This window comes from Acipenser ruthenus, chromosome 28 (assembly GCF_902713425.1).
Source record: "Acipenser ruthenus chromosome 28, fAciRut3.2 maternal haplotype, whole genome shotgun sequence".
Lineage (NCBI taxonomy): Eukaryota > Metazoa > Chordata > Actinopteri > Acipenseriformes > Acipenseridae > Acipenser > Acipenser ruthenus.
Genome location: NC_081216.1, coordinates 6597136 through 6741314, shown reverse-complemented (window position 1 = coordinate 6741314; position 144179 = coordinate 6597136). Strand labels below are relative to the sequence as shown.

Sequence of the window (144179 nt, the reverse complement as noted above, 5' to 3'; positions counted from 1 at the left end):
CAGGAGCAGTCCTTCCCATGACGGTGGATGTGGAACCAGCAGGTATTCACCCTCTGCTGGTGGAGGTGGGAGGGGAAAGCAGTCCTCCCACAGCGGCTGAGACGGAACCAGCAGGTATTCACCCTCTGCTGGTGGAGCTGGGAGTGGCAAGCAGTCCTCCCACGGCGGCTGAGGCGGAACCAGCAGGTATTCATCCTCTGCTGGTGGAGGTGGGAGGGGCAAGCAGTCCTCCCACGACGGTTGAGGCAGAACCAGCAGGCATTCATCCTCTGCTGGTGGAGGTGGGAGGGGCAAGCAGTCCTCCCACGACGGTGGAGGCGGAACCAGCAGGCATTCACCCTCTGCTGGTGGAGGTGGGAGGGGCAAGCAGTCCTCCCACGACGGTGGATGTGGAACCAGCAGGCATTCACCCTCTGCTGGTGGAGGTGGCGGAGGCAGAGGCAGCTCTTGCTGCTCTGCTCCTGGTGATGGTGGAGACAGAAGCAGCTCCTGCTGCCCTGCTCCTGGTGGTGGTGGAGACAGAGGCAGCTCCTGCTGCTCTGCTCCTGGTGGTGGTGGAGGCAGAGGCGATGGGGCGGATGCTGGCCACTCAGAGGGAGGCTGTGGCGGTTCTGGCTCCCTCTGCTGTGGCGGCTGGGCTGGTGTGTGCCGTGCTCCCTTCAGCAGCATAAATAGAGGCTGCTGGGGAACATCAGCATCCTGCCCTTCTCCCCCCCAGAAAAATTCAGGGGGTTGAGCCTGTAACTCCTCCCCTTCTGGCTCTTGGGACTGCAGCTTGGGTCCTAAGGCTGTGGAAGCGCAGACTTCCACCTCTTGGGCTATGGACGCACCGACTCCCCCCTCTTTGGGCTGTGGACGCACCGACTCCTCCCTCTTGGGCTGTGGACGCACCGACTCCTCCCTCTTGGGCTGTGGACGCACCGACTCCCCCCTCTTGGGCGTAGGACGTTCGGGCTCCTCCCACTCGGCCGTAGGACGTTCGGGCTCCTCCCACTCGGGCGTAGGACGTTCGGGCTCCTCCCACTCGGGCGTAGGACGTTCGGGCTCCTCCCACTCGGGCGTAGGACGTTCGGACTCCTCCCACTCGGGCGTAGGACGTTCGGGCTCCTCCCACTCGGGCGTAGGACGTTCGGGCTCCTCCCCAGGCTGTGGAGGCGAAACCAGCAGGCATTCTCCCTCTGCTGGTGGAGACGGTAGCGATGGCTCCTCTCCCTCTGATGCTGGAGACGGTAGCGATGGCTCCTCTCCCTCTGATGCTGGAGATGGCAGCGATGGCTCCTCTCTCTCTGATGCTGGAGACGGTAGCGATGGCTCCTCTCCCTCTGGCGCTGGAGACGGCAGCGATGGCTCCTCTCCCTCTGGCGCTGGAGACGGCAGCGATGGCTCCTCTCCCTCTGGAGACGGCAGCGATGGCTCCTCTCCCTCTGGCGCTGGAGACGGCAGCGATGGCTCCTCTCCCTCTGGCGCTGGAGACGGCAGCGATGGCTCCTCTCCCTCTGGCGCTGGAGACGGCAGCGATGGCTCCTCTCCCTCTGCTGGTGGAGACGGTAGCGATGGCTCCTCTCCCTTTTGTGCTGGAGATGGCAGCAGCAGGGTCTCTCCCATATCCGCAGCCAGGTAGTTGAATACCATGGCTGCGATGTCTGGGAGGGAAGCTGGGTGGTGTTGCTGTTCCCAGGCCTCCCAGCGCTCCCCATCTCTTGCCCACAGGAGGTTGATCACTGCAGGGAGGGCTTCCTCATAATCCCTCCCCGGCTCCACCAGCCAGTCCCAGACTCCCTCAGAGGAGAGTGCATTCGTCCTCTTTGGAGGATGCAGGTCCTCCCTCACTGGATGCTCTGGCTCCTCTTTCTCCTGCCATGGAGGGGGTTGGTCTGGTGCCACGTGCCCAACCTCACCAACCGCGAAGCACCACTCCTCACCCTTCAGGCAGGTGAGGCAGATATCCAGTGTGGCAAGGTAAGGCTGATGTTGCTGCGCCTCCTGCTGCTGTTGTTGCTGCTGCTGCTGCTTTCTCCTCCGGCTACTTTTCCCCATTTTTAATTTGAAAAAAAAAACGAACAAACAAAAAAAAACGCACTTTTCAATCCTGGTCCGGCTGTTGGAGGCGTTGTTTGTCCCACGCAGGACACCATATGTGACAGTCTGGCTCGCAGTGGTGTGGTGGATGACGTCACGGACCAGGAAGTAACTGACTCCAAAACAGTGGATGGGCGGGTGAAACTGAGTGCAAAAGCACTCAGCGTATTTAATAATAAACAAACAAAATATTTAAACAAAATACAAACAAAAGGGCACGAGGGCCAAACGAATAAATAAACAAACAAGTAAGTGCCGTGCTGGATTATCCAGCACGTATTAGCAATTGTTTTTTAAATATTATTCCTTCTCTCCGCTCCCCGTACTCTCTACTCCAACACCCCAACATCAAGTGCAGAGAGCTGCAGGTTTATATACTCTGGCCGAGGGATTTAACTAGTTGGTAATTATCTTATTATCCCCCGGCCAGAGTCTGCACGCGTTTGGTAAGGATGCATGACTGTCAGCTATTTAAATAATCAGTAGCTGATCAGCCATGCATCCTCACGGGCTTTTTAAATAATAATAAAAGACGCGGCGCTTTTACCCGCGCCGCAAACAAAAAATACAAATAATAATAAATAGGGGCGGGACACTCCGCCACACAAGTGCATGGATATTATGATAGTCGCTAAAAATGTAGACATTATTGGCTTAACGTGGTAACTGAAATGTAATTGTGCAAGCTAAATAATTGTACTTATTTTAGAATTAAATTTGTCATTAATATAAGTTAATTTCACTAAACTATTAGTTCTAAATTAACACAATTCTACCTGAATAAATTGATTCTATAAACAGTTGAACCATCTTATCTAAAAAAGACCACATTGTTCCACAGAGAAGGACTTGTGCTTTACATGTGGAGAAAAGAACACAACACATGATCAGTCATCTGTATATACAGGATGTTACAGGAATATAAACAATGTCAAGCTTGCTGTCTCATCATGTTACCAGATTGGCTTTCTGAGATACAGGCAGCATCCTGATCATGTCTTATTTTTGGAAATAAATGTATCACCATTCAAAGCATGTTTATGTGTTTCTGGAGTTAAAACAAAGATACTATGTGAATTGCATTGTTCAGAGAGCGTCACTGCCTTAATATATGGGGGATACCAAATAATACATCCATAGACTATGCTAATGTCAGCTGTCTAATTTGGTATCCCCTGTGTTTCTCACTATAAATGCACCCAATATCACTCAAACTCTTCATGTGTCCTGTCGACAAAGTTAGTAAGTTATTGCAAAATGCAGCCGACATCACTCGTATTTGACCTCAGCCATGAGCCAAAAAAATCAGATGTGCCTGTGGGACGATCTTAATTTATGCATGCGCAAAGTGCCAGGGATACAGATTTCTCAGGGGGTACTGAATTGGTTACAACACCGGCTACCAAAAAAAGTGTAGGAATTCTTGTCCCGCCAGGACTCAAGCACTGTACAATATACTAAATGATTTTCATTAGAAACTTATTATGATAGTTTGCAAAATCAGATGAAAGCTTTCAATACAATCAGGATAATACATAATCATTATTTACAAAATCTTGTTTGTCTCGTTACTTGTTAAAAACTGTAACTTTACTGCTTTACTACTTGCAAATGTTGTAAAATGGAAGGACAAACTTTGTGGTGTGAAAGCTAGGGCATCTGCATTGCAAGCTGCATTGGAAGCATGTCTTGGGTTTGATTCCCACACAGGGTTTATATTGCATACTTAAAAAAAAAAAAAAGTTAAATATATTTTTATTTGAAAAAAATGTAGTTGATATGAACGACACTTTTATTGAACATACACACTTTTGCACACATAACTTCAACGTGCATATATATGTGTGTATATATGTCTATATATATATATATATATATATATATATATATATATATATATATATATATATATGTTATTGTGGCAATGTGCCCCGCCCCTGTGTGCATTTGTGTGTTATATGTTGTATGTTGCGTGCGTGTGTTAATGTTGGTGTATAGAGATTGGTACACGGGATATAAACGGGTCTGTGTTTCACGTGTATTTAAAAATGTAGATTTATATTTAGGCACGAGGAGGGCACAAATCACTTCACGTGCTGGTAAAATGTAATGTGTGGTCACGGAAGTACACTTAACTAATTCACGTGCTGGGATTCAAGTGAGTAATTAATTAGTAATTGAATCCCAGCACAACAGTATATATAGATGCACATTTCTGTCACTCGGGGTTGGGTGTTCGGTGAGTGGAGAACGGGAGAGAGAGAAGGAGAAAGTAAAACCAAGTAAAGCGTAAATATAAGTGTTTTTCACTCACCGTGTTTGTTCGTCTGTCTGTTTAAGTGTTTTAGTACGTTTTGTTTGTCTATTTATTTTGGCGTATAGTGCCGTGTCCTGTTTTGTGTTCCAACCTTTTATTTTCTGTTCTGTCTGTTAATTATTAAATGCTGAGCGCGATCACGCACTCAGCCTCACCAAAACCCCAAGTCTCTGTTGTTTATTTCCTGGCTCTGGTCTGACGCCACCCACTCCGGCCGTCTTTGTGACAGTTATATATATGTGTGTGTGTGTGTGTATATATATATATATATATATATATATATATATATATATATATATACACTACCGGTCAAAAGTTTTCAAAAACACCTCAATTTTTCCAGTTTTTATTGAAATTTATGCAGTTTAATGTCTCAATGTACTCTGAAATTAAAGCATAGAACAAATAAACAATTGGAGAAAAATAAATAAATCATGGAATCGTTTTGTTTAACAAAATTTAATCTAAATTTTTGACTCAAAGTAGCCACCTTTTGCAGATATAACAGCCGAACACACTCGTGGCATTCTTTCTACAATGGAAATCAAATATTGTTCGGAAAGTTCTTCCCAACACTGTTGCAGAAGTTCCCACAAATGTGTTGCACTTGTAGGTTGCTTTGCTTTCACCCTTCTGTCCAGTTCATCCCAAACCAGCTCGATGGGGTTTAAGTCTGGAGACTGTGCTGGCCATTCCATGATTTGAAGCCTACCGTCTTGTTCTTTTCTTCTAAGGTAGTTCTGACATAGCCTGGAGGTATGTTTTGGGTCATTATCTTGCTGTAGGATGAACCCCTGACCAACTAGGCGTATACCAGAGGGTATTGCATGGCGCTGCAAAATGCTGTGGTAGCAGTTTTGGTTCAGGGTGCCACTCACTCTGTGCAAGTCGCCGACTCTGGATCCAGCAAAAGAGCCCCAGACCATCACGCTTCCTCCTCCATGTTTGACAGTTGGTGTCACACACCGAGGAACCATCCTTTCGCCTACTCGACGGCGTACAAAAACCCTGCGTGATGAACCGAAGATTTCAAATTTTGATTCATCGGTCCATAAGACCTTCTTCCAGTCTTCAGTAGTCCACTGGCGGTGCTTCATGGCCCAGGCAAGCCTCTTTTTCTTATTTTGCCATCTAAGCAATGGCTTTCTTACTGCCACTCGACCTGTCAAACCTGCAGCTCGAAGTCTTCTCTTCACAGTTGAAACTGAGACTTGCTTACTTCGACCAGTGTTAAGCAGTGCTTGAAGCTGTTGTCTTGTGAGCCGCCTATCACGCAAGCTGTTGACTCTCAGAAACTTGTCTTCTGATTCTGTTGTGGCTTTGGGTCTGCCAGGCCTCTTCCTGTCAGAGTTTCCTCCAGTTTCCAAGTGCCTTTTGATGGTGTAGGAAACTGTACTCACTGACACCTTGGCTTTCTTTGCAATTTCTCTAAAGGAAAGACCTACACTTTTAAGGGTTATAATGGTCTGTCTGTCTTCCTTTGTTAATTTGCCTTTTTCTCGCCATTATGAGAGCAATATACTACTTCCTGCAGTACAATACTGTCCAAATAATGCTTAAGACGGTGTAGTAACACAGTCTGTTCTAACACTGCTTTTATACAGACAGAGGGTTTGTAAGTAATCAACAAAAGTTGGGACACCTGTAGGAATTGTTAGCATCAACTTTCAAGGCTTAATTTACTTCCATTGCTGCAGAACAGCTGTAAGTTGTTAACCCATTACTTGTTCCCTGAAAAAGGCCTTTTTGTATAACTCTGAAATGTACATTATTTTTCAGTTTTTGGTAATCCTAAACTTTTTTTTTTAACCTCTGGCAGTTTACCGCTTACCTTTGTACCACTTCAGGTTATTCACTGGACTTGAACTGCTTAAATTTCAATAAAAACTGGAAAAATGGGGGTGTTCTAAAACTTTTGACCGGTAGTGTATATATATATATATATATATATATATATATATATATATATATATATATATATATATATATGGCAGGATATGAACCTTAACTAGTCATACTTTCACTCCAACTACATAATCGCTACGCTACACAGATTCACATCTTAACCCTTTCAACAGACTAGGCTACTATTTACTATCCAAATGGCAATGCATTGCCTCAATATAGGTTGAACAATTTTGCTTTTCCCATAATGTGTGTGTGTGTGTGTTATCCATCAAGTGAAAAACAGTGATATCTGAAACAAAAACACTTTGGCAATGTGAAAAAATGCCAAGTTATCAGCCATTTAAAGTAAACAACTGGGGCAACCTTGACCCCCATTGCTTTGACAGTTGTGCCTATTTGCTTAGTGCTGGCCAAGGTTGCCCCAATTGTTTCTTCTAACTTATCTTGTGTTTTTGATACAAGTTTGAACAAACAATTAGGCTTGTGTTTTTGATAGCTCCACTTTAAATGTCTGGGCACTTTTGATAACTTGGCGTTTTTCACATTTCCAATGTGTTTTTGTTTCAGATTTTATACAGGGTGTTGTATAATCATGTGTTGCTTCTGTGAAAGCAATTATCAGTAAGCCTTGTCAGTTCTTGTTCCTTCTAAACTACCAGCATCAAAGAGTGAGAGGTGGATATTGTATCTGGTAGTTTAGCTTTCCAATCATTGAAGATATGGAGAGCAGGCTTTCTAAATCTGGCATCACACACATTTTTAATTAGATGTATGTATCTATTATAATGAGCCACAGTTGTTTTTGTAGATATGCTTGTGAACTATGTTAATATGAAAAAAATGTGTTTTAAGAGAATTGGCCAGCTTTCCTTTGTAATTAGTTTGTAGTGCATATTTTGCATGTTCATTATGCATTACTGACAATGAGTAATATGAATAATGTAAGTTGGATATGTAAAGAATAGTTTACTTCACATGATTTGTATATACAATAGATTTTCAAGGAAATATGTAATAGACTAGTTGAGAATCCTGAAAAAAGCCTTGTATTGGGAAGCTGTGGCAGTGTGGCAGGGCCAGTGCATGTGTGTATGTGTCGGTGTGGGGAATAATGGGTTGGCAGAGAGGGGTTACATTTTTCCCTGTCAAAACATGTGGGAATGTGGCTGGAGCTATGAATTGAATACATGATTAGATAAGGCTCCAGCCACAGGTGTATAAATAGAGTGATCACAGGTGTTAGTTAGTAATGAGAAGAGTAAATGTTGGTGAAGGTATGTGTTCCATGTGCTGTACTGTGCTGTATTTACATCTGTGTCCGTGTCTGTGACTGTGTTTGTTTACATTCGTGTGTTTTGTTAAACCTGTTTATTTTGTTTATTATTTTGTATCCTTTCATTATTCTTATTAAATGTGTGTACTAGCACTTAACCTGCAGCTCCTGTGTCTGAGTCTCCCTTCCTGGTTGAAACAGCTTGCCAGTGACGCTGTCCTGTCACAGAAGCATGTGTCATTTTAGGGTAGAAAGTGCTACCATGGTTTATTTTCATTATTTGAAAATGCTGATTACTAAAACTCTATCAAGATTAGTTTTTATATATTCATTTTTCTAAATTATTTTACACACTTTTTTTACCCTTTTTCAGTATAATGTCCAATTACCGCAGCAATTCCCCACAACAACTCAGGAGAATGAAAGGTCAGTGGATCTAATCCCACGACCAGGAGCTCAAGATCAGATGTTGACAAGCTCCCGGCCCCTGGAGGACAAAGGCCTGTCTGCTTGACCTTACCAGGTGCCTGGCCAGTAGGGCCCGCTGTAGCGAGGAAAAACAGTCCCTGGTGATTTTTCTCTCTAACCCGCAGGAGGAATGCTCCCTGCAGATTTCCCAGCGAAGACCAGCAACTTTACACAGCCAGGATATGAACCTGCGCTCCCCTGACTGTGTGTCTCACCCTGCACACAACACGGACATGCCTTTACCAGGTGAGACATCATGGACCCCCTAGATATTGCATTTTGCCGTTCAAAAAGTGTAATGATGATAGCATTGCAGACAGTCAATGTACTAGAAACTACTGCATCTCCTAGATTGAAACAGACAAAGCAGGGTAAGTCAATGCCAGAAACCCTTGGCTGATGTTATCCGTCCTGTATTAATTGATTTATAACACTAACAGGTAGTGTTTAAGACTTAAGTATGTATGTGTGGGACATAACAGATGACTTAACAGCAGGGAAAGTGACTACTACAGGCAATGGTCTTAAATCAGACTTACAAGCAATGACTTCTATGAAAGTAAAGAACAACTCATATCCATCAGAGTATGCAGATAATTAAACAGGATTATATTAAGTATAAGTAAAGCAACATGTCAGTTTGCATTTGGATATGACATGGTACACTGATAATACTGCTTATGATGGGGCAGCAGTGTGGAGTAGTGGTTAGGGCTCTGGGGGGTCGTGGGTTCAATCCCAGGTGGGGGACATTGCTGCTGTACCCTTGAGCAAGGTACTTTACCTAGATTGCTCCAGTAAAAGCCCAACTGTATAAATGGATAATTGTATGTAAAAATAATGTGATATCTTGTAACAAAAGATATCACAAAGTCACCCTGGATAAGGGCGTTGGCTAAGAAATAAATAATAATAATAATGGTGTCCGAAATTGGACATGCTTTTTTCAGCATGGTCTGAGAAGTGTTACGTATGCATGTCTTAAAGTACTTGCAGCTCATAAAATAATTCCATAACTTATACCCATTTTGCTTTTCCATTAGCTACATAGATCTAAAATGTGCAGTTTTTAAAGAAACACATGTAATGTTAGCCTTAGGGTGAAATTCAGGGGCTGATTAATTAATTAATGTCTATATCATTAACCTCCTATTTAAACTCCAATCTCACACTCCTTCTCTGTGTAGCGTTTCGCTTTCTTGCATACGCTGTGATCCATTCTCTGCGCAAAATTTAAAACTCTTAATTTTCAGCATGAACCAACTCCAATTCAGATCAGGAAACCTCCCTGCCGAATTTTCCTCAACAATATCTCATTCATTCTCCTTTGGAAACTCAGTACTGTCTACTTCTAATGCAGCTTGTCCTAGCAACCAGACCTGCTGCCCCAGCATTACGGAGATCAAAACGCACCTACCAGCAGGCTCAGCCTCCGGAGCAGCTATTTTACAAGGATTGGCCTCTCTTGCCTTTTAAAAAACCCTGCACGACAACAATATCAACATTCCGGAAAGCCTGGGAAGTGATAGTATGTGGTTCAATATTTATTGTACCTTTTATATCCACTGCACCATGCTGCCTTCTTCTCAAGCGCACCTCTGCAAACTCGCTCCCAGAGCTTCAGGACAGGCAGCAGCACCACCCTCCTCTCTAGTCATGGTCACTTGTCTCCTCCCAGCACAGCAACCAGGAGCACAGCCGAAACAGATCCCACCCTTCAGCTGCAGGTTGCTTCAAACGCTGCAGTGCATAGCCCAGTATTCGCCACTCCAATCATGGCGGCCGTCTCGGTTCAACATTTTGGTCCCCACGTCTGACGTTCCTGCTTACAACCTGGTATCAGCTACCTCAGTGGTCCATAGCACACGACCTGTAGTGAGAAATTATGTCCAGCAACCATATATGGCTTATGCTTTCAATACTTTTGCAACATTAAGGGCTAGATTCTCAAAGCTATTTTCCAGGTGATTCATTTATTTTCTGAAAGAACATTTTCAAGTACAGTTCTAATTTAAGGCAAGTACTAAAAGATATGGCTAAGTTGTTGTTTTGTCAAGTTTATTTTGGAAACAGGCTTCACACTGCTATTCGTACTGGATTTTCCTATACTGTACACTTCCACTTTCACTGCTTCTGACTAAAGATATTTTCACAATGTATCATCGCACGTTCGCAATAATTTACATTCAGCAACCTCGGATCCTTAATTTCTAAAAAAAAAAAAAAAAAAAACGGACCGGCTATCCTTACGGGCCATTTCAGTTACGCAATTTGCATCATCCCACGGGTTTGAGCCTTCATTTCACGTCTCCTCGCTCCTTTCTACAGCATCAAGCCAGGAAACTCAGAAAAGCATATCCGCGCAATCCAGGAAGGACATCAAAATGTGTGCATTATTCATTCTAAACTGGAACGGGCTTTTACTATTCTACGAAGACTACATCTCAGCCCCCCATGACTCGTCCCTTTTCACAGATGCCTCATTTCTAGGATTCAAGGGTTTTATGAATCACCAGATACTGCACGCTCATCGCCGTAGCAGCTCCAAATTGCAGGCGTTTCATCCACAAGGTTGTCTTGCACCACAGGCTGTATCTGCTTTCAGTCTTCTGTGCTCAAAACTGGATTCTTCCTATCTGTTCAGTCAAGACTGGATACTTGCTTTCATCGCACACGCAAGAGTCTTTCTCCATCTGGTTCTAGGCACAATTAAATCATACATTAGTAGGATCCAGTATCACTATCGTTTTATTGGCAGTTTTTTTCCACTATCTTGCTGCCTATTCCAACAGTCCGTCTCACACTGCAAGGAATCATCAAGCATAACCGAGTACAATTTAGCATCAGTAATTACATCTGGTTCTCATTCAGCCTCTACCATTAAGCACCACACTCTCTCTAAACATTTGAAAGCAAATAGGAGATATCCGTTTCCTCCAACTGGAAACATAGTTTAAACAATAGCTTTCAGGTCTTAGCAAATAAATAATCGATGGTAAAGATAAGTTACACCCAAGTCACGCAACATTAAGTTCCACACCGTTGTCAAGAGCTGGATCAATATTCATTCTTCATTATCAAACTCTGTTAGATACGGGGGTACTATGTTTTATGAATACTTTAAAACCAATACAATTGGGGAGGCCCAAGGGCTCTGACTCTCTCGTACAACTCCAGAATAGATCTATACCTTTCTCAGCCGAGAGGTTAACTAGCTGTTAATTATCTTATTACCCCTCTGCCATAGTCTGCATGAGTTTAGTAAGGATGCGTGACTGTCAGCTAGTTAAATAAATCACTAAGAAATACGCAGCGCTTCACCGTAATATAAACATATAAATCATAATATAAAATAAATAATAAACAAAGGGGCGGGACACGCCACAGGGACGGAGAATCTCAATCTGTTCTTTCGCTTTGGTTTGTGTTTTGAACCGAGAAGGACCGTGAGAGACCCTGTGTATTAAGAATAGTATTGTGAATGTTGTGTTTTGTTTGTTTGTAATTTTCTTGTCTTGTCTTGTAAATTACTAGACGGCCAACACGATTCCAGAACTGTCGCAAAATAAACTGTATCACCCACCACAAGCACTACTGCACCCACCAAGGACTGGTGACCATGTTGGTATTATTGTGGGGCGGATGCTTATTGTTTATTCTTTGGGTCTGCAAGCCCGTTATGGTCTACCCCATGCAGTACACATTGTTGTGTATTGCCGGGGGATTATTGTTTCTGGTCACTAGACCTGGATAAAAATAAAAGCCTTTCCAAACAGGATTACAGATCTCTCTGTCTGTTTCATTACCGCACTGCATCACCCCAGCACCTGTTTCCACTCAGCCACTTTGCCACAGTGGTGTATTATTATTATTATTATTATTATTATTATTATTATTATTATTATTATTATTATTATTATTATTATTAATAATAATAATAATAATAATAATAATAATAATAATAATAATAATATATATCTGTGTGTGTGTATATATATATTTTCAGGATTAGGCCCGCAGAGCACATTTATCAATCAGTAAGTATGTGTATTCAGCACTATACTGAGTGTTTAAGTCCTTAACTTAAACCAACAGCAAGCTGAAGAAAATAAGTTGAACCCCAAGTAAATCCTTTCCAGGTCATTTAATTAATTTATTTATTTATTTCCAAAACCAACTGTCTGGACAACAATATTTTATGCTAAGCCAGTTAAACAGTTATCATGTTTAGACAGCAGTTCATTGGCCGATGCAGTTCTGGGACCTTAAACACAGATGAATGTTGCTGATTTTTGTCTCCTGGGTGAGTTGTATTGGTGGCTCGTCTCCAGAAATAGATACTCATTTCTGACAAGGATTTAGCACCTGGAAGTGTTAATTGAGAAAACAGGTTTCACTTATGCAATGTTTCCAGACCACTGCACCCATTTCCAATTGACTAGACCACATTGCCCTGCAGTCCTGGTTATGAATAAATCACAAGTCCTTAACCCTTTAATTACTGGTCTACAGTGCCTCTGTTACTTGTCTTTGTTGGTGGTTTTCAGGATTCCTCCTTTTTAACAGTGACATTCTCATAAAAGCCTTGCCTTGTGTTACTAAACTGGGATGTAACTGGCATGTATGAATTCAACAGTACAACCATTACATTTGACCATGCTAGCTCCCAATCAAATCAGACATGCTTTTCAGTTTTATGTACGTGCTCTGTATGTGTTTTTCATTTTTTTATTTTTAGAAGACCTGATATCTGAAAATCAAGCCTGGTGGTTATAGTGTCAGAAAGTCAAAACAAATCTTAACATATCTGTGGGGAAACTGTCACCATGGCAACACAATGCCACCTTTGAATGAGTCAGTGTAGGGCTACTTTAAATACGCACCTAATCTCCTGCAGGAAAATACTCAGAGGGTTACAGATTTGGCTCTTATTCTGTTTCGCTTTAAAAACTCAATATTGCAGATCATAAATCCAGATCATAGCCACTCCCAGCCATTTAAAACAAGCTGATCTCAGAACATTCCAGTACATCTATTTTTATATTGTCTCATGCACAGTAGTCTACCAACTGACAACAATTCTTTAAGACATGGATAACACCATTAACTATGTACTGTATTTTTTTTATTTTAGTATTTAAAACATGAGTTAAATTAATATGCACAGTTGGCCCTGTTTGGGGATCCCTTTTTAAAAATAGTTCTGAATAGGGACACCCAACTGCAACTGAAGAAAAGGCAAGAAACTGTAGTGCAGAGAAAGTCAATGTTTAAAGGGTACATAAGGACCTTTTTATTTTATTGTGTTACATGTTCCCATGTGTTGCTACTCTTTACGGAAGGTGTATATGGTTTTATTTTATTTTATTTTTTTTTTTTTACATTTTGACCACTTTTTTAAACTTTTAAATTGCATTCCCTGCCTCAAGATGGCTTCACATGTACCCGCATGGGAAATGTAGTTCTGAGAGGTCCTTGCTGGTACATGTGAAGCCAAGTATTTATAAAATAAAGCCTCGATATCCAAGTCCTTACGGCTTTGAAATAAATTCCAGTTGTCCCGTATCCAGTATCGCAATCCCGTTGGTTCAGTTAGCCTTGGGGGTAATCCCAGTTGCAGCTCACTCCGGTCTCCTTGGTAACGCATCCTCTCCCTCACTCTCCCAATCCTCTGGGCGGACCTCCAGGGGTACTGAGCTGTTCAAAAGAGAGCAACAATATTTCATCCAAACAATCTCCAACTGTCTAACGGTTATTTACTAACTTCCTGGTAGTTCTTTGCTCATCAGCGTATACTACCGAAGCTACTTTGTTTTAGTTAGTGTCTGCTAATATATATTCACCAGAGTTATAGTGCCAGTGTTCTTCATCTCCTGTTCTGGATACTGGCGCTTCACCTGGCTTTATCTGTATCTTTGTGTTGCATTCTGTGTGCAGTGGACTCTCCTGCTTGGTTTACTGCTCACAATGCCCCCGTGCACCGTGCTCCATGCGCTGTGCTCCTTGGAAGTCAATCTGTGTTCCAATTGTCAAATTACAAAAGCAAGAATTACTAATACAAGTGAAATAATCAAAAGAAAATAAATTAGTGGTGCACAGCAAATCATAATACACAAACAAATCAAACAATACACATACAAAAAATCAAAAACAATTATTGTGTCAATCTACAAATCAGTGAATTCAATTAAATAAACCCCCGAGCCTTTGAAAACAGTTGTTGATATTTGCTCACAAGGCCCTACATTAAATCTCTTAGTTGTTTTTTTCTGTTTTTGTGTCTTTATTGGGGTCATTGTCTGGAGAAAGCATGCTAATGACGAAGTAGAGTTAATAGCTGAGAATCTGTCCCATTTTCATCTACTTGTTTATAGTTCCATTTTCAGGTCAGATGTCAGCTGTGCACCTGAATCAACCCTCACCTCCCAGCACTATCTCCTGCAGAGCTTATTTCCAAATGCTATTTCAGTACTTTACCCATCTTTTTTAAAAATTATTATTATTATGTAGTCACTTAGCAGACACTTTTATCCAAAGCGACTTAGAGACTAGGGGGTGAACAATGCATCACAACTGCTGCTGCAGAGTCACTTACAATTAAACCTCGGTCTCATCCTAGACTTTGTAATTGACCTTCCCTAAGACTGCCAAAATAGCAGACTGCGGTCTTCTCAAATACACTACTCATATCACTATAATTTTCACATAAAGGAATATGTTTTTCTAGGGAACAGAATAGAATGCTGCTGTTTCTTCAGAACCAACTCCTGATACGTCTTTGTACTCTCCTTTTTGAGAGCTCAGTTGGAGCCTGGCAATATTGGATCTAAGCTTTCCAGCCTATTGTTATTGTTATGTTTATTATTATTATTATTATTATTATTATTATTATTATTATTATTATTATTATTATTTTTATTTTTCTTCCCAAACATCATCGCAGATTATGAAAACGCATACGTAAGTAGATGCCTATGGCTGGACAACCAGACTGGCGTCCCTAAATGAAAAAGTCACATGGTTCGACCGCCATATTGGATCTCGTGGAAATTTTGGGAATTTTTCAAAACTCTTGCCTTTACAAACAACTTAAGGTGGAACTGTGACAATGGCAGCAGTGCAGCAATGGCCTATAAAAAACATATGTTCAATCAAGGTCGATTGAACAATTACTTTGCCCGCTACACTGGATTGGCGCCAAATATTCAAGAATCTTCTTGTCTTAAACCGCAACGTCAATCGACACCTAAATTGGCACGCATGTTCATGACCAGGTCCTTTCTACCGTTTTGCTAAAAAAACATGGCCTATTTTCTTTTTTCATACATTCGTGCATAAATCCAAGGTGCAATACACTACAGTCATGAAACTTTACATGACCATAGAGACTCACGTGAAGTACTGGTGATATGAAAATGACACATTTTGGTCACATGGTTTGGCGACCATATTGATAATTGTAAAAAAAACTTTTGCAACCCATAACAAGAACACTGTTGCACTTATGCTCTTCAGTGTCGACACAATTGTACAGACCGTTGGAAAGTAATAACTGCTGAAGATTGAAACCGATTGCTCACACGGCGCGGCGGCCATATTGGAATTTACGTTGAAATTTTAACTCCTAGGGCGTGCCGACAGGGTTAAAGTTATAATGGAACACGTATAGTAAGTCATATGTGCTCTATGAAAAAATGTCATTGCCCTTGACCTCTGACCTCTCCTTAAGGTCAAACGGTGATGTATGACATCATCAACATACGCATCTGGCTATAAAACTGCCTATAACTTCTGATCGGCTGCACCAAAATGTACGAAATTTGATATGGGTATAGTGGACTATGAGATGTTGCGGCCTTTGGTCACATGGTGTGGCAGCCATCTTAGATTTAATGACAATTTCGGGGAATTTTCAAAAGTATTCCCATATTTGTGCCAAAATTTACACAGTTAGCACAGTTTTGATGATAACGTTTCATCTATAATAACCAATGCGCTTAAATTTCACGATAACTGCTTGGAAGCCTTTATAGTTGCTAGCAACTCTAGTTGTGTTTTATTTTCAGTCACAAGACAGTGGATCACCCCTACAACCAGCTCTTAGCAGGACAGAATGGATTGAGTTGCAGATTTTTAAAAAAACAGTTTGGTTTGTGGCAGTGTGAAAGCCCAGCTGGTGCATGTGTGTGGGGGGGGTATTAGGTAGCACGGAGGTTAAATTCCTCCTTGCAAAATCACGTGGGAATGTGGCTGGAGCCGACAATTAATCAATAAATGATTAATTAGGCCACAGGTGTAATAAAATAGGTATTCACGGGTGTTAGTTAGAATTAGTAGGATTACTGTTGGTGATAGAGGTGGAAGTCTATGGTCTGTGGTTGGTGTTCTGTGTTCTGTGTTCCGTGCTGTGCTGTCTGTTTTACTTACATTTCGTGAGTTTTTGTAAAAACCTTTTGTTTTGGCCCTTGTAGCATTTACTTTGTCAAGAGTGTTTTGTTAAGTGTTTGTACTGTGTTATTTTTTGTTTATTTGTTTAATTAAAGAGCGGATTGGCACATTTAACGTGTCTGAGTCTCTGTCCTTGCCAATACCCATATCTTAAAGTTACAATATTTAAAACAACTACACACTTATGTGAGAAGCATTGCTTTTACACTGAACTGTCCTATGAGTTCTTAAAACCCCCACTGTTTTAAGACACCCATCAGCCTTAAAAGCAACATTTCTCACTGTGGCAGAGTGGTTGCAGTGCTGATGTCACGGACCAGGAAGAAGCAACACAAAACAAAGGCAGCAAAGGTAGGTAGGGGAAACGAGACGCGTTTGCGCTCGGGTGTTAATAATAAATCAAATAATAAACAAAACACTTTACATCAAACAAAAGGGCACTTTGGCCAAACAAAACAAACCCACAAACAGTTGTACTCACAAATATTGTGCTGGCTGATCCAGCACAATAGCAGTTGTTTCTTTTTAACCTCTTTCTCTCCTTAACTCTCTCGTTCCTTACACCCTGAACTCTCTCTCCCATTCTCCACTCTCGAACACCCAACCCCGAGTGAATCAAACGTGCATCTATATATACTGTTGTGCTGGGATTCAATTACTAATTAATTATTCACTTGAATCCCAGCACGTGAATTAATTACGTGCAACCTCGTGCTCACATATTAAATACTTTAAATGCACGTGAAGTGATGTGCAATCCCGTGCCTAAATACAATTATACATTTTAAATAACTCGTGCTGCACACACCCATTTATATCCCGTGCAGCCATCTCTATACACCAACATTAACACACCACACGCAACATACAATACAGAAATGCACACAGGGGCGGAGCACATTGCCACACTCACACACAATGCGAATATAAGGCAGAAAAAGTATCTGAACTAGGCTCTCCTGCTTCAGGTCAGTCCTGAAAGGAAAAATGGTACAGAGATCTGTGCTCGCAGTCCTTTTATGCACTCGGGTGTAGGCCATGACTGTATCACAGGCTCGATCAAGCAGCTTTGATACTGTATATCTTATTCAGGTTTCCGGGTCTTTAGGAGGTAAAAACCCATGCAGTAATGGTTACATTTCATACTTGAAAGGGAACCACGAATGCAGACAAGCCTGGCTCTTCTGTATTGTGGTTAATACACCTGCTAATAAAAACTTGAATTAATTTGCTAAACCTATAAACCGATTTCAAATATATGATCGACTGGGAATTGATAATCCATAGGGCTCTGATGTTTGCAGTTTTAGCTGGCCTATTGTATATTTACTAACAATGAACGGAAAAGGAAATAATATATATTAACACCTTTATTAGCTGGCTGTTAATAGTTAATAGGCGGCCCTTAAAATAAAGCGTGACAGTCAAAAGTATTAATCAAAGGAGGTTATGATGAGGTTGCATCAGGGGAAAGTTACTGTAACCATATCGTGGGGTTTACTGGAAGCCTCTGCTCGAATGGCCTTGCCTCATTGTTTAATTATTCCACTGCACATGCCCAGATATTGCATGAATTGTTATCACCTCATGTTCATTTACTGGATTGTATGACTGGTGAGTCGGATTGCACTTCTTAGTTTGATTCTCATGATGGGTTTAATTTAAAGGTTTGCAGACCAGTGAATATCCCCAGGAGCCTAGAGACATGCTTCCCAATTACTGTATTCCTTCGAATTTCAAATTATTATTTATTTCTTAGCAGACGCCCTTATCCAGGGCGACTTACAGGGCGACGTAAGCAAATACATTTCAAGTGTTACAAAGATAGCTTGCGTACGAGTACAGTATAGTGACGCGTCTATTAAAGTCGCCAACAAAAGAATTGGCTATCCAAGTACACAAACAGCAACGTGAGAAGACGAACAAAGATGTTATTGCCCGATCTCAAATCATCCATGACATACAAGCAGCCATTTTCAAAGAAGCATCATTAGTTTCATGAGAAATTTAAAGAAAAGCTTTTACAATATTTTACGACATGCCAAGCAATACCACAGTTCACAAATTGAGAGAAAAACAAGTAGGAGTAATCACGACTGGAAATGAGAAGCAGCACATAACTGTAATGCTCTGTGTGATAGCAGACAGCTGCAAACTGCCTCAATATGCGTAATTGAGGTTGTATCTTTGTAAATGCATATCTATTTGACGTTTTATTTTTTTCTCAAATTGAGAGTGTGACATTTGGGCTGCATCTTAAATTGGCATGTAGATAGTCAGCGTGAATCAGTGTTTGAACTCAATAGGAACTCCCAATTATCCTACAATAACAGTCAGTGAGTGTGGTGATCTAATCTGTCCCTTTTCACAATGAAATATTAAATGGTTTAACCCTTTGATGTTCTATTTAAACCTCAGCTCCACTTCTATTTGCCTTTAGCTTTTAAAGAGTTATGTGTTCTTAGGCTCGGGCCACCTCCCTCTCCTGTGCCATCCTTTCACCTTGCTGATTAAAATGTCATGGTGGTACCGTGCTACTTCAAACTGTTTGCCTGAATTATGAATCATATTCCCTGCCTCTCTAAAATGCTGCAACAGGGCTGAAGTATAGGAGGCTGTGTGGTCCAGTGGTTAAAGAAAAGGGCTTGTAACCAGGAGATCCCCGGTTCAAATCCCACCTTAGCCACTGACTCATTGCCACTGACTCATTGCCACTGACTCATTGTGTGTGACCTTGAGCAAGACAGGGTTGACTGAACTGCTTTGTTTAAAAGGCAGTGTGGCAGGGCAGGGCCCTGCCTATAAATAGTGTTTGTGGTGTTTTGGTGGTGGTTGGCAGGGATGGGGTTAATTTCCCACCTCAGCCACTGACTCATTGTGTGACCCTGACTAAGTCACTTAACCTCCTTGTGCTCCGTCTTTCGGGTGAGACATAGTTGTAAGTGACTCTGCAGCTGATGCATAGTTCACACACCCTAGTCCCTGTAAGTCTGCTAAATAAACAAATAATAATAATAATAATTAATAGGCTAAGCGCTTCTTTTGGTTGCCTCGCAGCGCTGTCTCCGCCGTCTAATCAGCATACAATGCCATGCATAATATGAGTGTCGCTAATTAATTACATTTCCATACATAGTAATCACCAGTTGTGGTCAGTAATTCAGTCTTAGCAGTGTGCGACACCCAGTCGGGAAAAACTCAATTGTGACATCAAACCAAAACTGAGCACAACTTATCGCAGAATCTGTGCAAACTCAGATGAGATGAGTTGGGACTGCTGAGTCGGACTGTGTGCGGCGGGCTTAAAGCAGTTGTATTGTCAAAGCAGTGTTTGCAGTCATTTTTATTGTTAGTTTTCCTGTGTAAGTTATTTTGCAGCCTGTCAGATGACAGTAAAACCCATAGTTAGTTTGTGCTACATCATGTTTTTTGCAAATTAGCTACCGATATTTTTTTTTTTTCTGAATACCCTGTACTTCAGCACTGTAAAAATAAAAAATAAATATCACAAAATAAGGGCAGTGACACAATGACGTATATTGGGACTTCCAGGATAGCATAGGTAGCACTGCTAGTGCATGGCACAAGGAAGGTGTGCGTCGCAGAGCAAGGTGGGGGCAGAGAAATAATTTAAAGTTATGGTTGTGTTTGGTTGTTTTCTAGAGTTTAAGTTTGTAAATTAAATGAGTTAATACAACTCGACATACTGCTGTGGTGGAAAAGGTTGCCGTGCCGTGGATGTCGTTGCAGTTTGGATTAAGTTGGGATTTCGAGATGATCGGGTTTGAACAATGAATGCCTAGGAGTTTTTTTTATTCTTTCTTTCTGATAGTATGATAGTATGGTAGTATGATTATGTAACCCTTATTAAAACAACAGTGCATGCAGGACCACACGGTTACGTAATGGGCAGCTAGGCTGCATCTCCTCCTAAATATCAGTTTTGGTTTGTATGAATTACTGTGAATAAAACAACCTGTTGTTTTAGCGTACTCTGCGTTTTGTTGTGTATTATTATTTGTTTGACCCAGACCACAATCACTCTGACTCAGACTCAGGTACAACAGAGTTTATTTTTGTCTCATCTCCTGCAAACGAAACCAAGTATAGCAGACAGACATCAGCACACTGTTGCACAGCCGGAGCTATTTTACAGACTAACTCCAGTATGCTGATGTAAATTACCCACATGGAGAAGAAGAGGTATCCTTCCTGCTGAGGAAACAGGAAGTGTCCCAGAATTCCCTACCAGTTTGTAGTTTATTTGCTAACTTCTTAAACTAGCTGGCTACACTCTCCCCTGTTACAGAAAAGGACGCCCTCGTCTTACATGTTTATGCAAACGTATGTCACAACTGTTGCAAACCCTAAAGTCTCTGGGAATCCGCAGGGCCTGTTTCTTCTTTTGGGTTTCCCAGATTTGCCTGCCCCTAGCAATCTTCTGGCAATATCGGCACTGTTCAGAACCTAGAGTCTCTGCGTGGTGCTCTAAAGATAACCTATTAGGTGGCCTCCTCTGCCGAATGGAGCGGCGGAGTTCGATGTTTCCTGGGGCTTGGCCCATGGCAGGCGGACCTGCTCTGGCCTGGCTACGGATGAGTAAAATCTCCGGGGTCTGGTTCGGGGCGGATGGACCCTCCTGGGTCTGGCTCGGGGCGGATGCACCCTCCGGGGTCTGGCTCGGGGCGGATGGTCCCTCCGGGGTCTGGCTCGGGCAGATGGACCCTCCAGGGTCTGGCTCGGGGCGGATGGACCCACCGGGGTCTGGCTCGGGGTGGATGGACCCTCCGGGGTCTGGCTCGGGGCGGATGGACCTTCTGGGGTCTGTCTCGGGGCGGATGCACCCTCCGGGGTCTGGCTCGGGGCGGATGGACCCTCCGGGGTCTGGCTCAGGGCAGATGGACCCTTCAGGGTCTGGCTCGGGGCGGATGGACCCACCGGGGTCTGGCTCGGGGTGGATGGACCCTCCGGGGTCTGGCTCGGGGCGGATGGACCTTCCGGGTCTGACAACTCACTACCTAAACAGATGTGGTGTGGGTTGTGCGTTTCTGAATAGTCAGCCCCTATTTCTGTATCGTGATAACCCCTTTCCCAGCTAAGCTGACTGTCATTATCGCTATCGTCTCTATCGCTGAGAAATGGATGGGTGCCCAAGCCCATGTGTCTGCTAGGTGCGAGTGCAATTGATTTAGGGAGCTTCTCTATTCCTATGCTATCAATCTGATTCCCCCGGTTTCTTGCTTGTGACCCTACCTCTACATATAAGTTTTCCTCATCCTCAGAGGTGTCTATTTCAAAATTTGACCTTACGTGGCTAGTGTTCGAACCCTGATCATCCATACAGGTAAGCTGCTTGGTATTGTTTAATGGGAGAAACATACAGGGCGTCAGTAAGTTTTGGTGAATAACTCTTTCCCCCCCTCCCGTTTCAGGACGCACAACGTATACTGGCAGATCAGATTGTTTACGAACTACAATGTGCGGTATTTTCTCCCACTTGTCTCCCAATTTTTGTTTTCCTCTAACACTTTTATTTGCCACTAGGACACGGTCTCCTGGTCTCAAAGTAATTTCTTTAGCTTTCTGATCATAATACCGTTTCTGACGGCGCTTGGATCTTTCAGATTCCAACATTGCTTGCTTGTAAGCCAACTCCAGTCTACTACAGAGACTTGACACGTATTCCTCTGGCTCTGATTCCTCCTCCTCCTGGCATGGGAGCCCCAAAGCCAAATCCACTTTAAGATGAGGATGTCTGCCATACATGAGGAAGTAGGGTGAGAAGCCTGTGGACTCATGACGGGTGCAGTTATATGCGTGGACCATGGGTTCAACGTACTCCTTCCAGTTTGACTTCTGGTGAGGTTCCAGGATGCCCAGCATGTTCATCAAGGTTCTGTTAAACCTTTCAGTGGTATCATTACCTTGTGGGTGGTAGGGAGTGGTTCTGCTTTTGGCTACCCCCATTGCTTTCCAGAGTTGGCGCAGGAGACCACTCTCAAAGTTCCTCCCTTGGTCAGTGTGTATCTTTTCGGGAATCCCGTAATGGCAAATGAAATGTTTCCACATAACCTTGGCTATGGTAGCTGCTCTCTGGTCAGGAGTAGGATAAGCCTGAGCATAGCGTGTAAAGTGATCGGTAACTACCAGGATATGTTCTATACCCCCTTTGCAGCGCTCCAAGGAGAGAAAATCCAGGCATACAAGCTCTAAAGGCTTAGTCGTGTGAATAGAGATCAGGGGTGCACGGGCGCCCTGTGAACTTTTCCTTAGGCAGCATCTTTCACATGATTCACACCAGTGTTGGATAGTGGAAAACATAGCTGGCCAATAGCATCGTGCACGCATAAGATCTACGGTTCATTCTGTCCCCAAGTGGCCCATGTCGGTGTGTAGCATGTCGAATACTTCCCGCCTTAGCCTTTCAGGCAGCACCACCTGTCTAACTTCATTCCCTTCTGGCGACTTGAATGTTCTATAGAGGATGTCCTCTTCAAACGTCAGCTTGTTCCACTGTCTCAGCATCGCTCTGACAAGGGGCTCCTCCTGCTTCCTCTTCCTTACACTTGGTGCCCGTCCAGCCTTGAAGTAACGCAGCACAATGGAGATTACTGGGTCCTTTTCTTGATGTCTCCTAAGCTCCTCCCTAGGCAGTCTGGGGATGACCTCAGCCCACTGACTGGGTGGTGCAGTGCTGGATAGAGTATTTCTGGTGGAGTTAAATTCCCCTTGGTCCGAAGTGCTAGCGGTATTGACATTACAACCGACCTTCAGTATGCTTGCAATTTCAGCTCTCGGCATGCGTGAGAGGCCATCTGCATTCACGTTGCTCTTATCTCGAAGTCAAACTCCGCTAGCTTTGCAACCCACCGTTGTCCTGTTGCATCAAGGTGGGCAGTACTGGTTACATATACCAACGTGTTGTTGTCAGTCAACACGGTGAAACGGTGCTCTAACAGGTAGTCCCTCAGCTTCTCAGCTACTGCCCACTTCAAAGCCAGGAACTCAAGTTTGTGAGCCGGGTACCTTTTCTCGGAGGGGGTGAGACTGTGGCTGGCGTACGCAATTACCCTCTCTTTGCCGGACTGCACCTGGGCCAGCCCTGCACCTAACCCCTCTGTTGAAGCATCCGTCTGGAGGACAAATGGAAGGCTGTAGTCGGCGTACCCTAAGACGGGTGCTGTTGTCAATCTCTCCTTCAGCTCAGTGAATGCTTGATCACATTGCCCTGTCCAACTGAATGGTGGTGACCTCCCGGCCGGTTTGTGGGGCCGTTTTCCCTTCTTAGGGTACCCTGCGGTCAGGTGAAAGAGGGGTGCTGCTAAACTGGAGTAATTTTTTATAAATCTCCGGTAATAACCGGAGAACCCCAAAAATTGCGCTACCTCCTTCCTGTCTGTTGGGGTCTTCCAGTTCCGCACCTGCTGTATTTTCTCTGGGTCGGTGGCTATACCACCGGCTGACACCACATGTCCCAAATATTTAACCTTTTTCCGGAGCAAAAACTTAAGCCGGAACTGGCGCAGCCGGTCAAAAACTAACTGCAGGCGCTCTAGGTGCTCGTCAAATGTTCGGGAGAATACAATGACATCATCTAAGTATATCAGCACGGCTGAAAGATTTAGGTCTCCCAGGCAGTGAGTCATCAGTCTTTGGAAGGTGGCTGGTGCATTCTGCAGGCCAAAAGGCATTCAGTTGCACTCAAACAGGCCCATGGGTGTAATGAATGCAGTTTTGGGCTTGTCGTGTTCAGCCATCTCTACCTGCCAGTAGCCGGAAGTGAGATCCAGTGTGGAGTAGAATTCAGCATCACCAAGAGCATCCAAGGCCTCCTCAATACGGGGCATAGGGAATGCATCTCTCACCGTCTTTGCATTTAGTTGTCTGTAGTCAATGCAGACTCGGATTGAGCCGTCTTTCTTCCTGGCCACTACAATAGGAGAGGCATAAAGGCTCTGACTTGATCTAATGGCTCCCGCTTCAACCATATCCTGTAGATGTCATCTAACCTCCTGAAACTGGGCTAGTGGGACCTACGGTAAGGCTGGCGCGTGGGCTTGTTATCAATCAATGGTATTTCATGCTTGACAGCGGATGTACATCCAAGGTCGAACTGATTAACTGAAAACACATCAGAGTTCCTCCGGAGCAGTTCTTCCAGCTTTTCCTGCTGTTCCTGGTTCAGCACTGCTGCCTCCTTCAAATCCATCTCCGGAATGTCCGATTGAACTGGTGCTTTATCTGGCGGGGAAGAACTTTGTTGATCATGCGACGAACCGGCTGTGCTACCTAGATCTGGGGTAGGGTCAGTGGGAACCACTGTTTCTACGCTGCTCAGTGCAGAGATGCTAGCTACTGTCTGGCCCCTTTTTATAACAATATTGAATGGGCTTTGGTTGTAGAGGTGGACTAGAGTCCGCCCATGGACCACATCTGCCACTGCTTCTTCCACCACCACGTTTTTAATAAACTGTTTGCATGTGGAGGGCCGATAAGTACAGTGTATGGACTCCTATCACGAGACCATGGAGCCTTGACTGTTATGCATCTGTGTTCCCCAGGCTTAATTTTCACTGGCTGTTTTCCTGCATAACGAACTTGTGGCAACGTCTGGGGCTCCCTTCCGGGTGACTTCACCCTCACCTGTTGGTAGGCGGCATGCCAGGCTGGATGTTCATCTTTCAGGCAGCTAGGGAACTCTCTGCCCAGTCGTTTTTCTAAGTCCTGCTTGCTAGCCCTAATAACATTTGTTCCTAACAGAAGTGGTACAGACTTTCGGTACTGTGTCGCTGGCACAATGAAAACTGGAACGGCCGCATAGGTCTGGTCTAGAAAAGACAAGTTCAAACGCAACACCCCTTTATGTGGGACCTCGTGACCTCCAGCCCCTTCTATGCGGATATCAACCTCATCTGGTCTCAGGTTTCCGAGGGTGGGGTGTTGGCGCCAAAACTCCTCAGTAATTGATGTAATCTGTGTTGGAAAACATGGATCGAGAATTGATTAGCAGTTTGCTACGCATGTGAACTGGCAGAGCTATACTGGTGTTCTTTTCTTGCGTCTACAAGCTTCTTGCCCAACATTGACTGCAAGCTAACAAGATAACAATGCTGTGGACCAGAAGGGGGGCCAGGCTCTAAGACTTCAGAGAGATCCAAAGAGATAATGCCACTGGAATCAAAGGGTCTCAAGAGGATACCTCGCACCTGATGCATCGCTGGCACATAGGTAGGAGTTGGGCCCACTGGGAACGTTTTGCATTTTGTCATCTGGGGCATGGCTCTGGTCTCCTCCTCCTCATCAGAACACCATCCAGATGGTTCTGTCTTCACAGGCCTTTCTGACCAGCCCTTTCTACTCCCAGACATCTTCTGTGTCCAGTCCTCCCTCAATCCAGCAGTAAAAACAAAAGAATATTCTTCTGTCTTTCCCTTTCCAGAACTAAACTGCTTAGCCATAGGTCTGCCTTGTTAGTAACAGCTTCCCTTAGAAGCTGCCCATCCGAGTCACGGCACCAGATATAATAAAAAAATGTAACCCTTATTAAAACAACAGTGCATGCAGGACCACACGGTTACGTAATGGGCAGCTAGGCTGCATCTCCTCCTAAATATCAGTTTTGGTTTGTATGAATTACTGTGAATAAAACAACCTGTTGTTTTAGCGTACTCTGCGTTGTGTTGTGTATTATTATTTGTTTGACCCAGACCACAATCACTCTGACTCAGACTCAGGTACAACAGAGTTTATTTTTGTCTCATCTCCTGCAAACGAAACCAAGTATAGCAGACAGACATCAGCACACTGTTGCACAGCCGAAGCTATTTTACAGACTAACTCCAGTATGCTGATGTAAATTACCCACATGGAGAAGAAGAGGTATCCTTCCTGCCGAGGAAACAGGAAGTGTCCCAGAATTCCCTACCAGTTTGTAGTTTATTTGCTAACTTCTTAAACTAGCTGGCTACAATTACATTGACTTTGAACTATATTAACTAACTTTGAGTGAGATTGGGATATAGAACTGAATTCTACTTATTTATTTTCTTCTCCTTAAAGTATAACAAGCTACCGTGTTTTGTTACTTGCCACGGCTAAAACAAGAGAGGATTGGATTGTTTGTTGTATGGAATGAAGAGACTTTTAACAGTGGAGATAATACGTTTCTCTTTCCTTCCCTGGTTTCTTTTCTCAAAGACTCGCAAACCCCTGTGCGCAACAATTAATATGTTGGGTGATTGTTTCTTCCATATTGTTTGTATTGAATGCTTGGTAAATGTATGAAATATATTACATTGGGTCTGATTAGGCTTTATTGTTCGTTTTGTAATAGGTGAGCTTTTGATATTAACCTTTAATGCATATTCTAAGATAATTATAGTGGCATTTTAATGAATATAATCTAGTTTAATTGATGGTCTTTCTGAGATGAATCATATTATATAGATTTTATTGGGTGCAATATATAACTAATTGTGCAATATTACTATTCTATAGGTTTAAATGCTGCTTTTTCTATTTCCTATGTGTTAAAGCTCATTCACATGTGCTAAGGCTGCTATTAACGTCTGTTAGGTGTTAATTATTTGCTCTAAAGGCCTTAACCCACATTATCATTCGTGACTAACAATAATGTCTTTGTTGTGTTAACCAAACCTTCTTACTCCTGATTGGTAAACTGTTTGTAACTTTTATCAACCATTGTTGGGTACTGAGCATTTAATGTTTGTTCTCTGCTAACCAGTCTTGATTGGTAAATATCAATTGTCTTTAAATGTTAGCTTGCGCAGTTCGGGGGGCATGGAGCTGGGGGCCTCTAATTTCCTGTCAATTAGTACCTATTTTCTATTTAAGCCCTGATCACTTGCACCTTCTCTGTCTAGTGTCTAGTGTTTCGTTTTGTAGCAAACGCTCAGTCGCTGTTATTTCATGCTTCACCACTAATATCTAAACTTCGTTGCCTTGCTCCTTTCACTGCAGGTCACTTCTCTGCACTGCGCTGCCAAGATCAATCTTTTTCCTACCTGCTCAGCTGACACTTCTCATCGTTCGGCTTCTCTTTTCAGCTCCAGGAGCTCCAACGTTAGTCTTTCCTGCTCCATCCAGTCTCCAGCACAGCAACAGTGTCGTTCAAAGCGCAGCTTCATTACTCACTTGTCCGAGTCTTTATCAGAAAGACTGGCCCTCCGCTAAACTTTCGAATCTCCACCGACAAGACATTCCCGTCGTCAGTGATTGCCTTGCCTTAGCTCTATTTAAATCCACCACGAAGCTTTGTCTGCAGAATCTCTCTTTACTCCTCGCCTGCAATCAGGCACCCCTCCCCCACTCCCCACTCCCCACTCAGCACCCGCTCCCACAAAGCCAGCACAATTTACCTTTCCATCAGAAAATCCTGCCCTGAATCTCTATCAGCTACGTTCAACGTTTTAAAGACCTGTCCAGCCCATTACAAACTCTATTCAATCAGTGGTGGCTTGTGATTTTGACTGGTCACAACATGCTCCAACAACACTGCTGTACTGCAGCTTTTCCACCGGCGCCCTCACAGACCATGGTTACCATGGCAATGCCCTCATTGAGTGACTGCGGGGATTGGTAAGTTGCCATGGTGACCAGGCAGCTTCATCAGGCACTGTGTGCTCTGTGCCTCAGTACTGCAATATTCTGGCTTCCTGTTGCTGCGCTTTCACAACTGGTGGGGGCGAGTTCAACTCGCTGAATTGTGACATCTAAATACTGCATTAACGTATTCATATACATGTCTAACTGTCCTAAAACATGTATTGAATATTTATTATTAAAATCTAAAGGAATATGCAAATGTTGTTCTACATAGACAAGGATTTTAATCACAATAACCAAATATATTCTACCCTGCTCACTCAAGCCAATGGTTTAATTCCAATCATAACCTCTAGATGGCAGTATAACACCACAAGTTGTATATATTTTAAGCCGGTTTGCTATTGCTTCGAAGCTCGCACACTCCAACTTTTCTATCCATTCCTGCAGTTCGTTGTCACTCTGAGGAGTTCTCCGGAGTTCCCCTCCTGCCTCAACCTTTTGCCTACCTATATCAACTGACATTCTTCAATTTCACCCCCCCCCCCCCCCCCCCCCCCCCCTTCGAGGACCTGGTCATGAAGCCACAAGCTTATCGGCTTTCTGAGATGCTCAGAATCTACCATCACATTAATTTCCAGCTTCCATTCCTGCGACTTCTTCCTGTTCCCGGATTCGTGTTTCCTCATCTGGCTCCGCTCCTCCAAACCGACAAACTTCCATCAAGGCACTTTATTAAACTTTCATTTCATCGTGAGCCGCCAGTCAGATACGGAAACCATGTGTCCTTTCGTGTCTTGGTGTACCGGGACTGACTTCCTCTCCTGAGGGGCGGCTCCTCGAGTCATAACCCTCGTATGTGTTTTCGGTTGCTGGGTCCTTTGCCCACTCCTCTATCCTAAGTCCGGTCCTTTCTAGCTGGCACCCTGTCCTTCTAACCGCTCCATTCTCCTGCTTCTGCTCTATCCTTACACCTGTTCCCACTCAGCCACTTTGCGACACGTGGTGTCCGAACATGGGATCATGGACCGCAACGCACTGGCAGAGCTGCTGGACAGCAGACGGGACACAGAGGAGGAGGGAGGAGCGCTACATCCTCATTGAACAGGTAAGGCTGGCACTTTACACAGCACCAGCCCCTACAGGAACACCAGAGATGTCGGCACCGAAGACTCGGGCGATGAAGATGTCAGTGGAGGATGTCCCAGAGGCGTACCTGGTTGTGTTTGAGCGGCTGGCCACCACCGCGTCATGGCCGCGGGAGTTCTGGGCGAGCCAGCTTGGACCCTGCCTGATTGGGGAGGCTCAGGCAGCCTAGCAGGCTATGAGCGACCTCAACCGGGCCAGTTACGACCTGGTCAAGCTGGCTATCCTCCATTGCCTCAACATTATGGCAGAGACTCACTGGGTACGGTTCAGGGAGTACCGAAGATCCCTGGAGACACGCCCCAGGGTGGTTGCGGAGCGGTTGCGTGACAACATGGTACACTGGCTGACCCCCGAGAAGAAAACCAACCTGAAAATGGGGGAGGCCGTGGTTGTGGAGCAATTCTGCCATGTGGTCGGCGGTGATACCCAAGCCTGGATACGGCGCCACATCCCTGACACCCTGGAAGATGCTGTGAAACTGGCCGAGGATTACCTAGTCTCCGACCAGACAGGGAAACGCCCTTCACAGCAGCCGAGCCCCTCCTCTCTCTCTCCTCCACCACCATCAGCCACGGGACCCAGACCTCCGAGACCGCCGACCCCAATGGGCCCCCTTGCCTCCCCTTCATGCAGACCAAGGTTGGCCCCCAGCTGGGGTAGAGATGCTGCCCCTGCCCCGTTGCCATACTAGCAATGGGACAGATATCTAACCAGTGTGCCCTCCGTCCCCCCCAACTTGTTTTAGGTGCAACCAACCGGGACACCTGGCCAAGTCATGCCCCTCTGCCATGGAGTGTGACAAGGCCGCGTATAATTGGGCACCTGAGATAGGTAAGAGCGGGGAAAATGGTCGGGAGGGGCCTTGTATGATTGATGTGGTTTTAGGAAATGTGAAAAACCACGCATTAGTGGACACAGGGTGTGAGCAAACCTTCATTAGAACAGCTCTCTTGGGTGGTGTGTCGTAGCGGCCACAAGGTCAGGTGGCCATCTGTATCCATGGAGATGTGGCGGCATACCCCACACTAAAAGTATATTTATTGGTAGGACCGATAAAACATCACCTGGTAGTAGGGGTGGCAGAAAGGTTGCCACACCCAGTTATTCTGGGCCGAGGCTGGCCAAAATTCCAAGAATGAATGCAAATAATGGCAGTCTCAGCCACACACGTAAACGTGGCAGAAAAAAAGAAAAGGGAATGAATTGGTGATGTGTTTCCTTTTCAAGCTGAAATGTTTTTTCCATCCTAGAAAAACAAATAGAGAAAAGGACTGCAAAATGAGAGGGAGCATCATTGAGACAAGGCTGGGGTCTGGTGGGAAAGCGCTCAGATGGTAACAAATGCCAGTCAATGGGAGTTGGAACGCAGTGTGACTAAGAGGGCGAGGTTACTGGGCCATCCAGGGCAGATGCTACTCCAGCCCCTCTCAATATACCGGACACGTGGTACTCAAGCGCGGACATAGTGTGGGGCCAACATAATGACCAGTCACTAGTGCACGCTTGGGGGCAGGTCCGGTCTATTGAAGGTAAGGATGTTGATGGCGCTGGGGCACTAGTATTGTGTATAGGCTAAATCTAGTCGCGGGCACAGGACAGCGAGTAGCACCGGGTAGAGTGCGCCCTGCCCCTTTGGTTCCACTGCCGATTATTTCTACTCCCTTGGAACGCATTGCAGTGGACATAGTGGGCCCTTTGATACCTTCTAACTCCGGGTAAACGTATATATTAGTAGTGGTATATTATGCAATCCGGAGGTAGTTCCATTGAGGTCCACTAGTGCCACTGCAATAGCCACAGAGTTAGTGCAGATTATGGCTAGAGTAGGGATCCCCAAGGAGATTTTGACTGATCGCGGAACCAGCTTTTTGTCTAACATGTTACAGCAGGTATATAAAATATAAAAAATATATGTCCCATCAGGATGTCTGCTTATCATCCACAGACGGACGGTTTGGTGGAACGATTTAATCAGACCTTGGAGCAGATACTGAGACGTTTTGTAACACAAGAGCAATCTTCTTCCCTACCTCCTTTTTGCAGTGAGAGAGGTGCCGCAGAGCTCGACAGGGTTCTCCACCTTTGAGCTCTTGTACAGCCGACAGCCTCACGGCATCCTCGATCTGTTGAGAGAGGGGTGGGAGAAGCACAAAGGCTCGTCCAAAAACATAGTGAAGCATGTGCTCCTACTAAGAGATCACCTGGATTTGGTCGGTCGTTTGGCCCAGGACAACCAAAAATTGGCTCAGCACCGACAACAGCAGCATTACAATAAAAATACACTAATTCAAACCTTTTGACCAGGAGACAAGGTAATGCTGCTGCTTCCCTCCTCAGAATTGAAATTATGTGCTAAATGGCAGGGGCCATATGAATTGATTCGGGCTATAGGAAAGGTGAATTATGAAATTAGACAGCCCGATCATCATAATGAACGTGAAATTTATCATGTAAATTTATGAAAGCCCTGACAGGCAAGGGAGGTCTTATTTATAGCCCCAGGCAATATAGAAGATGATTTAGGCCCCTGTCCAGAGACTCCCAGCACTAAAATCATTTTGATGGGGGAACAATTGGCTCCAGATCAGCAACAGGAACTGCGTAAGCTTATTGAGGAGTTTAGCATTGTTTTTTCTGACATACCCGGCAGGACTACCTTCGTTGAATATGACAATGTCTCTCCCTCAGGCGTCGCAGTACGAGAGAGACCTTACCTGATCCCGGAAAGTCAACGAAGTGGCGTTCGCAAAGAGGTATGGGACATGCTCGAACTTGGGGTGATTAAGCCTCCAGGAGCGAGTGGTACAGTTCAGTTGTCATAGTGGCCAAGAAAGACGGCACCAAACGCTTCTGTATGGACTTCCGGAAGATAAATTCTATTGCCAGGTTTGATGCGTACCCTATGCCTCGGGTCGACGAACTTCTAGATAGACATAAATTAATTACTGCACTGCATCACTCCTGCACCTGTTCCCACTCAGCCACTTTGTCACACTTAGGTATCTGATTATTTTTTCAATATTACTTGACGCATGTATTATGTAGTGAATGCAATTTATTTTCTATGTACATTGTTTTTTAACATTGCAAACTTAGTGGACTGTAGTGAGCAAGTGATGAGTTATGCATAATCTCTTACTGCTTCGGGTAGCTCAGGGATCGATGTTGTGGCATGAAGCTTTCAAGAGGGACAGAAATGCATCCTATAAGAACAATTACAAATGAGAGGATGCCATTCAATCCGTCAGTGCTCAACCAGTTCCTAGTATCTGATTGATCTTAAAATGTTGTCAAGTTGGGTCTTAAAGGATCCAAGTGATTCAATAATATAGATAATGTGGCCAGTCAAACAGTCTGCTTTCTGTCTCCAACGGAATGCACAGAAAGCTAAACTGTAAGAAAGTAGTACTGAGACATGAAGGTATCATAAAGAATTTAATTCTAAAACTAAACATGATTGCTAGTAGGACATTACAGCTGGCTGTGATTCAATCAAAACGGACAGTGCCGCTTTATGACCCAAGGTATGTTGCTGCACTGTGGCATCATTTTAATAAAACTCCAGACCCCTGAAACAAAACTCTATGTAATTAAATACAGCATATCATACACCCGCCATCCCCAAGTATAATACAAGTTTTCATGTTTCTAAACACAGAGTGGGGAGGGTATGGAATGGGTTACCTCACCACATTGTTGATGCTGGATCATTGGGATCCTTAAAGACTCAGTTTGAGTGTGAGATCAGTCAGCTACTAGGAACTGGACAAGCATTGATGGCCTCCTTGTTCATAAATATTATTTTCTTTGTTTCTAAACTTTTTAAATCAACAGAAAGAATGTTTATGTATATAAACATTAACATATAAACATATTTATATATAAGTGCACAACTAGAAATATATTTCATAATATAATTATTCTGTGCTGTGGATTAAATCTCCCTACGAAGAGGATATAGTGGAGGCGTATGTACATGTGTCACGCTTCACACATTGTTACATATATCTGGAGAAGCGCTTATCCAATTCTCATCAAACTTGGTAATAACATTATTTAGTTTAGGTTAGTGAGAATTGTTATATTCTGGGAATATATGGAACTCTGTGTCCATTCATTCATCTGTCTGAATGGCATACTTATATTTTTGCATATATTTAAAGAATTGCTTATAAAATTGTGATTAAACATGTATTCCTAATCTGTATTCTATACTGTGCTTTACACTTGAGATATGGGCATCAACTTTGTCATCATCCTGACAGCTCTATTTTTGAATTTACAGCTGATCTATGTAACTGACATACTTTTTATTTTTCACATACACATGATGGCAAAAGCTTTTAGCACAAGCCTCATGCAAAATGTAAACAACATCAAAACACATTTCAAGATGAGAAATATACATTTACACCACTGACAGCCATCAGTCACTTATGCACTTATGCATTTTGTGTTTTTTGTGTATGTCAGACACTAAAATGAAGGAAAAATCCAATACCATTACTTCATAAACACTTTCACTGGCAGGGAGTCTACACGAGTCAATTCATTAAATGAGTCCAGTATCTTGCACTCGGTGCCAGAGGGAGGTGACGCGAAGGCAGCGTGGTTAAAACCCAGTGCCTTCAGCCCCATAGCCTTTTAGTGTCAGTTTTCTTTTGACATTTTTCTATTGGTATGTCAGTAATGGCTTAGCTTAAGGTTCCCTGGGTAAATTAGTGTACTTCTGATAACTGGCATGGTCAGTTTCATTTTGAGATAGAAAGTGCATGTCAATATATTCCCACCTAGACCAACATTATGTGTTCTGAAGGGAGTGAACTATTCAGACTGTGCTGTGCGTTAAGTTTTTTAAGGATAACATTATAAGCTCTCCTTTCATCCTTCTACGTTATTTTTCTTTAAGTTGGTTACCTTTAAACGAGGAAACTCCTCCCTTCAATTTACTGCTTATAAACATTTCGAAAATCCATAAACTAAAAACAAACCTCTGGTTTAGTTGTGTACTGTATTGCAATCACATGCTCACTCAATGGCATTCTGCTTCATTATTAAGTTTTCTAGCCTTGTTTCTAGCAGTAGATGTACTTTTCTTTTGCATTTTGTGTTTCAGCACTGGCATACAAGTGCCTCTTAAGAAACTACAGATTCCACAATGCACCTAACTGGAGTCAACTTCCTGCAGAATGAATACTCTCACCTGTGAAATGACCTTCCTTGTATATATTTACACAAGCATATCAAGACCTAATAGCAAGTGTACAATTTTCATAAATATACTGTCGCAGGTGCCACACGGGGAAGGCTGCGTGTTTTCAACGAAGGGTACGTCTAGGACCACCATGCAAGAGCGCCATTTAGGGCGCCCCACTGTGTTTCATACCACTTGTTGTAGACCTGTCAACTCTTCCTTATTTGCCAGGAACCCGTTTTTGGACACTTCTCCCAGACAACTCCTGAGACAGATTTTCTCCCATATTTTTCTTAGAAATCTACTGTTAAACCCCTTTATGTCAGCAAACCTTTAAATGTATGGTTACCGCAGTCCTTCCCTGTACTTAGCGGGGTTTAGGACCCAGGGGAGCCCTGTGGCAGGCATGCATTCAGTGCGTGAGGCAAGTTCACATAGTTGACTATCTACGATGACTGTGTATGTGAAATTATATATATATATATATATATATATATATATATATATATATATATATATATATAAAATATAATTTTGATGCAAATTTCAACATAACAACAATATATTCTCACATAATCCTAAGCAATGTTGGAAAAAGACATCCTCTCTGTAAACCAGGACTGATTTTAACGGTGGGACATTGGAGCAAGAAGGATGATGTTTGTGGTAAGCACGAGAGATCACAAAAACACCAAAAAGCCAGTGACGCTCAGAAAACCAGTGCTTTAATAATATCTTTCGTTGCCAAAGAAAAAATGGAGCTCAAGAAAGTTACATATGCAGAGAACTTTACATGTTGTGACCAGTTCAGAAAATCTGTAGTAGACATGTTCCCTCAGACTCATAAAATGCAAAGTGTTCTGCAGGAAAATAGTGAAAGAGCATTTCTATTACAATTTCAGCATCAACATTGCTTTAGAAATTCAGATTGATTGATAATATGTATTCATATACAGCAATAGTGTGTTCATTTAAAACAAAAGACTATTGACAATGAATTGCTACAGACACTGTTTTCCCCACAGTGTGTTAACTCTACTTGTAGACAGTCCATTAAGTATTAACTAAAGTGTAAAGCTTCCCCATGTTTTGTTTGTATTTGAAAAAACAAAGTAGGTCTTAAACAGTCTGATTATTTACATTTTTGCAACCTTAATTCTTTTTCCAAAACTTCCATTTGAGAGAATTATTTGTAAATATAATATAAACTGTATTTGTAGCCTAATGAACTTGTCTCATCTGAAAACAACATGTCTTGTCATGGGATAACTTTTTAAAGTAGGTACAAACACTCTCTATAGCAGCAGTTCACAAAACTGCGCAGTACTGTAACTTCTACCAATAAAGATTACATTGCGACCCCACTGCCCTGTGTTACTGTAGAATAGTTAGTATCGATAAGTAAAACCTGCATTTCAAGGCAATATCAACAAAACCAATATAGTAATTGCTTATTTTTACAGCCAACAGTATTAAAAAAAAATACATCACTTACCTAATGGGAGGGGAGAGCTTGCATGGATGAACATAAATGCTTCAATTTGGGACATGATAAGAAGTTTACAAAAACAATCATTGCAGGGGTAAGTACAATAGATTTTATTTTACAAAACAAAATTATTTGTCTCTGCTAAGAATAGTACTCAATGTGTCAAACTGTGTGACTGATCTCTGTGTTAAGACTCCAAGATTGATACATCAAGGCTGTGGGATCAATAATATCTTACTATATTACCTCCTGTGTGTTCTGAACTTATATATAAGCTTAAAAATAAGGCTTTATTTGGTACTCAGTCTGCACGGCACAGGTGCAGATTGCTTAGCTTTAAAAGTTGCCTGTTTGTCCTGTGTTGGTAATTATCGTATGATTTATAAAAAAATATAGGAAATAATTACAGAAAAATTGATCCCTTAATAAACTGATTTTTAAGTTTTTATCTGCAAAAAAAACAAAAGCTTACAGGGGCATAAGCAGCCCCTGGACTCCCACTTAATCTTGCCACCCCCCCCCCCCCCCATCTGAACTGGCGCCCCTGCCACCATGATGGACTGTTGGGAAATCACAAGGATCAGTGTTTTCAATAAGTAGTATTGAGATCCCCAGCTGTGGGGTCCCAGAGTGGCCCATCTGGTAAAAGCGTGGCTGTGTGGTTTGCAAAGGCAGTCATACAGTTAGTGAGCAGATTCGCTTCTTGGCTCTACAAAGTCGGCCATCTTCGCTGGAGATTCCAGAAGGACTGTCACATTCCAGGTTCTCAGTGCGCTGCAACAAACATCACTGGCCAGGCGTCTGGTGAGCTCCAGCAGACACCTTCATTGCTGGCCTTTGTCCTCCTCAGGCCGGTGCTCGCTGACATCCGCTCTTGAGTTCCTGGGTGTAAAGCTTGGCTTGGTTGTGGGATCACAGGACGCCCACTGACCTTCAGTTCTCCTGAGGTGTTGTGGGGAATTGCTGAGGTGAGGGGACGTAATTGGACATTCTAAACGGGAGAAAATTGGGGTTAAAACCCCCTACTTGGATGGCGGTGTAATAATAGGGTATAATAATAATATGAATAATATGCTTTTTTAAAATGACGTTAAGAAGTTTTGTTCCCCACCCCAGCGACCCTGCTGTGACGCACATCTCCAAGGCTGAGTGGGTGTTCAAGATAGCTTACAGGGTCTCCTAATGAGGGACAATATGCTGTAATACAGATTTAATAAAACAGCTCTGTCACCTGCAGACTGCCAGGCTCCACAAAACCCATCTGCAGACCAGTGTGATCTACTATTCCAACGCAGATATGAAAAATTCACCTGCTACAAATGTAGAATTACATTTCTCTGATTTATGTTTAATAATGTAACATTGAATCTGCTGGATCCTGTGCATGAACTGGTTTTATTTTTTATTTACTGCCATTTAGTTTCAGCGCTTAGAACAACAGGTTCCCTATTAAAACAGTTTCTAAAGATATTAGATTAACCGGATTTAATGTGTGTTACATTGCTGTTTGTTTTTTTTTGTTTTTTTTACCATTTTAAATACCTGGACAAAAAATGTTATGGATTAAAAAAAATCATTATGGGCTGGTTGTCTGTCACACTATAGTGAACAAGACAACTGCCTTGATTTAGCACCAATCTTCACCAAACTGTTACCATATACTCCTCCTACATAATTTTATAGATTGCATTTGGCTGTAATCTGCAAAACACTTTATTTGATAGTTTTTTTCTCTGTGGTTTCTGTACATATATATATATATTTGTAGGAGGAGTGTTGATAAAGGCCTGTGCCAAATAATAACATTATTATTATTATTTATTTCTTAGCAGACGCCCTTATCCAGGGCGATTTACAGTCATAAACAAATACATTTCAAGAATCACAGTACAAGTAATAATACAATTAAGAGCAAGATAAATACAATGACTTTGGTTCTAGCAAGTACAAGTATGACAAAATACAATTCAATAATGGAGCAGATAACGGTGTCAGTGATAGTTGCATCAGGATATAATTAAATACAAAATACTACAGATTAAATAACATTTGACAGATTACAGTAATCTAAAGTACAGGATTAAATGCAGTAAAATAGGGGGCAGATAAAAGCAAGTAATAATAATAATAATAATACTGTATATTCAATAAATACTTTTTGCTTTATTTGTGTATGTGCTTTCCTGCTCCATTTAATTCAATTACAAAATACCAACATATTTTCTATAACCGTCTCTAAGTGTCTGCACATAATTTTCAACTTTTTAAGATTATTTTTATTTTGTTAATTTTTCTAGTAAATGATATTCTTCCAGAGACAGCTCCAAAAACATTATTCAAATTAGCCCGTGGCCAGGATTACTAAATTAGTACAGAAAATGCGGGTAGATTTTAGCTGCATATACAATTACCATGTATTCCTTATTAAAGATAAGTTGGCACCTTTGGTAGATTGTAACGTTAGTGGAAGCGGCTTCGGAGCTATATTGCATACGTATCCCCGTGTTAATTGTCCTGATTAAATCAATATGACATGTTTATAAATAATTATTTGTTTTCTGTGGTGCGTTCAGACAAAAAAAAATGTTATCATTATGTCTATGAGTGTGCATTATTCTTGAAATAAATGTGAAAAGTAAACCAGGAATGTGTCAAAATAAATAAACGAACAAATACCAATTACAATATAAATAGGTAGACTATCATGTTAACACGGTTGTGATGTTTTAATATCTTAAAAAATATGGTTATATTTACTGTTGAAAGAACGTGCTGTTTTGTGTTTCTAAGTATACTATACAATTTATTACAGTTATAAAACAGTATGTGTACAAGTAATTAAAATATATATTTTTAATTCTGTAATAAGCCTAGTAACACAGTGGGTGCTGATAGGTTCAATTATATTTCCTTTCTTGAATAAATAATAACAAAGCAATGAAAACGTTGAAATCTTTATTTTAAAAATCGCAACATTTGTTTTTACAAGTCATTCAAGTTTTGTACAAAAAATCATGCAGCATTTTCATTTTCATAAAAGTGCAAAATATAGTTTTTCAAATTCATTAGTAACAATATAACAGGCACTGAGCATGCTTTTTAAATTTAAATTCTCATTTAGTACAAAGTGTACACCTTAGGTAAGAAATTCAATGCACAACATCCATTTTAGTGGAATGACTAAACATGCTTCACAATTTAGATGTCTCATTCACTGAACATCTTTACAAAAGTGCAAGAGTGGTTAAACTTGCATTTGGACCATTACATTCTCTTCAAAATGCTTTATACTTGACATACTATACTCAAGTTTTTGGTAGCAATTTCCATGCACAAAAACGGAATTCTGCATGCATAACCTTCAAAATAATATTAATAATAAAAACTGTAAACATTTCAGCAAACCCATGACGGGTTAATAATCACCACGAGGGAAGAGTTTAGAAACAAAAACAAAAACAACAACAAAAAAAAACATATTGTAAACATTAAAAGTAAAACAGAAGGCATTCATTTTAATAGTTATTTCTTATAAGTAAAACATACATGGATTGCCAGACCACATAATTATGAGTTCATCGAGCAACACAGTTCTTTATTCTTACTTCTCTTCAGGAAAAAGCGCCCCAGACGTTGCATATATTTATTCCGGTACAGTATGGACTTGGTCCGTATACCAAGTCTGGACAGGCTCCACACACTGCTAGTAGAGGCCAATGATGACAGCCTCCGCATCTTTTGAAGGTCTCCTGTCCTTAACTAGAAAGTTGATCATGCTTTCCGACTTGATCATCAGATTGCACCCCAGGAAGAAAATGCCGAAAATGACAGTTAATGACAGCACACACAGCACCGCTATCTGCACCACTCTCGTGATGAAGAGATTCCGTTCGTCCGGGACAAGGACCAGGGAACCTCCGTCGCTTGTGGTGACCGGGGTACTGCCATTGCAGCACCCCACTATGGAATCTGCTAGGTCCTGGCTTTTGTTGGTAAAGATTCCTTGTGCCCAGATAGACTGGTTAAAAAATGTCCCGTTCATCTTTGAAATGGTAAAGTGTCAATAGTTTACAGCACAAAATCAATAAAAAAAGAGCACAGTTACACTAAAACTTTGTACTAAAAAATACGTTGCACAATTTTACATCAATAATTAAATTGCATCATATTGTTTTGGCAGTTATTGATGTAAGTGTTGCATGCGATCAACACCCAGATGTATGATATACTCAGATCAAACAAATCCATGAGACGCGCAACTGCTGGTTGATTTAACTTTCTCTAGATGATACTGTATCGCACAGTGCCGAATTCCATTTCTCACATCAAGAATAAACAAGGCAGCGTATCTGGGCTAGAAAGCGGTCTTCTCATGCATTCCCCTTCAGTGTTACTTGTTTTCCCCTGACGGTTCACACAGACTTGTGTCTAGCCACAAACAAACACTTCATCCTCCTGATACCCGTAACTTTATTTAGGAGATGCATGCTAAATGGTTATACATTCCTCGGGAATATACCATCTACGACAGGTGTAGGGGATACTGTATCTGGCATCAAAATTAAACCATATTTCTATCAAACACCAGGGCATTACTGACTTTCAGGTGAAAGGTATTTGGTAGTACATTTCAACACAAACACCCATGTACAATAGATAACGCTGAATGGTTTTAAAATACACGGATGTCAGATACAGCATCCCTCTCTGTCCTCAGTCAAAAACACGCCTGTTGCCAGCAAGTGATTGCAGTGCATTTCGGTGGACGCGTTTACCATTAGAATCGGAAAAACCAGGTGCTAAAGTTTTTGTTTTTGTTTTTGGTAAACAATACAATTCCTGTTTATTAAATTCAAAATAATGTCTGACAGTAAAGTTAACCTTTAAAAACCCTGTCAATGACATTCACGCTTGCCGTGGCTGTACATTGGAGCCACCAGCCACATGAAAAAAGCAGATCGCATGTAAAAGTGCCACTATGACAGACAGATTGACTGACGGCTTTATATACCCTCGGATTCTGATACTGTCAATAGCTTGTGTTAAAGCTGTCCAGAAGTTTCATCACAATTGAGTAAGGGCTTCCCTCCGTATATGTAAAAATACTCTAATACATTCTGATACTCTAATTTTGTTTGTAAAAATAATGTGATATCTTGTAACAATTGTAAGTCGCCTGGATAAGGGCGTCTGCTAATAAATAAATAAATAAATAAATTGGTTAAGCGGTTCTTCACATATATCTTAATACATCTTCCATATACAGCACTATACAGTCAACACATTGTGCTAAGAATGTCCTTAGCACATTTTATAAGAATTTTACAAGCGGTTCTCTAGATAAAAAAAAAAAAAAAAAAACGTTTAGATTCTCCAGAGATTATGATAAATACCATTGGGATGTACAGTCACCTCAGGTGGGGATAATAATTGAAGGGCTACCCATTTTATTTATGACATATGTGACACAAGTCCCTCTGGTTTTAAAATCAATTTCTGTCCCCTATTAGCTTCAGTACCATTTGCATTTCCATCACTGTGGAAATCCCTGAAGGTGCAGCTCTCTCCTCCATATTTGTCGCATTTATAGTGCCCAATGCTTTTTTTTTTGCAAGCAAAGAGAGCCCCACTTTAGTTATCATTCAAAATATAAAATCAATGCGCTTCTCAAAAATGGCTCAAATGTAATTTTGAAAGAAACACGTTTTAAACATGTTTGCTTCCTACTCCTTCAATTTTTAAAAAAATTAATACTTAAATTTATTCCATCTGTTTTATACAGTACGTCATTAACACACCACATTTCTTCACATTTTTCTTTATCATTAATTTATAGTACCCATACTCAATTTTTAGTCTATATTTCACTAACATTTTAAAAACAATTATCACATCCTCACTCCCCTCCCCCTTCACTCTATTTTTCTACTCTTGTAAATTGCCATTTTAGCCTGGCCTACCAGGAAGTTTGCAAGCTGGTCTGTCTTTTTGTTTCAGATTAATACCAGTAAAAAGACTAGACAAAAGACTAAACATGGGTGCTAAACGGGAGCATGTACTGAAACAAGGAAACACGGTCTCTTTCTGAGCACAGAACGGACAAGAATCAGGCACACTAGGTTAAATAATACTAATAACATAATTAACAGCCACAGTAGTATGCAACACCTCCATTGCAGATCTCCAGCTCTTTTATTGAGGGGGGGTTTATATGAGCTGTTCCAGGCAGGCACTATTTTCTCTCTGTGCTCAGCCAGCAGCCCTGCCGCAGGTCCAGCAGGTGGCGCAGCTTTGTGAGACGAACTCTGATCAGCCGGTGACTGAAGGCAGGGGCATCGCCACTTGGAGTGACTAGGAGAGGGTTGTATACGATTGGCTCCTCCAGGAGCCAGTGCAGGGTGAGAGGCTCCTCCCCTCTCTCGACCCTCAGCATGCTGCTGTAAAAAGGGGGTAGCGATGACAGGTCCACCCTGCTGGTATCCATTAAGAACAGATTAACGTCCAGCTTAATCTGTGTAGTTGCGCTCCCGATGTAGCATCTTTTTGCTAAGATACAGTATCGAGTGTTCTACTCCGTATACCTTTTGGGACAAGACCGCATCCAAACCCATGTCCGACGCATCGGTGTGGAGGATGAATCTCTTGGTGAAATCTGTTGTGATAAGAGTGGGGGCTTGGCAAAGTATATGCTTAATAGTATCAAACGACTCCTGACACTCAGCTGACCATTTAATAGAATTTGGAGCACTATTTTTGGTGAGGTCGACTAAAGCGTTAACCACTGTGGCATATTCAGGGATAAAGCGGCGGTAATAACCGGCTAATCCCAGTAGTGACCTCACCTGAGTCTTGGTTTTGGGGATCGCCGCGTCAACCAAAGCCTGGATTTTGGTGACCACGGATCTCACCTTTCCATTCCCCATTAAAAACTCAGATATTGAGTCTCTGTCTTGGCAAACACACATTTTCTCAAGTTAGCTGTCAGCCGGGCAGCCCTTAGAGAATGAAGGACGGCTGTAATCCTAGCCAAATGCTCTCGCCAGGTGGAGCTGTAAATCACCACATCATCAATATACGCTGCTGCATATTCATGATGTGGGCGTAAAACCTGGTCCATCAGTCTCTGAAAGGCAGCGGGTGCACCATGTATCCCAAACGGCATGGTTTTAAAATGAAACAGCCCTTCTGGTGTTGAAATTGCGGTTTTCTCTCTAGAACTGTGGGTTAAGGGGATCTGCCAGTATCCCTTTGTTAGATCCAGAGTTGAGATAAACTTCCCCTTTCCCAGTCTATCTAGAAGTTTGTTGACCCGAGGCATAGGGTATGCATCAAACTTGGCAATAGCGTTTACCTTCCGGAAGTCCATACAGAAGCGATTGGTGCCGTCTTTCTTGGCCACTATGACAACTGGACTGCACCACTCGCTCCTGGAAGGCTCAATCACCCCAAGTTCGAGCATGTCCCATACCTCTTTGCGAATGCCACTTCGTCGACTTTTACAGGATCCGGTAAGGTCTCTCTCGTACTGTGATGCCTGAGGGAGAGATAATTTCATATTTAACTAAGTTAGTCCTGCCGGGCAATGGAGGAGGGGTATCTTCCCAACCACCAACAAGAAAAGCTTCACTTTTTGCCCAGTTTACTCGTGCTGAAGTAGCCTTCTCATACATTGTAATGCAAGACTCCAGCACTGCGACATCTCGGTCAGTAGTGACAAATACACTGAGATTGTCTGCACATGCAGAGAGCTTGATCGGAACTGCATTGTGCAGAACTGGCACTGCCAATCCAGGCAGATTCTCCCTTAGCTGGTGCAAAAGGGGTTCTATGGAGAGAGCATAGAGCATCCCTGAGAGAGCACAGCCCTGCCGTATCCCCCTCTGCACAGGGAAGGGAACAGTCAGGCTATTATTGATCTTCACAACACTAAAAACATTGTTATAAAGGAGTCTTATAAAATAAATAAAAACAGGGCCGAAACCAAAAGCTTTTAAAACACGAAACAGATACTCATGGTCAACTCTATCAAAAGCTTTTTCCTGGTCAAGCGAAACCAAATCAAAATCAACCTTGAAAACTCTGGACACATTAAAAAGGTCTCTTAATAAAAACATATGATCAAAAATGGATCTCTCGGGCACACAGTACGACTAGTCCATGTGCACCACTGATCCAAGCTGGTCTTTAAACGATTAGTGAGAGCCTTGGAAAACAGTTTGTAATTGGAGTACAGCAAGGAGACAGGGCACCAGTTCTTGATGTTACAGAGGTCTCCTTTCTTAGGTAGCAGTGTTATCACTGCCCTGCAGCAGCTCAGCGGCAGCTCTCCATCCCAGACACATTCCTGCAGGACCTGGTACAGGTCCTCACCAACACAGCTCCAGAGTACTTTATAGAATTCTGTAGGCAGTCCATCCTGTCTGGGAGCCTTCCCTTTGGAGAGCTATGCCATGGCCACAGTGAGCTCTTGGAAGACCAGCGGAATGTCCAGTCCGCTGCTCTCCTCCTTGTCCAGGCTGGGGAGACCCTGGAGAAGCCGCTCCGTCTCCCCCCCCCCCCCCCGGGCAGCCTCAGACAGCACATTGCTTTGCGCTCTGCTGTCTTCCTCTCCAGGCCGAAGAAGGCGGCTCTGGGGGCATCCATATCTTTAAGTTCAGTGAAGCGGGCTCTGAGCAGAGAGCCCTTCACCTTCCTCTCCAGCAAGCTGCCCAGGACATTACGTATGGGATATGCCTGCCCATTGGGTAGGTATTGCTGAGCTGTATACCAGAGCTGCCGACAGGCCCCTTCCTGGGATAACGCACTCGGTCCCGCCCACCGAGGGATTATAACCGTCATCCTGAGGAAGCCATTTCTCTTTTTCCATCGAACCCATGAGGGCGACCGATGGAACCTCGTGGTTGGTGGTCATCTTCTCCTTCAGGGAACCAGGGTTACGGTAACCCAACGTTCCCTTTCAATTCGAAGATGACTACGAACGACATTATGTATGGTATGACCACAGCCATCACGAGGGAGAAGGAATGGCAGCATATGAGGGACGCATCAGAACCGCATAACCCAAGGTTTAGCAGTGTGAGCTTACACCCTCAAGGACCCTTGTGCCTAATGAAGGCAGGGCAGGATCTACCACTTTAAGGCGATAGAACCTGGAGAAAGTATGCGGCGTAGCCCAGCTAACTGCAGTACAAATATCAGACAGCGAGGCCCCTCTGAAGAGGGCCCAAGATGTAGCCGACCCTCTAGTGAAGTGTGTGGCTACCCTCCCAGGTGGGGGCAAGCCAGCACCATCATATGCAGTTGAGACTGTGTCCACATCCAATGTGACAGACGCTGCTTTGAGAGGGGCTGTCCTTGGGTCCGTGTCCCATGACAGACAAAGAGCTGGTCAGACTGATGCAGAGCTCTTGTCCTATACATGTAGCATCTCAATGCCTGCACTGGGCAGAGGAAATTCAATTTCTCATCCTCCGTTAAAGCAAACGGCGGTGGAAGGAAGGACTCCAGTTCCACACACTGATTAATGTGGAAGGCTGTGACCACCTTGGGGAGGAAAGCAGGGTTGGTGCACAGAGACACCGTGCTGCTGTCCTTCCAAATACGCATGCAGGAGCTGTGCACAGACAGCGCCTGCAGCTCACGAGGAAGGCTGTCTTCATAGTCAGGTACTTCAACTCTATAGACTACATGGCAATGGCATTGAGTTTATTTGGGGGCATTTTGCGTGTGTGATATGAAGTGGACCATGAGGCCAGGTCCAAATAGGCAGAACGAAATTTCTGATTCATAGTCAATAAAATTTTCAACTTTGATTCATTTATAACACAGGTTTTCCCATTATTTAACCAAAATATAATGTTCAGCTATAAACACATAAACAGCACTGTTTCATCATACTGTGAAGTTCATTCTGTTCCATGTGCCAGATTTCTCTATGTCACACAGTCAATTCCTCAAGATCAAGAACAATTCAATACAGTTATTTGCTCGGGACATTCAATTTTGTCATTTGCATTACTTCTCTAACCACAGGCTAGATTAATTTACCAAAAGGGAATTACAAAAGAAAAAAAAGCTATTATTGTGGCCAAGTGGGCTGCAGTGCGTAGGTGTAGAGGTGAAGCAGTGCTCAAGTAATGACAAACACATAGGTTCACGGTCCAAACAGTGTTTAATTTAATACCGTTTATAATCCAGGTCGTTATGACCGCAAATGATAAGCCCAAGCAATACACGGCAACAGTGTATTACACTGTTACAGTCCCGAAATAATAAACACAGTATTAAACACACACAAGACACACACATGATCACAAATCTACAGTGAGTGCTAATGTGGAAGTGGTGAAATAGTGTTCTCCAGGTTTGGTGCTGGCCTTAAACGACAGCTCCAAATCGTGTTAGCCGTCTAACAAGAACAAACAAGTATAATTAGACATGACAAACCAACAAAACACTCATGGTACATTTATAGTTCTCCTTTAGCAGTTCGCTCTTAACCAGAACAAAGGAACCGATTGCCTAGCCATGTCCCCTTTTGTACCGTCAGTCACGCCCCTTTGGTTAGCAAGTGCAACCGTATCTTCTCCAATCGCCAGTTGCCACATCCCTTCCCTTCTGGGGCAATGACTTGGTGTACCGTAGCTCCACCCCCTTTCTAGATGGCTGACTTCCATCTTTCCCTGGAATGAACTGTCAACCATCCAGTCTGGTGCACTCTGTTCCCTTTACACAACACCCTCACAGGTCGGGAGGGAGATTTATAACCAAGATTCATTCTTCCGCTGTCACAATTATATATTTAAATTACAACGAGACTGGGTTCAAAATGTTCAGAACAGGGTCTTCTACCCTGTGTTACTTCAGTTAAGTTACAAAGAGACATTTCTACACATTTTTACAAAAGCTGTTTGTCACCTTAGAATCTAATATACTTGCTTCTCTAATGTATTGTTTCTAAGCCTTGATAAACTGGCTGTTCTATTACTCACACACCAATCCTCCAGATCAACAAACCATCTCAACGGATCCAATAGAAAATCTACTCTAATTTGGAAATGTCGCTGTGGGACTTCAAGGATCTCTTGCAACATTCAGGATACAAATGTCACTGCAGGACATCTAAAGATCTGCTCTAACCTTCAACTTCCAAATCACCCATCACAAAGGAGTCCTGGAGTCTCAACATTCTGCGCTCCCGATACTTCTCCCCATTCAAGGATGTCCTTTTAGAAACAACTTCATCTCTGCTATTGTGGGTTGCTCCGGCAAGCAAAATCACCACTGAAACCAGTTCCTTGATCCATTATCGGGCCCCTGCATCGGAGACCTTAAACTTCAATGTCAGGTCATGTATTCTGTACATTTTAAAGCGTGCAAAAATATCGTACCAATTGTATTAATTGCTCTTTCTGCTTCTAGCTGCCAGTCGAGGCATTTTGCTGCAATTCATGTTGACCTGTAGAGTGTTGTATGGTTTGCATTTGCCCTTTTCTGCCAGTCTGGATGTTTTCCATCTTTTGTAAACAAAGTAAACATGATCAATTAAGGGAAGGAGAAACCGTTCACATTGCTTTCACTAATTCTGTTTTTTTTTCTCCCCACATTGAGATAGCTGGCCTCCAGACCCCAATCCACACCTCGGGACCTGCTGTTTAACTGCACAGAACCCGGCAGCAAGACTCCAAGATCTCCAAAAAGGCAACCTTTCTTCCTCAAACTATTCGTGCAATTCCTTCAGGATTGGAGCTGCAACCACAGCTGCTCAGCGAAACATTCCTGTCATAAAAAAGTTTGGTCGGTGGACTTCAGATGCTGATGAGATGAGGAACAATATAAGGAACAATACATAAGGAACAATATTAAAGGCATTCTCGTTGCCCAACAACATCTGGAACGAGCATCCTAAAGAAGGACTTTATTGCAGGATCCAACCCTACCATATCCTTTGTTATATTGAAAGAAAAACAAAACAAACTGCATTGATGATGCCACCTATTATGTATAGGCCTGGGAGGAAGGTCTCGGGCCCCCAGAGATTTTTTCCTTTCTATGTTTTTTTTTCTTCCTAATACATTTTTTTGAGGTAGTTAACTATTTCTATTTTTTGATATTTTTCACTTTCAGCAAAATGTGTGATGTGGTGTAGCTGGCCATAATTATATATGTATTTAAATATATTTTTGGTTTTTAGATCTGGTTTTGGTTTATTTGTTCACTGGGATGAACACAGTGCACCAATTTTGAGCAAATAGGGATTCTCTGTGAATCTTTTAGCCTCTCTGTTCCTTTGGGGGGAGTATAGGATGCTCCTCTGCCTAATATTTTTGTTCACTGGGATGAACACGTCACATAGATTTATTATTGTTTGTTTTTTAGCAGGCGGCACTGGGATGCTCCAAGGGATGAGGCTGTGCTCCAACTATTTTACTCTACTTATTTTTCTTCACCCATTGTTGGGTTCAGAGTTTTTGGAAATCTATGAGACTTTGTATTTTAATAAAGGTGGTTATTTAACGCAAGATTGTCCTGACTGAATTGAACCTAAAGTAGCACGAGATATGTTTTAAACATAAAATACCTGCTTGCTATAACATGCATTTCTTTAAAAACTGCACACTCGGGGGTTCCCAAGTGGCGCATCCAGTACAGGCGCTCCACGTGGAGTGCAGGATGCGCTCTATAGTCTGGACGTCGCGAGTTCGAGTCCAGGCTATTCCTTTGCCGACCGAGGACCGGCGCTTCCAAGGGGCGGCGCTCAATTGGCCGAGCGCCGCCCAGGAGGAGGGAGGGCTAAGTCGGCCAGGGTGTCCTCGGCTCACCGCGCACCAGCGACCCCTGTAGTCTGGCCGGGCGCCTGCAGGCTTGCCTGTAAGCTGCCCGAGAGCTGCGTTGTCCTTCGACGCTGTAGCTCTTGGGTGGCTGCATGGTGAATCCGCAGTGTGAAAAAAGCGGTCGGCTGACGGCACATGCTTCGGAGGACAGCGTGTGTTTGTCTTCGCCCTCCCGAGTCAGCGCAGGGGTGGTAGCGGTGAGCTGAGCCTCAAAATAATTTGCCATTTCCAAATTGGGGTGAAAATAATACAAATAATTGGCAACGACTACATTTATAAAAAAAATATATATATATAAAAAAAACTGCACACTTGAGACAAATGAATCAACTGAAGTGCAAAACAAGTACGATTAATGGAATTTTTTTTTTTAATCTGGTGGATTAAATGCAGTTTGATATTCAAGAAACTGCTCTAGACTTTTGTTGGATTCTCTAAAACATGTTTTAAAACTTTCATGTACAGTATACACAACTTAATTTATTCCAATCGAAGTGGCATTCTTTAAAATGACATCAAGTTTAAGCTTGTGAATAGGGCAAAGAAGAAACAAGGAGACAGGTAATCCATTTTACCTGAGGGAAACTCCATTACTTACCAGGGGTGGTGTATGCTGGTCAGTACTGGTTATTTGCTGGTTTTTAGCTGGTTGTGCTGATTTGGGAGACTTGGTGCTGGTTGAAGAGCTGGTAAAGTTGTCAAACTCCTAAAATAATCTATTTGTTGTTGTGGCCAAGTGGTTTGCATTGCAAAGATGGGGGGGGGGGGGGGGGGGGGGGTGATGCAGTGATCAGTAATAACAATCTAACAGCGCTCAATGGTGAAAAACCAAGCTTTATTATTTGCTTAAATAATAATAATGGCTATACACAGTGATGTGTAAAGCCAGTCAAAACCACAGGGTTCAGTCCCGAAATAATAATAATAATAACACACACTTTAAAACACCTGCACGATCACCAGTCCTACAGTGAGTGCTCTGGGTGCAAGCGGTGTTGTGAATACACAAAACAGTGCTAACGGTGGTGCAGTTTAGTCTGGGTTTGATGCTGGCTTAACAGCGACAGCTCCTGGATATTTAGCCATCTACAATAACAAATAACAACAGTTAAATAGACAGACAACACTAAACACTAACGGTTTATTTTTATTCCTCCGGTCGTTTCATAACCATAACAGAGGAACAGATTGCTTGGCCACAACCCTTAATATACCTTCAGTCACACCCCCTTTGGTAGTGAGAGCAATCACGTATCCTCCAATCCATGACTGACACATTGCATACCGCATTAAGGCGATGACTTCTGATACTGTGACTCCGACCACTTTCTGGATGGCCGACTTCCAACTGACCCTGGAATGAACTGCGAAACCATCCAGTCCAGGGCACACTGTTCCTGTTATACAGCACCCTCACAGGTCAGGTCAGGTCAGGAGGGAGATTGTTGACTAAGATTCACTCGCTCTCTGTCACAGTTGTAAACTTGTGATTTTATCTATTGGTTAGGTGCCCAGTAAGAGGCCAATACATATTGGTTTCAATTATTAACTCTAAGCAGCAGCAGCAAATGGGGTTTTCAGCAGGATTCAGTCTAGCAACACTGAGGAAAGCTCTTCAAGTACCAATACTGGTTGCCAGAAAGTCAGCTCTGTAATGCTGTTATGGAAACACATTCAGAGAAAGTCAGCTCTGTAATGCTGTTGTGGAAACACATTCACAGAAAGTCATCTCTGTAATGTTGCTGTGGAAACACATTCACAGCAGACCACAGAACACTAACCCATAGCAGGTGGAAACTACATTCTAGGATGGCTACACTAAATGCATTAACTATTTAAAACAGGCACAGTTTATCTCAAAGAAGATAACATCACACACAGCATAGTCCTTCATATTGGTGAGGATTTCCTGCAGCAGTTTGGTTAACCGTTTTCATAAACACCTTGTATTTTCAATCTTGGGGCAGTAATGTTAATGTATGTGGCACCGTGTACTGGAACAATACTCACCAGACACAACATTTAGTTACTGTTGCTTATGACAGCCACAGAGCAGTTAATGGCAGCCTTTTTTTTAGATCTCTTTTCCATGGAATCCATCCACATCCTACTTTAGGAAGAATGATCCTCTGCCAGTCATACCTTCTCTAACTGGGGGATTTTCCCTTCTATTCCTTCATCACTATACTCTAATTTACTATGTATTAAGGTGGCTGTGGTACTTCTGGATCAAACAAACCTATTGCTGTTGTTATTACTTCCCATGTTGTGATTTAAATAAGTGATTGGAGCTCAATAAATGTACCCTGCCCCGTGCATCCATTCAAATGTCTACTGGAGGCTAGAAGATAAACATGTGATGAAGATTAGTGCAAAATCAAGGCAGTTATTTTGTTCACCGTGTAGTGTGACAGACAGACAGTCAGACAGACAGACAGACAGACAGACAGGCAGGCATGATCAGAGGCTTTATCTGGACGTACACCACTAAAAAAAGTTTTATTTACTGATGTATTTATTACCTTAAAATGTCGACTTGGGTTATTTCTGGTCAACTAATGAGTACAGGGCCTGTAGAATTAAAGCTCAGCCCTGAGATAATATTCTCATTTGATTCTGTATTCAAGTCAATTAGATTTCGAGAAATTGTACATTGTGGTGCTTCCACTGTAGCAAGTACCAGCACCAATTTGCATGTATGAACCATAATTAAAATCCCAATATCCATTTTAAACAGCTACATAGACTCATGGGAATATATAGATTCCATAGATTTCCCTGACCCCTTGCATCAGCAACCACCCCCTCCCGTGATGAGATCCATACCCCTCAGGGGGATTACTCCAGTAATGTGCTGTTGCTTAGGTAATGAGCACTGCTGGCAGAACACTAGTGAACCCAGGGCAGCATTGGGGAGCAATCTGTTTACTCTAAATAAGCTCTGTAATAGGCAGCACCTGTGTTCAGTTTCCTTTAAAAGGACCCCAACACAGTCATCTTTTGTGTTTGAATGTAAATTCACTGGAAGTGTCTTTTACGTTTGAGTTTTTTTTCTTTAATAATGTAAATAACGGTACTTCTAAATACCGCTGAGCTTGACTCCTGTTATTAACTTGCTGTGATTTTTTGCTAAAGACAATATATAGTAGTTCAAGTGGTAAGTATTGCAAAACTGAATCTTGTTTACAAAAATATAAAATATGGAATTAGCAACTACCAACTAAACAACTCAAGTTTTTAGTATGTTATTTAGCATTATTATTATTATTTATTTCTTAGCAGACGCCCTTATCCAGGGCGACTTACAATTGTTACAAGATATCACGTTATTTTACATACAATTACCCATTTATACAGTTGGGTTTTTACTGGAGCAATCTAGGTAAAGTACCTTGCTCAAGGGTACAACAGCAGTGTCCCCGACCGGGGATTGAACCCATGACCCTCTGGTCAAGAGTCCAGAGCCCTAACCACTACTCCACACTGCTGCCGTGTGGAGCATGATGAGATCTAATAAATATTACAAGATTATATTGTTTTAAGATGGTGCTTACATTATAAATAGATGCAAAGTAGTAACATTACCTTAAAATGAGCACAATTGGACAAGTGGGCCAATTTAAGATATGACCAACAAGGAAATCATAAGCCAATAGACAATATTTATGCAAATCTACCCTATGGATGTTTCATTAAAGGTTGTATTACCCTACCTATTGTAAACTACTCTATGCTCAGGTTCATTAAATTGGGATTAAAAAAACAGTTCTCACTAAATACAGATATTATGGCACCTTCACTGTATTGCTAATGCTGGGCATATTCATCCCATTTGGGGAATAAATACTGTACTTTGGCCTTGCACTCCTGCTTAATAACTAATAGTACTGTGGGAGGTTTCATTTGTGAATAAAGGAATAATCTATGCTAAAAGTACAGCGAGGTATTTGCATACATGCCTACAGTAACAGCTTTTCTGCCTCATCAATAATTATGACAGTGATTTTACATACTAAAAAAACAAGCATTCTTTACAGGGTGTGTGTATTTATTTAAAACAGATTGTAATGTGCCTGGAGGTCAGTGTTTCTAATTATATAATTCAGATTCCTTTCACGTAATTGTATTTATTAAATTATTTTGTGAGATGCACAGAAAAGATAAAACACGTACAATTGTGCAAATAATACAATAGAATAACTCATTAGTGTCCACGGGGCATTTTTTCTTCATAGGTCCATTGGATATTTGGTCCAATTTAAGTCAGTGCCCTGGATTATTATTGATTTACACTACAGGAAGACCTTTAAGATGTCTAGAGATTTCCTGTGACTGTGTACAGGGACTGGGCAATTAAAATATATCCAGTTTGTAATGGCTTGGCATTTCAGCCCATTCAATTGAATAGAGAGGGCTGGACACAAGCCACTAACCTCACTGTTCAAAGATGAGCATCTTACCATTCAGCTGCAAGCTCTGTAGTCGAGGTAAGTGTCTTATTAACTCATCAGCTGTAAGAAGAAGATCTATTTCAGATTTTTTTTAAAAAGCCACCGGACGCTGCTCTCCCATTGTTTTCTATGGAGGTCAGTCATTCTTTTATTACTCAATAACAGAAAAGATTACACTAATTAACGACACCTGTTTTAAACCACTGATTACCGATGAAACACTTCACAGGGATGCTCAAGTCTGCTCTCTTGAGTGGATGGTAATTATCATTTCAGACAAACAAAGGTAAATCAATATAATTACTATTATATTGCAGTATGACAGTAATAATGACTGTGGCATGTTCCTTGGTAATAATGAAACTCCATTGTTGAAATAATGTCCTGAAGCTACCTCTCCAGGATCAGTTCCCTCAATCGCCTCCCAAGGATCAACTCCTGCCAGAGAATGCAAAGCCTGCACCGCCTAGGGCTGCCGAGCCTGCAACGCCCAGGGCGGCTAGTTCATCGTAGCCTGGGGAGGATTGTTCACCATCGCTGACAACTGCCAATGTTGCCAATGGCAGCATGGCCACTGCCAGGATTGCCCTGGCTGGAGGAGCCAGCCTTGGCGCTGTCAGCACGTCTCTGACAGCACGTCCGCTTACAGCCTTGCCTCTGCCAACGTTGCCACGGGTAGCATTTCCGCTGCTGGAGTGGGTCACCCCGCTGTCAGCCTTTCCGCTGCCAGCAGGGCCATGGGAGGAGCCAGCCTTGATGCTGTCAGCACATCTGCTGATCGTATTGCTGCTGTCAGCCTTGCAGCTGCTAGCATTGCCAATAGCAGTCAAAACCAAAGCGTTGAAGACACTATCTGGCATGCTATAGTTTTCAGATTCAATTTGCCCTTTAGACAATTGAATGGTCTTTTTGATGGGTTTTCTTCTTGCAAGCACATCATCAATTTATGGAAAATAAATCGGTGTACAAAACCAAAGAGTTGATGGCTGCCAGGTCCAAATCATTGAAGAAGCAAGTGCTTATAACGTATTCATTTTTACGATTCTGCAGCTGAAACACTGTATGGGTATTTAATTCAAATATTTAGTAACATTTAAGAACGAACATGCACGAGATATTCACATATGCAGAGATATTTAAATTTGAATTGCAAAAGCTGTTCTAAAAGCGGCTATGGCGGTGCTAGTGTTAAGCCCACTTGTGTGTTTTAGTGTTTGCCGTGTTTGTCTATTTGTTTGGCCAACATGCCGTTTTGTTTGTTTTGTGTTTTGTTTTTATTTGTTTAACTATTAAAGTGGCGCATCAGCGCATTTGTTCATATCCCAGACTAACTTGGGCCCCACACTGTATTTATTTGGTTATAGTATAAGATTTTGTTAAAGCATAAAACCAAAGCACAGAACAACAGCAAATGGTAAGGAAATAATTATTTTGGAAAGCAGAAACTAAGCAACAGAATGGGCATAACCATTACCAAGTAATACAAAGGGATTCAAAAACCTAGCAACAGGACCATGAGGGAATAGTCCCTTAACAACCGAATTACATAAACATAGGCCTGTATTAAGTCATAATTATAGTCATGTAATTAAAATGTGGATTCTTCAGCACTGTTATCGACAGAGCCCGGGAGGAGACATGAGGGAAAAATATATTATCTTGTGCACATGTCTTACTATCACGTGGACACGAGATTTCCCGGGCTCTGTAGTTTTCCACAGCAGACCTTCTTAAGGAATAAGAATTAAAGGAATAATAACTAAAGATTTATACACTGATACCTTCCAAACACAGAATAAAAAGCTCTGTCCAGCAACATACTGTATAACAGGCTCTCAAAACTCTACCCTCGGGACCCCAGTGTCTTCTGGTTTTCATTCCAACTGAACTCTCAATTACTAAACCCTTAATTAAACTAATCTTTTCCTTAATTTTACCTTTTTAATTGTTCTCAACTCTTAAAAAGTTAAAGATTTCATGTTAAATATAACATTTTATAAGTACTTGAAATCTGCCACTTTTTAGGAGCTGAGAACAATTAAAACGGTCATGGTTATATCACCTGGAGAGTGAAACTGTCCCCACGGCATCCACTGCTGGGGTGAAATAACCAAGGGAAAGCCAGTGTAAGCGATGTCCTGGAAGGGGAGTCAAGCAAACTGAGAACGTTCTTTTACATAGTATAGTAGCAGGTGTCATGTTTTAAAATACGTGTTTGCAATATGTGTATTTCCAAACTGCACATTTGAAACCTATAAAGTTAACACAACTGCATGACAGGTGAGATTTATGAAAGCATTGTGCTAGTTACAATCACTTTAATAGTAAGGCCATGGTGGGATCTGAAAGGTTGCAAGAAGAAACCCCATCAAAAAGACCATTCACTTGTCTAAAGGGCAAAGAATCTGAAAACTATAGCATGCCAGATAGTGTCTTCAGTTTTTGTATTATCCTATTGAAGTTAGAACCATCACGTTTACTCTGTTCAGAATCCTTACCACATCCTGCGCCACCAGACTCACTTACTAGCTACACACAAACTAATCATATCTATATACACATACACCACCTGGTGGAAAAAAGAAGATATAACAGCTTACTGAAATTCACGGCAAATTCACAGAAAATACTGTGTGTCCTGTCTGATACAAATACTAGAAAAAGCATTTTTACTGTCATTATGGTTTTTCCGTGTATCGGTTTGTTCTGACAGTTTTAATAAAGTAAAAAAGTGTTTCTGAAGAATGGATAAGTATGCAACATTAGGCAGGATATGAAAGATACACTGTGCAGTATTGTGACAGGGACGGCTATGCTGGCTATCCAAACAGGACAATGTGGAGCTAACAGACTAATGACTAAGAGCCTCATGATTGTTCCTTTTTGTGATCCACAAGCAAGAGAGAGCAGGTAGTCTGGAGGGGGAGCCAAGCACAGCGAAGCGAGGTGCTGGACGAAGTGTTGAGCCATACGTCTTTACTGCAGTGAGGGCACAAAGTCTATTGACTGCCATGCTGTCTCAGTGTGGTGTAAATTTTATGATAAAGACATTGTAACATAATCTTTAAGCTGTCTCGAGACACGTAAACATGTATTTGAATACTATCTCAAGACACGCCTTTAGCTATGTATAAACATGTATATATACTTTTAGATTTAGTAGCAACAAAGTATTTTGTTTATTCATCGTTTTAATTAAGATATTTTCTTTGAGAAGTCGTTTTCTTGTTGTCTCCTGCAGCTGTGTTTGTTTTCGGTCCTTGAAGTTGGATTGTTACAGCAATGTTGTTGAGTCTTGTCATGTCAGCGATTTTCAGTACGATTGTACACATTCAGATGTTTTTGCTTAGCTTTTCCTTCCAAGAGACAGAGAGCGAGAGTTATTTTCTTTTGAGAGACTGTTTTCCCATCTTACAAGCATTTTTATAAATATTGTAAATGGGCCGCTGTGGAAGGGTGGTGGGCAATTCACTGACACTGAGACAAAACTTTATTTGTAACACCGCTCAGGCGCACTGATTTATTTTTACCCGCAGAGGGCGCTGTTGTCAGTGGCCTGAATACTGGCAACAGTAATCAGGACCACAAGGTTACTAATACTGGTATACAGTCCAGTGCACATACAAGTGCTCAAAAATAATAATGAAAACAAAAGGCAAAAGAAAAAGGGAAAATAAAACACAGTAATAAAACTACAAAATAAAGGTGCTGCACTCGGCAGTGTTACCCCGACCGTCGCTATCCGTACGGCCGGGTCTCCGTCCTATGCTCACCCGTTCCCTCAACCTGCTCGTAGTATTCAGGGTTCTGCCCAAGTTTTTCCCCGCTCCTAAAAATTCCTTTTCTTTTTGCCTAGACTTTGGGGGTATAGACGGGTGTTCGCCGCCCCCCCCCCCCCCCCCCCCCTTATCCTGAAGGTCCGGAGATCCCCTGACTTGGCGGGGACCAGCGGAACACAGTGATTGGTGGGAGGAAGCTGGAGGGGGGCAGGTGCAGTGGTCTGATTGGGGGTGGAGGGGGTGTTGGTGAAAAGAGTGACAGAGAAAGACCTACTGTGTGATATAACAAAAAAAAAATGGAGAGACCTATCTGGTAACCGTGTGTTACTGCATGCAGGAACACAGGAGCGAGGATACAAAAAAAGTGAGGGTTGTTGGGTTTGAGATTGAGGTTTGTTAGTGGGTTTTCTTGTTTGGATGGTGTTGTCTGGACCATTAGTGTGTCACGGAGGGCATTAAAATGCTCCACAGAGCGTTGCACCTGCATCAGTGGTCTGTCTAGTCCTTTTAAGAATAAAAAAAAAAAGAAAAAGAAACCGAAGTTCAAATACAACGACCGCGGCCATTACAGTACCTTCCCATCTTCATTCGGACAAAGGGTCATAAATCTTAGAAAAACACATTCAGTTAAAAAGAGCTTTCTATGAAATAACTTTTCTCAAGTTATGAACTTTTACTTGATAATAACATTTCTATTTTCCTGTGATTTCAGACAATGCAGTACCAAATTAAATCATAAAAGTCAAATATGTATTATTTTAATGAATTAATTCAATTTGAATCAGTTTCCTGAATGATAAATTACTTAGTTTTCAGTGATTTAAGTAAGGCTTTTAATATACTACATTTTCAATGTTTGTAAATTTACACAAGAATATTGTTTTTGTAACAATTAAATATCCTTTGAAACCAATGGCAATTACAGACTGAACCATCTCCATCTATACCCTGTGACAAGTCGTCTAAAACTTAACACACTTTATTTAGAAACTTTGGGGATTTTGCATTTTTAAGCCTACAGAAGAAACATTAAATTATATTGCTTAGTTAAGTGGTCCTCAAAGCTGTACCTGTGCGCAAATTCCCCCCAAGACCACAGTGTTGTGCCTGTGACAGCATATTCAGTAATGCAATAATAATATATAAGTAGAGTAACTGAGGTCATTGCAATCTAATGCGCTCAATCTGTGTTTTGCCTAATTGACAAATCTGTATTTTAATGTCATTATATATATATATATATATATATATATATATATATATATATATATATACAGTGCCTATAGAAAGTCTACACCCCCTTTCAAAATTTGCACCTTTTGTTGCCTTATAGCGTGGAATTAAAATGCATTAAATTAGTCTTTTTTTTTTTTTTTTAATGTATCTACCCCACAACTTCCAAGTGAAAAAAATATTCTAGAAATTTGTAGAAAATTAATAAAAAAAAAAAAAAAAAATGAAATAGCTTGGTTGGATAAGTGTCCACCGCCCTTGTAATAGCAATCCTAAACTTGAGTTGCGAGAAACTTTAAGGCTTCCAAGCAGTTATTGTAAAATTCAAGCGCACTGGTTATTATAGATGAAGTGTTATCATCACAACTGTGCTAACTGTGTTAATTTTGGCTCAAATATTGGAATTATTGGTTAGTAGCCAATTTAAATTTGATTTGGATGCACACAAAATTCTAAATTGTATGCAGTCATATACTTTGAAAATAATGCACATAAGTTCTAAATTCGAAATCGCTCTGTTTGAGTTTGTGTGCATGTGTGCGAGTGGTGACCTATTCTTAATTTTGCAATAGAAAATAAAGTCTGCAGCATGTATTGGTTCTTGTATATTTTAATGCCACTATCATTTAATGTGCATTCGTAAAGCAATAGAAAGTGATAATAGTGTAACGATTGGCTATCTGGGGTGCCCGGCTTCGTTGCCACATATTCATAATCCGTGATTGTTGTTTTATCAGTTTAGTCTTAATAATTATATCTATCACTGTAGTTATGAAATAAAAAAAAAACAGACGCCATATCAGTAAAACGAGTAGTGCATTTTTTTTTTTTTTGGCTTCTGTTCAGCTACGATAGCGTTGTAAAAAAAAAAAAATGTGATTACAGAACATTTTTGTACAGCCCGAGAAGACGGCAGTTTTTTTCAAATTCTTTGTTTGTATCAGTATTGCCTGCATGTCCACGAGGTTATAAGTAAACAAACAGCATTACGACTGAGAAGCTGGTAAACTGGAATTATATTTAGGGTTACCATATGGCTCCAGATTAACCGGACGTTTTGAGACAGATCGGAATTTCAAAATCCCCCCTAAATTGAAAGTAATTCACGTATAAATGAGCTCCACTTTTGCCGAGATTAATCCTGCTGTGGTGGAATTGCTTGGGCGCAGCAAACAATTCACACTGATCAGCTGCTTCTGATCAGATCTTAATGAACGAACAGCTAATTTATCGATAGAGCAACGAGATGATGATGAAATTGTATTTGCAGAATAATATGGGCGATTGAATTTTAACAAACAGAAAAAAATATCGACTGGCTGCAATTCATTCTTGGTATAATACAATTATTTGACGCGCATGCGGGTATTTAAGCACCATTATTAATTGTAGCTAAGGATGGTTCATTTGCACATTAATTTATTTCAATTAGGGGCAAGTTTGAAATCCCGTTCTGTCTCACAGCGTCCGGTTAATCTGGAGCCACATGGTAATCCTAATTATACTAGAATGTCCGCTTTTTGGGGGGATTGTCCACGAATAACTAGTTACAACGCTATTTTAAGACCAAGCGATTGTGAATAAATATTTCAATGAAAGATACGGCCCCAAAGTGTCCTCCCACCCCATCTTCTGACATGCATCTTTTAGGATCACACGCGGTTTCGTTTCAACAGATTCAGGATTTGTGACTGCGTTTGACCACAGTTCAGTCGTAAAAATAATAATATAACGATTTTTAAGCAAACTACATTCATGTGACTTGTAAAGCTGATGTTTTATGCATTTAATTGTTTAGATTGTGTTAGTTTAAAAAGCATAATACAGGTTGTTGTTTTTTTCGCGTGGATGCAGTTGCAACAGTTCTTAAAAAAAATGTTTTCTTAGTTTACAGTATGTGTCTGTATACTGTACTATGTGTACGTCTAAATATAATCCTTTCCACTGCACTTACTGTTTTTTAAGTTACATGTGTTAGTAAAACTGTACCAGCAAAAAATGTCTGCTTTAGGAGTTTTTTTTCTTACCTTGCTGAGTTTTCCATGTAAACAGCTGCCCCTAGTGGTGGGAATGTGTCATTTCACGGTAAAATATGGGCAAACTGGCATGTCACCCATATTGATTGACTCATGGTGGTCATGTTTGTTGATGTAGGAACTTTTTCCTGACTAATTTTTTTAGAGGACAGTACAAAGATAACGTATAACCAAGATTCATCAATCGGCCAAAGGGCTCATGAGGAATTATTGTTTAAGTGTTTTACGCAAAATCCAACATAGCTGCCACACCATGTGACCGATCAATTTTTCCTTTAGTAGACTCAATCGTGGACATGATCGCACTATGTACAAATTTTTTCACAGCTGTAATGTTTACCGTTGATGAGAACAAGACATTTGAAAATTGCACAAAACATATCATTACATCTAAGATGGCTGCCACACCATGTGACCTAAGGCCGCCATATTGATCATGGCACAACATCCCATAGTCCTCTACATCTGTGTGAAATTTCGTGTATTTTGGTGCAGCATTGGCGGTTTTATAGCCAGTTGCGTGTGTTGATGATGTCATGCAGCGTGGACGCCACGATTTTCACAGTAACAACTTCCTTTGAACAAGCGGAATAGAGGACCATACTGAGATGTTTTATTCCAATTTTTGTTTCAATCGGATAAGCGGTTTCAGAAGATGTTTGAATTTTGAGAATTCGACATTTTTATGACATTAATCGATGTGGTTGCCAAACCACATAACCAATCAGCTTCATATTAACAACAGTTAATCAAGGACTATCCCTCAACATGTATAGCAATTTTCAGAACTCTAGAGTAAGCGGTTTCCGAAGCACAGGCGTTTTAAAAAATTTCGCAAAATCCAATATGGCTGCCAAACCATGTGACTTGTGCAAGATTGGACCCCTAACCTGTTATCTGCACATAGCCACCTACCTACAAACCCGAGTTTTTGTTTCTGCGATGAGGTTTCGGCAGAAATAATAATAATAATAATAATAATAATAATAATAATAATAATAATAATAATAATAATATTCCTTACAGAAACAATAGGCTTCCCCAGCCTATGGCTTGGAAGCCTAATAATAATAATAATAATCCTTACAGAAACAATAGGCTTCCTAACCTATGGCTTGGAAGCCTAATAATAATCCTGCCTAGATCAGGCCGTCCCTCCAAACTGGATGACCGAGCAAGAAGGAGACTGATCAGAGAGGCTACCAAGAGGCCAATGGCAACTTTGCAAGAGCTACAGGCTTTTATCGCCAAGACTGGTCAAAGTGTGCATGTGACAACAATATCCCAAGCACTCCACAAATCTGGCCTGTATGGTAGGGTGGCAAGAAGGAAGCCATTACTCAAGAAAGCCCACCTTGAATCCCGTTTGAAGTATGCAAAAAAAACACTCAGGAGATTCTGTAGCCATGTGGCAAAAAGTTTTGTGGTCTGACGAAACTAATATGGAACCTTTTGGCCTAAATGCAAAGCGTTATGTTTGGCGCAAACCCAACACAGCGCATCACCCAAAGAACACCATCCCTACTGTGAAGCATGGTGGTGGCAGCATCATGTTATGGGGATGTTTCTCATCGGCAGGGACTGGGGCACTTGTCAGGACAGAAGGGAAAATGAATGGAGCAAAGTACAGAGAAGTCCTTGATGAAAACCTGCTGCCTTCTGCAAGAAAGCTGAAACTGGGACGGAAGTTCACCTTTCTGCATGACAACGACCCAAAGCACACAGCCAAAGCTACATTGGAATGGCTAAGGAAGATAAAGGTAAACGTCCTTGAGTGGCCCAGTCAGAGCCCCGACCTAAATCCAATTGAAAATTTGTGGCATGACTTGAAGATTGCTGTCCATCAACGCTCCCCAAGGAACTTGACAGAGCTTGAACAGTTTTTTAAAGAAGAATGGTCAAATATTGTCAAATCTAGGTGTGCAAAGTTGGTAGAGACCTATCCCAACAGACTCACAGCTGTAATTGCTGCCAAAGGTGCTTCCACCAAGTATTAACTCAGGGGGGTGGAGACTTATCCAATTATGATCTTTCAGTTTTGTGTTTTTAATATATAAATTTTTTTTCTCAATAAAAACTTTTTTCCCCTTAACAGTGTGGCGTATGGTGTGTAGATAAGTGGAAAAAAATCCTCATTTAAATGCATGAAACTCTGAGGCACTGACACAACAAAATGTGAAGAGAGTTCAAGGGGGTGTAGACTTTCTATAGGCACTGTATATACAGTATATATATATATATATATATATATATATATATATATATATATATATATATATATATATTAGAATAACTAGTTAGTTAAATGTCAAAAGAGAAATAACCATGCCCTCGCCTTTTTGACAAATACTCAAATGTGCTCTTTTAGAAAATAGGACTATGTCACAAGGTGATGAATGGTGAACCCCTGCAACACACTGTTATTATTTTGTACATACGTGTGGATTTTTTTTTTTTTTTTTTTTTTTTTTGCACTAAGAATTGCTTACTTTAAATATTAAGTTTCTGATTTATTGCACATTTTGTTTTATATATATATACACTACCGGTCAAAAGTTTTAGAACACCTCAATTTTTCCAGTTTTTATTGAAATTTACGCAGTTTAATGTCTCAATGTACTCTGAAATTAAAGCATAGAACAAATAAACAATTGGAGATAAAAAAAAATCATGGAATCGTTTTGTTTAACAAAATTTAATCTAAATTTTTGACTCATCAAAGTAGCCACCTTTTGCAGATATAACAGCCGAACACACTCATGGCATTCTTTCTACAATGGAAATCAAATATTGTTCGGAAAGTTCTTCCCAACACTGTTGCAGAAGTTCCCACAAATGTGTTGCACTTGTAGGTTGCTTTGCTTTCACCCTTCTGTCCAGTTCATCCCAAACCAGCTCGATGGGGTTTAAGTCTGGAGACTGTGCTGGCCATTCCATGATTTGAAGCCTACCGTCTTGTTCTTTTCTTCTAAGGTAGTTCTGACATAGCCTGGAGGTATGTTTTGGCTCATTATCTTGCTGTAGGATGAACCCCTGACCAACTAGGCGTATACCAGAGGGTATTGCATGGCGCTGCAAAATGCTGTGGTAGCAGTTTTGGTTCAGGGTGCCACTCACTCTGTGCAAGTCGCCGACTCTGGATCCAGCAAAAGAGCCCCAGACCATCACGCTTCCTCCTCCATGTTTGACAGTTGGTGTCACACACCAAGGAACCATCCTTTCACCTACTCAACGGCGTACAAAAACCCTGCGTGATGAACCAAAGATTTCAAATTTTGATTCATCGGTCCATAAGAACTTCTTCCAGTCTTCAGTAGTCCACTGGCGGTGCTTCATGGCCCAGGCAAGCCTCTTTTTCTTATTTTGCCATCTTAGCAATGGCTTTCTTACTGCCACTCGACCTGTCAAACCTGCAGCTCGAAGTCTTCTCTTCACAGTTGAAACTGAGACTTGCTTACCTCGACCAGTGTTAAGCTGTGCTTGAAGCTGTTGTCCTGTGAGCCGCCATCACGCAAGCTGTTGACTCTCAGAAACTTGTCTTCTGATTCTGTTGTGGCTTTGGGTCTGCCAGGCCTCTTCCTGTCAGAGTTTCCTCCAGTTTCCAAGTGCCTTTTGATGGTGTAGGAAACTGTACTCACTGACACCTTGGCTTTCTTTGCAATTTCTCTAAAGGAAAGACCTACACTTAAGGGTTATAATGGTCTGTCTGTCTTCCTTTGTTAATTGCCTTTTTCTCGCCATTATGAGAGCAATATACTACTTCCTGCAGTACAATACTGTCCAAATAATGCTTAAGAGGGTGTAGTAACACAGTCTGTTCCAACACTGCTTTTATACAGACAGAGGGTTTGTAAGTAATCAACAAAAGTTGGGACACCTGTAGGAATTGTTAGCATCAACTTTCAAGGCTTAATTTACTTCCATTGCTGCAGAACAGCTGTAAGTTGTTAACCCATTACTTGTTCCCTGAAAAGGGCCTTTTTGTATAACTCTGAAATGTACATTATTTTTCAGTTTTTGGTAACCTAAATTTTTTTTTTTAACCTCTTGCAGTTTACCGCTTACCTTTGTACCATTTCTGGTTATTCACTGGACTTGAACTGCTTAAATTTCAATAAAATCTGGAAAAATTGAGGTGTTCTAAAACTTTTGACCGGTAGTGTATATCACAAGTGTTGTTTGCAGTGGGGAAGTGATTGATGCTGAGGTGATCAGCGCGCGACAGTACTAGCTACAGGAAGAGAGTAAGAAGATACTGGGCATTGGTCAGGCAGCATTCCCCTGTTTTATTTTGAAACCACAGATAAGTGCAAAGGGTTAGTAGGCGGAGTCCTGTCTTATAAAAGGCAGTGGACTACTGCCAGAAGAGAGCGAGCAGGGTGGATAGGAGAGCAACACGGAATAGAAGGACTGAGAAGGAGAGACGGGAACGTGGCAAAACAGCGACTGAGTACCGGAGCTGACGGGGCGCGGATAAGGGGATACTGCAGTCGGGTGAAGACGCTGACGAGGCAACACTGCAGTAAGAAGCACTGAGGAAGGAACACGGTGCTGACGGGCTTACCTGGACTGGCCCGGCAGCTGGAAGTAAACTGCAGTGTGCAAGTCATGTTCTAATTGTTTAATTATATGCAGTGCTGCTAACTACCTATTCTCCTGCTGTGAGGAAGTAGTGTTTTTTTTTTATTATTCCTGCCTGTTCATACATTGGTGTGTATGATAGAGAGAGCCCTCTTGTTTTAACTGCAGTGTGCAAGTTATGTTCTAATTGTTATTGATTCTAACTATATACAGCGCTGCTAATTACCTATTCTCCTGCTGTGAGGAAGTAGTGTTTTTTTTTTTTTACTTCTGTCTGTTCGTACACTGGTGTGTATGATACAGAAAGATCTCTTGTGGGTTTTTTTTTAAAAATACATTTTAAGCCATTTTGTACAATTGGCTAGGCTGGGAAGTGATTAGAGGGCAGGTAATAATTGGGGGAACAACAGAAAGGAACGTATATTATTTTACTGCTATCTTGTACTCTGTTTTTTTTGTCTCCATCTAGTGGGGGTAGATGGTGACTGCTGAGCAGGTATTCCTGGGCTGTCTTGAGTGCAAGGCGAATAACTGGCATTCTACAGAGCAGACAAGATACTGATACAGAGCAACCGGTGTCTGCCCGGTGTTTTTTCACTTCTGTATTTGGTTTGTTACTTTACACTCTAGCCAATCAGTGGTGTGTTTTTTATTTTTTTATTTTAATTTTTAGAAAACCTATTACATATTGTCTCCATTGCATTGAGAACCTTTTAACTTTTTTTTTTTTTTTTAATAAATTTTGTTATATACAATTTTCCTTGCATGTGTGTCCTGGGTAGGTTGTTTCATTGGTCTGCTCCCTACTGATCACATACTGAATTCAAACCTGAGATTTACAGTTATTCTAGAGACAATTTGGGACCTGGTGCCGACATTCCACCATGTGGCGTAGTTGGCTACAACCATAAGTGTGACATCTGCAGTAAACACACATAGCCAGAGCCAATGACTAGAAAAAGAGAGCAGAGAATAGTATTGTAGCAATATAATGATGTGTGTTTTATGGTTTACTTATATATTCAATCATGTGCGCTATGATGACACTCTGATCATCATTAAAACAGAGAAGAAATTAGATTAGGATTGGAAGGATAAAAGTAATTTAGGAGCTGGAAATGACTGGCATCCAAATAATAAAGTTCGGGGGATCAAATGACAATATACTGTAATACCAGAACATCCACGACTGTAACTTAGCAACAGCATAGCAGAAAATAGAAATAGCAATTGAACATAATTCAGCAGTTATAAGAAAGCTTTTAGAATCGAGTCAATTTAACAAGTATATAGCACAGCTGATAAAATCTTACATGCACATAGTGGCCTAATATTTTGACTGACATATGCAGGTTTGGCATATAAATAAGAAGCCGCAGGAGAGTCTTGACAGTATAGATTTATGTTAATAATTGTAGATATGCTCCACAGCTAATACTTGGAAGAAAAAAAATGGTGTAGAGGGAGGCTTTGTGAATGTCCAGCATGCCTATACTTTTATATTAAGTTAGGTCAGATAACAGATTACCCAAGAATCAATCAGCAATATACTGTAGAGCAGAACTAAAAAGGCTTTCTCAGTGGCCCAAATCCAGAGAAATCAATGAGAGCAATGAGGGTGAGGCTGTGTACCCCACACCATGTTCTGAAAGGTGGACATAGTCTACTGGACTAGAAATAACTCTTGTAGAAATAGCTCTTCTTGACGTGTATTCAGTTGATCTATAGTAACTGATCAAAATATTGCCAACATTTAAATCATTAAAAGAAGGGTACATTGAGAACATCTCCAACAATGTGTGGGAGTCTATTCCCTTATAAAGGTTTATCACAGTAAATCTGCATGGCAATTTTGCAGTTTTCCCATGTTTTTTCCATGGCTAGACTATGCATTTATCATAGTTTACCATGGTTTGCAATTTTTTCATATGCTTTACCGTACCGCTCGAGACTTTACAATGCTTGCCTATGCTTTACCATGATTACAGTTTGCTATGCTTTTGCTATGGGAAACTTTTATAACTTTTTTTAATGGTGGTAGTATGTCATCCACCTAGTCCTGGACAATGTTTCCAAAAGTTTAGAAAACAGAGTTTTTCCCTGTACAATATAATAGTATTGACACTTCCAAAGACACACATAATATTAAATAGACATTAGGGCTGATTTTCAAAGATTTTTACTCAAAAGGGGTTAATTAGACATTTTTATTTTTAAACAACCTAAGTTATAAAATGATAATAACCAGTCTTACTTGCTTATACTGCCTTCAATAAATACCTGCTTTGTTTTCCTGTGTTTCTCTCCTTTTAAAATCAAGGTTTCCACTGAGTTTTGGTCCCAGTATCTCCTCCACTGACGATAAGACCAACAAGCAGAGGCAGATTAAGACTTCTTGGGGCCCTGGGGCAAAAAGAACATTGGGACCTCCCCCCTCATTAAAACAGCAGTAAAATGCATGAACAGGCCCATAGAATGTTTAAATGCTGCATTAATATAAAGCAAATCATATCACAATACACTACGCTTAAATTAAACTACTTGATTTTGTCACTTACAAAAAACTAAATAAAATGTCTATAACTGCATTCTGAAAAACCTGAACGATTACAAACCCACATTCATTAGCCCACAGCCCTATACACTACACCAGCCTCCTGACCAAAACTTAAATAACAATTATTGCGCTAAAAAAAATCATTTATTTTATTTGCAAAAACATTATACCTGCAAACAACGTACATCGTTATTAAAGGAGACAACCTCAGCAACCTTCCTTAATGGAATATTTTACCATAAAACACTCAACCCGCTGCAGAATAAAGTTGTTCAAAAGGAAAAAAAAGTGATAAAATAAAATAAGAAATAACATGTATATAACACGATATAATATTTAGCGAGTCCACACAGGTAGCCATTTACAACATCACGCACACTCTTAGCATCTGACCAATCACACATCACTTATTTGCATATTAGAGGCCCAAGGTGCGCGTGCACGCGTGCGTGCGTGTGTGTGTAGTTTGTGGTAAACAGACGTAGTACAGTATTTGATTTGATAGTGGAGAGATCTTTCAAACTACAAAATTCTGATATACTTACAAACAACTGGATATTGTATTCATCCATTATTATATTATATTAAAGAATATTTATTAATTGATACATTCTTTCTATTTTTATTTACTGCTATATTTTGATCCATGGGTTACAGTGAGTTTTACTGGGGGCCCCCTAAGTGGCTGTGGCCCCTGGGCCAACAAGTCCTTCATACTTGAGCATGCTACAAGCTGTTTTCTTGTATTATTTAATTATTTTAGCCACTCGGTTTCTGATAACTGATAAGAAATTCAGAAGCCATTTATTCTGAGAAATCAAAGCTGTTATTTAATTTCATTGTTCTGTAAATGATATTTTGCCAAGTGGCAACTGTGTTAAAGAAACAGAGTACTTGGGGAGCTGTAATGAGGCCCTATAATTAGGAGTTTACTTTGGCCTTGATTTCCCCTTTATCTTATTACATGTTAAAAATTCACATTTGCCTAAGGGTTTTTTTAGAGTCTAATTACACTACCTCACTGTAGCAATTCCCCACAACAGCTCACCGCAGAACAAAATCAATTGCCTCTTGAATACTCAGGAGCCTGTGAGCTTCCGGCCTCTGGAGGACCCTGCAGGTGTCTGCTTGAGCTCACGTCTCGCCATAGGGGCTGCTGTAGCACCATAAGGAGAAACCGTCCCAAATGATTTGCCTTCCTAACCATTAGGAGCACCAGAGCCAATGCAATGCCAATTAAATAAGTCATGCCTTAATAGTGCCGCACAGTAGAAAATAGGGTCTTAAGTCACAAAAAAAGCACTATACAAAACCAAGAGCCTTGTACCTCACAGCCACCTGGGGAGGGCAGTTAATTCAGCAAAGCTTTCTGACTTTTACAGTCCATGATGGGCGCTTATACAGTACTTTTCAACTGCTAATACCTCATAAGCCATTCATAGAGTATTAATGTTAAAGAAAGTTAAATAGTACCCTTCACTTTGATCTGTGACCTAACATAGTTGCTATATCATGGTTATGTGAATTTTTGGTTTACAGATGATAAATACCTACGGCTATGATAAGTGTCTTCATACTATATACACAACCGTATTCTACGATTCTCTTACTCAGGTATTTCAATTCAATTTCAATTTATTTTATTTATACTGCATAGTGCCTTTCATACAACGTATCTCAAAGCGCTTTACATGTCGGTTAAAACAGAACAAAAGTCAGCAGTATCAGGAAGTAATAAAAATTACTAAATAACAGTAAATAATTATAATAATAAACAAATCAAAATAAAACAATCGAAGATAACAGGAAATGAATAAGAATGCTAGATAAAACACAATGTCTAAAAACACATAAATAGCCAATATATCTAAATAAACAATTATGTTTGTAAGTCAGGTTAAAAAGGCTAACTATAAAGTATGGCTATTTCACAAGAAAAGTTGTGCTAGCCCTGTATGCAACACCTCACCACAGCTATGAGATCAAAAGATTTGGTTTGAAAACCAAAAGCAGGTTTTATAGACAGTAAACAAACAAACAAACAAACAAACAAATAAAATAAATAAATCATTTGCAGTGAGGAGAGCCAGTATAAAATCTACTGGCAGCAGTCTTTTAGGGGCTTCTTATTACCAGTATAATTTTTACTACCAGGAAGTAGTCCCAAAAAGACTGCTGCCACTAGTTTAACACAGGGGATTTTTTTTTTTACTGGCCTTTAGAGAAAGTTTAAACCACACATTTCAAATTCAAAACAAAAATGGTTGTTTTACCTAACAAAAAGATAATAGTTTACAAAAACCGCTGGCCGACACAACAAAATAGTCTGTAATATAAACAGTTTTAAAACACCATTTTTTATCTAAAACTGTTTTAACAGCTTACATAATTATAATGGTTAAAATTTAACGTGAGTTTACCAGTTGGAGTTCCAAATGTGCCAGGCGTACGTCACAGGCCTTGTGTTTAAAAAAAAAAAAAAAAAAAAAAAAAAAAAAACGTAACATGTACTCTGGCTTTTCAATTCCATACCACATCATGGATCGTTATTGCTGTGTTACCTGTTTGACATCGTGGGCAATAATCCTTACACTATCAGTGCACTAGAACCCCCATTTTGAAAAGAGCTTTGAAACAGACTTTAAAGTTATGTGTAAAAAGTTGTCAGGATGTTAACAATGAAAAGCTAATTTACAGGTATGTTATTTAAACAGTTGTGGAGACGTATAACATTATATTTTTCGGAACCCCCTACTTACTCTTTAAAACTACAGGTAGCCTTTCTATCAATGTGAACAAATAATGGAGATTTTACAATATAACTTTGTTTCTTTTGGTAGATTAAATTGAGCAAGAGTCTTAATAAAGGTAAAAAAAAAACAAAAAAAAAAACACTACCCTTGGCAACTTGAGCCATTTTTATTTTTAATTTAATAAAATACGATAGTCATGTCACTAGGAAACTGTCACAAAGTGTTATGGATACAACATTGCATCGTGTTCATAAAGACTTTAAACTCGTGACGTTTTTAATAACGACTTATGTCTTGTGTCACTCACTGTCAAATGTTTGCGAGTCACTTCTGTGACACATTTGAGCTCTGTCCTGGGACCTGGAAGTCGAAGCCTCCCTATCTAGAGAAGTTCTTTATTTTCGCCACCAGGTGGCAGCATTACACAAGCAGAACAGATTACTTAATGTGAAGTTTGAGGAAATTGCAAAATAAATTCTGACCAAATAATGATTAAATGTTTTCCAAAATGTGATGTGTTTTCTGATACCACTGAAATTGGACTCCAGGAGATATCAAATAAAACATTGTAACATTCTTCACGTAACTATTTTTTTATGAAAACAGCTATGTACAGGTGTAACATAGAGTGTTGCTACTTTGTCAAATCTTGCTAACAGTAGCAAATTTTGCTACCTGGTCAAAATCTGATATTTGACTGGCAGCTCCTCTCCTTCTGTCGCTGTCTGGCCGGCACTGGGTGAGCCTTCATGCAAAGCCATTCCGCAGCTGACCACCTAAATCACATATTTTTTCATTTAAAGGAAGATTTTGAAAGTATCTGCATGGACCGAAGCATGAAGATAAAGTGTGCTGTTATGAATGGTAGGTCAAAGGACAGCAGCCAGATCTCAGCAGCACTGTCCCTGGCCTCTGGGAACAGCAAGGGAGAGAGGGGTCACAGGCATACTCAGGACCCCAGCCACAGCAAAGGTAAGACAGGGTTTAGAAGAAGCTGATTACAAACATACACTCCCCACACAACCTCGGGTGCTTGTGCTGGTATTGAAATGCTGTGTACTGTCTCCCAGATTAGGGTGATGTGCTGGCATTGAAATGCAGTGTCCTGTCTCCCAGATCAGGTTGATGTGCTGGTATTGAAATGCTGTGTCCTGTCTCTCAGATTAGTGATGGCCCCCACACACAGTCAAGAGCAGAGGAGCAGGCTGCTGATCACGGACGTGCAGCTGGCAACTCGGGCTGTAACACATAGTGAATGTATTACATGGGTAATTTCCCCGCCGGGGAAAATCTGACCCATTGTCAATTAAAGATTCTTAGTATTTCATGTCTGTTTTGTCTCCTCAGATCGCCCCCAGCGGGCCAGCCCTACATCTCTCAGGTGAGCTCGGGCTCCCTGACTCTGTCCTGGTCTGGTCCCTGCTACGACAGAGGCAGTGAGGTCACCCGCTACACAGTGAAGGTAAGGAAGGTGGGTCCGGACAGCAAGGGGGGGCTGGACACAGCTGACTACCTCCTGCAGTAACACCTCGTACCGCTTGCGCACTGGCCTGGAGCCCCACGCTGAGTACCGCTTCAGAGTTCGAGCCAGCAACGTGGCCGGAGAGAGTGAGCCCGACCAGGAGTCAGACGAGCGTGTGGAAGCGACAGCGTGGGAGAAGTACAGTCATTGACAAGTACAGCGCAGTTAAAAGCAGAAAGGAGGAATTACATCTTTAAATTACATCTTGAATTGCTTTTATCAGAAAACATTGCAGCTTAAAGTCTAACAGCTGCGTGTCTTTTTCTGATAACAAGCTGAAACTTGGAGCAGCTGATTCAAATTCCGCGCCGTTCTGAGACACGGGGGAGGGGCGGAGCCCGCAGCACAACGCACAAACAAACAAAATGCAGCCAGTGTTCAGAGCGACAGTGTGGGAGAAGTACAGTCGTTGACAAGTACAGCGCAGTTAGAAGCAGTTTGAAAGCAGGTTGACAGCTGCAGAAGCTAAACTGAACTTCCAAAAAAAAAAAAAAAAAATGATAAAACATGGTCTTCATGTCAGTAATCTGTAACAACTGCATGATGTGGGAAATCCAAGAAAACCCAACAGAGCTCAACCAAGTGTGTGTAAAGTGCCGCACGATCCAGGACTTGCTTCAACGAGTAAGTCTGTTAGAAATGGAGCTGGAGGAAATGAGACAGCAACAGGAGCTTGAGGAGCTGACACACCCACAATTCATGGAAGTCTGCACCCCTAGCAGACTGAAAGCCACCAGGGAGATGGAAGAGAGTCGAAACAGCTGGGTTCAGATAGGCAGAAGCAGGGAAAAAAAGAAACTACATCAAACAACCACCATAAATCCAAACATCCAACAAATTTGAGCCACTTCAACATTTAGATGACCAAAATCAACATCAAGAGAATGAAAGAAACAACATCCAGGACACTATATACAGTGCTGGCCAGGCAGCAAAAAGAGAGGTCATGATTGTTGGGGACTCCATACTGAGATACACAGCAAGTTCAGTTCGCAGTTTGGACCCCCTTACTACAACAGTGTGCTGCCTTTACTCCTTGGTTCAATTTGAATTCATAGCTCAGGAGTAAGGGTGAGCATGATTGGTGCTGATTCTATGTGACAGAGACAGAATGATTCTTGGTAACAAACCTCCCTCCCTACCTGTGAGGGCGCTGTGTAAAGGGAACAGAGTGCCCTGGACTGGATGGTCAGACAATTAATTCCCAGGGTTAGGCGGAAGTAAATGTAAATGTAAACTTTTCTGGCCCTGTCTGTCTTTCTTTCAGAGCTGCAGCAGAGCCCAGAGGAAGAGCGTGTCCTGCTCTCTGGAGCTCTGAGCCACGGTTCCTCACTCCTCAGCATTCATTTTACAGGCAGTTATATAAGCATTGTTGGTATACCATTTCAAATGCATTTTTTGGAAGCTTCTTTTTGCTATTTTTAAGATTCCATTAAAAAATTACAACCATTTTTATTATTTAATTGGTGGTATATTGCGAGTTGGATAGCTGGTGGATGATATCACAGACCCGGAAGATGACACATGCAAGGCAGCACTGGGGTAATGAATGTGCTGCTTGTGCTTTTATTAACAAAATAAAAGATTTAAACAAAACAAAACACTTTTACAAAACAAAAGGGCACGAGAAACAAGAAACAGAGAAACAAATAACAAGTATTGTGCTGGTTTTGAACCAGCACGCATAGCAATTGTTTCCTTTTTAGTTAGTTCTCCTTACCTCCTCCCGTTCTCCACTCACGAACACTCTCCACATTGCAACAAAAGCTGCTGGTTTTTATGGTAGTGACTGAGGGATTAACTAGCTATTAATTATCTTATTATCCCTCGTCACATTTTGAACAGGTTTCATAATCTGTGACTGTCAGCCAGTTTAACAATCAGTAGCTGACAGTCACACATTCTTACAAGGTATTTTAAAAACACAAAACAATAACAAATAACAGTTGTGGGGCTTGCTTTATTGGGAAAGTGGTCAAAGCAGCTGATTTGTGTCAAAAGTCAAATTGTTTACTAATTGTCTCATGCTTAGAATGTGCTAGAATTTGAAATTTCTCAAAGTTCTATGACAGTTAATTCAACAGTGGGAAGTAGCCTACTGAAAGAAGTTGATGCGGTTACTAAAACAGCTGTACCTCTTGATTGGTAGACGCCATTCCTGTTTTGATTTAATATTTGAATAGCTGAGACGTAGAGAAAGATTTCATTTGCTCTAAGTATTTGTCTAACTTGTTGGGAACGTGGTCAAAATGGCAGTTGTTTATAAAAAGTTAGAGAAAATTGAGTTGGTGCGGTTACTAAAACAGGTGTACCTCTTGATTGATAAAAGTTATTTCTGTTTTGATTTCATATTTGAATAGCAGAGAAGTAGAGGAACATGTCATACCCTCTAACTTTTTGTCTAGCTTGTTGGGAAAGTGGTCAAAATTTCAGTTGTTTACAAAAAGTTAGAGAAAATTTAGTTGATGCGGTTACTAAAACAGCTGTACCTCTTGATTGGTAAAAGTTATTTATGTTTTGATTTCAGATTTGAATAGCAAAGAAGTAGATGAAGATTCCACATCTTCTAACTTTTTGTCTTACTTGTTGGGAAAGTGGTCAAACTAGCTGATTTGTATCAAAAGTTACATCGTTTACAGTAAATAGAATGTTGGAAGTCTGGGAGTTTTTAAACAATGGGGAGCCTTAGAATGTTGAAAAAAGTCCCATTAAAGTGAATGAAGATGGACAAAATAAGGACAAAAAGCTTAATAGTTTAAAAAGTATAAAATATATCAAAAAGTTGTATACAAGCACACTATTCCAGACCGGTCTACACGTTTTAAAGTTTGAACGGCGTTTCTAGCTTAAACGGTGTAAGAGGAGTAGCGTGCCAAAGAAGAGGAAGAAGAAGAAGAAGTATTTAAAGTGGGGACTCTTGCTTCGCAAGCCCCACTAATGACGGTCGGCACCTCACTCGTCCTGCCAAATAATAAATCAAAACACTGGCTTTTCGCCGTCATATAAAATACATAATAAATAATACAAGTACAAAATAATACAAAATATGCACAGGGGCGGGGAGTACCCTGTCACATATATGAACGTAGGAATATAGATTGGTTGATATATCTGAGAGATTATTAGTTGGTACTATATTTAGACACAGTACACACTGCATGGAAAGTGACCTGTGCTGCTACACTTAAAATATACAGAATCACCACTTTTGTAGTTCAGAGATTGATCTGGTCAGATGCAACTCATTCTATGAATGTTCTGTCATTGCAGTGGTTATTAGGGGTTTTAATAAATAAACTTGAGAAAGGGGAGTTTGATATAATAACCAGATTACCACTTAGATGGATATGGAAAGATCATTTTAATTGAGGTAGAAAATGGTGGTGCAAATGCAATTCTTTTCTGGTATAAGCGTGGAAATGACTCTGATCAGAGCAAAGACTAGAGATTCTATATTATTGGATAATGTCTCGCGTGATGACATCAGTGTCACAGTACAGCCTGAAGATGTCTATCAAAACAACCCCCTGACTGCATGTTGCAGCAGTAATTTCACAAAGCTGCCTGCAGCACTGTCATACTTTTTGTGGTGTTTTACTGACACTGTACTGATGCTAGAGGGGTCGGTGAGCTTGGCTTTGACTCCCTTACTTAGTCTGGCTTCTATATTGAGGTCATGAATTTGTATGTTTCTGCATGACAGACAACACACTTTCAGATATTCATTACACAGATGTGTTCCAGTAAACATTAACCACATCGCCGCCACACTGTAATACAAACCACGGCTTCTTTCAACTTCTGATATCTCAAACATTTTGAGATACCTACTTCATATTCAATGTTCTGGGAACTCCTCAGGCGAAATCCAATTCAGTTCAATTTGACCATGGGGTGCTGGTGACTGATCAAGATTTTTGCACATGGCTGACAGCTATGCCACTGACCTAGACTTAAGGGCTATGCACACTGGGAGCGAAGCAAACGGCACGAATACTGCAGCTGATTCTATTGCCTGCAGCTGCTACCTCGTTTACCTTCCAGGTCAATACGTTCCGCACTGGAGTCTCATCTTTTTCCAGACTGACATACTTCCCGACCCAGGGAATGAACTGTCAGGACAACCTGTCCAAAGTCTTTCCCTTTCGCTACTTCGTACCCTCACAGGTCGAGAGGGAGATTTACAACCAGAACTCATTATATTTCCGTCACATGGATATAACAAAATCAATGTAAAAAAACAAGTTAGAAAAACGCAACAGCCGTTTAAAGTGGTGACTGATATCAAACATAAAAGCCCAAGTTAGGAGAAGCAATTGGGGCAACCTTATCAAGCATCAAGCAAATAGACACAATTGGAAAGGTGCCGGGGCCCAACATTCACACAATTGTTGCTTCTAACTTGGCTTTTTTCATTGCTCCACTTTAGAAGGCGGCCATGCGCAGTAGGCAAAGTAGGAAAAATTTATGTCCTGTATTTAAATCTAAATAATAATACACTACAACAGCACAATTAGTTATAACGTAATTTATAGACAGGAAACGAATTTTAGTTAAACCAGAATAATAGCAGGCATATGTTAGATGTAGTGTATTTGATATTAATATTAATACAATTTACTTCAAAGCTGTATTTGTGGTCAACTGTACTTCAATGCAAATAGGCTACAGTAAACAGTTTGGTCTTAAAAGTTACACAAGGCGGTTTTAATTGTGATTGAGAAAAAACGTAATTGCTACGTTTTTACACTGGTTTTAGTTTTGGTGTTTTAGGCTTCCGTGATACTGTTAGGTAGAGTTACTTTACGGTGTGTAAAATTGCTGTCATACGTTTGTCAGACAGGCGGGGCTGCACTTAGTGTGATGACTCGCCGTTGAGTAAAATCTGAAGTACCTCCCCGGAGAGAATAAAACATTCTAACTTGTGAATGCCTTATTCAACCTCTCTGGGCTGAAGCAGAGAACTGGACTCTGCATGCTGTTTCTACATCTCGTCTTTGACAGAGAAGGATTCGACCCACAACATAATAAGATGTTCAGTAGGACTTTCTGGGTCTTTTCTGTGCTCTTACTCGTTACTTCTGAAGTTTGGGGTAAGTTTACAAATATTTTCCTTAGTGTTTAACACGTCTCTTTTTTAATAACACATTGGTTTTGGTACCCCGTGTTCACGATGTTATTGTGTTTTTTTGGGGTTTTTTTGTAACTTGATATCCGCACATTCTTTTGCAAAGTAGGTTTTGTGAGAGCACACATTGTACTGCATTTATGTGTTTAAAATTCCAGAGTAGGACCTGCTGTACTTGTAAAAAAAAAAAAAAACAACAACAAAAAAACAGCTATAGTGTTATGCGCTGTGATCAATCGTTATGTTTGTATACACTATTGTGTTTAGGATTGTTATAAGTTATATTCTATGTAATGTTTAGTTGAATGTTGTCTGGTTTAAACTTTTTTACGTCATTGTTTTTGAAAATGAAAAGATATGGTCATTTAATTAATCAAAACGAATGACAAAATAAGTGTAGAAAATAATAGTTAATATTGCTTGGCAAAAAATCAGTACATTTGTATGTGAATCAGACCAGTGGTAACAGTGTAGGTGAATCAAAATGTATCGGGCAGCAGTGTGGAGTAGTGGTTAGGGCTCTGGACTCTTGACCGGAGGGTAGAGGGTTCAGTTACCGGTCGGGGACACTGCTGTTGTACCCTTGAGCAAGGTATTTTACCTAGATTGCTCCAGTAAAAACCCAGCTGTACAAATGGGTAATTGTATGTAAAAATAATGTGATATTTTCTAACAATTGTAAGTCGCCCTGGATAAGGGCGTCTGCTAAGAAATAAATAATAATATCTGTATAACCAGACCAGTGGTAACAGTGTATACATGATCATTTCCCAGATTTGTTTGTATTAATATTTAATCTCTGAAAATTATCTGATCATGGATAAATCATAAATCTTACCAGACCACAACAAAATTATTTGATTTGATTCTGATACTGTACAAAAACAACAATTATGGAATTGATATGAACCCATTGAGTACCAGACAATTTTCTTAGAAAAAAACAGAACACAAGCAGTGTTTTTGTAATTGGATATATTACATTTAGATTTAACTTTTGCGGTTAACAAAATTAGATTAAGTTATCATAACAATATCGTTAAAAAGAAAATTAAATATTAGGTAGATACCAATTCAAAATGCTCCAAAAAATTACAAAGCAGCCTGTCCTCAAATGAGGAGAATGGCACTTGATGAATTAATCATGTGTTCAAATAAGTAATATGCCTATGTTAACACAACCAAAAAACACCTATACTATAACCACTATTGTTGCTGGCTTCACCCTCATCTTGTTGCGACTCAGAACATAAAAGTATTAGTTAAAAAATCATCCATGCTATCAATCTACTATACATTCTAACCCCCCCCCCCCCAAAATGACTATGAAACTCACGGTGTGTAATGTTGAGATAACATGGATACGAACATGGAAATATATTGCAATTTTTGCTGCCCCTTTCGTAATACCAAATTAGAAATAATTGTGGTTATGTACCTCAGAATTCCCATCCTACACTGATGACACATCTAACTCTGCTTAGTTAAGGGAAGTTGCCATGTGAACTAAACTAAGGGTCCGTATCATGCAGAGCTGCCAAAAGCTCCTTTAGAATGATGTCATTAAAATGTTTAGTTTTTCACTTTAATATTGTATGAACTTTGCTTCAACAGTTTTGTATTCTCTATCATTAGTAACTTTAATATTTCAGTATTAATGCTCTGTAGTTGGTAATTTCTTCTGAGGTACAACAGAAAACACAAGACAACAATGCCAAAGGGTTTGCAGTTAAGTGACTAATACTTATGCCTGTAGGCCCGAGGTGCAGAACAGCCAGTGTTGCTCACTGTGGAAATGCTGTGGAAATTTGGTCAGCTCTATTAGTAAAAAGCACCTGCCATATCACAATGTTCTGAAAATACTATGAGATATAATGAGAGATAGGCTTAAAAAGCACTACACATCATTCTATAACTCCAGACCAACACCATCCCATTGCCTCTCCCTAATCTCATCATAATTCAAGCCCTCCAGCTAGAAATAACTCACTTACTGTATTTACAACCTGAATGGAAACACCTACTTCTGAAGTGACATTCGCAATGCCAAACAGCACACCTGTAATACGAGCAGCATGCTTGCCTTGGGAGAAATCATGCCTCTGTCATGGTTTCATTGTACAAAAAAACTAAAATGGCAAATTACTAAAGAACATAAGCACATTTATGAACAAGAAGAAGCCCTTTGGCCCATCTAAGCTCATCCAGTTCCTAGTACCTGATTTATCTCAAAACTTTGTCAAATTGAGTGTTGAAGGATCCAAATGATTCTGCCTTAACAACTTGACTAGGTAACCCATTCCATACCCTCACTAGAGAGTGACACAGGAATGAAACTTGAGTTCCGTCCCATCCTATCCCATCATAAATGTTCCTGTCCCATCCCATCCCGTGAAATATGTTTCAATGTGATTTTTGTTCCCATCCTGTCCCACCAAAATTTTTCCCATCCCATACTGTTCCGTACATATATATATTTTTCATTCCTGTCCCATCCCGTCTTGTCAAAAAATGTCCTGTCCCGTCCCATCCCGTCATATTTAAGAAAAAGAGAAAAAGAAAAGCTAAATGAATAAAAATACGGGTAAAAACAAAACAGTATGCGGTTCAACAGAGCCAGTCAGTAGCTTAAATACATTTAAGTGGGAGTGTTGAAAAGAATTGTGGGAAGTGTCATTTTAAAACCTTGAAAAATACCTTAACTTCTATGACTCGATCCCACATATCCCACAATTCTTTTCAATGTTTCAAATTTCAAACTATGGGGAAACACGGAGCACTTAGCTTAAATGTATTTAAGCTACTGACTGTCTCTGTTGAACCGCATACTGTTTTGTTTTTACCCATATTTTTATTCATTTAGCTTATTTGTTTTTAAGCTACTGACTGGCTCTGTTGAACTGAATACTGTTTTGTTTTTAGCCATATTTTTATTTATATTGGCAGACGCGCTCTGGATTCAAGTACAGTGCTGACACTCCTAAAATTATATTAAGCAAGGTTTCGGGTAAATATATAAAGAAAAAAGGCAGGGTATATATATTATTTATTCATTTATTTATTTATTTTAAATTTAGTCGTTGCCAATCAGTTTTTTTATTATTTTCTCCCCAATTTGAAATGCCCAATTATTTTTAGGCTCAGCTCACCGCTACCACCCCTGCGCTGACTCGGGAGGGGTGAAGATGAACACACGCTGTCCTCCGAAGCGTGTGCCGTCAGCCGCCCGCTTCTTTACACTCTGCAGACTCACCGTGCAGCCGCCTCAGAGCTACAGCGTCGGAGGACAACGCAGCTCTGGGCAGCTTACAGGCAAGCCCGCAGGCGCCCGGTCAGACTACAGGGGTCGCTGGTGCGCGGTGAGCCGAGGACATCCTTGCCGACCTAACCCTCCCTCCCCCCCAGACGACGCTCGGCCAATTGAGCGCCGCCCCCTCAGAGCTCCCGTCCACGGTTGGCTGTGGAATAGCCTGGACTCGAACTGGCGACATCCAGACTATAGAGCACATCCTGCACTCTAGCGAGTGCTTTTAAGGCAGGGTATATTTTAGCAATTGTATAACAAGACCATGTACGAAATTAAAATTAATGGACGTAGAATATATATTTTTTTGTAACAATTTAATTGGTTTAAAAGTAAACAAATTGGTTGTTCTAAATCACAAATAATCGGTATAAATGCAACAATTGGAACATACGGTTTGAAAACATCACAATTTCACCTGCAAAGCATTGTGATTGATGCAGCAAAAATGCTGAAATACATTATGTAGGTAACATTTCAGAGCCTAATGAAAACGTTACCATGATAATGTTTTTGCTGTCAGCTCAGGTTGCAACCAATGACTGATAATGACCTGCTAAACCTGCTGGTAGGCTCAGTTGGTACCTATTGCCTCATTAAAATCGGACTGATAAATACTGATAACGTCCATTCAATGGTTGATAACATACCGATCGGGTGCACCAAGTAAGTGTCGTTGATACAAGGGTTATAGTGTCTGTCTTGGTAAATATATGGATACCCAGAAATCTGAGTATGTATTTGATTGGTTTAATTTTACAACATCTAAAGTTCTTGTAGATTGTCTGACAAACTAAAGTTTGGTTCTGTACTACTCTTCCCACAACCTTCAGTGTTGCTTCCACCCGTTCCTGCAGCCTTCAGTTGCGCTCCCATCCGTTCCTGTGAGATTTAAAACTCTTTATTCCTGGTCCCACCTGTTCCTGCCAGTTTCATTTCCGTTTCCATCCATTCCCGCAAGCACAAAGAGAAATGTATTCCCATACAGTGGGAGCCATCCTAATGTCACTCTCTAACCTTCACCACTCTCTGTATGAATTAGTGTATCCTATCCTCTGTCCCAAGTCTTAAAAACACAAACAAAAGGTTAAATTGCCTGCCCAGGACCTCAGCTTCCCTGCAATAGAATCCTAGGAATGTGAGGGGAGCAGATACCTAGGATTGGACAGACATTTATTGATGAAATCTACCTGGACAGACCAGCTAGATAAAAAACTCCTCTGTAAGAGAGAAGAGGAGGGTGTCCGGGGCCCAAAACTCCAAGGGGCCCACAAGAGTTTTAGAGAGGAACAGGAGGAGGGAGACAGGACGGTAGTTCTGGAGGGATGAGGGATCCAGGGAGGGTTTTTTAAGATGGGGGTGATGCAGGCTTGTTTGAAAGCATATCTTTTTTGTAATTAGTAAAAGTAGTACTGTTTATTTATATTATCGTTTTAAGCAGTGTGGAGTAGTGGTTAGGGCTGTGGACTCTTGACTGGAGGGTCGTGGGTTCAATCCCAGGTGGGGGACACTTCTGCTGTTCCCTTGAGCAAGGTACTTTACCTAGATTGCTCCAGTAAAACCCAACTGTATAAATGGGTAATTGTATGTAAAAATAATGTGATATCTTGTAACAATTGTAAGTCGCCCTAGATAAGGGCATCGGCTAAGAAATAAATAATAATAATATGAATATGAATAAACAATAATACTTTTATTAATTACTGTTTTATTAGGTTAATTTAATTTTATCATCCAGTTTTTCCCTGTCTGAGATTAAAACTCCTGTATGTTCCGATCACACTCGTGCAGAACTAGCACAATGCCCCCTCTCCCATTGCACATCGTACAAACTTAAGTCACAATGTCTGAACCAGGAAAGTGGTACAATTTGTTATTACTGTGTTGTTAAAAAAAACTTAAACAAAAGCAAACAAGCAAAAATGTTTGTTTGCTTACAAAAATACAGAAATTGTCAAATTTCGGGTTTAAATCTTTGCAAGAGGATGGTTTAGCACTGAATGTGACGGATCAAAACAATATTCCAACTGTCAATAAAAGCACCGGCGCAGTTGCTAAAGAAGTAGGCCTGTTGGGTGTAGAAACAGAACCCATCTAGTCCTACTCATATCCCTTATCCTGCTGTGACACTTACCTTCAGTAATGACCCAGCCGAATGGAAAGTGGAGGAGTGGGGACCATTTGATTGCCAGAATCACAGTGAGAGGTATGTGGCTTCAGAGAGAAAAGGTCAAACTCATCACCTTTGGATAAGCATTTTTAAACGAACACTGCAGAATGGGAAAGAATGACATTTTTGTCAAGCGATTGTCAAACACATGGTGGCCCGCAAGACATGACGTTGCTAGAGCACTTAAGAAAGTATATTTGCAGATAAAGAATGCTCTGGATACAGTCGCTCAAAACAGAGACCATCAACCACCAGAAAGCAGACATATGGCTGCACACAGCAATCAGATGGACCACATAGACAACGGTAATTCTTGCTGACTTGTGGGATGCAATCCTGGAGAGATTTAACAAAACAATTAAGTCACACCAAGCCGAAGACATTGAACTGTCACGCTCAGAACAAAAGCCTATGTCAATGTACACCACTTATTTGGCTTTCTAACTAAGTTTCAAAACATGTCAGCATATGACATTAAGAACAAAGCAGCTGCTCTCATGTCCACTTATCCTTCAGATCTGGATGAATCTTTCTGAGCAGAAATGCTTCACTTTGCTGAATTTGTTGTGGGTAAGGAGAAGAATGCAGCTTCTGACTACCTCCGCCTCATTTTGAATGCCCCTGTGATTTCCACATTTCCAAATGTGGCCACTGCCTTGCAGATTTACCTTTCTTTGATGTGCACTAACTGCTCCGGCAATCGGTCATTCTCGTGTATGGGACTCATTAAAATGATCTGAGAGCCACCATGAGCCAGGATCGACTTAACTGTCTTGCCATCATGTCAACGGAGTGTGGCATTTTGAGAAAATTGGATTTCTCTCATATCATCAAAGACTTTGCAAGGACGAAAACAAGAAAATGATTATGAGGTAGATAAAGTTTCATATTGCTTTCACAGTGCACTGTAATGTAATGTAGTACCTGGAACCCACGTTATTTGGAGTGTTAAAATACTGTGGTATTTAGATTTTGAAACGAATTGTGTTGCTGAAAAGTTCCTAACATTAATTTAGAAATTAATAAAAAATAAATAAATAACATTTTGACTTTCGTCTTTAGTGTGCCGTTTCATTAAATCAGAAGTCGTAATGTTTGTTGATTTATTTAGCTAGTTTCTGATTGTTTTACAACTTTTGTTTTGAGTGATCACATTTATGAAATACATTCTTAACATTAATTAATATTATAAATTGCTTTTAAAAAATGATTTGGGCATTAAGTGGCCATCAGCTGTTATCATTAGCTGTTAGTATCAAAAGGTTTATGAAAGAGGCCGTTTTCTCCCAGTATTTTCACTTTTCTATCAGTTTCACATAGCACAATTTTAGATTACCTCTACAATTTATTTCTCTGTTTGATCGATCAGATTTTAGTATTCCTTGTTTTAAAGTGTCCCAGTCAAATTAAGATTATTATTTATTTATTTATTTATGTATTTATTTATTTATTTATTTATTTATTAGCAGACGCCCTTATCCAGGGCGACTTACAATTGTTACAAAATATCACAATACAAAGTATTGCATTAGTTAGTTAGTTGTTCTTCATGGCAAGAAGTTTGCATATTTAGTGATAATAAATTAAATAATCCCTGCAATGCTTAAAGACTAATCTGCATACTTCTAACAAGTAAATATAGGGCCTAATCCCAAAGCTTTGAATGATTTTATTTGCAGCCATGCAAATCGAGGCTCAGTATACTAAATGAGCCTGATTGTCTTTCAGTCCTTCTTGCAGGCTGTCCGTGGTATATATCATAAAGCCCATGAAACACTAGGGGCCGGTTTTTCAAAACTTGTAATCTGGATAAAAATGATCTGGATTTTGTAATCCTATATTTTGTGATCGAGATTTCGTAATCATAATTATTTGTAATTATGTGACATTTTCTGAAAAAACGGATCAAAACAATCCAGATGAAAGTAATCACAATCACAAAATATAGGATTACAAAATCTGGATCACTTTTATCCAGATTACAAATTTAGAAAAACAGGCCCCAGATAACTTTCATGCAACTGTTTCTATGAAGCATTTTCGAACCATCAAACATTTAATTTGAAAGTAAACAATGCCCCCTTGTGGTTTATAACAGTAGCCCTTTAATTAATACAATCAGTTTTATGATTGGTTATTTGGACCTGAAGTCATGTGTGTTATTATAAGATAACACATAACATGAGCTGTAAAATGGCTAAACTACTTGTATGTTTGTATTTTTGTTGTGATTTTGCTTTGTAAAGTGAAGGAGAGCGTGTGCAGTGAGTTCTGCCTTTGCCCTTGTTTGTTCAGGACAGACAGGAGGTAACCAGACCATTGGTAATGCAGTAGTCTCTGCATATAGGAACACCTCCTAAGAGAACACTTCGCTTTAGGGAACACCCTTGTGGTGAAGCAGACTTTTCCCATTGTAAATGCTCTGGCTAAAGGAACAGGAACTTTGCTTAAAAGAACACCTTCTTGCCATCGATAGCGATTTGTTCACAACGGATTGTGGCAATGCGCCCCGCCCCTGTGTGCATTTGTGTGTTATGTGTTGTATGGTGTGTGTGTTAATGTTGGTGTATAGTCATTGGTACATGGGATATAAACGGGTCTGTGTTTCACGTGTATTTAAAAATGTATAATTGTATTTAGGCACGGGATTGCACATCACTGCACGTGCATTTAAAGTAAGTAATATGCGCGCACGAGGTTGCACATAATTAATTCACGTGCTGGGATTCAAGTGAATAATTAATTAGTAATTGAATCCCAGCACAACAGTATAAATAGATGCACGTTTCATTCACTCGGGGTTGTGTGTTCGGTGAGTGGAGAACGGGATTGGAGACAGAGGTAATTGTGAAGAATAGAAGCTCACCATGTTTGTCTGTGTAGTCCGTTTTGTTTGTCTCTTTATTTTGGCGTGAAGTGCTGCGTCCTGTTTTGTGTTCAACCCTTTTATTTTCTGGTCTGTTAATTATTAAATGCTGAGCGCGATCACGCGCTCAGCTTCACCAAAACTCCAAGTCTCTGTTGTTTATTTCCTGGATCTGGTCTGACGCCACCCACTCCGGCCGTCTTTGTGACACGGATACAGTACTGTTTTGTAAAAAAGCAACTTGTCATCGTGAGAGTGTCTTGAGGGACACTGATTGGTTTATTAAATCTGTCCAGAACCACAGTCATATCATTGAATTGTTTTGTATTTTGATTTCCACAAGTGCACCTCATTGCTATAAAATGGCATGTAAACAAACGACAAAATGCGCCGCTGTTTCTCTTGCTACACAAAGTTGGAAATTGTTCGAGCTCTTGAAAAAAAACTGAACAAGACACAAGTTGCCAAGCAATTTGGTGTTTCCCATTCTGGGAGTTGCTTCACCATTCTGTTAAATAATGTGCATATGTTGTATATTTTGTAACATGTGTAGGGGTGCTGTGCTAATTTACTTTGACAGTTAGTTTATTAACATTAAGTTAACCCTATGTAACGGCCATTGTGATAGCCCAAAACACACCCGCCAGCTAATCTCCTAGTACATAGCGATTTAAGCTGTTGACTGTGTTGTTTTGCTTTAGTTTTATTAACGTTAGTTTATCTGTTATTTTATTATTATAGTTTATTAACATACACTTGCCTATTGTTTTGCTTTTATTTATTCAGTTCATTTCATATGTTGATGCACGTGCATCATGACAAGTAATACATACATATGTATTTATTTATTTATTTATGTATTGATTTCAGTAAGTTGCCTGGTGCCACAGGTGTCTGGAATATCACTGTTTCTTAACAAATGTATTTTTCTTGTTATAGTTTGGAATCACTTTGTATATTATGTAAGGGATAAACCACGGTAAGTGTTGAATTGGTAAAATAATCCACTGTTTCGAATGCCATTAGGCATGAGACACTGTGGATTATTATACCGATTCAACACTTACCATGGTTTATCCCATTTAAAACATTTCTTCCTAATTGACAATTGTTCAATAATGAGAGTAATTTAACTCTAATTTGGTAATTGACATTTATATTGATAGGCTACATTGTGTATGAGTTTGCTGGTGTGCCGTCATGAGTTCCGAGCCTGAACCTGAAATCCCATTGACACAGACGACATATTGTGTTCTAAGTGAAGATAGCAACGAGGACTTTGTTTTAAATTTAGACCATGAAGGTGGCATTAGAAAAATAAAAAGAATGAAAAAAACAAAGGATAAAGCTGAAAGTAAGCGTTTTGCTGCACCTAAAACGGATGAAGAAGTTAATATCTTTGCAAACGATCGATTTTCTGGAAGTACTCGCGCAAAATGTAAATGGTCTGTGAATATGTTTGAAGTTTGGTTAAATGAAAGGAATTCAAAAGCTGACTTTAAATCTGAGATACGTGTAATTAGTGGAGATTTAGTCAATATGGATAATGCTACTTTGTCATACAGCCTTAGCTGTTTGTGACAGAAGTAAGAAAATGTAACGGAGAGGAGTACTGTGGTAATTCGCTATGCGAACTTGTAATGTGTATACAGCATTTTTCTAAGACTGCAGCGACGTACTTTAAGTTCGTTAAATGACCCAGAGTTTTAAAGTTTTCGCAGTGTTCTTGATGGGAAAATCAGGAGTTGGTTTGCATAAAAAGAAAGCTAAAGTTATTTCCGAAGCACAAGAAAATATATTGTACGATACTGTGTGCTGAAATTGGAAATCAATTATGTTTAAACGGTATAAAAGTATAGCTAATTGTTATTATAATTTCTGATTATTAAAAAGACACACGATTTTTTTGTGACTGTGGATTCGTAGCTCAAAGTGTGGATTCGTTTCTCAACAATACATCTGCCCCGCACTCCCCTTCAAAGCCACACTGCCACTTTAGTTAGACGATTCGTAGATATAATCCACTGAAAGATCAAAGGGTGACGTCACAGAAATGTTTTAATTTCTGTTACAGCTATCGCATCCTGGTGAACTCAGAAGTTCAAAGCACCCCTGTGACCTAAAGCACTGAGGTTTCAATTGAACTATTGTGTGTTTTCACTGGGCTTTTGTGAAAAATAAAATAAAAATTGAATTTATAGTCACATTTAAAGAGTAAGAAAAATATATCTTTACACATCCCCACATGTTGCTACAACTGTTTAAATAACATACCTGTCATTTTTCTTTTCATTGTTAACATCCTGACAACTTTGTACACTTATAACTTTAAACTCTGTTTCAAAGCTCGTTTCAAAATGGGCGCTCTGGTGCACTGATAGTATAAGAATTATTGCCCACATTGTCAAACAGCGATCCATGACGTGGTACGGAATAGAAAAGCCAGAGCACTTTTGTGGGGTTTTTTTGTTTTTTTTTATGGCTATTCCTGCAGTGACTTAGAGGACAGATCTCAAACCCCAGTACACTAGAGCAGCCATTTTGAAACAAGCTTTGAAGCAGACTGTAAAGTTCTAAGTGTAAAAAGTTGTCAGGATGTTACAAAGAAAAATTACAGGTACATTATTTAAACAGTTGTAGCAACACGTGGGTACGTATGGCGCTATATTTTTCGAACCCCCACTACAGTGCCTCCTTGCTGTAATGCGGGTCTCGGGACACACCCAATAAGAACGTTATAACCGAAGAGCGTTATAAATGGGGGATGGGGTAGGGGGCTCCGCGGGACACATAGCAACACACAGCTGACTAAAATACAAAATAAAATAACTCCCTCTCTATAATGCATATATAGTGAAGTAAAAATGTAACTTTCTGTGAATTAACCATGCATAAAGCGCAATGTAATCAACGCTATATTTTTTACAAAAAAAACCATAAATGTAACATTCCCACTCGTGCATCATTTTAATTAGCAGTTTTTAAACTATAAATAGCCTGGCTAAATGGCGGTCGGGAGTTCAGTTCAAAGCGACAGACAAGCAAACCAAGTGCGAGAAGGAGAGCGGGTTGGGAGAGGGGAACAGGGAATTGGCTCGCCCCAGGTTTGGCTGCCGGAGCGGGGCTGAAGCGTCTGGTCTCCCAGAGAAAGCCGCAGCAAAAAAGTAAATACATTAGGAAAGATAACCACGTAATAGGCCTAATATTTATTTAGTTAAAAAACGAAAGCTGAATAAGATGTGTTATAAAGTGCCAGCGCAGCTTTTCTTCAGTTCAGATACTGTATCAAAAGAGAGAGACAGAAACGGAAGTTAGACTGCAAAGTTGTTTTATAGTTTGAACAACACCGGTATTGTATTTACTGTAGAAATATTGCATGAATCACTAGTATAGGGAATTGGGGGACATGCTGTAGGAGCGTTATATCTGAGGCGCGTTATAACCGAGAGCCTTATAGCGAGGGAGCACTGTACAAATACTCTTTAATCCTTATAAAAAGTTTTTTGCACAGTAATTTTGCAGTGTTCCCATGCTTTTCCCAGGGTTATACTATGCATTTACCAAGGTCCTATGTCTGTCTCCACTCAATTGCCAACTGTGTTCTCTGGTCCTGGTCTCTGTGCTGAGTTAGAAATACTGGCTAGGATTAACTGTTTCACTCCTTTTAAGATTGCAGAGCATTTGTATTCCACTCTCAGTGCTTTCACGCCCCTGCATTTCTTCTTAATTACAACCTTTCACTTGCTGTGTCATGACCGACGATAGCTTGTTGGCCATATTTCTCCTACAGTTGCCTCATCACTTTGTACATTACCAGTGGAAACTAGCAATGAGCAGCATCAGACAAGAGACAGGAATGATATGCTCCAGATGGCCTTGGGCAGTCGGCAAGGGGGAGGCTCTGTCTGCATTGGTGTTCTATAAGAGAATAGGTTTGTGTTTTTTTTTTATTTTTTCAGACAGACACATTTGAAACCCACCTCTCCACTTCTCCCATCAAGAGGGATCAAACTTGGAGCAGTTTGTGGTATTTATTGGGAAAGTGCATATCTTGGAAGACGTTGACTGCATTCAAACCTGCTGTACATAAAATTACATTGTTAGGTAGAAGCATATGATTTGATAAACCTATACCCTGCTGGGATAAGCCACCACTGGATTTTACAGCACTTGATGGGTGCTAGAAGTTTACTATAGTAAAAGCATAGGAAAGTGTAATAAAGCATAGTGAAAGCATGGTAAATCATAGGGAAGCATAGTAGGTATGGTAAAAGTCTTGAATGTATCAACCACCTATCCTTGATTTTCAATCCATCTATCAATGACGAGGTTGGTCATGCATTTTTAGATAAGCAGTGGATTGAGTACATTGCCATAGGTGTGTATTATGGTACTATTAGCACAGGTTACTAAAATTGACATAAGAAGTAGAAATGTTTGGAATGAGAAAATGTCATACAGACCATCACTGTTTGCCTCTTGTTAGTATGCTGTTAGTTGTGGGGGAGGAATTAAATGTGTTTTATGTGTTACAGCCGATAAAATAGTGACTTGGTTTTTTACATTCTTACCTGTCCTTGTTGCATACAATTTAATCCTGGATCCAGTTTTTATTTGTAAAGAAGGCTGAAGACCAGAATTTATCAAATTATTCTTAGTGGGGTGGTGTGACAAAGACAGAATGATTCTTGATAATAAATCTCCCTCCCCACCTGTGAAGACACGGTATAAAGGAAACAGAGTGCCCTAGACTGAATAGCCTGACAGTTCATTCCCAGGGTTAGGTGGAAGTCGGCCATCTAGAAAGGGGGCTCAGCTGCGGTACATTAAGTCATCGCCCCAGAGAGAAAGCGATGTGGCAACTGCAGATTAGAGGAGAAACAGCTGCACTCGCTAACCAAGGGGGCGTGACTGAAGGTACAAAAAGGGGACGTGGCTAGGTGATCTGTTGCTTTGTAATGGTTAAGAGAAAACCGCTGAAGGACGAGTGTAAAATTACTGTGTGTTTTGTTTTGAGTGTTTTGTTTGTTTTGTCCTGTCTAAAATGTACTTGTTTGTTATTATTAGATGTCAAACACGATCCAGAGCTGTCGCTACAGGCCAGCACTAAACCCGGACAACACTGGACCACTGTACCACTAATACATTGTATTACAACACAAGCACAATAATAATCACTCCGGACTTGAGAACGACGTCTTTGTGTGTGTTCTACTGTGTTTATTATTTACAAACTGTGTCTTCTTATTTCGGGACTGAAACCTGTTGTTTTGGAACAGTGCAGTATCCATTGCTGTGTATTGCCTGGGATTATTCTTTGTGGTCACCAGACCAGGATTGTTGTCTGTCTTCTGTTTCATAATTACATCACCACTACGCCTGTGCACTGCAGTGGAAATAGATTATTTACCAGACTTTTCCACACCTTTGACTATTTCACCTAGATTTAGTACGCCTGTTCAAACTATCGAGTGCAGTCTGTGAGGAAGTGAAGGGTGTTGTTCAGTACACACGTAGGAGTTAGACAGGAAACACACCGTGAGTCCTGAAAGATTGATTAGCTGGCATTGAGCTTGCTGACAAGCTGCTGCTGTATTTGTACGAGATGAAACTCATCTACAACACAACCCACATGGAGTCAATACATATCAGGGCACTTGTGTATACTATTGTATTGAAACTATGTTAAGGACAGATACATATTGTACCATGCAAGGACCAATACAATATTACGAGAACCTTCTGATCACTGAGGTTCATATCTTTCCAGAAATCATTTGCCCTGTATGAACCTTCCTTAGGTCAGAATGTTTCTAGTGTTTTAGATATTACTACTTAATTTGGTAAACTACAGTAAACTCTCACTAATTGAACTTAATCTGTGTTGTTATTGATACTCTCCCAGTTTATATATTATCTACAAATTAAAAATACAGAGTTTTGACAAGTTTCTGCAGCTTTATGTTATTATAATGAATGCATTTCATTATAATAATAATAATAATATCTTTATTTTTATATAGCACCTTTCATAGTGGACCACCATAACAAAGCACTTTACAGAGGTAGGCTGTGAACTATTATGAGTAAATAGGCAGCTTTATTGGTCTATCTGAATTGTCACATTTTAAAATATGTGGAAAACTACAAAGCGGTATGTAATTCAATATGTTAACGTAACATTATTCATTCAACTTTATGAAGCAAAATTAGTTAATTCTATAGGGGGATGCAAAACACAGGCCATAGCTGTACATCTTGAGATCTGTTGGTCTAATAGTTTTAACAATCTTTCGCACATGTTCTTAGGGATATCAAATTCAGGAGGTCAGTTAAAAAAGTCAGTTATTTGCTGGTCTCTGATTATTTAATGATGTTGACATCAACAGATTCAATAATTCAGTGGCACAGTGTGCCGTGTTGTGATTTTGGATCGTTTGTGATGTTTGTTAATCCAAACTGTATCCCAATTAAAGTGAATGTTACAGACATTTAATCCTCAAATGACAGTTGATATTGGCAACAGTGCTAATTAGCTCATACTAGGCAAACACTAATCTGATTCTAATATGAGTAAACAAATTACATTATTACATTTCATCACCATTTTAAAGTGAGTAAACTGAATTAACATTTTCCCAGGTACAAGCCCAGGCAGCAGATCCCTCTGGCTACAGAGGCAGCAGGCTGTAGCTTGCATTAACAAAACACTACATCACTTCAAAATAAACAGCCCCCAGCTTCGTATCTCTCTCTCTCTCTGCCTCTCTCTCTATCTCTCTCTCTCTCTCTCTGTATATGTTGGGAGTGTGGGATGGAGTAGCATGTGAGACGCTGTGAGTTTTTTTACTCTATGTTTTTATACTGTTAACGTTTTTTAAAGGGTACATCAGCAGTACATGAAAGCACTACTTTTGCCTAGGGCGGCAAAAATCCTTGCACCAGCCCTGCTTCCAAGCCACGTGATCCTAGAAGCTGATGGAATCTTTGTTTCGCCAGAAAAACGGTGTGGCAGCCAGCCCATCTTAAAAAATGGATGGGTGATTAACCTCAGTCTTCAACTCAAGAAAACTGCTGAATCACTTCTAGAATCTAGTTATGATGGCCTGCAGTAGATGGGAGCAGTGGCGTAGGTTTGTGGCCTGCAATGCTTTTGATTTTGACTCCACAGCAAAAAGAGTGGGGATGAGATCACCATATTAACAGGTTTTCTGACCCTGAAGGCCAGATAGCAGTGGCAATGGGCTTTAGCACTCGTCAGTACTCAGAAGGAAGTCTAACTCCACTTCCTTAAAGCTAGGATGTTGGAGTTTTTCCATCAACTGGGAAACTTTCTCAAGGATATCAATTAGTAGGTCCATGCAATGAATTACATTGAGTAGGGCATGGAGTAATCAATTGACAATGGCAGATTTCCAGAATTATTTTGGCAGTTTTTGGTTGACAAGATGCATTCCTCTTGAGCTGTGCAGTGTTTTCTCCCCTTCAATTGAAATACATACTCTGAAAAAGTATTGTATAATTTTCTGTTAGATTTCCTATTGTTATCTATGGATTAATCGTTTTATATTTCTACCCATCTACTTCGATGGGAATAAAATCAGCATACATGCCAGCAGTCCCTATATGGTCGGGACGGTCCCGATTTCCCACGTCCCGATGCATAGGAAGAAAGTCCCGATATTTATCCTTGGAAATTCTTCACAGCTCTATGGCGTTGGCTCTCATGCCCATAATGTTTTTTTTTCCATTTTTTCTTTTTTTCTCTCTTTAGCGGCTGCTGACCCTCGTGCACTGCCCTGGATTGTGTTCACATGACCAGATTTCTGTTTATTGACATATGTCATATCCAGTCATATTGGTGAAGCGTATTGTTTCCTCACTGCTGCTGCAATATGATTTGATGTGTATGATTATGAGTAAAATGTGGGAGCAAATGGAACATGGACTGGGTTAGCTACACCCATCATTTTTGTATGGCATTCGTAGTGATTCAAGATTCTGAGATATCATATATATTAAATAAAGTCCGCCTGTTGGGTCCAGCAAATGAAAATGCAACAAAAAAAAGAAAGTGCTTGTTTAACAGTGACTGGAGTAAAAAAAAAAAAATTATTCTGTGCAGTAGAGTTCGTGAAAACCACATGTTCTGCTCTTCGTGTGGCTGACAAATCTGGTGGGGGCAGAGTCTGTTACTTCATATGATAATGAGTGTTTGCGTGTATGTGTGTTTTTATGCGTAAGAATCAACTCCTCCCCAGGTGTCCCGCTGAAATGTTTCATTATGGATAAAACTGAATAATAATAATAATACATCACATATCTGCCCGTCACATACCCACCCTAACCGTTTATCCACCATGATCAATCTCTTCAGCAACGCTAGTTTATTATTGAACAAAGATTAGTTCAGAGATTGTAGATCCTACCAAAGTTTTCGTACACTGTGTTGTATGTGCTCTGTGCGCAACCATTGCTGATAGTGTCACGTGAGCTGTTCAGTGTGTTGATAGTGGTTAGGGCTCTGGACTCTTGACCGGAGGGTCATGGGTTCAATCCCCGGTGGGGACACTGCTGCTGTACCCTTGAGCAAGGTACTTTACCTAGATTGCTCCAGTAAAAATCCCAACTGTATAAATGGGTAATTGTATGTAAAAATAATGTGATATCTTGTAAGTCGCCCTGGATAAGGGCGTCTGCTAAGAAATAAATTATTATTTATTATAAATCCTATTCACCTGCGGGGTGTATCAACTTCAACCTCCGTCTCGATCTCCTGCCTGTCACTTGGCAGCGAATGCACGCGGCAGACAGCTACTCTGTCACAAGCATTAATACCCTGTATCTTTCTAAACAAGGGAATTAGGGGAGCTCCCTAATTAAAGCTGAATCTCAAAACAATAACTGTGTGAATATAGTAATTGTTACAGCTGTGTATACTAGTATTTAAAACAGGATTCATTTATCCGACTTTTTACATATCCACCCTTATTCTGGTCCCACTGCAGTCGGATACGCGATAGATTACTGCAATAAACTACTATATATAACATACATTTTTCTTACCTGATGTGCTGACAAGTTAACAGTTTTCTTTGGGCTGCAATATGTACAAGGATGAATTCATGGGAAAATGTCATTTTTAATTAGATAACAGTCTACTTTTTTCAGATACAAACCATACAGGAACAGAAAAACTGCATATGTACATTAAATGGATCTGTTATAAATCATGAAGACAGATTGCAGAGCATTCCAGCACATTGTAAGTGTTGTCTCGTGCATGGTGGATTGCAAACTGACACACATTCTAAAGACATGGATAACAGCTTTAACTTTATTTTTTTTTAAATTAAAACCTGATTTATCACAGGAGTGTCCTTTATACCATAAGAGACATCACCAACATATTAACTTATAAACAGTTGCGGTTCATAATACACTAGTCTCCGAGTATAGGAACACCTCCTAAGAGAACACTTCGGCTAAGAGAACAACCTTGTGGTGAAACTGATTTTTCCCGTTGTAAGTGCTCCACCTAAAGGAACAGGAACTTCGCTTAAAATAACATCTTTTTGGCAACGATAGCAATTTGTTCAGAACTGACACAGTACTGTTTTGTAACCTGATAATTCATCATCCTCAAACTTAAATTCAGATGGTTTATTCAATCTTTTCAAAACTGTCTTGTCATCACGAGAGTGTCTTGAAGCACACTGATGGGTTTATTCAATCTTTCCAGAATGTATTCTGATTTCTCTTGCTACAAAGTTAGAAATTGTTTGAGCTCTTGAAAAAAACCTAAATCAGACACAAGTCGCCGAGCAATTTGGTGTTTCCCGTTCTCGTGAATTGCTTCAGCATTCTGTTAAGTAATTTTTGGCATGTCTTGATTACTGCTACTGCATTTGTTAACATGTGCAGGGGTGCTGTGTTCAGTTAGATTATTAACGTTAGTTTGTCTTTTATTTTATTATAATAGTTTATTAACATACACTTACCTATTGCTTTTCCATTATTCTGTTCATTTCATATGTTGATGCACATGCATCATGACAATACATATTTATTTATTTATTTATTTATTTATTTATTTATTCATTCATATTGTGTCTAGTGGTCAACTCTGTCTAAGAGAACACTTTGGCAGGGGTGTTCTCTTCGCTGGAGACTAGTGTACCACTGTTCTTTAAATCACTATATGGGACTGTAGCAGGACGGTAGAGAGCCCTGTACATTGATTTGTTTGTTTATTTTTAGAACGGGGTTTCCCCCTCCGCCCCTGTGTTATTTTGTATTTGTTTATTATGATTTATTTATGTATTTGTGACGGCGTAGCGCAGTGTTATTGTGTTTTATATTTGTCGGCGAAGCGCCATATGTTTTGTTATTGTTTTGTTTATAAATATGACGGCATAGCCGTGTGTTTTTAATCTGTTTAGTCGCGTGGATGGGAAGCCCCATCCACAGCAGTTTAATTAATAAACTCGTGCAGATAGTGGCTGAGGGGTAATAGAATAATTACTAGCCAGTTAAACCCCTCGGCCACGATATAAAAGCCTGCAGCTCACTGCACTCGTGGGTGTTAGAGAGGAGAGAGCAAGAGAAGCGAGTGAAAAACGAAACTTTATTTAAAAATATACAGGAACAGTGACAGCGACCGCCCAGCCCGACCTGTATTTATTTATATTTTGTGTTCGTGATTTTGTTTCTGTTTAAACCTTTTATTTTGCTCTGTGAGCAAGTCTTTTTTGTTAAAACATTTTATTTATTTTTGTATTATTTAAAATAAAATGGCGCACCGCGTATTTATTATTTAAAACTGCAGACTTGGTGTCAGTATTTTTACTTCCTGCCTCTGCCTGACATCACCGCCCAGCCACCCTGCCACAGGGACCCTCTACAATTTTACATTCAGAAATAGAGACTCACACTGCTATATACTGTATTTGATTTTCATAACCTTGCTACACACATTGTAATGATCTTGATTTAGATCAAGTGACCCTGCAAGAGTACTAAATACAGATGAATACCTCAGTAACGTAATGTAAACTGCTTCTTTCATCTCTGTCTGTTCTACAGGTGCTAACATTTGCACATCCCGAGGCGTGAACACATGCAGGGAATGCCTCGCGGTCCATCCTAGCTGCGGGTGGTGCTTTCAGGAGGTAAGAGACACATTGGAATAGGGATGGGACTCCCTCAGGCGCAGTGCCTCCGGAATCAGTTTGGGTATTGTGTTGTTATCAATTTACAGTTGTGAGACAAGGAGCAAAGAGAGTGTAGTCCTGTGGAGCACAGGACTACATTCCCCAGAAGGCCACGGGCTGAAAAGCTTTAATTGTGATTTATTTGTTGGGTAATTGTGTGAATTGTTTAATTATTTTGGCAGTTGGCCTAGTCAGCCAACTGCATGATTTTGTAGGGCATAAAAACCCCACAGTTTATGCATTCTGGGCTGCTGCAGAGTGCAAATCATGGTTGTGAGCGTGTTCAGCCATAAAAGGAAAAAAGGTAGTGTGTTAAACCTTTTGTTTAATGTGCTTGTTGTTTTGTGTAACGGGTATTCTATTTATTACCGGTAAGCAGAGTAGCTGCCGAAAAAATGTTGTTTTGTTTTCAGTTTGTTTAGTTTGCATAAAAATTAAAGAATAGCACAACCGCGCTTTGAAAACTCAAGTCCTGTGTGTGTCTGGGTCAATAAAGTGCTGGAAAAAGAACCTGAGAGAAGCAGCGTCTCTCACACAAGGGGGAGGGTGTATTTCACAGCTGTGGTAGGGGAATGTGCATGCTACTGCATGTTCTTATTATACATTGCAATATAAACAAACCAATTAAGTGCATTCAAAAGCCTTAGTAAAGACTATGTTTGACCACGACTAGTATTGATTGATACCTTTAAGATGTCACAAGCTTCTGCAGCTGTTGTCTTCCATGATCAGTGTCCTCACTAAGACTGATAAATAGTTGCCATGGTGGCTTGTTTTTCAAAAACCTTTGAAGACCCTCTGACAAGGATATTTATACTTAGACTTTTTTTTTGTATACAGTATCCTCTTTTAAAATGTGTTGATATTAATTTTTTGTACTGGATCATATTTAGCTGTTACAAGATTAACGACTGTTACAGTGTGGGTGCCAAACTCAGGAACCAATTCACAAACTGTGTGATAAAACTCTATGGGCCTCATTTTCCACTGTGGGCAAATTTCCCATGTAATTCCCATTGTAATAATTTTCTATAGATGGACTTTGCGTGTGATTTACCCACAGGGAAAATATAGGCCTACATTGCTGAAACATCACTCCCAATTTAGTTAGAATTACAAACTGTTAAAAATTCAGAGTAAAGCAAAAAAATATTGTACTTACAGTTTGTCAATCACCAAAGCGCAGTTAATGATATTAACACAATTCTCAAAACAGTTAACACAAACACCAAAACAGTTACGCGATTTGCAAAACATCAGCTGCAATTGCAAAATTAAGCAAACATGTCAAATGTATTCATACATCTTGCAAAACCTGATATTTACATCAAGTCTTCAAACATTTAGGTTCATATCGTTTAACTCTTCAACCAAAATAAAATACAACTTTCAACTGCAAATAGATCAAGCAATCGAAAGGCTTACATTATCAAACAGAAAACCAGTATACACATTGTTATTCATGGGCACTATATCTAGTCATTTATAATTAAAAAAATAATATACTTGCATGATCAGTGTCTGGTACTACAATTGTATTTTCATTCTGCATCACGAAGCCGCTTGGCTCTGTTTGGCCACATCATTTAATCTGCATTGCAGCGGATGTTCTTCTCTCAGTCCTAAAAAAAATAAGAAGAAATGGAATATTGATATACTAATGTACAATACATATGCATATTTACTGTATAAAAAAGTAGATAGCTGTGTTATCATGCAAGCTGCAACACTATGTAATAGGTTACATAAAATACTTCTATTCAAACATAACTATTCTCAGTTCTTAATGTACAAATCATAGATGCAGCTGGTGATCGCCAGAGATTTGGTAGCGCTGCCAGCCCTGCTTTCCTCATTGTCATACTGTGGTTGATGACATGGTCCACAGCTGTTGCAAGGATTTCAGCTGGGCTGGCTATCTTCTGTGTCGAATACCACGACCATGACCACAACCATGACCACCCCTCTGTTCATGTTCACGTCTACGACCACGTCCACCAACTTGCCCATCTTCTCCTGAACATTTGATTATAGATTGATAAATTGTGAAATTTGCATTTTCATGTGTGGAATTTTTATTTAAAATAATAAGCATTAATTGTGAGCAACAGCATACAGATATGTCTTTTGAAAACAAGACACTCACATATGAAACTTGTATTACAGTTTTTCTCAATTGCTTAAACACATTTCCTGAAACACTATTCACATTTCCAAAACAGTTAACACAAACCCCACAACAGTTACATATTTTGCAAAACACTATATCATTTATGATTGCTTTGACACATAATTCAAACGTCAGGCACATTTTGCAAAACTATAAATACAAATCTCAGCACTTGACACAAAAGTCTATCAAGTATGTCTCGTTAAACAAAACGAATTAATTTGTTCACAGTTGAAAGCAACCACTCCCAAATCTGTTTATCTTTCTCTCATTGGTAGAAATCCTAATTTCTAAATTGTTCAATCAATTATCACTGCTGAAAAACACTTATAGATGAGGCTACCAGGGAGTTGATGATGGAGCCACAACCTGGAGGTGCCAGAAGAAGAGGGGTCCATATGCAAGGTGGGAGAGCTGGAGAAAGGGGATCCCCACCCTTGGACCATACAACATTGTTTGCCTTTTGGCATTTTTGGATGCCCTCTATAACAGCTTTATACCTGTTGAGGAGAGGGAGCAAGTGAGGGTAACTTGCCAACCTATGTGGTGGTGTGGGACAATGTCAGTTTTCACCACTCTGCTCTGGTGAGGCAGTGGTTTGCAGCACACCATCGCATGATGATGGAATTCCTCCCACTCTACTCCCCCTTCCTGAACCCTATTGAGGAGTTTTTCTCAGCATGGAGATGGAAGGTGTATGATAACGATCCTCACGACCAAATGTCACTGCTGGATGCAATGAACGCAGGCTGTGAAGCCATCACGGCAGAAGATTGCAGGGGATGGATGCGTCATGCCAGACGATTTTATCCTCGCTGCATTGCAAGGGAGGACATTTGTGGAAAATTTGTGGCCAAACAGAGAGGAGAGAATGGCTGGTCCCTGAAGTCCCATTTGAATTCAAATAGAAATCTCTGTTGTTCTTTTGTTTTTCTATTCTTCAGTATACTTTTTCGCCTTATTGGATTTGAACAGAATTTACAGAATGCAATATTGTTTTTTTTTTTTTTTCATTTACATACTGCACAATATGTAAATTGACATTTCTGGATGTAAAATATATGGAGCCTGGTTCCAAAATAAAACTTTTTTTTGTTGATATAACATTGTGTGTGTAGTAACATGCTTACAGTATTTACAGTAACAAAGTTTCAAGTTGACAACAGCATGAGGGAGCTTGTATTTAGGATTTCATGTCATATTGAAGCTTATATTTAGTATTTCTTTTAGCCTTTGTTTAAATACTGAAAAGGTGAGCTTTTCATTTTATGACATTGTTGTACTGTTTGATGTACTTATTTGATTTTGAAACAGGTGTACTATATTTTGATAGTCTTCGTGCATTTTGCAGTTGATATGTGTCGTTTTGCAAAATGCGATACTTTTGTGGGGTTTGTGTTAACTGTTCTGAAAATGTGAATAGCGTTTCAGGAAATGTGTTTAAGCAATTGAGAAAAACTGTAAAATGATGGAATTGCATTAAGTGAACCATACAGATGGTTTAGAATTCAGCATGTTGCATGTTAACCAGAGAAATGTGTTAGTAGTTTTGCAAATGAGGAGTCAGTTTTGGTGTTTGTGTTAACTGTTTTGAGAATTGTGCTCATAGTTTTAGGAATTTTGCTTTAGCAATTGAGAAAAAAACTGTAATGAATTTAGTGGATAATGTTTCTGAGTTTAGCAGAAACAGTTAAGGATCATTAAAAATGTCATAGTTGTAAACTAAACGTAAAAGTGTACACTGGTGCGCTGGTACCTTTTAAAACTGCTGTAAACATGTAATGTGTTCCTCCAAGCATTACCAAATCTGGATCTTTTGTTTAAGACTAGATAAAAACCTGGCATTGCTACAGTTCAACTAAAGCACATGGTGAAACTCCTTCAGCTGACAGAAACACAGCACTATTTCCTCAGCTACAATAGCTATGGCCCCTAAAATGGTCATTTTCATTAAAGCACTCTGAGTTCAGCTGGCATTCTTGCCATAACTATCATGACATTCAAACTGTTAACACAGAGAACATGCAGTGATCGTTAATATAATGTCAGGAATGTTTATTCTAAAAACAGTTAACCCATTTACCATTCCCTATATATATTATTTTGGAATTGTTTATTTTAGAAATGGTAAATGTAATACACATTGCTTGACAGTCTATAAAATCCCAAGACATCCATAGCTCTATGGAATTAAAGAATGTGTTGATTGTATGAAATTGTAACTCTTTGTTTACCACAAGTGTATAGTGGTAAGTGGAGGTAATCATACACAGTTACACTTTACATTTTTCCATCTAGAAATGCGCTAATCCAATTATGATGAAACTTGGTATTTCATGTAAAAAATTAATTGGCGACTACTAAATTATTTAAAAAAATACTGTTTAATATCAAACGCCACTACACCCTTTGCTTAATATTTGAGAGATTGTTTTTCATACATAGCACTAGGAAACAGTGTCTGGATTTGTCAATGTGTTGCAGGACTTTGGCCGTGGAACTGCAAGCTCATCTCGCTGTGACCTCAAGGAAAATTTACTCCAGAAGGGATGCAGTCAGCAGTTTATTGAATACCCCATCAGCACCTTGAATAAGCAGCAGGACAAGCCCCTGAGTGGAACGGGATCCGGAGCAGGGTCCGATGCCACGCAGATCTCCCCTCAGAAACTGGAAATTAACCTGCGACCTGGTAAGGAATAAATAAAGCACAATTTGGGCTAATTGAGGTTTATGAATAGACAGAGGGGTTCTAGGTAGCCCTAATGACCTTGTTTTTGATATGTCTCAACCCATTTTGTTTTTGTCAAAATAAACTGTAATTAAAATAATTATGTAATAAAACTATTTATTGTCATAAAACAACAAAAAGGCTTAAACAGATCAGAGGCTGATACCGTATGTCCTTTTGTAAAAGTACACAAACCTGTTTTTCCTACCCGGTTATCAATTTTTATTAGCTGCACAGCAAATTGTGTTGAATTGTCATATGTTGGCCTTTAACCCTTTAAGGTCCAAGGGACATATGTGTCCCACAAATAAAAATGATACTAACTTTCTTATTTTTGCAATGAGGTGCTCGAAACTTATTGACAGGTTAGATCTGCTCATTCAAATTATCAGTTTCCTCTCAAATGTATTTTAAGAAGAAACCGTTTGAACAACCGCTCAATTCCCTGTGTACCTTAAGGGGTTAAACTTGCTGCAGCATTACCACTGCCCCCTTATATTTTGGTCCTTTGCATGCTTGCACTTTCATTCTGGATCAGATTTATCAGTTATAATGCTGTAGAAAAAAAATATATATATATTCATAATTTTTCCTGGTATCTAGTCACTTCCTGTGCGGAAGGTCACATGGCCTGATTGCAGTGAGACCACTGAAGTGAAACAGAGCTACAGCACAAGAAGTAGCTGGCACATCGTTGATCTGTTAAAAAATGTACTAATTTCAGCAAACAAATAGTGTATTTAGTGTGCATGTCCATTTAGACTCTTTTTTACAATATTATGTGGGACTTCAGTGAGTTCAGTAATTTGTAACATTAGACTGTAGCGTTGAAATATCTCTATATCCAAAGTATAAAATACAAGCAAAGAACCCTTTTTTTACAATATGAAGTTTATAACTAGAGTTTGGGGGGATGGTCAGACACCAATCTCTGCGTCACCAAATTGAATCATTCAATTTACACATTATTAGCTAATTAAGATTATTAGCACTATAAATACCCTCTTCACTTACGATCCTGCAAGTGGGCTATATCCAGTGATACTCGCGGCATTGAGACCTGCTTGTTCTTTTTTGGGGTCTCCGCCTCGTCCAGTCGGCCAGGCAGCGAGTTAGGTTTGATGTCAAATGAATGCATATATAGAAAATACTGTGTATTTTTACATAGTTTGCATTTTCCTCAATAATATTTGTACTAAAACATGTTGTTATTGGTGTTTGTCCCGAACTACTGAAAGTAAAAGCATAGTGAAGTGTAATAAGAACATAAGAACATAAGAAAGTTTACAAACGAGAGGAGGCCATTCAGCCCATCTTGCTTGTTTGGTTGTTAGTAGCTTATTGATCCCAGAATCTCATAAAGCAGCTTCTTGAAGGATCCCAGAGTATCTGCTTCAACAACATTACTGGGGAGTTGGTTCCAGACCCTCACAATTCTCTGTGTAAAAAAGTGCCTCCAATTTTCTGTTCTGAATGCCCCTTTATCTAGTCTCCATTTGTGACCCCTGGTCCTTGTTTCTTTTTTCAGGTCAAAAAAGTCCCTGTCAATACCTTTTAGAATTTTGAATGCTTGAATCAGATCACCGCGTAGTCTTCTTTGTTCCCCTGGGTCGACATTGTCTATAACTTTTAGGATTTTGAATGTTTGAATCAGAGTCCAGAGCCCTAACCACTACTCCACACTGCTGCCCTAGATGCACAGTATAACCTAACTGCAAAATTGCAATGCAAATTTGCTGTGATAAACTCTTATAAGGGAGCCAAAAACAACAGAAGAAAGGGAGGTAGTAACAATATCACTGGTACCAGTAAGAAAGTGGATTGGTTATCACTTCAATTTCATAGTGACACGGTTTGCTCCACAGATGACTCTCAGAAGTTCACGGTCCAGGTGCGGCAGGTGGAGGACTATCCTGTGGATCTCTACTACCTGATGGATCTGTCCTACTCCATGAAAGATGACCTGCAGAAACTGCGCACTCTGGGCAACGATCTGGCCACTGCCATGGGCAGACTCACCAGCAACCTGCGCATGGGATTCGGGGCCTTTGTGGACAAACCACTGTCCCCTTACATGTTCATCTCTCCCAAGGAGGCCATAGCCAACCCCTGCATAGGGTAAGATCCAATACCATACATCATTTATTGCATATAAAGTACAGAAAAGTACACTTCTATGGAATTTGCACTAAATCAGATCTCATTAGTGTCAACACTTGCATCTTAAAGAGTAAATAGTGGGGTCCTAAAAAATATAGTGTTATACATCCCCAGGTGTTTAAATAACGTACCTGTAATTTTTCTTGTCATTGTTAACATGACAATTTTTTAAACATATAACTTTAAACTCAGTTCTTTATAATAATAATAATAATAATATAATCTTAATTTATATAGCGCCTTTCATGTACCTCTCAAAGCGCTGAACAATAAAAATAAATAAATAAATAAAACATAACTATTTATTTTCAGCTTAGATTTAAAAGTGGTTACAGAGTCACTATCCCTTATGACCTTCGGGAGGTCGTTCCACAGCCTTGGGGCTAGACATGAAAAGGGTCTGTCCCCGAAAGATCACCGCTTAGTTACTGGTACCTTGAGTAGACCGGAATCATAGGATTGCAGAATCGCATTAGGGTATACGGTACCAGAAGCTTGCAGATATAGCTTGGCGCTAACCCATGCAGAGCCTTAAAAGTCAGCAATAGGATTTTAAATTTTACTCTGAACTCCACTGGGAGCCAATGCAGCGTGGTTAACACTGGAGTAATATGATCAGTGAATTTGGTTTTAGTTAAAATTCTGGCGGCTAAATTTTGTACATATTGTAATTTTTTATATGCATAATTATATAAAATTATAATATATATCATTTTTTACATTCTTACACCAAACATTATTATTTTAGGGACTAAATGTGATTCAGGTATAATACATTTTATGAATACGTTGCATTTTGCTTACAATAATAGCTGTATTATTTGGTCACATGTCCAAATAAAACAAAAAAAAATCTTGGCACCAAACAGAAACTTCAGAGTCTGATAAGAAAAAAATATATGTGTGTGTGTGTATATATATATATATATATATATATATATATATATATATATATATAGTTTGCCAGGGGTACCTGAAAAGGAACGTAATTTTGATGTAAGCCAGGAGAGTCCCAAATTCAAAAAATGTCTGTGGCACAGGGCGTTACAAGGGCATCAGCAGAGAAGGGGTTAAACAGTTGTAGAAACACGTGGGGAGGTATAACACTATATTTTTCGGAACCCCTCTACTTACTCTTTAAAGTGAGAGTAGCTAATTAAATAATAGTTGTGCTCCTCCATTCCCTATACAGGTCTGACATGTGCAGGTGTGAATGAAGCGCATTCCCTATACAGGTCTGACATGTGCAGATGTGGCTGAAGTGCATGTTATAACATTCCTTTTTCATTTTAAACCTAGAACTACACTAGAGTTCTCAGTTTTCATGCATCTGTAACACTTGCACTTCCTGGGTCATTTCACCTCAGCAGTGTCTACTGGGTAATGTTATTGACTGAAAGCAGGTCAGTCAATAGGAGAAGCAGCTGGTTAATCTTGGCAAATGTTAAAATAGAAATACAAACTGAACTTCTGGGAGAAATGATTGAAAGATGATCTGCAAGCATGACTTAGAACATGAATAACCCAGTGTAGTACCAGATATCAGGTGTCTTTCATAACTGCACATTTGAGGCCTATATAATGAATACATGTGCACATGATTTATGGAATTATTGTGTTAGCTCTTTTTTTAATAACTCGGCAACAATATTATATTAGTCTTTAGTTTTGACGGTTCCTTTTCTCTTCTCAGCATTCAGACGACATGTATGCCCCAGTTCGGCTATAGGCATGTTCTGACTCTGACGGAACAGGTGAGCCGGTTCAATGAGGAGGTGAAGAAGCAGGATGTCTCTCGAAACAGGGATGCTCCCGAGGGGGGGTTCGATGCCATCATCCAGGCTGCTGTCTGCAAGGTAACTCTCCATACAGAAAACTGGCATTCCCATTTCTAAGCATTTAGAAATACTAAAAGAAGTTTTAAGCAATTGTAACTAAAAAAAATATAATCTTACCCATTTTGCACTTTCATTAGCTTCATACTATAGGTCTCAGATGTGCAGTTTTCAAAGAAAAAACATGTTATAGCACACATGTATTTAGTCTATTATTATGGTTCACTTTTGATTGATTTTATGTTTTATATCATTCTGCTTGAGGCAAGTAGTTCTTGAAACTAGGTCAAGTAGACACACGCTTCTTCAGTGTACATTAATCGTAACGTTTGTCTAGTTTCTTATAAGTTTTACCTTTACCTTATAATTCTTACTGAGCATTTTGAAGTTATGGACGAGTTCTTAAAAAATATCCATGTTGTGTTATATAGTTATGGATGATGTATCTTGTTGCACCGTGTTCCTATTCCTTTGTTCGTGCCTTCAGGAGAAGATCGGCTGGCGTCAGGGTGCTTCTCATCTCTTGGTGTTCACCACTGATGCCAAGACCCACGTGGCTCTGGACGGCAGGCTGGCAGGCATAGTACAGCCTAACGATGGGAAATGCCATGTCGGTGAAGACAATAACTATGCTGGGTCCACCACTCTGGTAATCGTCTAGTAAAACTGTACTGTATAGACAGCCTGGCAACTTTATGAGGAACAGCCTATGCGACTGGATGTGGCATTGCTCTGAATTAGACATCCGTATTAGTTGATCATTGACGTGACGTGATCCCTGCTGCAGTATAAAGCTGTGGGAGCAGCACAACTACAAACAGTCTACAAGAAATAGGGAAAGATCTAACAACATTTGATATAAGCATGATAGTGGGTGCACATCGAGAAGGTGCCACAGCAACAAGGACAGGGAGCCTGCTCAGCAAGCATCAAGACGCCAAGAAAGGCAGCTGTGGCTGCAAACAGTTATTTGTCATGATGATCCTCTGCCTACAGTACCTCTCTGCACTATAATAATAACTGAATACTATTCTGCGAGAAACCACACTTTCCAGCACCTCGTGTTGCCACATGGTGTCAAGGCTTTGATCAGGGCAAGCAGTGGCCCAAGCCCAAATTAGGTACATATCTTAACAAAGTGGCCTAGCGGTGCATACACAGGGCGTCGACACTCCTATGCAATCAACCTGGAGGAATATTTTTAGAAGCATTTTATGCTGGAATAGTTAGTAAGCATGAACAATCACAATAAAGCAGAAACAGAGAATGATAGAGAACACAGATAGTTAAATATTGAACAGGTAAGAAATTAAATATTAGGAACATGTAGATGATATTAAGTGTCCCGTTAAGTCTTAAATGCTATTCCAGTTTGTTACAGCAATGTAGTTTTCTCAAAGCAGCCTCATGCAGCAGTCCAGATAAGCAGCGTACCTGCTATTTTTTACACATTAAATAATCCGAAATACACACTAAATTTAAATTTAATGCTTAGAATAACGCTTAGCAATTTTGCTGCGCAGCTTGTCTGCCTCCCCTCCTGCTTCCCCTAAAACTTCCACTGGCAACTCCATCTCCCAGAATACAATATCTTCAGTTACTAGGAAACTGTACACAAGAAAAAACAACTCAACAAACATTATCCAATCTCTGGCTAGCCCTGTTGTCTTTGCAGCCAATCACAGTAACAATAAGAAAAATTCGAAGCTACACTGGTTGAAGTGTAAAGATCCCAGTCCAGCTACGAATCCAACTGGAACCATCGTCAGAGGCAACCGCTAAAAAAGTTGCCTATAATATTAAACATACTGTTTTATAACTTATTAATGCATTTAATTTTTTTATTTGTCTGTATTGCTTTATATTGAAGTTTTAACATGTTCACTGGGTTTGAGAATTTAATGCTAAAATATAAGTAACATAATTTAATTTGCAGTCGGTGTGATACCTCGAAAAAATGTGATGAGCCAATAAAGAACCTTGTAGAACACATGCATGGTTGTACAGTAGTTAAAAGTAACATTGCAGTTAAAATGGAAGGCTCTTTTTTAATGCCTACCCCATTACCATTAAAAATTGTACAGTATTTATCGAGATTACTCATGACTTCAAGGTAATGTTGCATTTTACCCTCTGAAAATACAATTTACACTCTGCATTAAAATTTAAGGGTAAGTTACTTCCAGACCCAAAACCTTATGTGGAGCGCTGGCCTCAAGTTACAAGCTGTCATTCAAGATGCATTATTTTCCCATGCCTTCAAGCCAGGGAACTTCCTTTACCAGGACCTTCATGACCTTAGATCTCATCCACAAACTATAGACTGTGGGATCCTAGCTAACTCAGCTGAAATTAATAGAGCCCCTAACCGCAATTCATAAAATACATCTGAAATAATCATGTGTCCCCTGTATATTAGTTATTGCAGATCCCTTTTTAAAGAAAAAAAAGTATTTACTGAACCAGCCTACTGTTGGCTGTATCCATAAGACTGCTCTAAGGAATGTCTTTATAAGGACTATGTTCTCTCTTTGGTTATACAGTGCTTCGAAGGATGAGAATAAACTGTTCCCATTTGTATTTAACAAGTTGAAAGCCTAGAGACCTCCAGTGTAAAACCACTGCTTCAGGCAGTGCAGTGATTGTTCTTACGGATTGATGTGAACCTACCTTACCTGTATGAATAAATACGTCAAATGAACTGAACAGTAATCCCTTCCAATGCAGTCCTGTATTATACTGCCTATAGTAATAAAACAAAATTAAGGGATGGCAAATTATACTTTGAAGATTCCAAAATGTGGGGCTGTAATACGCCTACCAGGGTACAGAATATTCAAGTATGCATGCAGTGCTGTTGCTGTTCTAGATGCATGTTTCATTCTTTATTTTCAATGTTTCTGTGCAGGATTATCCATCCCTGGCCCTGCTGACGGAGAAGATGTCTGAAAATAACATCAACCTGATCTTTGCTGTCACAAACCCTGTGGAGGAGCTCTACCGGGTAGGATTACAAACTAGAGCCAATAGCAGTACTGTATATACAGTGCTCCCTCGCTATAAGGCTCTCGGTTATAACACTCCTACAGTCCCCCAATTCCCTATACTAGTGATTCATGCAATGTTTCTACAGTAAATACAGTACCGGTGTTCAGACTATAAATAACTTCTCAGACTAAATTCCATTTCTGTCTCTCCCTTTTGATACAGTATCTGAACTGAAGAAAAGCTGCGCTGGCACTTTATAACACAGACATCTTATTCAGCATTTGTTTTATAACTAAATAAATATTAGGCCTATTACATGGTTATCTTTTCTAATGTATTTACTTTTTTTGCTGCGAGAGGAGCTGCGGCTTTCTCCGGGAGACAAGACACTTCAGCTTCACTTCAGCCCCGCTCCGGCAGCCGAACCTAGGCCGAGCCAGTACCCTGTTCCCCTCTCCCGACCCGCTGTCCTTCTCGCACTTGGTTTGCTTGTCTGTCGCTTCTAACTGAACTCCAGACCACCATTTAGCCAGACTATTTATAGTTTAAAAACTGCTAATGTTACCTTTTTTTTTTTTTTTGTAAAAAATATAGCGTTGATTGCATGATGGGAAGTTTTTTCTTCACTGTATGTGCGTTATAGAGAGGGAGTTATTTTTATTTTGTATTTTAGTCAGATGTGTGTTGCTATGTGTCCACCCCCTCCCCTGTTTACAGTTGTTCCAACTTGTTACAGCACAATATTCTACACTCTGTCAATACAGGTCTTTGAGTCCCACTTGTTCATAGTTTTTGAATGGATATATCTTGGGAACTGCCCTATCAAATCTGATAAACTTTTTAAATAAGTTAGATCACTGTGGTCTACTTATTCACGGCGCTGACACTGATTGCCTGATGGGCTACCATTAGCCTTGATCACAGCCTTTACATGACCTGGCATAGACTCCACATCATGCTGGAAGGTGTCTCGGAGGATGTTAATCTATTCAGTTATTAATATTTCACACAAAAAGGCAGATAATTGTAATGATGAATGCATTGATCAAGTTCATCCCATACATGCTCAGCTCGACTGAGATTCAGGGATTGTGGTGCCCGTGGAAGTCGCTATTGTGCTACTCAAACCATTCACATGCAGTTCTGGCATGGTGCATGGGTCCATTATAGTCTTGAACGTAGCCATCACCATCAGGGTAGAAGTGCAGCATTGTTGGATGGACCGCAACAATGCTTCACTAAACTGCAACAATTATTCCGCTTTTCAGTTATTGCAGATAGCTAGCATCCTTGATGATAACACTGAAGTTTATGCATTTATTTACCAGAATTGTGCCATTTTCTAATACGACAGTACTGGTATCCTAGTAAGACAGTAGCAGTCACCATTTGTTTCAAGTTCACAAGACAATCAACACATACAGTTGAAAAGAAAAAATACAACCTTACAAAGTGATTAAGACAGATGATATAACACTGAGTACAATATTCAAACGATTCTTAGCCAATGAGAGTTTTTATCAGTAAATGTACAGTATTGAAATAATGTTCTTGTTCTTTTTTACATGACTTCTCTTTGCTTTCAGAACTACAGTGAGCTGATCCCCGGTACCACAGTGGGGATCCTATCTCAAGATTCAGGCAATGTCATCCAGCTCATTGTGGATGCCTATGCTGTGAGTGCCTCATGTTTTCCTAAAGTATTTTCCTGGCCATACCTTTAAAAACATTATATTGGTGAACTGAAACACTAGCAAATCACAGGCCATTAGCATGCATGATGACAAATTTGGATTCAGAATAAATGTTGCACAGTGGTTCTGATACTGTACACTCAGTGCACTCTTATCTAGTTAGGGGGAATGCTAGTTGACAAATGAGGGAGTGGGGGGGGAGGAGCTGGGAGGGATGTTTATGGATGCTTTCGGGGGCTTTGGTTATATCTATATGGAAATATTTTTTTGCCACTTAATGCAATTACAGATATATTCAGGTAAACAACAGGAAGTTAGATGAGTTGGGTTGAAAACATCTTCTATCTATTATCTTTCAAATTAAACCCTTGTTTGTTCTTTTAATGAAATTCTTAAGCAATCTGTAAGAGGAGCCACACCTACTGCTGCTAATATCTCATTAACTATTTAAGCTGCCGACTTCATATATTTGACAGCGTTATGGAAACTCCTGGGGCAAAATCTAACAGTGTTAACCCAGCATGCTGAATGTGTTGGTGAGCATGACATTGACCTCTGACCTAATATGGCTGTGTAATTGAGGTCAGGTGTCATTTGAATTTACAGCTGCATTGAGGACCCTAATGATATTGTAGCTGCTTTTAGGGAGGTGAGGCCAGGCAGAATTAAAGCTGTGTTTCTCTGCAGAAAATCCGTTCGAAGGTAGAGTTGGAGCTCCTGGATCTCCCTGATGAGCTTTCCCTGTCCTTCAATGCCACCTGCATGAATGGAGAGGTCATTCCCGGGCAAAAGTCCTGCTCTGGGCTGAAGATCGGAGATACAGTGAGTTACAACGGCTCTTTTATTGGGATCTGTTTTATTACTGCTGGAGGTGCTGGATCAAAGCAATAAACAGACACTGCAGCAATACCTGCAGGACAAAAGGGCAGAGAGAGAAAGTGTTGAGTTGTGTTGTAAATAAGGCAAACTGAGACTTTTTTATCCTTCATATTCTGAGGAGCCATTGCAGAGTAGGTACTGGTGTTGCTCCTTTTTTCATTGTATGATTGATTTCCTTCAATAAAAGCTGCCATCAAAAGCTCAAATACAGTTGCCTGTAGCGTGCATTTAAAAAAGCATGGATATTAAGAATAATTAAGTAGCAGTGTCTTTTTAGAAAGAAATATTTGCACACGGCCAACATTAGTTTGTACAGGACAAGTGTAATAATTCCTGAGGTTACCAGGTGATGCTGCTTGATTTTTTTTATTTATTTATGCAACACTTTGTATATTAAAGTTTATGGTTCTTCTATCTCTGCAGTTGTTGCAATCTCAGGATGAGGCAATTTGGCTGCATTTACATGGTTTGTGTTGGTTTTAAGCTCTTGCTGTGTAATAAAGGGATATTTATACTAATTGTATACAGATGTTTTACTTGTTTACTAAGCATGGTATTTCCTTAGGGAGGCCCCTGTACAGGGAGAAAGTCTGGTGATAATGGTCTTTAATTGTGTAGTTAGACTGTACAGCACTTTGTGGTGATCCTGCTGTGAAAGACATTCTACAAAATGAATTTTATTGTTGTATAAACCCAGTGAAACTTCCATGTAGAATGGGATCAGAGACGTGCATTAGGCTCAAAGATCAGTTAGGAAACTTGACAAGGTCCTGTTCCATTGTGTGACATCATCCTGACTGACATCCTACCTCATGGTTCCTAAGACAGACTTCTCATTAAAAAAGACCAGACTGTTACATGTAGGCAGCCCCCTCACACATCGCTGTGGTCATGCATCATTGTGTGAGAAAAAGACAATAGAAAAGCACAGAAACTCCCTTCCCCTGAAGTGGCCTTTAAACTTGCTTGCATACTCTGGCACAGATGTGCAGTTGAGCTGGTGGCATCCATCCCATTTTAAACTCAGACGGGATGTATTGCTATCTGGCAGTGTTAACCCCTTTGCTGCCTGTGCCAGATGTTTTGACGCAGAATGAAATACAGCTTGGCATTTAAGTCTGATCATTCCTGCAATACCTGAGTTTGAAGCCCTCCATGTGGAAACATGTTCTCCTGGTTTTGCTATTGTATCTAAAACCTCATATCACACATGGTTGACATACATTATATACCTGTAAGAAAATGCCACAGTTGTTTGAAAATAGGACGTATTTGTACAAATATCTCCATTTATATATAATATTTCAGTTTTTGTAAGTACAGTGCTCCCCTTTTATAATGCTGTAGTCAGGAGCTATAGGTAAGAGACAAGGATACAAGTGTGTGACAGAGAGCGAATGAATCCAAGTCAACAATCTTCCTCCCGACCTGTGAGGGCGCTGTGTAACAGGAACAGTGTGCCCCAGACTGGATGGTTGGGCAGTTCATTCCAGGGTCAGTCAGAAGCCGGCCATCCAGGAAAAGGGCGGAGTCCCGGCCCTAATACGGTAAGCAATGTTTCAGTCATGGATTGGAGGAGACTTGATTGAACTAGCTATCGGAGGGGGTGTGACTAAGGGTATTTTAGGGGACGTGACGGCGTAATCTGTCCCTTTTGATGTGGTTACTGAAAGGACTCGTTAAGGAAACGGAAATAATTAATTAGCGTGAATGTTTTGTTTGTTTGTTGTGCTAACTGTTTGTTATTTGTTTTTGTTAAATGGCTAAGCACTAGCCGGGAGCTGTCGATACAAGCCAGCACTAAACCCGGACCACACTACACCACTGTTTCACGAACTGTTTGTCTTTCAAAACACCTCCACAAGAGCACTCACTATCGGGAGAAGTGTCTGTGTCTGTGTTGTGTGTTAATTATTAGTATCTTAATGTTTCGGGACTGAAACCCTGGTTTTGCACAGAGCGATACACATTGCTGTGTAGCTCCCATGCTTATTATTTAAGTGTTGTTGACATGCAACCCAGCCAAATAAAGGAGCTGTTTTATTGAACTTTCACTGTCTTGTGTGTGTTATTCCTGCGCACTACAAACCACTTTGCCACAAAGTGATAGTGTACTGGCATTATGGAGAACCTGTTAACCTGATCTGGTATAAAGGACTGCCTTATAACCAGGCAGCACTGCAGGGTCTACTCCACAAAACAGTTTTTCTTGTTTTGAGAACCACAGGATAATTACAGGAGGGAACAGTGTAGTCTTTAAAATTTGAAAAGGAGCTGACAAAGTTAACCCCTAACCAAGAGGACACAGTTGGAAATTAAGTGGTGATCAACTTAGGACAGAGGGAAGGAGACACTTCTTCACAGTTACCTAGTAATGTTGTTAATGCTGAATTACTGGAATCCTTTAAGTCCCAACTTGACAAAGTTTTGAGCTCAATCAACTACTAGGAACTGGACAAGCATCCAGTAGATGGGCAGGATGGCCTCCTCTCGTTTGTAAATGTTCTTCTGTTCTCATGTAACCCTTTTCTCTTTCCGTAGGTGACCTTCAGTGTGGAGGCCCGCGCCAGAGGTTGCCCCAAGGAAAAAAACAGGACCTTCACCATCAAACCAGTGGGCTTCAAAGACTCTCTTCAGATCACAGTGAACTTCGAGTGTGAGTGCAACTGCCAGGCCCTGGCAGTGCCCGCCAGCCCGCTCTGCAATAACGGCAACGGAACCTACGAGTGCGGGATATGCCAGTGTCTACCAGGGCGCCTGGGCCCACGATGCGAGTGTTCTGAAGGAGACTACAACCCCAGCCAGCAGGATAAGTGCAGCCCCAAGGCTAACAGTTCCATCTGCAGTGGGCACGGAGAGTGTATCTGCGGCCAGTGTGTCTGCCACAACACCGACTTCGGGAAGTACTGGGGCAAGTTTTGCGAGTGTGATGACTTCAACTGTGTGAGCTACAAGAGCAAGCTCTGTTCAGGTAGGTGACATGAGTCCACTTTGGGGTCACCTCTAATAATACAATGAGTTTCAGTAATACGTTTGATTAAGCTATGATAGTAGTTGTTCCTGGAAAAAACAATCTGACCCTGTCCTTTTTGCATTATCAGTATGTAACAAACATTAAGGTGCTGTGCTAGTAGGGGTCATTGTATCGTAACTAAACAGGGGCTATAATATAATATTTAGGATGTTACACATCATAAGAACCATGAATTAAACTTGCATTGCTGTGTAAGTTGTTTTAGAATGATATTACAAATAAAATGTATTTACCTAATCGTGGCGTTACATTAGCGGGATTCGATGATAGGAGTTAAAAACCACAAGCAAAGGCTTTACTGATTGAGCTGCACTGCGAGTTTGCTATTCATTCAAAATGTATTAGATTCTAATGTGTGGAGATTACGCAGGGAAGTCTGTTGTGAAATGCCTGAGAATGTACTTTTTTTTGTTTGTTTTGATGTTTTGTGATATGTATGTGGATGTTAGAAGAATCATTCATAACTATGAAACACTTAAAGTGCTAAATATAGAAATACTAATAGAATAAATTCAATGACAAACGTGTCAACAATTGAAAACATTGAGAAAGACTTTTAGTCAGAATGTATTGGCATTGAAGAAATGGAAGATACTGTGGGATTCTAAAAGAGGGGTTCATGCAGCATCGTTCAGCAGTATTGTCAGTTTCCTAGTAGTCTTATCTAATTCAATGTGGTTTAAGTTGCAACTTTGTTTTTTGGCAAAATATCAATTTATTATAGGATATCAGTTTGCCTTATCTACTGTGAACATGAGGGGGATTTTTTTAGCAGGTAAACATTGCACTTTCAAAAAAGCACCTGCTTTTAATTTTGTGTCAGTGCAAAAAATTGTTCTATATATTTTTTTAAGTTAAAAGTAATGTATATGTGTCTATGTTTTTTATATTGGTGGTATTATAGGTTAGCTGATTTCCTTTTTCTTAAAGTTGTAATTAATAAGACATATTTTATTAAACTCTTTTCATATGTCACCTAAATCAGACTCAGCATCAACAGCGTGGTGAGGTTGCCTTACCCCTTAAAGATAAAAGGTTGTTTGTAAGGGCTTGCAGTGCTGTGTAACAGTGCAGCAACGTTTCTGTTGTAATTTGTTGATGTTCTTGTTTGCCCAGTGCATGAGGTGTGACTAGCAGTCTGTTAGGTCCTACTTGGTGAATGTCCTGTTTTGCTCCCCAGTGTACAGAGCAGAGCATGTACAGTGCCGTGAAAAAGTATTTGCCCCCTGTCTGATTTTCTGCATTTTCTGCATTTTTGACACTGAATGTATCAGATCATCAACCAAAACCTAATTAGATAAAAGGGACCCTGAGTGAACAAATAACACAAAAATTTGATACATATTTCATTTATTTATTCAAGAAAGTTATGCAACACCCAATGCCCCCGTGTGAAAAAGTAATCACCCCCTTAGACTCAATAACTGATTACGCCACCTTTAGCAGCAATAACTGCAACCAAACGCTTCCTGAATCCCATTTTTGCCCGGTGTCTTTCTGATGGTGGAGTCATGAACACTGACCTTAGCCGAGGCGAGAGAGGCCTGCAGATCCCTGGATGTTGTTCTAGGGTTCTTTGTGACTTCCTGGACGATTTTACGCCTTGCTCTTGGAGAGATTTTGACAGGACAGCCACTCCTGCGAAGATTCACTACTGTCCCAAACTTTCTCCATTTGGACAATATGGCTCTGACTGTGGTTCGGTGGAGTCCCTGCGTCTTAGAAATGGCTTCTTAACCCTTTCCAGACTGATAGGCATCAACAACTTTTTTCTAGAGGTCTTCAGGAATTTCTTTTGTTTGTGGCATGATGTGCCTCTAGAACCTGTGTGCTGACAACTTCACTCTGATGGTAAGGTCCAAAGTTAGTCAAATTTATATTGGACAGGACTGGCCCAAATCAGGCCTGGTTGTTAACCAAAGTACTCAAACAGCTGACCCTAATTATCCCTTTAATTGGGTTGCGTTAACTAGGGTGTGTAATAACTTTTTCACACCTGAAGATTGCATGTTTGATTACCTTGCACACCAAACAAATGAAAGAAGTACCAAACTTTGGTGTAATTTTTTCTCTCAGACTCCCTCTATATACTACTACAACCCACAAAAAAATCTGACCAAATACAATGTGAAAAATGTGCAAAAATGCAAAAAATCACACAGGGGGCAAATACTTTTTCACGGCACTGTATGTGTGTAACTGTTCTCAGTATCACAGCTGGTTTCAAGAACTTGTTTCAAGAAATGTTCAATGAACTGTTGCTGGATTAAGTCGGCTTAAGGGAACAGTGGTTTTTCTAGCACTCCAATATTCATGGGTTTAAAATCCCTGTATAACAGCCAACTGCTCGTTGTTTTTGGGTGTTCTGCTCAGATGACTGATTTCCAGTGTTTCATACTGCTGGCTTGTTTGTTCACAAAGAATTAAAGGGAAGGGTGGAGTCCACCTTTTTCTATCAAGCCCTGTGCAGGGTAACCTTGGTAGGGAGTGACTTTCCCTTTTTAGAAAAAATGTGCATGATCTGCTCCTGTCAATACCCAAGTTGATATTATGGTTATAACTAGAGCCCCGTGTTTTTTGCAAATACGAAGTAGCACAAAATAAAACGAAATGCAACCTACTTCGATTGCTCTTTGTTATGTAGACAATATAAACTCATTTATTAAAAAAAAAAAGATACTTATTTACATCGTTTCAGCTGTACAGTTTTGTATGCATATGCTATACCTTTACATACACAAATTTATTTTCAAATATTTGTTTATTTCATTTTTTACAGTTTTTTGAGGATGCACGTTATTTGTGACCCCTGGTCCTTGTTTATTTTTTCAGGTCAAAAAAGTCCCCTGGGTCGACATTGTCTATGCCTTTTAGAATTTTGAATGCTTGAATCAGATCACCGCGTAGTCTTCTTTGTTCAAGACTGAGTAGATTCAATTCTTTTAGCCTGTCTGCATACGACATGCCTTTTAAACCCGGGATAATTCTGGTTGCTCTTCTTTGCACTCTTTCTAGAGCAGCAATATCCTTTAGCTACAATATTCTAGGTGAGGTCTTACTAATGCATTGTAAAGTTTTAACATTACTTCCCTTGATTTAAATTCAACACTTCTCACAATATATCCAAGCATCTTGTTGGCCTTTTTTATAGCTTCCCCACATTGTCTAGATGAAGACATTTGAGTCAACATAAACTCAGGTCTTTTTCATAGATTCCTTCTTCAATTTCAGTAATAGAAATAATAGTTGAAATTGGATACTTAAATGTTTGGAAATATTCTTGTATTCTTCTCCAGGTTTATCACAGAAATTATTGTTCTGCCTAAGGTCTTCAGATAGCTCTTTACTTTTTCCCATTTTGACTTATTGGTAATGACAGCAATCTATGCCTAACCCTTTTCACCTACAACTTTTCTAGAATTAAGTTCTGCATTATCGTATTGAAATTTCTAGCACCTTGTAGACAATACTATCATAGCATCAAAGGGTATGAATACTTTTGAATTAGCATTTTTGGAGTTTAGCAAAAATATTGCTGAAATAAATAATTATAACTTTTTTTCCTCATCCACAAAAGCAAAACTTTTTCTACAAAATATTTTTCCTAAAATTCTTTGTTATAACCTCATGATAACTGCAAAGAGTGTAACAACAATAAATGGAACATAATACAACATTCGGATTTTAACAGCTTAATCTGCAGGAGTTAATTGTTGTTAATCTTGGCCTTTTTCCACTCTGCTCAGCAGGTGACTCGGCGGGTAAAATGTTATGTTCCAGTCTTTGGCTCTGGAGCTGTTTAAAAAAAGCTACTATGGATTTTTAGTGTCCTGTCTTCATTTCTTTTTCCTTTAGTATAGTATGCACTTCCGATGATAGGCTAATAAAAAATAACAGTTTGAAATACATCAACTGAATGACGTTGACATAGTTGATTTTCATTGGTTAATTTACCTTGCTACGGTGCACACACCACTACTGTTGGATGACAATGACGGGTGAGCGGAATCTGAGCCTGATCCACTTTATACAGCCAAACTTTATGATCCGGCTCCAGTGAAACTAAACTCCATTCCTTTTCTTTTTTTTTTTTTTTTACTGATCTTATGGTCTGAAATGCTAAGACCGAGATTTCTTGAAGTCAGTTTGCGTAAAAATGATGCAGCATACATTTATCATTTTAAATATGTTTAAAATTTCGCGAAGAAATCATTGTTAATTCAAAATCTTTTGCCGGGGGGAGATAAAATGAAAGTGCAGAGCCAGGGGAGAAAAAAGCGGAGCCAGGGAAATCCCCTCCATCCCCTGCATCAAATCGCACCCTGGTTATAACTAATGTAATAAACGCAATTTGTCAAGGCACCGACTAGAGGGGAGGCATGCCTTTATTTAGTCTTTTCAAATAACGAAGACAGAATAACTAAAACAGAGGTCAGAGAGCCATTGACAAACTCAGACCACAACATGGTCTCATTTGAAGTGTTTTTATAAAACCCCAAAAGTAATGACTAAAGCTAAGGTTTACAATTTTAGAAAAGCAAAATATGAAGGTATGAAACAGACTAACAGAAGTAGATTGGAGTAAAATAGAGAAAACATCCACAGAAAAAGGATGGCTGTTTTTTTTTTAAATGTAGTATTAGAGACACAAAACAATTACATCCCAAAAGTAGACAAATCTAAATCTAAAACAAAATGGCCAAAATGGTTTAATCGATCAATTAAAAAAAATATATTCAGCAAAAAAAGGCACTTTAAGCTACTAACAACCAAACAAGTAAGATGGGCTGAATGGCCTCCTCTCCTTTGTAAACTTTCTTAAGTTCTTATGTTCTTAAAACAGCACATACCAAATGTACAGAATTTGACCACAAACAAAAAATATAAATCAATCAATCAATCAATCAATCTTTATTTTATATAACGCCTTTCATAGTTGACCACCATCACAAAACGCTTTACAAGATGCAGTAAGAAAAAGAAAATCCATAATACTTTAAATTACAGAGAAATGCATAATACATGATAAAAAAAAAAAAAAGCATAATACATTAAATACAGTGGAAAGTGCATAATACATGATAGTAAAATGTTGATCTACAGGTAATGTATCACATCTTTTTCATTGATGGTTGCATGTAGACAGCATCCAGGCACAGTTCAGAAATGAATACACTCTGGGCTCTGGGTTAAACTAGACTGTATTCTTGGAAGTACTGCTAAACTAATACTAAGCTGTGCAAGGAACAGCACATATGAAGCCACACTGGGTAGCGTTAGCAGCAGTCACTCCTGTCTAAGATAGAATTCATTTTTTACCATGTTTTGTTCAGTTACACAAGCTTTTGAATACTGTTGTGCAGATTTAGTATAAAACACCAATATACAGGCACTTGCATGTTTGTTAACCCAAGGATCACACTGTTATCTTTATATCATACATTGAGATTTGTGTGACACATTTTCCTTGTAAATTATAAAAATAATCAGCAGCTCTGAGAATACCCTGGTGTACCTTATCAGCGACGATTCAGCAGCTCTGAGAATACCCTGAATTAAGCATCTCAGGGTGGATCAAAGCTATATAATAGCATTTCAGTGAGAGGAGATGCATGTGCTTAATAAATAAAGCATTCTGTAATGAGACTTTAGTGCAAAATGCATGATGCTCCAAAAAGTCTGTGCCTGTATCTGTTATTGTGGTATAAAGAAATGCAGCGTTCATGCCAGATGGCTCTTTCAAAGTCCTGCGATGCTTACACTATATTTATAAACAGTAACCTTTTCACTGCCCACAGTTCAGCCTCTGTGAGTGAAGGAGGACATTTATTTTTAACTCTTTCAGTACTGCATTTGTACTTTTTATTTATTTATTTATTTATTTATTTATTTATTTATTTATTTAAGGGCAGCAGTGTGGAATAGTGGTTAGGGCTCTGGACTCTTGACCGGAGGGTCGTGAGTTCAATCTCCAGTAGGTCCCCTGCTGCTGTACCCCTGAGCAAGGTACTTTACCTAGATTGCTCCAGTAAAAACCCAACTGTATAAATGGGTAATTGTATGTAAAAATAATGTGATATCTTGTAACAATTGTAAGTCGCCCTGGATAAGGGCGTCTGCCAAGAAATAAATAATTTATGTATTTATTTATTTATTTATTTATTCATATATGGATTTATTTATTTAACTAGGGGATTTACCCATTGAGACGAAGGCCTAATTTACAAGGGGTTCCTGGAAAATACTAAAAAAAGACAACTGCAATGTATAAAAAACCTTTACAACGTACAAACAGCACTATAAAAATGTGTGGTTAAAAATTAATCAGCAGCATACAGAGATCTAAGAATAATATAAATAAGTCATATCTATTTATTAATGTGAACTGAAGGAGAAGCATTAGCAGGAGGTTCTAAGCAATTGCTAAGTAATCATTTCTTACCTTATAGTATCCAGACACTCCCATCCTGTACATGTTTAAATAACACTATCGTTTCCATGCTGATAAAACATAATCTACCCATGTTTTATACTGTTCTACTTGCACAGTAATTAGAGCAACACACGTGATATAGTTACAGTGTAATCACCACTTTATTAAATACATTGAAAAGCCAGGAATCAAACCCTGAGTGTCGGATAAAAAAGGCATTGAATTTATCACTGTACCAGTGCTGCTGTTTTCCAAGGGCTAACGCCAATAGAGGTGTTTATCTTTCCAAGACTCGAAGTTACAGTAATTCCACTTTAAAAAATGGTTTGAAGTCTGTCAGTACTTCCAGCAGTGCACATCTGATATAATCAATGTACTGTATACAATAGAATTTGGTTTTAAGCAAAATGTATCTGACCAGTCCATACGGGTGGCATTTTGCCAAATTGACAATTAATATCAACGTTTATTTTTGGAGGAATTTACCAAGTTTTTTTCAATTCAAGCAGAGAATGGGTGAAATCGACCTTTATGCTTAAAAAAAAACCCAGACTTTTTATGCCATTGAAAAACGTCTCATTTAGCGAAACCCCTTTATCATATTCAACATGCAACAAAACCATAGTTACAACATTCTAGTTGAAATAACGTTTGGTCAGAGCGGAGATACCTTGTATAGATAAAGATCTTACACAAATGTAAAAATGGTGTCAAATAAGCAGTAGAAAATGCAATATAAAAGTGTATTACACAGACTTTTATAGCATAGATTTACAAGTAAAAATAATATGCGCAGAACAAAACATTTGATAGCTGAACAGAACTTACTTGCATTATTATTTGTATTTTTGTTTGCGGCGCGGATAAATGCACTGCGTCTTTTATTATTATATTTAAAAACCCAGTGAGGATGCATGGCTGATCAGCTACTGATTATTTAACTAGCTGACAGTCATGCATCCTTACCAAACGCGTGCAGACTCTGGCCGAGGGGTAATAAGATAATTAACAACTAGTTAATCCCTCGGCCAGAGTATATAAACCTGCAGCTCTCTGCACTCGGTGTTTGAGTGTAGAGAGGAGAGTACGGGAGAGCGGAGAGAGAGAGAGCGCGAGAACATATAAATTTAACAATTGCTATATTTAAACAAATATACTTGTTTCTATTTGTTTGGCCATCGCGCCTTTTTGTTTTGTGTTTTGTTCATTGTTTAAATCTTTTGTTTTTGTTTATTTAAATTCGCTGAATGCGGCAGCATTCAGCTTCACCCGCCCATCCATTGTTTTGGTTTCTGTACTTCCTGGTCCGTGACGTCACCACACCTCACCACTGCGAGCCAGCCTGCCACACTCACCAAATCCATTAGGAGCAGAGACAGCACCACAGTACAGCCTAAGAGGACCCAGACACTCTGGGCTTTAAAGAATGCTCCTGTTTGTATAACAGAAACAAACCGGTGAGTTTTTCCTTAAAATGGTTATGAAAGAATTTGATTTAGAACATACAAACAAAAGAAAAGATACCAAGGAGATGTCTCCTACAACAGAGCAGTGAACAGCCTTGGCACAATAACCTCACTTAAAACAGGAATGGCTTCCATCAGGCCAGCAAGCCCCACAGGAAGTTTTTGTTTATATGTGGTTGTGTTATTACAGCTATTAAAATCCTATCCCTTTAAGAATCTGAATCGCAGCCCACTCCTTCTTTTGTAACTAGCATTGTTTATCAAAGCACACCAGCCCCACAGTGAATCATATGGTATAAATTAACAACCAGAAATAGAACTTGATTTTATCCTCCTTGATAAGAAATCTGAAATACATTACCTACAGGGCCATCGATTTGCTTTCCCAGGTATGAGGTACATGCATTTGATGTTCCTAGTTGTTGCCTGCTGTTTCATATATACAATATATTACACATGGAAACGTCAGTTGGCAAGGACTGGATTCCAGCGAGTTCTCTAACATGTTAGGCACTGCTTAATCTCTTAGCCATTCCCAGGGGTTTTAAACATGCCTTAGGAATTACAGCATCAGCCAACGCTCTGGGTTTATGACATCGGCTTGGAGAGAGACTGGGGTGACTTAATCAATCCATTTTTTATTGACTGTATAACACTGGCTGTAAGACATGTTGCCTATAGTTGCTGTACTGTACAGTGTAGGGCAGGGACACGCAACCTGTGGCCCATGGGCCGCATGCAGCCCATTTATCGTCTGACTGCGGCCCAGTGTGTTAATTCCATTTCACTTATGAATATATCGTAGCTTTGTTGACTTGCGTTTTCTCATTTTTCGCATAAAAAGCAGCACACCCTTTTAATTTGTACTGCCGAAGGTAATTGCTTCTCATCAATGTAAGTCTCCAACTACTGTAATTTCATGAGTCTTCCTCTCCTTTCTCAAATACACAAACCCGTTCCCAACATAGGAGGCTTGTGGCCAGGGAGTCACTGCCCTGTCTTTTGCTACATTGCACCAAATCAACAACTCATTGGTTACAATACAAATCTCTGCAGCAAGTAGATATTTAATTTGCTTTGTATTATTATGCAATGTGTGTATATATGGTATATATATATTATTTATATGTGTATATATATATATTATTTATTTCTTAGCAGACGCCCTTATCCAGGGCAACTTACAGTCGTAAACAAAAATACATTTCAAGAATCACAGTACAAGTATTAATACAATTAAGAGCAAGATAAAATACAATGACTTTGGTTCTAGCAAGTACAAGTATATGACAAAATTCAATAATGGAGCATATAACAGTGTCAGTGATAGTTACATCAGGATATAATTAAATACAAAATACTACAGATTAAATTACACTTGTGACAGATTACAGTACTCTGTAAAGTACAGGATTAAATGCAGTAAAATAGGAAGCAGATAAGAGCAAGTAAAGCGCATTAAGGACGAGTGATAAAAGTGTCCAGAGGGAAAAGAGGAGTTCTACAGGTGCTGTCTGAAGAGGTGAGTCTTGAGGAGGCGCCAGAAGGTGGTCAGGGACCTTCCTGACATCTGTAGGAAGGTCATTCCACCACTGCGGGGCGAGGGTGGAGAAGGAGCGGGCTCTGGAGGCAGGGGAGCGTAGAGGAGGTACAGCCAGTCTTCTAGTGCAGGAGGAGCAAAGAGGTCAAGTGGAGGTGTAGGGAGAGAGGAGGGTCTGGAGGTAGCTGGGTGCAGTCTGGTCAAGGCATCTGTAGGTGAGTACAAGAGTCTTGAACTGGATGCGAGCGGTGATCGGGAGCCAATAGAGTGAGCGGAGCAGTGGAGCTGCGTGGGAGAAGCGAGGCAGAGAGAACACCAGGCGAGCAGTGGAGTTCTGGATGAGCTGGAGCGGACGGGAGGCAGACGCAGGGAGGCCAGCCAGGAGGGAGTTGCAGTAGTCTAGGCGGGAGAGTACCAGGGCCTAGACCAGGAGCTGGGTGGCATAGTTGGCGAGGAAGGGTCGGATTCTTCATATGTTGCTCAGGAAGAATCGGCAAGTGCGTGCCAGAGTGGAGATGTGCTGGGATTAAGAGAGGCAGGGGTCCAGGGTGACTCAGAGGTTCTTAGCTGAGGAGGAGGGAGAGAGTGTGGTAGATTCCAGAGGAATGGGGATAGAGAGATCAGAGGAGGGGGAGGAGGAGGAGGAGGGAAAGAAAAGGAGGTCAGATTTAGAGAGGTTGAGTTTGAGGTAATGCGAGTGCATCCAGGAGGAGATAGCAGACAGACAGGTAGAGATACGGGAGGGGATGGTGGAGTCAGAGGGGGGGGAGGAGAGGAAAATCTGAGCATCATCAGCATAGAAATGGTATGAGAAACCATAGGATGCGATGAGGAGGCCCCTATAATTAGGCGATTTTAGGGTACAGCAATGTGTTAAGGATATCTGTAGACTTTGGGTTAAAGGTTGAAGCAATCGACTAAAGTTTTATAGTTACAGCTTAAACTTTTTAGTGAAGGTAAATGAGGGGTAGAATGTGAAATGTGCTAAGTGTTTGAGATGATAATTATACGGATAGCACAATTAATATTTAAATAGTTCTGGAATGTTATCAATATTTTAACAGTACATGCAGCCCAAACTAAAGGACTCCCACATTTTGCAGCAGTTTGTGTCATATAGGGAATTTACTAACACTTTAAAACACTGTTATCTAATCCATCAGAGATTTAGGACTGTAAACAGCTTGGTATGGGGAGGAAAGCCTTGACCTGTTTATTATTTTTTGTTTATATTCGTATCATTTTTTGTTTTGATTATAACAACCTGGGGAGAAGCTCTCAGAGTCATGTATAATCTCTGTTACAAAAAAGAAAAAAACATTGTGGTATTTGTTTCTGATTATTACTTGTTGCAGACGGTTACCCTCTGGTGTACCTTATTTACTTATTTACTTATACAGGCATGAACTTCCAGGTTTTAAAAAGGATGTGATATAAAAGTAAGCACTTTTTTTACACAGACAGGTATAAATGCATGGAATAGCCTACAAGATGATGTATTAGGATTTACATTCTAGATTCTGTCCTATTAAATTAGTCCCCCCTAGTAGGGGCAAATGGTGTGCTAACAAAGGACAAGCCAAACACCTTTTTATCTCATTCCCAAGCTTTTCTTATGTTCCTCTGACTGAAACTGACACAAATTACATCTAAACAACAACAAGAGTATATTAGTTATGAGAATTCTGGCATTTTCTATTCATATCAAGTTTCTGTTTAGGATACTTTGAATTAGAATAATTCATGGTAACATTAACATTAGTTTAGCAGCTGTGTGCTGGTTAACAAAACAAATTGCCATTCCCCTCCTTCATCAGTTTCAAAAGGGAAACCAGGAAGATTTGTTCTTCCAGGGCTACATAGCCTATTGGTTTGAGCTGAGGTGTATGGTCCGCACTCAAAGCAGTTTACAACACTTATCAGCTTATCATCTTTGCTCCAAATTTTCAAACTTGCTTTGTGAAACTGTTAATATTACAAAATTAGAAACAGGCATCTGAATAAGTAATTTAAAGACTTGTAAGTATGCCTAAACTGTTTGATTTGTAAAGTAAATCATCTATTTACCTTTCACAAAAAAAATGCAAATTACAAAACATAAAAATCTGTTCCACTATTGTCTTCTTCTATTGTATTAATATTTTATTGCTTATAGTTAGTTCCTCTTATATTTCGGTTCAGAAAATTGGGGGCAGTGTAGGGGGGAATGGATGTTTTTAACTGAACTTTCTTTATCTCAATTTCCATTCTTACATGAAAGTAAACCTCTGTGGTCTTGAAAGCTTTTTTATGTATTTAAATGTTCTGCTCATCCTATAAAAAGATATCTTAACATTACAAATTCATATCTAACCAAATGTGGCCCTATTTGTGTGTTAGATGCCAAATTGGAGTGCTTTCTGGGAAGGGAAAAGTGGACCCATGTTAGTCATGATGACTAGGAAACTGGCCAATTTGATGAAGGCTCAGTATTCCCAGTCTTTGCTGTGTTCCCTTTAGCTTCGTCACCCACTGTTTATTTTGGTGTTTCCTGTAGCATGTGTATCTTTGTCTGGCAGGCGAGAGAGCTGTACCCTTGATTGGCATGCAGTCCATCACTCCTCCCACAGTTTCCTGACTTCTAGTGGGCATGGTTCACCTCTGCATTGGCCCCTTGGTTAAATATACAATAGAGTTGTCCACAGATTAGTTCAGCATCTTGCTGTATCTGCAATAGAGAATGGTTGTGGTAGTTGAAGGGTGACTTTGTTGATTATCAATTACAGTTAAAAAAAAGAATCATTGGTTATTTGCAAATTTAACTCCATGCTCGTTTATTAAAAAAAAATAAACTGGGTTTTCAGAGACACCCAGGCAACAGTCAATTTGATCATTTATACTGTTTTGAGATCATAGTATCCTTTGACAATATGTTCTCATCATCAAATATTTTCACTGATTTTAAAATACAGTAGAAAAAAAAAACAATAATATACAATACAACAATATTGCCAGACAAATAAATATGAGCTTGTCACAAAGACGGCCAGAGTGGGTTGCGTCAGACCAGAAAGGAATTCAAACAAAGACAGTGGTTGTGATGAGCTGAGTGCAATGGCTGCACTCAGCGTTTATTTAACAAATAAAACGGTTGTAAACAGCACAAAACAGGACACGGCACTTGCGCCAAAATAAACAGACATACAAAAACGGACTAACACTAAACAAACGGTGCACGGAGACAAACAAACACGGTGAGAACAAACACTTATATTTACGCTCTTTCTTCACTTTACTTTTACTCCTCTCTCTCTCTCACCCGTTCTCCTCTTCCGAACACCCAACCCTGAGTGCAAGAAATGTGCGTCTATATATACTATTGTGCTGGGATTCAATTACTAATTAATTATTCACTTGAATCCCAGCACGTGAATTAATTCTGTGCAACCCCGTGCTCACATATTACATTTAACCAGCACGTGAAGTGATTTGTGCTCTCCTCGTGCCTAAATACAAATCTACACTTTAAACACACGTGAAACACAGACCCGTTTATATCCCGTGTACCAATCTATACACCAACATTTACACACGCAACATACAACACATAAATGCACACAGGGGCGGGGCGCATTGCCACAGAGCTCAAATAAATATAAATCTAATAATTTACTCTAACATATAATCACGGAGGTAGGCGCTGTCGCTTATGTATGTGCATGTGCATATGCTTATGCACAAGATTAGTCCATGGTACAATTTAAGAAAAGAGTTGAACAGAAAGCAAAAAGTGAAAATCTATTCCAAATCCAAATGACAAGGTTTTAATGTGGTCTTTTATCAATAATACTGACACGTGACCATGCTGGAGTACAGTAAAGCATGTTTACAAACATCTTGATCCCCACGCCTTGAATTTACAGTTATTTTAACCAGCTCAGAGACAGGCACTTGCACATGGGCTTACAGTATGAATGAAACTGAAGGATTTACTAATTTTGTCAGAAATCTTGAAAGAAACACAATTGATGGTTAAGGTGAGGATGTGAGTTTGCCATAGTGCAACCTCTGATTTCCTGTTTAGGAGACACAGTGATTGGAAGGGTGTTCTGATGGCTGTGGGGAGTGAATCCTTGTCATTTAATGAGCGCTGTGTTTGTTCTGCTGTGCAGGCCATGGGAAGTGCAGCTGTGGAGACTGCCTGTGTGATCCAGACTGGAAGGGGGATTACTGTAACTGCTCGACGCGCACAGACACCTGCATGTCCAGCATTGGGCTGCTGTGCAGCTCCAGGGGACAGTGTGTCTGTGGGACGTGTGAGTGCACCCAGCCCGGCGCCTATGGGGACACCTGTGAGAAATGCCCCACCTGTCCTGACGTCTGCACCTTCAAGAAGTAAGCCTTTGTGAACACCCTCTGACCCTGATATCATTCCCTTCTGTGCAATACATATTGAGGGGTTTTATTTCTAGTAATACTCAAAAAAACTTAATACACTTAATGAAAAACATTTTGACTAAAAGTCTTTTTTGATGCCTTCAAATGTTTAAACAAGTTTGATAAATTAATATACATGTTCTTGGTCTTTCCTTTATCAAACTAAGCCCATTGAATAGCCCTCATGAGCAGTTACCTTATGGTTACGATATCTATGAAGGGAAAATCAACTTTTTCGTTACAGACAGATTAATCCCAGGGCTTAGATGATAAAATAGTCTGAAAGAACAAAGAAGAATTATGGGGGACGTGGTTGAAGTCTTTAAAATATTAAAAGGAGTTGACATAGTTAACCTTAACTAATACTTCAGCATAGGTGGCGGAGCCGCAGGGACAGTGAGTCATGTTGTGGGGGGGGGGGGGGCAGAAATATGTTTTTTAGTCACACCCTCTGAATGTCGTCTGTCAATCAGCGGCAATACCTTAAGCACAGCAGTTATAGCAACTATTAAAGTGATGAAACCAGACATGCCAGTATATTTACAGTCCACACCACAGGCATTACATTACAAACAAAAATGCGCTCGCTAAATTTCAGACACTGCCAAGCATGCTCTATAGCATTGACAAACAAACTTAAAAAAAAAAACATTGCAAAATTTCTTTTAGCATTTTTTTTCATGCTTTGGCTGCAATTGAGCTGCATTTTTTGAAGATCTTGCCGCGATTTAGATGGGGCCTTAATTTATTAAGGTGGGAACACTAAAAATAGCGCTAAGGAAGCTTTGCCCTATGCTTTAAGCGCAGTACAGAAATTAGGTGGAGATAGACTTAGGACAGAGGGTAGGAGACACTGAGAGGGTATGGAATGGGCTACCTAGCCATGTTGTTGAAGCAGAATCACTTGGATCCTTTAAAATCCATCTTGACAGTTCTGAGATCAATCGGCTAGTTGCAACCGGAGGAGGATAGATAGGCCAAATGGACTCCTTTTGCTCGTAAATGTTGTAAACAAAAATTTATACATGATATATTTTCAGAGAGCACCTCTATTTTGCCATCTAATCATTATATTGCTATTTTAGTACTGTTTCTCTATTTCAACCACCAGGCAACCCACTCCCACAGCATACCAATGGCTATTATGGCTTCAGTGTAGAAACCTAGGGGGTTTGCTGCACACTTCAATGCTAATATGCTTCTCCCCTACCCCACTTATGTCAGCCTAGAGGAGACTTCGAAATCTATTTTGCACTAATAGTTATTAAGCACACCAAATAATGATGTAAGCAAAAACAGTAATATGGAATCATACAGAACACAAATACTATAATAGAATATGAAACATGTAAGAAACATTATTAGGGAAACAAATACTAAATTCTTTAGTGCAAGTTGAGACTATAAAATAATAAAATGGTATTATAAGAATAAATGTACATACTGTATATCTCCAGATATACAGTATGTACATTTTTTAAATTAAAATGCCCAATTATTTTAGCTCTGATTTTTTTCCCCCCAACTTAGAATGTTCAATTACTTGCCCTTACCACAGCAATTTCCTACACAGCTAAAGAGCACTGACGGTCAGTGGGCATCCTCCAATCTCATGACCTAGCCATCTGCCCCTTTCACCCAGGAACTAGAGAGCAGAAGTCAGTGAGCTCACCAGGTGTCTGGCCTGTAGGGTCTGCTGTAGCTTGATGAGGAGAAACAGTGCAGGAGTGCTAAAGCCAATGCGACGTCCCTCTGGAATCCCCAATGAAGATCTGCAACTTCACACAGCCAGGGTGCTCCCCTGCACTCCCCTGACTATATGACTCACTGTGCACACCACGCAGCCATGCTTCATTTACATTGTGTTCTATAGAGAGAGAGAGAATTGCTTATCTAGTAGAGATTAAATTGGTCTCTAATTGAAAGCAGCAACTTTATTTTTAAATGTAATTCCCCGCTTTTCTTTTCTGTATAGGGATTGTGTAGAATGCAGAAATTTCCAGAGGGGCAAACTCAATGATGATAAGACCTGCGCCCGAATTTGCCGAGATGAAATTATACTGGTGAAAGACCTTGGTAAGGACAGCCACACACTCCAGCAACTTTACTACAAAAAACTATATTGTTTTGATTGTTTTCTTCAGGGGTGTAAAGAGTAATATTTTGGAACATATATCATAATGAAGTGCATCTGAATGACAGAACTCTTCAAGCCCAATAAGCTTACTAACAATTTCATCTCAGAAAAGCAAGTGAGTTGCAAGTCTCTTCCTCCCAGCCATTTCATCTGCACTGTGGTATCTGGAGGGGCATGCTGCAGTAAATGACTTCTGTGTGGCAGAAACAGTGAGGTCTGTTCAATTGATCTCAATAGCAGAGGACCTAAATACTTTCCTTTTTTAAAATCATTAAAATATGACCCTCCATGGCTTTAAAATATTTTATACAAACAGACATACACTGCAGAGATTTGCATACATGTTAGGTGCTGGATTTTCAAAGCCTTGGTAAACAAATGGCTACATTCCCCAAGTTCATTACTCCAAATGGTCAAGGGTATTATTTTAGAAAAGAAAAAAACTCCCCCAAGTTACCAAACACCTCAGACAATTATGGGGACTGCACCCAGTTGATGTAAACTAAAAAAAACAGTTTTCTATATGGTATGTTTTACCTTCATATTTCTTCCTTCCACTGGGGGCGCAGTGTTGCAGGGGGGCAGGTTAATGGTTACACTCAAATGGTTGTGCTGTACTACAGGGAAGACATTTTGGAGAGGTCTACTTTGAGGCAACAGCTGTGCTTTCAACTTCTGACTTAAAAAGTCCCCCTGATGTGATGACCGAAACAGAAATGGATATACAAAGTGAATCTAAACAAGAAGAATATTATATTAGTTGATATTTCATATCATTTAATTAAGTCAAGGATTTTGCCCAAAGGGATTTATATCAAATACTGTGAGTTGCATGCTGTATAAACTACAAACCTTATTGGAGATTAGTAGAGGTGTTGTACATCATACAACATACAGCGCTACATCTAATAATGACTGAATTCGATTCCGTACCATTTAGATCAATTGAATTGAACCCATCACAGTAGTGCGTGGTATATCTAAAAACAGCATTTCACATGTAGACAGCCACATTGGAGCGGTTTATCAAGCACAAACTGAAACTCATTTGTATGCCAAATAGCAAAGGGAGTTCTGTACAAAGATGGTGATAACCCTATTTCCTGTTGTGTTCAGGTTTGCATGATAAGAATGCAATGAACTGTACCTACAAAGACGAAGATGACTGTGTGGTGAGGTTCCAGTACTACGAAGATGCCAGTGGAACATCAGTCCTCTATGTGGTCGAGGAACGAGGTGAGAGACTCTGTTACATAGGATTTCATATTAAAGGAACCTGCCACAGGGATCTTTATCATGATACCAGTTGCTGTATTTACAGACATGCTGGAGGATGCATGTTCCTAACAAGTTATTACGGTCCATTACAGTCAAATCATTCTAAGGCATACAATCCTTTTTTTAATCTACCTAGATTTAAGATCACGTCTCTCTGAGCCATTATCAGCAGGCGGGGGAATGGAAAATCAATTTGCAGTTTGTGAAAACGCAGCAGAATTAGTGTCAGTGTGTAATAAAGCCAGCCGGTGTGTGTGGGCTGCACAGCACTGGTTCTAATTACCAGGCTTAAGCAATGCTTGGAGTGTTGGAGTGTGGTTATGCAGGAGTCTACTCCACCTGGCATGTATTTACAGAGACTCGGTATGTGTTAGTGTTAGTTACCTGTTTATCTATGTCTGTACGTTAATATATCCCAAACTCAAAGAAACAGGGAGGGGCTCCCACTAATCCAAAATAAAGCAAGTGCTGTAATTACAGCTAATAAATACAGCAGTTTGGTAGCTGTGTTTGTCAGAGACAGCTGATCTGCACCCAGAATACAAGTGAACATGTGTTGCTACCTGCAGCAATAGGCAGGGTCTGTAATTACAGTGGTCATTTTTATACCCATACCCATGAATATCAGAATTCGTGTGTTTTTGTAATCTTTCTGGTAAGTGCAATGCACTGCCTTAAAAAACAAGCAAAACACCTTTTAATACCACTTTTAAGGGACTGAGCATAAATGGGGACAACAAATATGCCTGTTTTGCTGTGGAACTGAAATAAGTTCTAGATACTACCTTGATTACAATAGTGTTCTTTAAAAAAACATACTTTAACAGTCTGTTATACTGTATGTGTACAACATGCTGTAATAATTAAACACATAGGGAAGCTGTGAGCATACATGTAGCAGTGTTTTCTCTATGCTATATTGTGTCACTGTACAAAATTCAGAACATTTCAGTATTGTACAGCAACTTGTACAATACTGGAAAACAGTTGACTGGTAAATGCAAGAGATATTACCGGAGTGTGATACTAACCAGAGTGGCAGGTACCGGGACCTGATGCCACATACCCCTTCTCCACTGGCACACCCGACCCATGAGGGCTCAGTACGGTACAGGTGCAGGTGGTTCTCCACTGGTTATTTGTCAAGCCGAGAAGCAAACCGTGAAACTCCGGCCTCACAAGACATCTGAATCTGGCTCCAAGCCGGGCCTGGCGCGAGGTTAAGGATGTTCGTCATTCCGTTGCATCCGTCAGTACACTCCACAAAGATAAACAGCAAGGAACGTGGCGGGCAGCGAGTGTGATGAAAGAAATGTACACCCTTGGGATGCTGAGGAAGTGCAGGCTCTAGCTTATCTGTGGGCAGATAGAAGTGTTCAGGAAGATGTGATGATTTGAAGCAAAGGGACATAGACCGCGGGTACGGTACACAGGGCTGGATTAACGCATAGGCAAACTAGGCATGTGCCTAGGGCCCGAACACAAAATGGTTGTTATATTATCTACATACAGATTTGCGCCTACACTGGAAAAAACTTCACTCACTGACATTCGAACCAAGGCATGTATCTCAAAATCAAATTGTTTTGACAGGTGTTGTGCAGATTTCTGTACCCCACAGAGTTTACGCAGCTTCTTTTTTTAAGCACCCAAACAAAAAAACAACTCCTTAAACTAGATATCTTTGGCAAATCATATTTTTAAAACCTTCTTTTTTCCCTTCAACAGAACTAATTGAACTTTATTAAGTCGATATAATCAGTAAAATGTGTGGATTATAAAGAAATATATTTACAAAATATAGCAATACAAGATACAGCTGTACCGTTGGTCTATTAATTTTTGAACACCATTTGTTTGCGCATCTTTTGGCAAACTTAAGTAGCACGGCTCGGCTCTGCAGTGGAAAAACAACCCAGGCCCTCCTTAACCGCACCGTGAGGGCTTGGTACGGCCCCAGCGTGGCTTGGTTGTACAATGGAAAAGAAGCATCAATGTCCTATGTGTAGCTGAATGTTGAAAATGTAAGGTGGGTTCTTATCACCTGCTCCACAGGGAGTCTGCAGTGTGATGTCAAGTTAAATTGACTTACTGTACGAGAGTCAAAGTGAAAACATGATTTTCACAATGATTTTTAGAAAAATAAGGGATTTGCAAAAACAATATGCTAACGTGTTGTAAGAATTTTTTTTTTTTTTAAAAGCCTTACTCCCTTTGAACTTCCCAGATAATATGAAGCAGGATTCAAACCTGAGACTGAAATATATAGTAATAAATAGATAGAATGTATTGGGCAAATGGGATCAGCTCAGACCTTGTGCAATTAGGAAAGTGAAAGGGAGTTGGCTGGTTGTTTTTTCTGCCAGCCCTGCTGGTTTTCTTGTAAAAGGATTTGATTACACAATACAGGTGATCCAATAATGTTCCATTGCTGATGTGTTGCAATTGTCTAATTGCAATTGTCTAATTGTGAAACTTGCACAAGCTGAACACTCCCATAGAGTGAGGGAAGCAGTGTGGAGAAGTGGTTAGTGCTCTGGACTCTTGACCGGAGGGTTGTTGGTTCAATCCCAAGTGGGGGACACTACTGCTGTACCCTTGAGCAAGGTACTTTACCTAGATTGCTCCCGTAAAAATCTGTATAAATGGGTAATTGTATGTAAAAATGATGTGATATCTTGTAACAATTGTAAGTCGCCCTGGATAAGGGCGTCTGCTAAGAAATAAATAATAATAATAATAATAATAATAATAATAGACCGGACTCCCAGGAGCTGTAATTCTAGCACTGTATCATCAAGCACAATCAAGATGCATGTTACTCCTACCAAAGTCACACATTGACACTTTTTTTCAGATTTCTAGCAGTTTGGTTTTCTAACTCTATTTATGGTTAGAATCTGTTGAAACTCACCTTCAGAAAGCTATGTCGATATAAAGCGATATCTTTGTTTGGGCCCGATTCACAAAACTTGTTTGACAATTACATCAAGTTTGCAGTTCATGTAACCAGTTTCAACAGTTTTTTCCCAACAATTTATACTCAAACAACTTTTTAACCAAGGATAATATAACCAAAGATAATGGTTGTCACCTTAAAATGAGAAAACGCACACAAACATACAAACTTTTGTATGTTTCATGATGTTTTTCTCTTTTAAGAAAAAATTGTGTTAATACATTGGAATAAATAACTGTGTGCATTCTTCCTGGGTAATTTAATTTAGTAAGGTTTTCCTAGTCACTCAAGTAAATGTTATCACTGTGCTACCATGCTATAAAAGGTTTGTATCATTGCAGCATTCCTATAATACAAGACCACTGTCATTGACTGCCATACATTTCATGTGCTTAGGGGAATATGACAAACAAAACAGCATTAATTGTGTCTTGGCATATCTCTGGTCCACAGAATGCCCGAAGGGTCCTGACATCCTGGTGGTCCTGTTATCGGTGGCAGGCGCTATCCTGCTCATCGGCCTGGCTGCCCTGCTAATCTGGAAGCTGCTCATCACCATTCACGACCGCCGCGAGTTTGCCAAGTTTGAGGAGGAGCGTGCCCACGCCAAGTGGGACACGGTGAGGGGAGATAAGAGGGCTGCGGGTTCCAAGAGGGACAAAACAAGCTGTCATTCAATAGGCAGGATATGTAAATACAGCTGGTTTCCATGCAGCTAACCACTAAAGTGCAACTAGAACTGTAAACAGAGAGAGATGCATAAATATAGATTCTACAGGGAAAACCAGCTGAATTCAGCTATTGGTTTACAAAGTTGTTGCAAATGAATACCTACATTGCCAGATACCTACAGTACTGTATGTTACTCTGTAACTGCGTAATAAGCATTTATTTTAAAATGAGACAGATTAGCAATGAGTTTATTATTAAAAACAGAATGTCTTTGTTTTAAACACCAACATTCAGAGGCATCATAACATTCTGATTGTGTTTTTACTTATTACATTTCATAATTATAAAATAATGATTTCAAATGTATCCACTATGTTAACTTTCTCTAACCTGTAATCTAACATGTACAGCCACCCCTACATTTCAAAAGGGTCACATTTAACTAAATATATTCAAATGGGGCTCTGCTTTTCCAAATGAGTAAAAGTGGGGAGCATAGTCACGCAGTCGTTGGTGCGAATGAGAAAATATGTATTACAGAAACAAACAGTTACTCATCAATTATGGCTACTTCCTTTCACAGTCTTTATTGGGAGTTCATATAGCCCAGCCCATGTGTCATTGTTCCTACTTGTAGTCCACCAAATGGCTGAATGAAGAATACATGTGATTTATAAGCCATCAACCATCAATACATCATTAATGATCATTTGATCTGATTTGAACATAATACAAAGTTTAGGGACCATAACATGTTTTGTGATCCGTGGTGTATCATTATATCACCACATACAAGTCAATGGGCCTCAGATCAGGTGATCTGTTAAACTACATGTGCAGGCCACTGAAAAGTGAACTTGAGGAGGTCTTGAAGTCTGGACGGTACCCAAGCAGCCACAATAAATATTTAGTAGCATGAGAATCTGCAGTGGTTCTGAGGTCACTTTCTTATGTCCATCACCCACAACTCATTGCATAAAAGCAAAGAACCTAAGGGTTGCGGTTATGAGAGCCCCACAACACTAGCCAACGCACTGTAGCTTAATAGTCCTAAACAACCACTCCTGCCATTCAGTCCTGGACCCTTCTAATATACACTTTGTAATGCATTTGACTTTCTAATAAGCCTTGAGACCACCAAACGCATTTAACTTGGCCCTTATTTATAAAAGTTATCCATAGTAAAAGCATAGCACAGTGTAATAAAGCACAGCGAAAGCATGTTAAAGCATAGATAAGCATTGTAAAGCACAGAGAGGTGCAGTAAACCATAATATACTATGAGAAATACATAGCATAGCCATGGGAGATGCATTGGACATTTCACAGGGTGGAACTAGGCCATCTGCTGTGATGATTTAAGACATGAAGTTAGTAATGTATAACATATAAAAGAGAGGTTCCGTCCTTCAAAGGCCCTACACATATAAAGACGGGCTCCGTCATTGAGGAAACCCGACAAACAGGAGGGGGGGTCACCGTCTCTGAGATGACCCGACATACGAAAGAGGGGTCACCGTCTCTGAGATGACCCGACAAACGAAGAAGCTCGCGAACCAGAAAGAAAAACATTGATTAGTATTATTAACATGAAAAATGGTTCCGGCTCTTCAGTGGCCCAACATATGCAGTAGGGGGGTTCCGTCTTTGAGGTGACCCGACATACGAAGAGGCTCGCGAACCGGAAAGAAAACAAGTTAGTAGATGTTAGAACATATAGAGCGGGGTGTTCCGCCTCTTTCAAAAGCCCAACATTTATAGAAGGGGGTTCCGTCGCTGAGGAGACCTGGCAAACAGGAGAGGGGTCACTGTCTTTGAGGTGACCCGACAAACAAGAGGGGTTCCGCCGCTTGGGGCCCTCGCATAAATAGAGGCATCAGCACCTGAAAGAGAAAAAGACAAGCAATCACGTGTGCTAAAGGAGGGGTTTGGCCGGGGGTCCCCTTTGACTCACGGAGAACCCTCCTCTATGAGGTAAATGAAGCGATGCTTAACAAAGGGTCGGAGAAAGTGGAATCACTAACCCCCCAGAGGAGACCGATGCAAAGGCGGTTTGAGATTCTAGAGGAGGAGGGAGGAGGAGGAAATGAAAAAACACAAGACAACTAGAAGGAAGTGACTGAGGTTTAAATAGAATAGATTTAATTAGTGGAAGAAGATGATAGGACACATGGGCCTAGTACCTCCCCCTGAACCACACATAAAGGTTAACATTTACAGTGATAAACCTTTATAAGGGGGATTTTTGAGGTGGATTGGATGCTAGCTCAAGGGAAGACATGTACATTACTATTTCTAACAACTGTCGTTTTCTTCTAGGCCAATAATCCCCTGTACAAAGGAGCAACCTCCACCTTCACGAATGTGACGTTCCGTGGAAACGCAGAGTGACACCGAGGAGTGCGGAGACTCGGGGGCCTGTTTACATGGGATTGTTGGCGGGTTGGAAAAGTAATGTTGAATGTTATCAGGAGCCAAATTGAAATGGAACTCAGGGTAATCCCTCACCTGTGCATTGTTAGTGACATTTGGTTTCTCATACAAAGGGGTAGGGGAATATGGGGTGTCTGTATTGTGGATATGGTGGGGTGGGAGGTAACTAACTTTCTTTTTTTTTTTATTAGAATTATTGAAAGATGTAATTTAAATTATGCTGCAGGCATGAACATTTAACAAAAGGAACCCAGTACTGAGTGTTTAATTTGTAGTGTAATTGTTACATTGCCACATCACTGATCACTTCCTATTTTATTAATTAGCAACTGCATCTTCTTCCTTTTTCAGATAGTATGGCAGAAATAGCTAGGTAGATTGATGTTGTTGTTTTATATGTTATATGGTTTTGGAGTTACTGGCTTGAGCCTCTACTGAGAAATGGCTTGTTCTCTGAGATTGTGTTTGCATGTATGTGTGGATGTATTTGTAAAAACATTGCACTGATAGAATACAGTGTTTGGGGGGTGCCATGGACCTCCGTCCCAGGACAGAATCACTCTCCAGCACTCAGTTACATGTAGATCTATGTTTATAATGTTAGTAGAGAGTATGAGAGGAATAATAGGCAGGGCTAGTGTGCTATGTTTGTTTAGCTACTGTTGTTCATTATGATTGTTTGGATAATTTAACTTGATGCAACTTTCAGGTAACCTTTATCTGGCAACTGTAGAGAAACAAAAATTTGATATACTGTATGCTTGACTCTTTAGGTACTAGTTGCTTTGACTGATGCCAGAAAAACGGCTTGTGTTATTTCGTTGTCAAAATACCCAGTCAGTATGTATAAAAGGTGTATGCTGAAATTCTAAATATAACTTCCCCTGTGAGAGAAAAAAAAGATTGTCTTTGCAAATGATAGAACTATTACAATGGGATGTCACCAGGTGAATCCAGAAGATTCCCATTAGAATACTATACAACCCCCCCCCCCCCCCCCCCAATGCAAACAATTACACCTTAAAGAGGAAGTAGCGGGGTTCCAAAAAATATAATGTTACACTTCCCCACGTGTTGCTACAACTGTTTAAATAACATACCTGTCATTTTTCTTTTCATCGTTAACATCCTGACAGCTTTTTACACTTATAACTTTAAAGTCTGTTTCAAAGATGTTTTCAAAATGGGCGCTCTAGTGCACTGATAGTATAAGGATTATTTCCCACATTGTCAAACAGCGATCCATGACGTGGTACGGAATAGAAAAGCCAGAGCTGTGATGTAGAGGACAGATCTCAAACCCCAGTGCACTTTTGAAAAGACTTTAAATTTCTAAGTGAAAAAAGCTGTCAGGATGTTAACAACGAAAAGAGCAACGAAACAGGTATGTGATTTAAACAGTTGTATCAACACATATCTTTTTTCGGAACCCTGCTAAAGTGGAAGTGGATATCAACCATGCTGGGCTTTTTGCACATACTTACTGGGTAGTGCAGAGCTAATTCTGTTGTATCCCTAGTGTTATGCATATGTATTAATCTATTTATACACATATTATAAGTCAATGCCTCTAATAGTTACGTTATAACACAGGACCAAAACTGCTTTGGTTTCTACTGTCAGACTTGTTCATTTCCATCAGCAGTAGTTGGAGATCAAATCAATTTCTAGTGGGACTGTGTGAGGCCCAGTTAAGATTGTGGGCTGGCAGGACCCGATCTCTCAATCCGGAATAATAGTGGAAGTTACCTTCTGAGCGTCCAGAGTGAAGGCCTCGTCTCTCTAACTCACACTTATGGTGGAATGTACCTTTTCAGTGCCCAATGCAAAGTGCAAAGGACGAGAGAGGCGGGTGTAAATCTCAGACTGCAGAAAAAATATGTAGACAAAACATTAGGGATGTGAATATATAATACTATCAGGAAAATATTGGTTTGAATTAGTTCATTATTAGCGTGATATGTAATACATAGAGCATAATGCATGGTGTAGGGTGTGATATGAAAATGTAATGCCCACCCGAGGGCTGGGATGCTACCGAGGCTGGGTATTACATTCTCATTTATCACACACTACTCCATGCAGTATTTTTTATAATCTCTGGTGAGCATTTGTTTCCTGCCAGAGTAATAAAATTCTGTGTTGCTTGCTGTGGGGGGGCTTACTCTGCTTAGGGGTAGGTGTACTAAGATGGGCCAGTCGCAGCGCAAACATACTGCAGTTTGCATTTTTGTTGCGACACTTAGCAAAGTAAACATTTTGTCGTAGTACTAAGAGAAAATATGTTAATGACGAGAGCTTCAATATGCTAATTTAAGTATTTGTGCATCTTCTTAGCAAGATCTCTAGCATTATACATTGCGAAAGTCATGCAACATTGTTCAAATAAATAGCGGGACTTGAGTTGTGGTTTGCTGCAGCAGAGGGTGCCCGAAGGATAACAAGAGTGCAAGAATTAAATGTAAACGTCATCTGTACAATGCATTCTCTTCCGTCTTCATTTTACATATTTTAATACTATTATATATATAAAAAATGAAAGCCAGTTAAATCACATCAGATTCTATAGTGGGAGCCCCACCTTCACCCCCAAAAAGCTTTTCATAATCATATAGTAACCTCTCGCTAAACCGGACATGTTTGTCCAACATAAGGAAAAAAAAATTTAAAATCGCACACACATATATTTATAGTGCTCAATGTATTTTAAATGTATAAATTATTGTGCTGAAATAACACTAATGTGTTTTGGGTAGGCCACACATTACATTATGTAAAAATATGAATCTGTACAGTACGCCTATACAGTATACTGTACAGAAATAAAATCAAATGATACCTAGTGCACTTTCTTTTTACTTTAGCCTGCCGGTAACACAAAATAAATCATGCTGCTGCATTGTACACATTGGTGTACAGTGCGAATAAAAGATTATTTTAAATCGAAACTTAATGATTTTAGCGTATTATTATTATTATTATTATTATTATTATTATTATTATTATTATTATTATTATTTGGCCTACTTAGTAGCCTGGACAATTAACACACAATAGATCATGGTCCTATACAGATGCTCAGAATGAGCTGGAAAGTGTTAGTGGCACATGTGTGCAGTCTATTGCTCCCAAAACGTTGTGGTAACCTGAAATGTCAAAGAAATTTGTTTTTTTGCCTTTTGTGAAAAAGGGTTTTTTGCCTAAAAATGCATTGAGCACAACTGGCAACGCACAAGAAAACACGGACTGGGAAATGCCAGCAACAATTGCGACTGTTTAAAACATGCTTTCAAAAGTTCTTAACAAATTGATGCAATTGTAAGTGTTGCAATTGCCGGGAGCTTTCGTACATCTCATTATAATATTTGAGAACCCTCATTTGCACTGTCTGCCCCCTTTTTGCAAATGTATGCAGGAACGCCCATAAATACATATTCATCTAAGCTTGAACCACAAAGTCAAACTGCTGCCTCAAAGCATTCCCTAAAACGTTGCAAATAGCATTGTGCTTGTTTAGTACATTTCACCCAAGACTTCCGACTCATTTCCAACTGGTTTGCGACTATTGAGACAGGTTCAACATTTTAGTACACCTACCCCTTAGTCTATGTCACTGAGTTATTAGCTTGCGCTGGTGTCGTGTTCTGTTGCTTGTGTTAATGAGCACAGGTTTCCCGTAATAACCGTCCGGTTACTACGGGAAATAGCAACTGAATGAGCCATTGACAAAAATTGCTCACCAGTTATTATATGCAGATGTTTCTGTTTAATGTGCAGGAGATGGAATCAGCAACAGCCCCAGTATTAGAACAAGATGAGTTGGAGTTTTCTCAAGGTGCCGATGGAAATGTGACATTTGTTCAATACCGCATGCGTCAAAGTAATTGCACTCGGGGAAAAAAAAGTTTGTGGAAAGCTCTCAGAATTCTATTTACTGCAGATTTCATTTCCAGTTTCTGCTCAATTCCAGTGTATGTAGAAAGTGTATTTCCACCAGTCCAATACCACTGTAATAATGTAGGTGCTGTTTACTGTATTGTTAGAAAGATGTTTAAAGACTTGTAAAGGAACACGTGGGTTCACTATAAATAACACAGGAGTGTGTCTTGAATAGATAATTGTCCATTTCTTATGAATTCAACAGGAAATTATGCTGTACTACTTGGAAATCGCTACACATTATAAAGTATTACAGCCTAACTTGTTAACTTGGAATATGGAGAATATGATCACTCTCAAAATGTCACACTACTGATGTCATACAGTATTTTATTAATGTGAATTAATGGCTCAACATCGTATTAGACAGACCGTCCCAGCCTCGTCATTAGCTATAGAGCAGCGTATCTTGTTCATGGAAACATTTATGCTGAAATGCATTAGTTAGTCATTTTGATCTGTGGATATTCATAATGAAAAGCAGGAAGCATTCCTTTCCCACTGTCTCAGTCGGCACATCTTTCTAATCTTTCCTGCTTTATTAGATACTAAACAGGACCTAAAACATTCCAGTAATACATTACTGTATCTTTAACTCAGGCAATCCCAGTCCTGCCTGCCTTTGATCACACTAGTGTAGAAACATAACTCTTGAGTGACTGAGCTGTTAAAGGCATATGTTTCTTACTAAAGCATATGTCAGTGTAATGGCTGTAAATTTAAAATGATCGGTATGCTGAAAAAGTTGGGCATGACAAATATTAACAGTATGTACAGAATAGTATAGATTAAGAATTGACAAAAGAAAATGTTTAATTTTCATCCACAGCGGGGGATAATGATGTTGGTTGGGGTGTCTGTTTTTGTGTTTACTACAGTCTGCCATAGCTTTGTGGACTTTATCAGAATGAACTGTGCTGGTTTACATTCGGGCTTCACTGCACAGGGCAGGGAACTGTGGTCCTGGTCCTCGAAACCATTGGAGAGGTTTAGTGCTTTAGGACTTGGTCAAGCAAACAAGTCATCTTTTGCAGAATGTAGTGGCTTTCTTATATTCTTATATCTGTGACTCACTATTCATTGTAAAGGATACAGTAATGGGTCGAGGCTATATATCACATTCTGATGTAGTTTAGCTACTATGGGAGTTGTTTAAGGGAATACTTTTAAAGTCTGTTTTTTTTAATACAGCCCAGTTTGATATTTATGAAACTGTTCTTTACTGTTGTTAATTAAACCACCAATAGAGCAGAACAGTTTCAGGAATATTATTCAAAGCAACAGACTTTATTAAATTACTCACAAGTTAAAAGTTTAAAGCCTGATTTTGTTATGCTTATATTTTCACCACAACACTTTTAATACATTGGGAAGTTATCACTCAAACCCAACATGTTGCTTGTTTCCCTGTGCTGTTAGATTCCATAACTACAGGTGCTGTTGGATAGCTTTTTAGAGGACAAAGCCATGCTTTATATCTTCATAAAGGACACTGCAGCTTTAATTTATTTTATTCACATTGTATTTTGCTGTTTTCCTTACCTTTTGGATGTCTTTATATATATATATATATATATATATATATATATATATATATATATATATATATATATAATTTTTTTTTTACTGTAAAAGGTTGTTAAGGGATTCTGTTATATTTTCTGGACCCAATTTAATTAACTCTTAAAAATGGTTTTAGGAAAATGCAATACACGATTTAAATTTTGATTAATTATTGTGGATGTGTTAATATAATAAAAAATAAATATTGCTTCTCTTTACTTCGTTTATTTAAATTATTTAGAAATACTAAAAGAAACTCCACAGATTCAATCACAAACCTTTTTTTTCCCCAACGACTTCTTGTCAAAACGTTTGTCATTGAATTGATTACATTTTTTAAATATTTCTAAATTTAGTGCTATTGAGTGTTTAATAGTTACGGAAGATTGATTAAATAATTGAATTCTGTTTCCCCAGGTAAAGTTAATTGAATTGGGACCTTTGCCACTTCAATTTTGAGGTTATTGTGAAGTTATTAACACTTTTTAATGTGCAATTGTCGTCTCCGTATTGTATTTATTATCCATAAACCAATAAAGAAAGGGTCAACTGTTTAAACTTGGATTTTTTTTTTTTTTCTTTCAAGTTCATAAATCTGTAAGGCATCATAAATAATAATCACTGAACTGTTCACAAACAGCAGCTTGATGTATGTTCACACAATTTTCATTTTATTTTTGGCATCTCCCCCTATGTCCCTCCCCTTCATCACATGTTCAGTTGTGTAAAGCTGGTTCATTTGTCAACATGAAAGCTGAATTACTCCCAATCCAATCAGAGGCTGCCTTCAAGTCTGATTGCCCCCCTGAACATTCTTTCAGTAAGCAAGAGAGGTTCAACTGATCACATGATTGGATACATATGAATTTATCCTTTTTAAATAGAATACACATTTGGTGGTAGGCCCCACTGTCAGGGGAGCTCAGTAAATTGTTGTCTTTAGTTTGAAATCTGTGGCCTTGGAGGCACATCTTTGAAAATGGAGCCCATATTAAATAATCCCTACAACAGATGTGACTGAAGTCTTTCAAATCTTAAAAGGAGTTGGCATAGTTAACCCTAAGCAATACTGTAAGCGCAGTACAGAAACCAGGACCAGAAGGACACAGCTGGAAATTAAGTGGAGATTAGACTTAGGACAGAGAGAAGGAGATACTTCTTCCCACACATAGAGTGGTGAGTGTATGGAATGGGCCACCTCGTCATGATTTGGAGGCAGAATCTGTTGGATCCTTTAAGACCCAACTTGACAAAGTTCTGAGATCAGTCAGCTATGTAGGAACAATTCAATAATTGATAATTTAATGTTTGTCTGGGTTGATTAGTTTTCTTAGTAAAAATATTTAATTGACATGTTACAAAGATCGAGGATTTACTATGAACACACACACACGCTAGACACAAGGAATGTTTTTTTTTTATAAATTTAGTCGTCGTCAATTATTTTACCCCAGTTTCACCCCAATTTAGCATGCCCAATTATTATCTGTATCCTCGGCTCACCGCTCGCAACCCCACCGCCGACTCGGGAAACGGAGG

The 144179-nt window shown here is 40.0% G+C and overlaps 2 protein-coding genes across 2 annotated transcripts; one reads left to right on the top strand and one right to left on the bottom strand.

Annotated features, from left to right (window-relative positions):
- Window positions 1-38832: 38832 nt before the first annotated feature.
- LOC117435170 (reprimo-like protein) lies at window positions 38833-40349 on the bottom strand. Its single transcript, XM_034058182.3, has one exon. The coding sequence runs from the start codon at window positions 39930-39932 to the stop codon at window positions 39594-39596; it is 339 nt and encodes a 112-aa protein (XP_033914073.1). The 5' UTR covers window positions 39933-40349; the 3' UTR covers window positions 38833-39593.
- Window positions 40350-76514: 36165 nt separating this feature from the next.
- On the top strand, window positions 76515-143198 carry LOC117434519 (integrin beta-3-like). Its single transcript, XM_034057085.3, has 15 exons — window positions 76515-76728; window positions 96189-96274; window positions 100971-101175; window positions 103080-103332; window positions 105068-105230; window positions 105697-105858; window positions 108118-108213; window positions 109784-109873; window positions 110579-110713; window positions 113312-113741; window positions 127395-127617; window positions 129635-129735; window positions 130913-131032; window positions 134487-134653; window positions 137025-143198. Exons 1-15 carry the CDS (start codon window positions 76611-76613, stop codon window positions 137094-137096), a joined length of 2421 nt encoding a protein of 806 aa, XP_033912976.1. The 5' UTR covers window positions 76515-76610; the 3' UTR covers window positions 137097-143198.
- Window positions 143199-144179: the final 981 nt, after the last annotated feature.

What these genes read in the sequence shown, in the direction of transcription:
- LOC117435170 (XM_034058182.3), bottom strand. Translation starts at nt 39,932, where the DNA reads ATGAACGGGACATTTTTTAACCAGTCTATCTGGGCACAAGGAATCTTT.
- LOC117434519 (XM_034057085.3), top strand. Translation starts at nt 76,611, where the DNA reads ATGCTGTTTCTACATCTCGTCTTTGACAGAGAAGGATTCGACCCACAA. An exon ending in GCGGGTGGTGCTTTCAGGAG is followed by an intron (nt 96,275 to 100,970) that starts GTAAGAGACACA and finishes AATGTGTTGCAG; the next exon opens with GACTTTGGCCGTGGAACTGC. An exon ending in ATAGCCAACCCCTGCATAGG is followed by an intron (nt 103,333 to 105,067) that starts GTAAGATCCAAT and finishes TTCTCTTCTCAG; the next exon opens with CATTCAGACGACATGTATGC.